Source organism: Strix uralensis, chromosome 5 (genome assembly GCF_047716275.1).
Source record: "Strix uralensis isolate ZFMK-TIS-50842 chromosome 5, bStrUra1, whole genome shotgun sequence".
Taxonomy (NCBI): Eukaryota; Metazoa; Chordata; class Aves; order Strigiformes; family Strigidae; genus Strix; species Strix uralensis.
In genome coordinates this window covers 44,909,034-45,024,066 of record NC_133976.1, presented here as the reverse complement: position 1 = coordinate 45,024,066, position 115,033 = coordinate 44,909,034, and the positions used below count along the sequence as shown (strand labels likewise).

At 38.5% G+C, this 115,033-nt stretch overlaps 1 protein-coding gene across 2 annotated transcripts; it reads left to right on the top strand.

The window, feature by feature from the left end:
• The first annotated feature begins 5,627 nt into the window (after positions 1 to 5,627).
• On the top strand, positions 5,628 to 90,067 carry PAWR (pro-apoptotic WT1 regulator). 2 transcript variants are annotated; one of them, XM_074870651.1, is made up of 7 exons: positions 5,628 to 5,767; positions 6,116 to 6,773; positions 49,028 to 49,156; positions 69,670 to 69,704; positions 78,346 to 78,493; positions 79,876 to 79,980; positions 85,164 to 90,067. In XM_074870651.1, exons 2-7 carry the CDS (start codon positions 6,270 to 6,272, stop codon positions 85,248 to 85,250), a joined length of 1,008 nt encoding a protein of 335 aa, XP_074726752.1. In that variant the 5' UTR covers positions 5,628 to 5,767; positions 6,116 to 6,269; the 3' UTR covers positions 85,251 to 90,067. The 2 variants fall into 2 exon arrangements, with proteins under 2 accessions (XP_074726752.1, XP_074726753.1); XM_074870652.1 differs by lacking the exon at positions 5,628 to 5,767 and adding an exon at positions 5,804 to 5,916.
• Positions 90,068 to 115,033: the final 24,966 nt, after the last annotated feature.

Here is a 115,033-nt window from a genome sequence, read left to right as displayed (position 1 = left end):
AGAACTCGAGAAGTGGCAATAGACCATCTTACAGACTGAGATTGTGAATTGTGGCAGAAAATGTTCTCATCACACCTTCGAAGTCATTTGCACAGATATTGAATTCATTCCTATCCCCAGTGTCACTCTTATCCAACAACTGCCAGCTGGAGACAGATGACAATCTCTACATTAATTTCTCATACTATAAGATGAATACTTGAAAAAATCAAGCAAACTTATTTCCATAAGCTTGTTTTTTTTCTTTTCACACTGCACTCCTCCATCATCTAGATGAATGAACTTTGCTGCAAGAAACAATACTAATTTGTCTGTCAAACCAAACTAGTTCAAAGAAATTATGTAGTTATTTTTGGTCAAATGATAGCAGAGTTCAAGAATGGTAAAACACATACAGAAACCAGACTAGAAGATGGACTCTAGGACTGATTTTGAATGCTAATACCTCCTGATAGATTCAGCTATTTCACAAAGCTCTATTGTATTTACATGCAAGATTTGAAATCAGGCCCTAGAACTTGAAAACAAAGTTTTAAGCATCCAAGCCAGTAGCACAGCGAATAGGACAAAATTGGTATTTCAGTAAAAGTGGGATTGTCAGATTTGTATGAGTTTCCAGGCACAAGTCATAAGAAAGTAATCCAATTAAACCACTGACTACAGTGACTAGATCATAATTAATTGTCAGAACCTTACAGAGAAAAGCCTGGCCAGAAGGTTAGCGCTGTGACACCAAGCTCCAGTGAGGGGAAAAAAAGAATAATTTAATTAATTTCTGGAAGAAAAGTTGAGGAAATAAAAATCCATGATGATAGGCTAAGCCTCCTGGATTTAGATAGCGTGCATAGCTCAGAAGTAGCAGAAAGTGGTATTAAATTGCAAGGGATAGCAGTTTATCCACATTTAGGCAAAAACACAAAATTAACCAAGACCAAGCGATAACAGAATTTGGTAGGTTAGGAGAGATAAACAAAGATTAAGAGAGAATTTGAAAAGCAAACAGTACAGATGTAAACAGAAATAAAAACTCCCTCTACATACTTAAAAAAAGGAAGCTGGTTAGAGACAAAATATGCAATCACTTCACTGTCCAGAAATGAGACTACCAGCACCTCCATATTACCCTTCACAGCTTCATGCCTTCTTCATTTGGATCTGCTATAAATGAATCTTCTGAAGTCATGGGAAAGGGGCCAATGGTCAAGACTACAGAGCACCACCTAATTTTTTAAACTATTTTGCCTGCCTCATACAGAGACATTAAATGTTCTGTTAGAGATATAACTGGGAATAACAAAAGAGTGCAAGGAGGAAGATGCTTGCAGTGTTTCACTAGGTTCTGTCTCATCCTAGGCACATGGTCTAAGGCAGCATGAGTGGTTGGAGAGAGAAGTATCGGTGCAGGACAGCATTGTTTTGGGCATTAGCTTGGAAAGCATTAGTAAGAAAAGGTTAGAAGTAAGAGTCAAGAGGCATAGTGGTACTATGTTTGAAGATTATTTTACTTTTAGGGGGAGATTTGATATTAGAAATGTCATGGATTGGGGTGGGGATTTTACAGGATTTTACTGGAAGTTTAGAGGGACGTTATGGTAAGAGATTTATGTGAAAGGTTTCAAGAGAGGTTTTTGAAATTTTATGGATGAAAAGAGGAACAGATATTTCTATGAAAAGATGGCAGTAAGATTTCACTGAGTCATAGCGATTTTAAGCAAGAGCATTTATGAAAGAACAGTGCAGAAATAGGTAGGTAGATAGGTTAGCTGAGGTACAGTGATGGCTGTGAGGATTATCCAGCAGGTGAAATTTAAAGCAGCAGAGATGGAAGATTTAATGGGACAGCACTGGAGCAAGCTTAATAAACCTAGTTTAATAAAGCATGAGTGATAAAGCAGGGAGTATGTGACTGAAAAAGTTTGTATTGGGAGAAGAAACATGAAGAAGGCTGCCTGAATGGACTTCAAAGGGGATCAGATATGGGAAGCGGTAGATAGGTGCACTAAGAGAAAGAGTTTCATGGAAGTTCAGGTAAGACAGGCAGAGGCGGGGTGAAGTCCAGAGCAGAAGGATGTATGTTTAAGACAGGCAGGCAAATACAGTAATCTCAACAGAGGCTTTGGGGAGAGCTTCCACAGATGCCAAAGAGTGTGAGAGGGAGGGAATGTTTCAGTGGAGAGGACACCAGCACCAGTGGGTGTAACAGATGTTTGGTCAGCTTGGAGCCTGATGGTAATGAGCAACCAGACATTAGGCAGGAATTTGGATGTTGTCCTTAATTTCCTCAGCCAATAATATGTTATTGTGTTCACTGTTTTATTTTCCAGCCCTTGGAAACTGCCACTTCAGAAAAGATTATGGCTCAGATAAACTTGTACACAGGACCTTAATAAGGCTGGATAATTTGGTTGAGTCTCTAGAAGAAATTACAAAAATCTTAAATACCTTGCAATTCTTTACAAAGGAACCAGCTTTGAAGTGCCCAACCCCAAAAGGCACTTAATTTCCTCAAGATTTTAAGAATAAATGATGGGTTTTATTCTAAATTGAAAAATTGTTTGTTTTTTGCCTGGCAAAGAAGATCAAGATCATCCTACCCAATCCTGGTGGTAATTCTACTTCTAGGGGAGAATCTCTTTCCATAATATTGAATATATAAAAACCAATTATCTTAAGGCTTAGGGACCCTTGTCATTATGCCAGCTTAAAATGCAGGTAATAAAAAGAATTGTATTTCCAGGCCTTAAGAATATCGTGAAGATTTTTTTTTGGTAAGAAAACTGCTGTTCTAAAAATGTTTGCAAGCTATTAAGCTGTTCTCCGCTGTGGCAGAGGAAAACATGCAGCATGATACTTAAACTATTTGGGACTTTATCCCTGAAAGCTCTCCAGCACAGACAACCTTATTGAGATGCAAACATCTGACAGTCAGCATTTTTGCATTGGGCACTTAAGCCCAACCTCACTCGCCACAACATAACTTCTGTTAATATATAACAGATTCTAAGGAACACAAAGCCTTTTTGGCACTAAAAAAACCCCACAATGTTTTTTATCGAAGATTAGAGAAAAAATCTGACAGCAATGGTAAATGCAGCTAAAGCCTGGCAATGGCACCTCCTACACATAAGAAAGGTGGGCAGATAAGATGCGAAGTGGGGCGAGCAAGTCTAAGCCTTGCTAGCTGCTAAGGACTGTCACAGCGAGAGGGGCCCAGGCAGCAGCTGGGGAGACGTGGGGTTACGGAGAACTGAGAGTATCCCGAGAACTGAAATACATTGCTGTATTTCTCCACATACACAACATACTATAAGTAACGACTTTCTAATCTGACTTTTTTTACTCGTTTTTGGCCAGCTGTGCTGCTCACAGGGTGTAATCGGTGAGGGGTGAAATACTGGTATTGTCACAGTTACATGATTCTCTCAAGAAAAGTTCTTCATAGTATAGCAGAAAAAAATGACAGAATGGGAAAGACGTACAAGAATTCACATGAAGGATCCATCTTCTAAATTGTGTTTTCTAAAAATACAACCGATTAGTTTTCTAACTTAAAAACTCTACAGATAAGAGTGCGGGTAAGAATGTTTTTTTCAGGAGATTGCTTAGTTAAAACTTCTATTAGGCCAACTTTTTGTTAAGCGCTTGATCTGCAAATAGAAGGATGACCAACTTTACCAATTTTGTACTCCTGAGTATTAAAGAGTAGAGCTAGTACAGAACTATGTTTTCACCATCTACTTTTCTGCCAATTTATAGCTTTCCAGCACAACACAGAACAACTGACTTGTTCTGTTTTGGGATTTTCGTTTAGCCTGAAAGATAAGAGGTTTTGCCTGCACTGAGGATCCTGATACATAACTTCCATATATGCAAACATTTAAACACCCTTTCAAAACAAAAAGAAAACCCTAAACCCAAACCAGACCAGAAATGAGATATGAGTTAAGTGAAAAGTCCAAGTAAATGAATGATCACCAGAAGGGCGAAGAAGACTGAGACAGTGCCCACTACTGTGGAAGAGAATGGGGTAGAGACATCACTAAGGTGAAAGTGGTTACATGGACTAAGTCTGTTATTTGTACTGTGGGGTGCATAGAACCTAGTGCCAGGTAACTAGGGCCCCATTTTACTAGATATTTTTTATCTCTATCTGTAGAATCTGTATTTTTTTTCCTGTAAAAAGAAACCAAAACCAAGTTTATATTCTGAAGTCCTAATGACATTTATTAACTAGGCAGATAAATTCAGGACTGAATCTGAGAGAAAAAAGGTGATGAGAAGGTGAGAATGTGCTCCCAGCTGTGTAAACCCAGGCTATCTGGATTTCCTCTGTCTCTGATGTAAGCTTGCATCTTGTCCTGAGACTGCTGCAAAGGTAGCACCAATACACCCCTTCATTCCCCTCAGCACACCCTTTATAAAGCAGGATTAAGCAAGCCAGAAATCTATTGAATGCAGTGATTCCAAAAATACCACGATCAATTTTCAGGGTGTTATTAAGACATAGTGAATTCAGCAAAACGACAAAAACGCAAGTTTTCTGTGCAGGTTTAGTCATTTGATCACCTCCACAAACTGTTTAATGGATACAGCGTGGTCCCGTCACATTCCCTGCACATGCCTTTTTCCTAATATTTAACCCAGTTAGGTTTCCCCACTGAACGCTGCATTATTTATACACGAGACATCTTTCGAGCTTTTGCAGCGTGACTGGCGGAAACCCCTTGAATCCTCGTTTCTTGTAACACCACGAAGGCCCAGGCGCTTTCCCAACCTTCCGCCTGCAGGAGCGAACTCCCCTCCGTCACTTTGCTCTGCCCACCAGAGGCGCGGACGAAAGGAAGTTATTTAATTGCTGCGGGAGCAATTAACTTCGGGCTCTTCCCACCGTGCACCGACCCCGCTGAGCGACGAGGCGAGCGCAGCCGCAGCCACCACGTTTTCAGGCCAAAGCAGCGCTTCTGTCCCCAGCGCGGCGTTTCCCTCGTGACAGCCGAAGCCAAAGGCTGACCGAGCCGGGCTGCACACGCGGCTCCTTGCCTCGCCGCTGGTGCAGCCGCCGCCGGTACCGCCCCAGACCCGGGCCCCGGGCACCTGCCCCGCGGCTCGGCGGCCGCCGCCGGGCCCCTCGGCCCCCTCAGCGGAGCTTTCCGGCAGGTGCGGAGCGGGTTTGGCGGAGCCCCCACCACGGGCCGCGAGGGGGGCGACACCAGACCGCCTCCTCCAGCCCCTCACGGCTGGGCTCTGGCAGCCCCCGCCCGCCGCCCGTTAAGGCTGCCCGCGAAGCGGGAGCGCGGCCTGAGGGCGGGCGGTTGGCGCTGTCCCGCTCCGCTGCCGCTCGTCAAGAGAGCCGGGGTCCGTGTCGTCCCCCCTCTCCGTGCCGGCGCCGCCCGGGGCAGGTGGCGGGGCAGCGGCGGCGGGGCCCCGCGGCGGGCCGGCTGCCGGCTCGATCAGGTCGCGGCGCGCAGCGCACCGGGCCGGGCGGGGCCTCCCCGCCCTCACCCCATTGTTGAGGCCATCTCGGCAGTTTCCGCCCTGACTTCGGCTCTGTCCGCGCCGCGATGGGGAAAAGGGGGAGGGAGGGGAGGAGGGAGGGGGAGCTCGGGAAGCCCCAGGGCCGCGCCGCTCCTTCCGGGACGGCGGGAGGCGGTGCCGCTCACCTGGTGCCGCCGGCGCTGGGGAGCGCCCGAGCCGCAGCCCCGCCGTGCGGGAGGTGAGCGCCGGCCGCCTCCGCCCCGCCCCGCGCGGGAACACGGTCCCCCAGCAGGCAAGCGGGCGTCGGGGGGATGGCACACGCGCCGGCTCCGGGGGCGAGGGACGGCGCTTCGCGGGCGTCGTGGCCGTGGCGGGCGGGCAGGCGTTGGGGCGTCGGCGAGCGGGGGAGGCGAGCACCTCCGGGCAGCCCCGCGCCGAGGGGTGAGGGGAGCCCCGGCGGGCGCAGGGTATTGCGCCGGGCGGCGCGGTCCGAGCGGCGGGAGTCCGGCGGGCGAGGGCGGGCGGTGATGGAGACCCGTCCTCGGGCAGGGGGGGGCTTCCTGGGGAGTCGGCGAGACGGCGGGACGAGGACGGGCATCGCTGCGGGACGGTTCACGTCTCCCCTTTTGTTTCTCTCCAGGGTGTTTGTGCTTCTCCGCGTCTCTCTCCCCGCCCCCGTCCCTCCTGCCCGCCCCGCCGGGACCTCTCCTCTCCGGGCGGCGGCAGAGCCGCCTCGGGGCGGGTGGCGGCAGAGGTGCTGGTGGGGCGCTCTTGCCGTCCAGCCCGCCGGGAACATGGCGACCGGCGGCTACCGCAGCGCCGGGGGCAGCACCACGGACTTTCTGGAGGAGTGGAAGGCCAAGCGGGAGAAGATGCGGGCGAAGCAGGCGCCGCCGGCCCCGGGAGCGGCTGCCGCGGGGGAGGCCAGGCCCGCAGCGGGCGCCTCCTCCGCCGAGCTGAACAACAACCTGCCCCCCGGCGGCCCCGCCGCCCCCCCCGACCGCGCGGCGCCCCCCGCCGGCGGGGCCGTCAACTGCGTCGGCCTCCCTGGCGCCGCCTTGGGCCGGGCCGCCACCGCCAAGGAGCCGCCGGCGGCCCTCGCCGCGGGCCGGGGGGCTGAGCCTGCCGCCAAGCCCCCTGCCGCCGCCGCGCCGGGCTCCCCCGAGGGCGAGGAGAAGCTGGCCGCCAAGGGGAAGAGCTCGGGCCCCAGCGCCAGGAAGGGCAAGGGGCAGATCGAGAAGAGGAAGCTGAGGGAGAAGAGGAGGTCGACAGGTGTGGTGAACATCCCCGCCGCCGAGGTGAGCCCGCGGGGCAGCGGGGCGGCCGCCGCTACCGCACCTGAGCCGTCGCTGGGGGCGCCGGCGCCGCCGCGGGCCGGGGAGCGCCCGGTGCGGGCGGGGGGCTCGGCCCGCGGGGGCGGCGGGCGGGCGCACCGGTGCTGCTCGGCCGGGGGCCCCTCGGCCGCGCCCGGGCCGCCGGCGGGGGCTGCCTGCCCTGGTGGGGCCTTCCCCTGGACCGCGGGGAGGGGCGCGCAGGCCCGCACGGAGCCGGGGGGCATGCTGCGGTCCCACAGCGCGGCGGCCGAACGGACGAGGGGCCGCTTATTCTAAATACTTCAGACCTGTCACAGCCTGGGGCTTTTTTTTTTTTTAAATTGATGTCTTCTTGTTGGCAGAAGGTGACTTCTAGGGCTTCTGAATGATCGAACCGAGACACGTGCCTGTTAAAGTATGATCAAAACAATAGTAATGAAAGAAAACTGATTTATCAGCTCTGAAGAGATGTTCAGGTGTAAATATTATTCAGTTTGGAATCCAAAAGAATTTCCTGCACTGGAAAAAATGTAGTGGTTTAAAGAGCATTTTTTTGAAGGCAGAGGAAGATATTTTCATCAGCCAACACCACTGTCCTCTGTGGTTTGCTACTAGTATAAAAGTCTGGCATTGATTTATAATACTCCTAGAGGAATTCAGAAGAATGATAACTAAGTCTTTAGCTTTTTTTTTTGCACGTAATAAGAAAGGCCGCAGGAAACTTTGAACAGAGCTGGATTTTAGTCTACAATTTTGCACTAATCCTGATGACCACCATCACTGTAGAAAAAAAACTTGCAGTTCTTCTTTTGGTTAACATTAAAGATTATTAAAATAACACTAGAAAGTAAGATCTTTGTTTCTAAAGCTGCAGGAGAAACTGAAATCATGTTCTTCATACCCAAAGTCACTGATCTTTTTTTTGTGACATCTAGACACTTTCATGCGAGAAGGTATTGGAAGGTGAGGAATAAGTTTTAGGAACAGTAGAAATCTTCATGTCTTTTGGGCTAATTACTTGCATAGTCTTTAGGTTGAGATGAAGTGCTTTGGCCTATGTCTTCAATGTTCTTGCTTTGGAAAATGAGGAATACAAGTGAGTTCTCTAATTATCTGGCTTCAGAGCATGCAAGCTTCCTAGACTGTGCTTGGTTTGTTTATACAAAGCCCCTGAAATACCTGCCACCTGTGCTTCTGTAGGAACTCCTAAAATGCTGTAACTTTATTTCCCTAAGTAAACTAGTTCTAGCTGAGTTAATGGTTTTGCACATTGCAGCAAGCATTGTACAGCATCGTATTTTAGGAGCCTCTGCTGTGTACCCCGTCCCCAGTCTTTGTTTTGGGGTGGTGGGTTTCTTTTTGCTCTTTGAGACTAGTGTCCTAGTTCTTTGAGCTAGTTTCTTGAACTAGTGTTCCTTTGGTGGTTTTTGGGTGGTGTGGTTTGGGGTTTGTTAGTTTGGTGGTGGTTGGGGCTTTTGTTTGTTTGTTTTGTTTAAATATTGCTCAAAATATGCTTTGCTTTCCAGGAAAACACATTCCTTGCTCAGCAGCCTTTAGAATCTTATGTGTGAATTTGCTACTGTAGTTTCTGCTGCATTGTTAAGGGTGGTTTATTTGTTAAGGTTAACATCTTTAGGCATTGAGAAGCAAGTTCTTGCTCGCTCCCATACTTCTGAGGGCCTAATAACTTTGCTGCCAGTCACCATGTATTGGTGCTTCTTGGAGACTTCTTGTATCTTCATACTAATTGCTTGTAACTAACTTAACTAGCAATTAAGCATTCCATCACATTTTTGGGGTCAAATTTTAGTAAACATAGATACCTGTTGTACAAGGTATTATTGGGGAAACTTGCTAGTAGTACGTGTTGCATTTTTGACTGGCATATACTTAAGCAAAGTTATCTCTCTTCAGCATTTCACATTTCTTAAATGTTTTTAATCATTTCCACATGCATTTCTAAGAATTATTTAACTAGGGAACACTAGATCATTCCTGATGGTGGACAGCTTCAAAAACTGTGTGTCCAGTGTCAAATGTGAGTAATTATTCATCAATGAATGTTTTGCAGAGTATTTACTTGTACTGTCTTTCATATTTCTATTCAGGAGAAAGTATTTTAAAGCACTGATTCAGCATGATTGGTTGAAGTTCTTGGACGAAGGAAAGCTGTGATGTAGATGTTGACTTGTTGGAATAGTCACGTTCAAAAACTACAACGCTACGGTTTCTTGCTGTCTTGCTAGGCATAGCTTTACCATTTACTACTATTTTACTACTACTACCACTATACATAGTGACTTGGTAGTAGTAGACACTGAATTTAACCACTTAGCACTCGTAGCTCTGCATGGTGTATGTTTTAAAATTACTTTTCAGGAGATGTTATTTGAGAGCTTTACAGGGTGTTTTATTGTCTTATTTTTCAAGAAAATAGTCTTTCTCTAGAATGGAGTTGCCATTTTATGCTATACCATCTCCCTTTTATGATCAGCGTGCCACTGTGGCGGAGAACAACGATAAGAGGAGGTGATTCTGATACTCTGAAATTAAAATGGATAGCTGTCGACAAAACATACTCAAAGGAGATAGATACATAGTACCTAGAAGCTTCTCTGCCCAAAATGGAATACAAAACCAGTTTTTTACCCCAAAGAAGTAGGATCTAATTTCAGTTATTTCAATGCAGCGGGAGAATTTAATGGTATGAAAGGTGGTGGAATAAGGAAAGTACAAGTTTGTGTTGTTTCACTTATCTTGAAATAGGCATGAAAAATGCTAGCAGATCGTTACTCATTAATGATTAATTTCTGTTCAATAGGAAGGTAATAGAGCTAGGTCTTAAACAGTTCTGTGTCTTAAACGTATTTTGTATTGAAGTTGGTGGAGGACAGAAACCATAAGGGAAGCTGTGAAAACAGATGATGACAGGTTGGGAGTAGTGACAGCACTTCTTTTTAGAGGCCATGGTGATAGAAGTAAAGGCTGTTTTTTATCTTCTCAGCACTAGTGCTTACCTAAGTAATGGTGGCTTTTGAAAATGGCTTCTGAAATACTTGCAGCTTTTTACCTTTTCAGTGGTGGTAAAGTAGTTTCTTGATAGCTTTTTGAATCTTGAAAGTTGATTTCACTCTAAATAGTTTAAAGTGCTGTAGGATTTGGGTTTTGTTGCCTCAGAACAGTTCTTCAGGTTGTGAAAGGTAACCAAATTGTATGTAATTATCATTACTACGTAAGCTTCTTTTTTTAAATATTAAGCTTTATAACCATTTTTAGCTATGTTAGAAATTTTCTCAGGTATTCGCTTGATGCAGGTGTTAAGCTTACTTGTAATGTTTTTCTCATTTACAGCTGTGCTAGTATCTATCCAGAAAACACATAGAGTTCCCGTTATGCTGCACTGACAGTGTTTTGTGAGGACCCACATATAGGATTAGAGTTATGTTTTGTATTGTTATAGTAATTCTTCGGTTGTGCTCCAAGCAAAACAAGCTGCACTGGTGAAAGTGCAGCTGTACTTTTGTAACTGTTTACACTGGAGGATTCTGCTGGCATAGCCTGTGGTTTTTTTCTGAACCCCAACCAAGAGAGTAACAACTGATTTTGTGGTTACCTTGTTAAAAAAGGTGTATATATAATCAACGTCTTGGTCCATCTAGGAAGAACAGTTAGATAGGTGGGTTTTATTTAATGTGTGCTTACAGTCAAAGTTTAGATTTTCACCTGACCAGATGGAAGTCATCGAAATTCAGAAGTGTTCTTCTGTTGCTAACAGGGTGATGAATGATTTGAAAAAGTGTAAAGAACTCGGATCTGTGTATTTTGTATGTGAAGCTGCCAGATTCGAGACATAACAGTCTCCTGACCCATTTGTGGGAAGTACTGGAGATACTAATAGAGTAAAAACTAGAAGTGATTCAAATGTGGAGTCTGCATAGGATGTTCAACCAGTCTGTTCATCTCTTGTCTTCTTATTAACAGCAATAAGGATATGACTTACTGAAACCACAGCGTTGGCATGCCACCAGGAGTCTGTCTGCCTGCCTCTCTAGAAGGCACTGCATGTGTGTTGTTTGGTAGGTGTCTCACTGAACGACAGCGTTGTAAGTAAGCAGAAAGCAATGAGCATTTGCTGTGGGGAGAGAAAGAGTTCCTACTGCTAGACTAGTCCAGCATGCTGAGTTGTGTAGACTGACAGAAAGTTGCTGCATTCCGGTTGGAAAAACTTAAGGAAAATTTAAATGCCAAAAGTGTCAAGCATAGCAATTACTAGGTACTTCATAGAGGAACTGAAGTCCTTCTCTGAATGGCTGGAAACTAGAGAGAGGAGTGGAATCCTATACTAATGGTGGGACTCTTTTGACCAGAAGCTTGCCTTCAGCAGTGTCTTTATTAGTGGTTCCTTACCTAAGGATTAAGTTAAATGAATGAGCAGTTCTAGCCATCTCTTCATATTAATGAGGTAGTGTCTTTGCATTGTCTAATGTCTCTGTGCATTTTCTTGTAAAACAACTGCTGGTTTTCGCATATGTTGGGGGGAAAAAAGTCTCAATAAGTGTTTGTTCAGAGTACTGGAAAAAACCCCCTATTTCTGATCAGATAACCTTACCATCCATGCAGAGGTATTAGCATTACGATCTGTCTTCAGACTTCTGAGTCTGAAGTATGTTTTTGTCCTGGATGAGCATTCATGATATCTTAGTCAATCCTCCTGCTTGCTTTGTCTGGAGAACACATTCATCTTACTATGGTTCCATTTATGGGCTTCCTTCAGATGTGGCAGGGTGACAGAAGCAATACAAGCCTTTTCAGATTCTGATATTGCGATTGTTTACATCCAGTCTGTTTTGCTGTTGATGACTTCGTGAGTTCAGATTTTGACCAAGCCTCTAGGCAATACCTGTTCAAAGGGCATATTCTTTTTCCTTTTCTTTCCACCTTTTTTTAGCACATAAGTTTGTATTTTGCCCCCCTGCCCTTTTTTTGTTTGTGTGTTTTTGTGGTGGTAGGTTTTTTTTTTGTTTAAGAGTGTAATTTAATATCCTGACTCTTAGCTAGGTAAGGGAAGTTATTTGGTCAAATAAATCTCATAATAAACTTAGAAGTTTGGAAAATGTTCAATTCCAGAATCCTTTTAGCAGTTTCTTAATCACTGCATGTGCACCTTCCAAACTTGGGATCTCTACGTTCTGAGATAATGCTGTTTTGGAATAAGACTGGGCGGTGCAATAGCTTTCCAGTGGAAAAGATACATGGAAGTCGTGTAATTTCTCTTCAAGAGGTGGTATGGATAACTTTCTTCTTACTGAATTTAATAAGCCTGGTTTTGTAGAGAAACAGATTGTAGACCAGTATCTACAGCTGGAATTCATAGGACTCTACCAGAAAGAGCCAATTCTTTTACGTACTTAGTTCTTTTTGATTCCAGCGTTCATTCCTACTGGAATGGGAAGGACAGTGATGGAAAAGTATCGGAAGCTGTTAATTTCCCCTCTAATTCTTTTGACTTTGCATTTATCTCTAAGTGTAGTTTTGAGAAGGTTGGTTATTAAAATGATCTTTTAGTAGTTAGGTATAATTGGAAAACATTATAGTATGGTTATTTTTTTTCACTGTCCTGTTTTTGTGGTGAATCATTTGAAATGATACAGTTGCTAGATGGAAAATAAATGCTTTATTTCCTCTTCTGTTGAATACTGAATTCTACAGCAAGTAAGAAAAGTATTTAGTTTAAGTTGTAATTGGTGGTGGAAAGCTTGTTAATGTTCAGCCTTGCCAGTTACTGCTTTTTCTTGTCTCTGTGTCATGTAGCCAGTAACCCTAAATAAATGTAAATGTTGGTTAGTTGAAGATAAATATTTCTTTGTATGTTTCCTAGGCTATTTCTGTAGTGCTTAAGACTGAAACACTGTTTGTCCCATTGTTGTTTGTTCCTAAAACCTACTTAAAAGACAAGAAAACCTGGAGGAAAAAAAAAAAAAAGTAGGGTAAAGAGTAGAAACAGCCTGTCAGCTGTACATTTGTCTACTCTTACACTGAAGTAAACATATGAAACATCTTGCTTTCCAGTGGAAAGAAGGTGACTTCAGTCTCATCGAAAAGCACAGGGAGAGGAGTGTTGATATGACCAGTTATTTCACTGAACATGCTGCGAAGTATTGCTACACATGACTTACCTGACACTTTTTTCAAAATTTTTATGTAGCTTGACTCTAATGAGTAATTGATCCAAAAATGTTTAATTGTTGTTTTATAAAAATGCCTTAGTCTGATCCTCAAATTGGAAAAGCTTCGCTTAAATGATAAGATTGTTGGTTTCCTACAAATCAGAAAGAAACTTCCGCTGCTTTGGCTATTTGAAACTATTTGACTCAGGCATATAAATGTGAAAATAATAACTTCAAGTTATTTTCAAGAGACTTAAACTTATATCCTAAATATTAATAATAATATTGTGAGATTATACTGTAGCTGAAACTTCATCACAAGAGACAGCTATGGACAACCTGCCCTGTGTCTGTTCACATGTTTAAGCTGGGTACTAAAGATTTTTCAGCATTGGTGTATAATATATTATACTGTAATAGGCACAGAATTGTAACAGTAATATAGAGTGGAAGGGATCTCTGAAAAAGCTGTCTGGACCAATCCCCTGTTCAAAGTGGGGCCAGTTTGGATCTGGTTGCTTAGGGTCTTGCCTAGAAAAGTTTTGAATATATTCAGCCTGTTGAGGCTGATACAAATAGCAGCTCTGCCTTCAGCCTCTTAACCAGTCTGTACCAGTTTGGTGTCAGCCACGAACTTGCTTAGAGTACCTTCTATCCCATCATTCAGGTTGTTAGTAAAAGTGTTGCATATTATTGGCACTAATATCAGCCCCTGAGGGGATGTCACTTACCTGCTTGCCAGTTGAAGTTTATGGTATTGATTTCAACCTTTTTGACCCTGAAGATGCAGCCAGTATTCCACCACCTAATAGTATACTTCTGTGGGCCATATTTAGCCAGTTTGGCTTTAAGGATACTACAGGGAGACTAAATCAAAGGCCATTCTTCATCCTTGAAGGAAACTTTAAAAGTTTCTGGAATTGCTGGTGTAGAAAACCCTAATATGAGAGCTGTGTATGCTAATAGAGCTGAATTGTTAAAACTATCTAATTTGAGAGAAATTGTTGAGGGTTTTCTAGTTTCTTTTTGGTAGTGGAAGTGATGGAAAACTTTCACTTTTTCCAAGGCAGCAGGACAAAAGAATAAGTAGTTTGAAAGATGGAAAGAGGTCAGTCCATCTTGTTGCTCTGTTGTATTGTCTCGGGTGCATGAAACTGTTAATACTTTGGAAGAGTAATACTAAAATAGTTTTTCTATTGAAAACTTGCGGTATTTTGATATTTAACTATTTAATATTTAAACAATATTATAAACCCCTAAAACTTTATAAAAAATTAATGAAACTACCCTGAATGATGAATAATGAATTGGTGTTTTGCCTTCATTCTCTAGTTGAATCCACCTCTGCTATCTCATCTCTTGTAACATTTATTTAGAACTGTCTTCTGAAGGTAATGGGATTAAATATCAATCTCGGGTATTTGTAATAGTGTTTCAAAAGTAAGTTCTAATATTCATAGTTTTGGAGGAAATAATAACTTAATGAGTAAAGCCTGAAGGTTGAAAAAATGAAAGGATAAATGGAGAAGCTTTGCAAAGCTGCTGCTTCTAAGACCTCAACATTTGGAATTGTTATGTCTTCAAAATGCCTTCATGACTTTGGGGACCCTGGTTCATCCCAAACCTGAATATTCAGAACTAATTACTGAGAGACTCATTTATTGAACACATCAGGAAGAAGATCATTGGAATAAATTACGAAATACAAAATTTATTTTAAGATAAAGTTAGACTTTTGTTTCTGTACTAGAAGGAACAAATTATAGACCATATGCGATTTAGACTTCCTGATTTTGACTTTGATTTGACTATTTGTAGTGAAACTATGCTGATTCTAGTTTTTAATTTCCAAAGCTAAAAGTAAATTAGTCTATAATTATTTTTTTATTTTTCTACTCTAGGTTCAGTAGGCTGAAGAACACTCCCTCAAAAAAGGGACAGGAGGGCATTTTTTAATAAAAAGAGATCTCTGTCTAGATTGGGGGGTGTGATTTGTTTCTGATTTATGTCTTTATAACAATATTTTTTTTATTTGTGAGAACTACTTTCATAAATTATTAATTTAAAAAAACTGGAAAAAAGTAAAAGATACAACCTTTCTCCACTGAGTGCCACACATGTAACTTTCTCTGAGGATACAGGAGAGTAAAAACCATGAATGGATTAATTTCTGCAGTCATTTGTAAACCACTCGAAGCCTTGTGAATTATGTCTCTAGACTTGCATTACGAGTTTGCAGCAGCCAGTTTGTGCTTTGAATGTACTATATCCCAGATGTATTACTTTCAAAAGAACCAAGCTAAAAAAAATAGCCAAACCACAAAATCTCCCGAAACAAATAACCCTCCGCCCTCCTATGCAAGAGAAGCAAAAACCCATCCCCCTAAAAACCATCCAACTCTTGACTGTACCTTACCGTATTTCAGTTTTTCTTTATGCAACTTGAATATTCATGCATCTCTAATGGCAAGTGAGTTTGAGGAGATCTTTCTGTGCCACTTAAAAAAAAAATTCCTGTGTCAAAAATGTAGTTTCTGTACAAATCCCACCCCAACTCTACATTAAATATGATAGTATGAATTGATGTGTAAAATATTGGCACAAACATTTCATGCTTATTACTTCATTGCATCTCTAGAGAATAGTTGTTTTTTAAATCCTCATGTAGCTTGAAGTGTGCGGGGGACTTCTGGAAAGGTCACTGTTAAGTGTTCAGTTCCACACAAGTTTCTACTGATTTTTTTAAAACTATCTTTATCTGGTTTGCATTCATTACATATATGCAAATGCATCTATGTTTTCCTCTGCTACTTTGTTTTTTTAAGTTGGAATTGTATATTTAAAGACTTTCCAATTGAAAGACTGTAGGTGGATGACTATTTCCGGTGCTTCCCAAGGTCATGGGAAATTAAAATAAAAAACACAACCCTGATGTCTTATTTCAGGATTTTACTGTATCTCATCTGCTTGCATGTTGCTAGGAAGGACTGGATGGGACATTTAGGTCTCTTACTCTGGGCCTGCAAATGTCATAGTCAACTCTATTGTATAGTCTTGCCATGTAATAAATCACATGTCATCTTAGATGTAGCCAGGTTTGGTGCTTAATACGAGAACATCATCTTGGGTCAAGGTAAGCTTAAAGAACAACCAAAGCATACAAAACAAACAAAAAACCCCAGAGAAACAAAATAACACCACGTCAACTGCAAATTTTACTTATTTTACTCTCATTTCTCACCCACCTTCAGACAAAAATATGAAACAAAAATAGGTGCTGGGCACGGCTTTGCCCAGTGTGTTATGTGGTACTTCATCAACAGTGAGATAAGAATTTTCTTGATCTGAAGCCTCTGTAGGTTTGAACCTGTAAGTCATAGACTTGTAGAAGCACCATTTGGGGCAGGACTGTGTACTTTCTATGTGTAGACATTGAATCTAAGTATAATTAAGGTTGGAAGGAACCTCAGGAGGTCTTTAATCCAACATGATTGCTCAAGACTTTATCCAGTCAGGTCTTGAAAACCTCCAAGGATGAAGACAGCACAGCCTCTTTGGGCAACCCTTCCAGTGCTTGACTGTCTTTATGATAAAAGTGTTTTCCCTTCTTTTGGTCAGAACCTTTCTCCTTTAAATTTACATCTCTTGTCTCCTGTCATGCACTGCTACAGAGAGCCCAGCTCTATACTCTGTGGCTGCCTGGGACATCTGGAAAAAAGATGCTTTTGTTTTTTTGGCAGAGCAACAAACTGGGTGTTCTTTACTCAGCAGAGATAAGTGGTGTTATAATGAGATTTATGGCACAGAGGCAGGATAGCTGGGCAGAATGCACACAGCACTCAGATATGGAAGAAGTGTTGTGGAATAACTGCTCTCTGTCAGTGTATATGGTGTCTAAGCCAAATCCATCACTGACCAGAGTGCTAGGCAGAAGCCGAGCAAGCAGCAGTTGGGATTTCCCCTCTTTTACAGTTCTTCCTCTCAGCACTTTCTGACCCTGCTAATTCTTTTTATGAGTCATAGGAACCTGTGCATGTCCTACTTGTCTGCTCTAGTTACTGGTGCATATTTTATGAATAATTTTCTATGCAGTATGCAGTTTAGTGTTTGCAGGAACATGGGATTTCAATTGAAAGCTGTGGTCATCTGGATCAGTCTCTTCCCACTGTGTGCACATAAGGTGGATTTAATTGCTTTGTAAAGTTCTAGCTTAATTTTTCTTCTCTATACAGTGTAAGAAAATAAGACTGATGATAGTAGGTCTGACTAAGGAGCCACATAGCTCAGTGTCCTGCTCCTGCAATGGCCATAAACAGATAAAGAGTAAGGAAAAAGAATGTAGAAATCTTATCGGGTATTTCCTGTGAATTAGTTTTCTAGCCTCTTGGCAATTTTCATCTTGAAGACTTGCAGCATCAGATGAAGGTTACTAAATAGATAAATTCATTTTAATTTCTATCTGCCATGCACTTGTTCAGTCTCCCCTTGAACCTGTGTAAACTATTGGCATACAAAAAATCATTGGGCAATTAGGACCACATTTCTAAGAACCCTTATATATGAAGCCACCTTTTTATGGTTATTATTTCTTCCTCTTACCTCCAAAAACCCAACATGGTATCTGTTAGCCTCATGTCATGATCCCTATTCACTAGTTATTCTAGAGCAAGGCTGTCATAATGGTTAAAAGGCATTTTCTAATTTAATTTTGTTTCATTTACTGAGATCTCCGGTCTGTTCTCTTGCTCGTGTCTGACATCATTGTTATAGCCATCAATCTACTTCAATCTACTGCTGTCCCTTAGGACCTCTCCCCCCCACCCCCCCCACCCCCCATGGGGGGGCCTATGGTACTTTTCCTCCCTCTGTGCAAGCACTTGAACTTCAAGATTTTTGTGGTTCACATGTTGAGGAAGCTGGTTCATCTGATACAAGCCTTGTCTTAAGCTGCTGTAGAACCATACCTCAAGATGAGCATTTTTTTGCTGATCCATTCACATCCATCACATGTTCCCTTTTAGACTTTTGATTTTGGAAGTAGGTTATTCATCCAGATAGGTTTAGAATTTTTTTGTATGCTCCTCTGTTTTGTTTGAGATACAGGCCCTGACTGTTGTACCACTTTGAATGACAAGTTCTGGATCCTCACCATAGAAGTTCTTGTGCAGCCAAGTTCGGGTGACCTCACTAACCAGCTGCTTTTAGTTTACCAGAATTTGTAATAAGGGCAGACTTTTGAAATAAGCATCTGGTTAAAGACCTTTAAAGTGGAAACATAAATATCTTATTATCTGAACCAACCACATGTAGTTGTTCAGTACAAACCAGCAAGTTATTTTAAAACCTACTCTTCTGTAGTGTCCTCTTTAGTTACCAAAAGCCAATCTCTTGTTTAGTAATTTGGATAAGAAACCTGTGTGCTGTAACATTTAGAAGTATCCAGGCCATACCAGAAAAACAGTTGGCTTGAGCTTAAAAATGTTGACATTTGCTCTTCTTGTGTATTTTATTTTTTCATTTCTGTATTTTGCTCTGGGGAGAGAAAGGGGAAAATTACTTGAGCATTACTGATTAGTAATGACATTTTTTTTGCTTGTACATAGAAATTGCGAGGTGTAGAGACTGAGGCTCCTGTGTTTACAGATTGTATGTGGATAAAGCCTAAATAAGGAGGTAGCTCCTAATGACTGAAGTGGTGGCAAAATAAACAAATGCAGTATTCATTCTTGAATGCGTCATTGATTTAAAATAGTTTATTAATTGTTTCCATAGTGCTTTTTGTCTTGTTTTACCTCCAAGCTAGCAGCACTAAAGGAAATTAAGCTGACATGTATCTTTTATAATTGGAAAGGATAGAGAAGTTTTTAATACTGAATGCTAAATTAGATTGTAGCAAATGAGAAATGAGTTCTTTGCAGTTTTTTTCATCCTCTTCAGTGTTTAGGTACATATTTGCATGCTACGGTCTTTTTCTAGATTAACAAGCAGAAAAGTGTTATGTTGTTTTTTTTATTTTACTAAACAGCTTCCCCCTCTTTTTTTTAAGAACATTTATTTTTCTGTTCAGGAATATGAAGCTTTTCAATTTGATATGTTTTACCTGAATTTAAAAAATAAATATATTTTTGCAAGATCTTTTGATGTTATGAATGTGACCTTTATTGCAAAGTTTAGGAGCTAATTAATGTTCTGGTACTGTGAAGCAGATTATTAAACAAACCTATCTTCAAAAAAAGCTCTTAAAACAACAATGTACTGTGAGTAGCCATTTAGAAAGAGCTCTAAGAACTCTTACTCTGCTCTCAGAGCTCTTAGAACTAATTTAATCTGAATAATTCTTCCAAGGTGCAATGAACAGACTAGTTAACGATGTGAAGCGTAATTGCAATTTCTTCCATAAAAGGACTTTTTTATCTTTGCAGGTTAAACTAGGAATTATTCATTGTTATTATTGATCAATTAAGCAATGCTTTGCCAGACCAGAACTATGCCAGTGCCTTATTAGACTTAGTTTTTTTAAAGTTTCTAAGTTTGGCAGCAGTTGTGCTTGTAGTGTGTGTCCCAGAGTGTTAATAACAAATTGAGATGCAGAGTGTGTGTATTTTTTACTTGTGCTGATGTGGCTTATTAATTTTTGTAGACTAAATCCAACCTGAAATAGTATCATGGTTTCAACAAGTCAAACATCAAAAGTCATATTGATCAGATGGCAGTGCTTAGTACTTATGTTAATACCTTAGTTAACCTATTAGCTCTCCTCATCCTATGTTACATGACACATGTAGAAACACAGATTTGGCATGTGTAACCTGGACTCCATGAAGATTCCCTGCATGTCTGCTCTCTTCTTCATACTGGTTTAGTAACTGTTATCTTTTCAGAGATACCATTTAATGATTAGTAATTTTTCCTGAAGCTGGTAGCTGCTAGAGTTGCCTCTAGAACAAAAAGTCAAAAACTTACCTTTCTCTTTTTTTTTTTTTTTTTTTTTTTCCCAGGAGTATTGTAGGCTTTTATGTAAATAGTCATGTAACTTCTTATGTACTTACGTTGAAAACTTTCTGTGTAGTCTTGAGTAAAGATCTTGGAATGGGGGAGGTGGAGTGGAACCTGGAAGTGCTTGGTCCCGTAGCAAATTGTGTTCTAGGTCTGCACTAAATGAGTGGCTTAACTTCTGTCTGTGACACAGCCATGTTTAGCATTACCATTTCTTTCCTTCCTATAAAAGCTCTCAGATCCTTATGTGAAAAAGTGGTATTTAAATTAATGTACTAACTCCAAGATGAGAGATTCAGTTTTTTGTGTGTGTAATGTTGTGCTTCAAAGGATAGTTCTATACCACTGTCATTTCCATTAGACAAAAGCTACAAACATCTGTAAAATGCTGAGACATGCTGCATGATGTAAAAAGTGAATGTACAGAGAAATTTTGCAGAGCAGTCCTTTGGGTTTGTCCTTTAAAAAAATAGGTGAAGATGTGGTGAATTGAGATGCATCACAGTATTTCATGTCAAAAAAACTTTTTTTTTTTTTAAAATTACATTCATTTCAGTTGTAGTATACTGAGAAGAGGTTAAAGGATATGTTTGGGGCTTACATTATTAGTTTACAGGTTTGTCATTTTTGTTCATGATGTTTGAGCAGATTGTAGGCTTCTGCTTTGGGGAGGAAAAAAATGAGACAGGAACTGCATGCAGTCGTACCCTAAGGGATGTTACAGAACTGGATGTTGGGGAAGTTTGTACTACAGTGGGCAATGGCAAGGCACATGAAGATGTTGCATTTAATGAAGCACTTTTTTCACAAAGAAGTCACATTTCTTTCACAGAGGTATTAAATACTCTAGTAAACTTGAAAATATGATAATTTTTCAGATTTGGAAATCTATAGCTGAATGTTTAACTAAGTAGCATATATTTGGTGTGCTGAGTACTCTGATAAAGCATTATAGTGAAGCATATTGGAGTTGGGCACTTCGAGCATACTTAACAATTAAATTAGGGGCTTGCACTTGACAAGTATTTAGGGCCGTGCATGCAGACACTTCTGAGTAATGGCATAGCTAGTGTTTAGTTGGTACTAACACATGTGTGAAAAATCTCCTGTTCAGCCTATTTCTTTACTTTCTTGATTTGTTACTAATCGAAAAAAATTGAAAAAGGGCAGAGTTCTTAACAATTCCAAATGAACTCCTATGGCTAGAAAGATGTAGAAACCCTAAAGGTAATTCTTTGTGAAAAGGAAAATAAACTAAAAATTAAGAAGACTTGTACAGTGAGTGCACATAAAGGTATCTTGTATCCTGTTGAAGATGATGTGAATTGTAATTATCTTGCGTGAAATAAGGACGCCTCAGGCAGTTGACTTTTACAGCGAAATGTAGGAGTTATTTTTAGCCTGGGGCAAAAGCTGAGGAGCATCCCATTATCTGACAGTCTTCTTTAGTCTAAAACATAAATGGGTGTTTTAATATAATCCCATTTTGTGGGTTTGCTTCTAACTTTCAATTAAAAAAAAATTGGGCTTGTCAGATGTCAGATCAGTTTTTGTCAAACTTAGCCAGAGGCTATTTGAACGCAGGTATTGCTAAGCAGCTCAACACTAGAAACCACTTCTCATAGCATGTTACATTTTTTATAAGATGCTAGAATGTTTGAGAATCAAACCAAGAAATCAAATATGGGTATATCAAGACATTTATGCACACATGAAATATTCCCAGCTACCATTCTGCTTCCCTTTTTGATTCTTCCTAAATTATTTTGTGTTCTCTTTATTTAGAAAGATTTGGAGGTTGGTTGTGCGCTTATATGTTCTAAAGCTTTCAGCACTTACTGCTAAGTGGCTCAGAGAGACTGGAAACTGAGATCTGAAGCCTGAGTTCTCTACATTGTAAGCTATCAGTTAATTATCTATTCCATTATGATGAATGTAGACATCCCTACAGCTTTTTATAAGCTGGTACAGTTTATTAGTTTTGGTTGAGGATTGTTGTTGTTCTGCTTTGAGATCCCACTTGGGTTGATCTGGGGACACCATGATGGTGCTTGTGCGCTGATGAACTTGAGGTTAATAAATTGTGCTGACCTACCCTGGCTCCATCTAGAAGTACTGGGAGATGTGGGTATGCAAATGTGATGCAGTGATGTTCAAGCTGACTCTCAGACCTTTGGATGCCAGTGTTTCTTCCCATTTCCAAGAGTGTTTAGTGGACTTGCCACTGCATTGTATAAGTACAGCTGTTTTTAAATCGGCACAGATTTTTGCATTGATTTGTGTGCCTGAGTTCTGTCTGTCACAGACCTTAGTTTGGAAGCAGCAATATTACAAAGGATAACTTTTGTACTGCTTTGGCAGAATGGAATGGTAAAGATAGAGCGAAAAATGTGTTTCTGTCCCTTTAAAATATGCCTGTAAAAACGTCTAAATTTGTTTGGGTTTTTTTAGTTGTTTTTAAAAAAGTAGTTTTACTGAAGTTGTAGTAGTTAATAAAAAAGGCTAAACTGAAGGATAACTTCAAGATGTGGCTGTCCCTTAATGTGTTACAGAACTTTGACAAAGATCACAAAGGTCCTGATATTTTAAAAAGCAGGTGATAAGGTGTGATAACTAACTATAGACATAGTTTAGAAGAGACAGTTTTGTGGATTTTTTTTTCTCAGTTAGGACTACAGGTTGCACTAACTGTAAAGAATTCATGAACATGATAAATAATAAGCAGCTCACTGAACAGAGGTTAAGAATGGATTATTTATCTGAGTAATGTCATCTTCAGTTGTAGTAGGTTTTATTAACAAGCAAACTGAAAGCTACTAAAGGTTCACATGCTGAAGCTGATGTTTTTGGCTTTATTACTGCCATCATTGATCATTTTACTTTATTTACCATAGTAAATAAAGCAAAGAAATGGAAGATTTGAACAGATTAAATTTCCTTTGCTACTAGAACATCAGAACTTTAGTCAATAACCTAACATGAAAAAAACTTCTTTTGGTAATGTTTCCTATATGTTTTTCTTTTGTGTCATCCATCAGTTTATTTTTATCTTCATTTTCTTTTGCTCTTTTTTGTCTGTTGAATGCATGATGTATCCAATGCTCATACTTGCATATGAGATTGTGTTTATAGAGCCTTTTGGGTTTCTTCATAATTTTGAGACTGAGGTAAACTTTTTTGAGGAATCCTGGAAAAAAACAGGCTGGTTTACAGTAAGTGTTAACTGCTTTAAATCTGTAATGACTACGTGACTAGGTTGTCCCTCAGTTTTCCAGAACGCTTCCAAAATAACTATGTGACAGACAAAATTTGTATTGGAAAAACAAGAGGTGAGCACATGGCAAAGAGAAAGTAGACTGGCAGAACTCGAGTGTGAGAAGTGAGAAAGAACATGTGTTCCAGTCAGGTTATGTATATATTTTTTTTTTAATTATAGGTTCTGAAATGGAAAGTATGTTACAGGTACTCTTAAAACACAGGTGACCAAAATGTTAGTTCGCATAAATGTATATGAATCCAAGCTAAAATATGAAGATTAGCTTGGTTACATTTATATGAGCCAGCACTTAAAATGTACAATTTAAAATGTATCTCTTGATTCCCCCATGAATTTGAGAAATTGATCTGGTAGTATTTATGTAATGAATTGTTCAGTGTAGTGATCTAAATCTGAAACAAAAGCTAAAGAGACTTTTTTGGTTGGTTTTCTGCAGTCAGTGGTTCTGCATAACAGGATTCCGGTTGAAGTTCGGAGGGACTGTATTTGTCAATATCAAAAGTTACTGATTAGCAAAAGGGAAGTAGGGCCTGTAAAATATTTTTTTCCACAGTTCTAAATGAATTTTTTTCCATTATCATATGCTTTTATCCAACTTTCAGAACTCAGATTTTTCTCTTGTGCAGGCATGATTCTTCCACTTGGACACTGTTTATTAGGAAGCTGCACTAATAAATTATTAATTAATCCCCTAAAATACCACAGTATAATGGGGGAGGGAGGCTATATTTTTTTTTTTACCATTAGGATTTGTGTTTAAAGAAAAGCTTGAGAAATAAATGAAAATATTTTTCGTTTCCAAGTGCAGCTTAGATATTACGGATATTAGTATTAAAATAATAAATTTGAAATATTAACATTACAAATATATTCTAAAAAAGCAGGTAGTTTTTAGTCATCAACACAAAAGTAGTCAGAGACTAATGAAATATGAGAGGAGTTTCTGACAGGGGAATCATGAAATGGATTTGCTAATTAGTCTTGCGTTCATAGGGAAGGGTGCCATTTCTCCTCTTTAAGTTAAAATCAGTATTCAGATGTCATACTGGGATCTTCTAGTTGATCAAAGCTCAAAATACGTGTTGGTTATGTGATTTAATTTGGATGATGCTGAAGGAAGGGCTAATTTTGCATCTGGACATGGCTACAGAAATTGCGTAGAAGCGGGAGCTTGTGTACCACCATAAAAAAGTTGCCATCAAGGGTGTTTATAACAGATGCTGCCTTCTATCTGGAATCTAGCCCTGACCATACTTTTCTAGCTCTCTTTAGGTGTATGAACTATTTGTAAGCCAGCATGCTATGAACTTCATAGATGACTGGGTGTAAGAAGTGAGCTTAGAGGGAGTGGTACTGGCGTGGGGAACTGAGTATGCTGAACAGGATGTGCAAGAGTGGACCAGATGAAGAAACTTAAAGATTTCAGTGGTAGGTCACAGACGTTTGAGCATGGAGATAGCCATGTGAATCTGACTGAAATCTGCTCTGCATCTAGGCTTGAACCAAAATAAGTGCAGATGATTTGTTTTGGAGGGCCTTGGCTATGGGTACAAGGAAGGGCACATTTTCTGTGTGATAGGCAGCCCTTCCAAAGAAGGCTTTAAATATTATGTTCTGTCTGCTCTTTTATTTTAAATATAGAGAAAGCTTGTTTGAAAACAAAGTTTTTGCAGATTACTTGGATTGTAATTACGGCAATCTGTACCTTAAAATATTTTGCTCTGAGAAAATTACAAATATTCTAGCCAGTGTTTTCATGAGTTAGCAGCTGTTGGCAGAGGTTGATTTGAAAAATGCAATTGTAAGTGAAAGTGAAAATTTCTTGAAAACAAAATTATTCACCTTATTTTTCACTTTTTACTTTTAAGTACTTGATTAAAATTTTAGGTGTCATGTCATCATGTCTGTAAGAGGACATTCCCTTAGTTGTAGCTGCCAGTTTTATTTAACAAGAACAATCTCAAAATGTCATGTTCGGTCATGCCTAAACTGTATGACAAACAAAATGCCTGAAGCTGATAGAGATAACAGCAAATGGGGACTATCTCCTAGCAAAGAGACGCTGGCTCATTAAACAATCATGTTCATCCCTGGTATTCCAACCCTTTCTTTTCTTTCTTCCCTCAAAATTCAGACACTGACAGATAACTGGCAGTAGTATGCACTAGTAATTAAGAGGTGAAAGGATGTGAAGCCTGTATGCCTGAACAAGTTCATTTGAGGTAAAAATATGCCATATCAGTACATTTCTTATTGATCATTGAGAGAATTTAATTCCTAGTAAATCTTTTTCCCAAAATAGAACACCAAAAAAAACCCCACTTACTGAGGGGAACAAAGAAAGTAACCCATTTAAAGTGCAGCTAGCAAGCTTCTAAAGTCCTTATTTTTTGTGTGTGTAATGAAAGTAGGAGGGTGGATAAAAAGGTAGAGTAATCTTTAATATTTAGTTTTAAAACTTATTTCTTAAAGGGGAAAGAAAAGGACAGAGGGAACTGTATTTGAGTCTTTGCTTGGCTTCATTTAGAGCAAGAAGATAGATTTTTTTTCTTTTTTTTTTTTTTCCCAGAAGTAGCTTGCTTTTTTATTTCTGATTTGTCTCCTATCCTGCTTCTCCATTTGTTTTACTAATTTGTTTCTGACTAATTTTTTTTAATAGCCTCTTAGACCACGTCTACTTCTGTAATCAATGTATGATTTATTGTTGTTCATTCTCTGCCATAGTATCCAATTTAATTAAATGAGACTGTTTTCATTAGTATGGTAGCCATTTAATTCTTACATTCACCATGACTCTTGGGTGTATACTTCTGGGGATTTATTTATTGCTTTAGATCTTCATTCTTAGTATGAGTTTCTAATGTTTATGCAAAACTATGCTTGTAGGGGAATTTTTATTAAATTACCTTTTGAAGTTTTAATGGGTTGGTTATTTTAAAGACCATGTGCTGGGAACTTTAAAATAAAACATCCTTTCAGACTGAATGCATACTGCATGCCTTGGACTTTTTTTTTGTCTCCAGGTATGTCTGAGGTAGAGCAAAGGTCAAATGTTAACCATCTCCTCAAGTTACGTTTCAGATTAAGAAGACATGAATGTCAGGAATTTGCAGGATTGAGTTTAGTGAGGCCAGTAATGTCAAAGTATTAGTTGAAAATGTGAGGAGGGGGAGAAGGGAATGTAACAAGAGGGAGGGGGAATATTTTGGAGATATTTAAATACATTTCACCCAAAACAGACAATGTGTTACAAGGGATCACAGAACTGGTAGTTTTGGGATGAGAAAGTGTGTGGGGATTTTGCTTTTAAATTAAGAATAAGTTCATTAGTTGTGAAATGGCTTGATTTTGAACAAAATAAACATTTGCTGTTTGTTGTTTGGGGTTTTTTGTTGCTCTTATTTTTGCTCAAATGTTTTAACACCTTTGAAAGTCTGCAATATAAATAGGTGGAAGTGTAATCATGGATGTTTAGTTTGGGTTTTTTTTTTAATTGGGAAGCTTTTCAAGAATGTGCTTGTTTTATGCATAAATGCATTTGCTGCTTATAATTTTAATGAGTTTATAGACGAGTGCTTTTTACTTTCAATACCAATCCTCTTCAAAAGATGGAACTGTCCTTGAAAGGTGAATTTATTTCTAAGAGCTTTATAAAAAGCCAGTTTTCTCCAGAAGGCTCTTTTTATTGTTCAGAACATAATCCTGTCTTCTAAACATTTCACCTATTGGTCAGAATGTTTTATACACAACAGTTGGATTGAATCTCTTGATTTTTAGGGAATACTGGACTTGAAGGTATCACTATGCTGAGTACAGTTCTTGCTGAAATATGGCTAGATGTCTACTGCTGTCATCAGCTGATCCAACAAGAATTTGTCAAGAATTCAGTCCGCAAAGTCATGTTAATTTAAACTTGCTTCTGTGTTGGAGTGACTTATGCAACAGCACCAAAACCTGGACAAAAGATAACAAGAAAGAACAATTCCTACTCAACTGTGAGTGTTTGGAAGGAGAACTACAAAGCAAAATGGAGACTTTTAAAATTTTATTTTTTTTTTTTTTTAAAGCTTTAGTTCATGCTACAAGTCACTTAAATGTGCCTGTAATGAGGCAGAAGGAATTGTTGTTGGCCTCTTACCCATTTCAGACCTTTGGCAGCTGCTTCTTTAGTCCCCATGAAAAGTCCCTTGATACTAAGTACCAAGGGGAAAAGGCATTGTGAAGCTTACACACTGGAAATCACTGTGCTGTACCTGCTGGTAGAGTACTGTAACAGACATGGGCACATCACTTCCAGATGTTAATGTCTGCTAGGAAGGTTAAGTGCAGTTTATTTTTGCGAACTGAATAAAAATAAAACACAGAGCTGTGTGCTTTTTTTACTTGAGCTTAATTTGAAGTAAGCCTTAATTTCTAAGACAGTCTTTACCAATTTTATTTTATGCTACTGTGATTTGACCAAAGATTTTAATTATTTTTGTCTATGGTTCCTAATTTTGATAAAATATTCACTATCAGTTCATTTCTGGCATAGGTTTGCCTTTGTCAGTACATCAACTGCTTACTGTAGTTATTGCCTGCAGATTTGTTTTTATCAAACAGTCCTTTCCGGTCTAAGTGGTACATCTAGGAAAATCGTCTTGAGAAGTTACTTTATAATGAAAATGCAGTTGGCCTAATGGGCCTTGTTGTACACCATATCATCATGAAAAGTAAGTTAGTTTAATGGTGGTAGGTATCTTTTGGACTTCAGTAAACAGTATGATTTTTAGACAAATCCAAATCTAGTTTATGAAATTTTGTAGAATTCATATTTGTATTATCTTTTTTTGTATCACCTTTCCTCAGAAGTCCTGCTCAGGAACCTAGGAAAGCAACCTTTCAAAATCAGGGAGAAAAATGGGTGTGAAATCACTATTACTGTAGATGTTCAATTATGGAGCTAGGTCTTATTCATGTGTAGTGGAAAGACAGTTGGACTCGTACATCCAGTATACCTTTTCAAATGGCCTTCACTGAATTTACTTCAGTGCCATACAAAATGAATAGTTCAAGGCCACACCCATGTGTCCCTTGGCTTCTCACTAAGATCATGCATCTGTACACAAGGAAAAGGATTTGTAGAGTATCTATGTGAAAAGCATGCATATTGTCTCTTATCTTTAGAAGATGAGCAAGGTTGCCAGGTATATGGATTGATAACTTCTTTCTTTATTGGGAAAGTAGTGGTAAAAGTAACCTTTTGTGGTTGTTTTTCCTCTACAGCTTTCAACCCACAAGTCCCAGTTCTTCTTTTCCTTAAATCTGAGAAAGTTGCTGCTCTTGGTAGATAATAAAGCTCTTACAAATTCCGTAATGGAAAGCCAAGAAGAGAGCCAGTTAATATGCAACAGAAGGAAATGTAAGTGAATACATTGCCAGAAAACAGCAGAAAACAGTTCATGCAAAGGAGAGAGATTTCTGAGTTTGTCAACTTCGATCTGATTTCAGTCAACAATCAGATCACAAATCCATGGGATCACAAATCCATTGGAACCTGACCTCCATTGGATTTGGTGCATTCGGAACTCCTTGCTCAATATATAGTCTTTGTCATGTGGTGTGTGATACGAGTTGTGGCTTCACTGCACAGATATGTGCATGTGGCCGGTAGAGTAAGAGTTGGAACAGTAAAGCAGTAAAGAAACCTTTGGATAGGGCAGCTCGCTTTTTGGAGGTGGGTAACTTATTAAGCCAGTGTTACAGTAAAGAAGTATACCTCTATCCAGATAAAGTTCGAGCATTTTAAACAGTCCATCTTTTTCCATTCTCCTAATGAATAGTAGCGTATCGATTGGCTGTTTCAAAAGCAGAAACTTTGGCTTTTAAAAACTTTGTATATTTTAGGACAACTTTTCTACACATTCTTCTTAACAAATGCATCCGATTACTTGTTTGCTTGGATTTTTTTTTTTTTTTCAAATTGTTTGCTTCTGCATGTTTTTTGGATGCATCCTTGGATTTGTGTGTGAATTATCCTTCGCACAGAGCTTTGCACAGAGCATTTTGCCTGAATCATGTTAGGAAGAAAGTATTAATCTCGACCGTTGCCCAGATGTAAGAAAAATAAAAGCCAAGTTGGACCCTGAGATTTCCAGTTTGGGGGGAAGTGGGAGACAGGGCACAAAAAAGAAAAACAACCCCACTGTCTCTGTAAATGCATAGAGATGTTGGTTGGTGGGGGCCTTTGAAAGTCTCAGAGCAGTACTTTCAGCAGCTGTGGATCCTGTCAGCCATAGCTTTATCTTGCTGAGGCTTGAAAACCTCTAAGGATGGAGGTTTCGCTTCCTCTCTGAGTAGCCTGACCAGTGCTGTACTGCGCTCTCACTGAAATGTTCCTGGTGTCCAGCTGGTGCATTTTGTACCCTTGGGTATATCATCTGCTGCTTCTGAGAGGAGCCTGGCTCCATCATCTTTGGAACTAACCTTCAAATAATTCTAGGTTTCTATTAAATTGCTCCTTAACTTCCTCTTCAGCAGGTTGAACAAGCCCTTCTTCACGTACTCTTGCTCTATAGATGCTCTAGAGATCCTTTTAGTTTTGTTTTCTCCTGTTTACTTGGTTCCCTCATTTCAAAAATTGCTTCAATTTTGTACTTTAATCATGTTTTAATATGAGTAAGGGGGGTGTAAGACCTTATTTATTATTTTTGTCTATTCTCCTTGCCCTTGTTGTTGGTGAGCAAAAGCATATCTGAGAGAAGTTTTTGTTGGTTCTTCTTGCTGGAGTTACTAGTCATCAGAAGCATATTGGAGTGAGTGTGGTTTGTTTTTTTTTTTTTTAAGGAAAAAGAAACAAAATTACACTGAGACACAGGTAATTCTTTCTCAGAAGCTAGATAGAGTTTACATTTTTCTCAGATCCTCTTCTTTCCAGATGTTTCAGGGGCCCAGGGAGCTTAATTAATTCAACTGTTCTTTCAATAATGGAATCAAGATGGATTCAGAAAGGATATGTCCAGTACAGTAATTCTAAGTAGGAAATATTTTTTTAGGTTGTTCCTCATTCTTTAAGCTGAAGCATTTTAATTGCTAACAGAACCAAAAGTATTTCTAGTAACAAAAATAGTCAGTGTTTATTTGGATAGATATGTATTCACATATTTCTAGTATTTTAAAGAATTCTGCTGTTGCTTGCAGCAGCCATCTAGGAGACTCATAATCTTGGTGAATTATGGAATGCACATATAAATATGTCTGCTGTCCAGTTATAGTTGAGGTTTAAATTTGAATGTGAAAACAGCATTAAATGTTTATTCTGAACAGTAGAAAAATATCATAACTTTTCATATCCATCCCAGTATCTTAATCATTCTGATAGTGTTTGTTTTGAGAAAAGTTACTTACCGCCTTTGTGCTGATAAGAAAAAATACTTAAGTATTTTAAGAATAATATTTGTTCTTTCGTAAAAGTTTTAAGAAATGTTTAGAGATAGAACGGACTCCATAGTGGGTGTTTTTTTACAGGATGGTTTTGGAAGTTGAATGATGCTACTGTCTATGAAGCATCACTTAACTTGGTGTTTCCAAGAGTGGTGTTTTATTTACTTGGTTTCCTGTCAGAAAGCCAAATTCTAAATTGTGTGTCCAAAGAAAAAAAAAAAAAAATATATATATTGGCTTCTCTTAATGGACAATAGGAATCCTTAAATATGTACTTTCTGGTGGAAAAGTTCTTTTTTGTTCCTGGGTCGAAAATAAGGTCCATCCTTTGATTTTGATTTGACTCTTTAGTCATGCTGATATTAAACTTATACTTGGGCAATACAAACATGAAATCTGTACATGCTTTGTATGAGAATGGTGTGGAATGGCTTGTTTGTGAATAAAATGCTTGATCTAGTTGTGGAGCCTGAAAACAATATGGGGGAAGTTCAAAGTAATCCTCATACTTGTCAATGTTCTATTTTTATTTTTCAGTTAAACCATGTGCTAGGGAAGAAGAGCTGGCTATTGAGATGCCTGAAAGTCTATTTCTTTGACAGTTTGAGGGAGTTTCTCGAGGGGCTCTGTCTTTCAGTAGTGAATAAATGTGACGTTCATAATGTAAAATTTGCAGATGCGATAAGGCCCAACAGTATTCAATAATAACATTAGACTAGTCATAAAATACCATCTGATTTTATGGTCTTTTCAAATAAGGCTAAATAAGATGTTCTCCCCCCCAACTCTTTTTCTTTTTGGCTTGTGTGTAAGAAAAGTTGTTTGATTTCCTCCCTCCCCCCTCCAACTATTCTGCTATTAAACTAAAGGTTGTGTGAGAATCCCCAGGAATCAGCCATTTCCCAAGAATGTGACTCCTGAAAGACAGTCTGTTCTAACATATTGCTTCTGCAGCCATGATGTGCTGCACGTCAGAGTAAATTAGAGCACAGCTTATTCATTCTCCTGCTACATCACAGGAGTTGGATTTTGAATACCCATTACTCTTTATTCTTCAGTCTTCATTAATAGTTTCAGACCACGAGTAAAGTTCTAGGTCACTGGCCCTTTCCCCGTTAGTGTTAATGGAGCCCTTTTTAAGTCTACAGGAATGTGAAGAATGAAGTTTTACTTCCTTTTTTGGGAACTTCTAATTTTTGCCAGTTGTATGATTACTTCAAGCTTCTGCATTGCTTTAAGCAGTAAAAGAGTATCACTAATTTATTTACTATGAATAATTAGAATTTACAACACAAAGAAATGACATTTAAGCCTTAGCCTTTCAGGAAACTTAATTATCATGTATATGAAGATCCCCTAGAAGATGGGAACTGAATGCTGAGACATTTGATTTAATGAGACTGTTTTAAGTTTCTTTTTTATGTTAAGGCCTGTTTTTATTCTGATGCCCTACTGATAGGCTGAGGGGAAAAATCAGATTGGAGTGAAGAAATAAGAAATGGTTTTAAGACAAGCACGTCTCAAATCCTATTACAAAAAAATCAGAAATTGCATTTGAAATCGAGACGTACAATTCCAGCCCTTAATGTAGAATTATCTTTTCAAATGTCAGTTTAAAACTAGCACCTTCAACTTCAACTACAGAATTTTACAAAGTTAGATTCCCTGATAGTTTTGAGAAGTACAAACAGGTTTAATTTGGTTTAGAAACAGGATTGCAGTAAGTATTTTTCACTTATTAAAAAAACCCTCACATTATCTTATTAAAATGGACTTTGCATGTTGATGGTTGTATTTTTCAAGGAAAAAGAGCGGGAGGAACGAGAATGCTGTCTTTTTTTGTGAGTGTGTGACTGTATCCAAGTTACTATCCGTAACCCAGGTTTTGTTCTGCAGCAAACTAATTTAAATCCTCCTAGGAATGCACAGTATCCTTGCCAAAGGGTTTCAGAGTGCGGTTGAAAGCTGTGTTTCAAAATAGGCATTCTTTACAACTACTTCAATTAAAATTTTGTCTTTAAGAATTTACTATAATAGTGCATGTGCTTTGTGGCAAATTAGAGGTAAATGTTTAGTCTGCACAGCTGAATAACTGAAAGCTCAGCACGGTTAGCTTTGCCACTAGTGCAGCTCAGTGGAGGGTGGCGTTTGAAGAAAACCAGAAATTAAAGCACTGTAGGAGTGTAGTAAATAAAACAAACTGTTGGATTGATTACCCCCCCCCCCCAAATTATGATTCTTGTCTCTTTTTTGAAAGATTATAAATAAGTAATATATCAAAGCCAGTGTAGTCAGATAAATTCCCACTGTTTCCAGTGCTTGGCTCCACGCATATATGGTTCAAACAGTGGCTTTCAGATCTTTCCTCAGGAAGTGCACAGCAGCATCTGTTATTGAGAGCTGTGACCACTACAGATTGGGCTGGACCTGTCCTACTTCCAGTAGAAGCTGCATTCATCTGCCAGAGAGAACAAGGGACTGACTGCTTTAGACTTGGGGTTATGGTCAGCCACCAGCTATGACCCCCCCCACACCTAAACAGCCCGAATAGCCCCACGAGACAATGCCTGCACAAGTTCCAACACAACAAAGTCACCAACAGCCCTCGCCCTGCCACCAAAAACATCCCAACGCCCCATGAATAAAACAGAGAAACCCCACTAAAATCCAACCAAGCAAAAAACACACCCTCACTATCCACAGTATTCACCTCGAACCCACAACCACCCCCACAATAAGCACAAAAACCAACCCCACACCATACCCCACAGCATGCCAATCCCCCTAAGCCTCTGGGAAAGGATCCACTGCCAAAGCTACAGAATTCACAAAAACCACCAACATTCCTCCCAAATATGCTATAAACAGCACCAATGATACAAAAGAAACCGCCAAGCTCAGTAACCACCCACATCCCGAAACTGACCCCAACACTAACCCCACAACCCCATAATGCGGTGAAGGGTTAGATGCTACTGCCAGCCCCCCCCCCCCCCCCAAACAAACCCAACCTTGAGAAAAAGTACAAAATATGTCATGTTAGTTCCTACTTGGCCTCTATCCAAGGTCTGTGGACTGAAAAGCCACTGTTAACTAACCCTTAACTATAGAAACCCCTAGCAAAGGCAGACCCTCTACCCCCCCCCACCTGGTGGTGATGGGTTTTGTGCCTCTTGCTTGCCTTTCTCACTTAATGTAGAGCTACTGATAGTGGGTGTGCTGTACCCATTACAATGCAAAATAAGGGGTTTGTTTCAAACAGTTGTTTTGAATACTTTAAATCTTTTCAGTTCAGAGGTCTGGTAGCGGCTGTGGCCAAGTGCTACATTTCATTTGGAGAATGCCATCTCACTTAAATGTGCCATTTTTACCTCAAACAATTATTTGGTCATAATCTAAGTCATGTTGTTTTGTCTGTCTGGTTAGATTGGTATTATTATGCTAGGTTGATGAGTGCTTGTCATTAGGAGTACATGTTCAAAAAATATGTCTGTTTTCTGCCTGGTGGAAACAGGAGTAAGTATTCATGTCAAAAGAGGATTTTCCAGGGAGTTAGTTCATCTCCAGTAAGAATAAACATTTGCAGATGAGCATGTCCAGATAATTTGCACTCAAAGCAGTTGACCAAAGTAGTATCTGATCCAGTAATACTGATTTCTAAGAAACCTTGGAATACTGGAGAGGTTTTCAGAGAACTTGAGTATAAAATTATGATTATAATTAAAAAAAAAAATCCAGGAGCATAAATCTAGATACTAGCTGGATAGATGTCAGTTCCAGGTAAATTAGTGTGATATCTATTTTATTTAATTCTCTTGACTAAAGAACAGGCAGTGTAGTTTAGCAGATCTTTTTTTCCTAGGATTTTAGCTGGATCTTTGAGGCCTTCATCACAGAAGTCTATTGTAGTCTTCTTGTGAATAGCTTGTGTTAATAGGAAAGCAGAGGTTGTAAGGTAGTAATTTCGACTAAATAATGAGGGAAAATGGGTATGTATCAGCTTCTTCAGTAGATACAATAGACTAGTAGCAGTTGAAGTTAATACTATGGTGCAGACAATTGGAGAAGGTCAGGAGGGGAAAAATGTAATTTAAAAACTGATACTCTGTTTTTTAAAAAAAGGAAAAAGTCTGTATATCGAAATGATGAAAGAGCAGTTCTCCTTATTCAGGGAAACACTCCAGCTCTTCCAGCATCCTTTCTTGGCAGGGATGAGTGGGAACGTGTTTGAGAGCAAAGCAGGTGTAAACCAGACTTTTTCTTTTGCTTTTGTTTTTATACTGGTACATTCCTAGATTAGACCAATATTCTGCTTAGGGAGTTCTTGGTGCGTGGGCCCATGTCTTCTGATGAAGAGCCAGAGTGGTGCAATCCCATATATGTTGGAGGTGCGATAGTATTGCCCTGCTGCTTATGCTTGCTTCTCCCAGTTTGCTGTGCAACTGCAGTTGGTTTATGGGGGGTGTATGCATGAAGGTTGGTGGGAGAAATATGTTCTTGGTGCAGTTTGTTACCCTTATTTGTTACATGCATAGCCACTGCAACTTTTCCTGCAAAGATTTTACTATTATAAAATCCTGAAAAATAAGGCTGCGGGGGATCTTGAAGAATAATCTAGTTTGTCATCTTGTCCCAACAAGATCCTTGTACTTGGGTTATCTCTGACATTTATATGACGTTGATGTGTTCTTTAAGATTTCAGAGATGAAGATTGCTTTTCTAGGCAGACTGCTCTATGCCCATTTTTTGTATGTGTGTTTTTGTTTGTTGTTTTTTTGTATAATGTATTTGTTGTTTTTGCAACAAAATCTTATTAGGTTCAATGAGATACATAAGTTAATCAGTCTGCATCCTATTTGCAAGGTGATTTTTTGCTGTCACTGACCCAATAAGTTGTTTATAATGTTAACTGGACTTTTGGGAGAAATCCGTTGTTACAGCATTTCATACCAGTGGTGAATGGCTGAAAGCCTTTGTGGGTGTTTGATATGACAATGCAATGACAGTACTTATGTCTTCCTTCCTTCTCAACACATTTTAAAAAGTCTTCAAACACAAACCATACATTGAAAAGCAGCCGCAGAAGAGAGTCAGAGCCTTTTATTATCCCAACTCCAGTTGATACTCTGTTACATATAAAGATAGCCAAATGTTAACCTAGCTGTTTCACATTTTTAGATTCACAGCCACAACGGATTCTAATCCAGACTTGCATTTCAGGCATAAACTGCAACAGCTTAATTAACAGTAGTTTCTTCTTACCTTATTACAAATCCCCGTCAGAAGTACAGTAAAAAAACCCATGGAATTGTGAATGGAGCTCTAATTGTTTTAAGAAAAAGGAGTTCCATTTAAAAAAAATGCGGAAAACTTTACTTAATGCAGTAATAAGAGAATACCGTAACCCTAGTACATAGGGTAATAGCTGTGTTATGATCTTTGTAGTCTTGATTTCAATGGATATTTCTTCCTGAAATTACTTGCATATGACAGCAGGACGAATTACTAATGTGAGGAATGCTGTGTATACAAGGCATACATATTTTAATGACATTTTTGCACATCTGTGCCAAGAGAGGGAGTAATTCTATACAAATTTCACAAGGAGTTAGGTCAGGTCTAGTGGTTCCTGTCCTTGTGCTGTCCCTTTGTTGTGTGTGGACACCTGTTTTTATAATAGGGGAAGTGGAAGGTCTGAAAATAACATTTTTGGGTTTTAATGAATTCATTTACAGGGGGATCAGTTTCTGTACAGGTAAACATTGTGCCAGGACATAAAAATGGGCAGTGCAGGCTCCAGGATGAGCAGAAGATGAGTCTGGGCTGTTCAAGTAGTCTGTAGGTATTTCTGAGTTCATGCTGTTTGTGGTGGAAAAGCCAGGTTAAGTAGCCCAGCTTGTCTTGTCTCTCCATCCTGCTCATTTACACTTATGTTGCAGTTTTCTTTCAGTTACAATGACCCAACTGCATGTGAACCAAGCTGTAAGAATGAGCACGGTAATCCACTGTCCTTGACTCCTGATGGGCTTTTTTACCTTAGGAATCATAACACGGCTATGCTGTTACGTGGCATGGTGCTGAAACTTCCAGTTGTTGGATGGATGAGCTCTGCAGCTCTGTAGTAGTCCTCTTGTTGCTACTTAGAGTAACAGCAGCTCTGTAGCTTACAAGGGGAAAACTGTTCTGTAGCCTATACAACCTGTGGGTTAAAGAAGTCTCCTTGGCCATGTGTCAGAGCTCAAATCTGAATTAATAGTTTGTTTCCCTTAAAAATAGATGCTGTTTACTATTATCAGGGACACTGTTCACTGTTTTGGGATATAAATAATGTTCCACATTAGTGTGTGCTTTTAGATGAATGTTTCAGTATTTCTCTGGTTTGAATTGCTGAGGTTTTAATTTTGTGAGGATTTAATCTTTTCTATGTCCAGGCTACTTTGGATCCTTGCTTTTGCCTGATTTGCCTGTGGTGACCCTGGCACGCACTTAATCCTGTAGTTTGCTAGACCAAGGTGTACAAAAGACTATTCACTTTTTATAGAGGTAGCTTTCTGTTAGTAAATTATCCTTATGTGGCTTGCCAGTGTCAGGGAAAGTGATGCAGAGGGCTGGTAGATGCCCATGGGCAGGGCAGGAAAGAGGGAGAGTTGGAGTATGGCTAAATGGACACAGGCTAATTTAAGCTGTTGTGGAGCCCCAGCCCTTGTCCGTTATGTTGTTAATTTTGTTAGGAATCTTGGGGGAGGGAGAGGTCTTGTTTTCTTGGCTGGAAAAAGCAATTGCAGGGGGGCATCTGAAAATAAAAAATAGGAAGTAAAAATAAAATGAAAGCAATGCAGAGTTATTTCAGTGTCCAAATAAAGTTTGGCTCAACTTTTAGGGTGAAGGTTCAGTTCTGATTCTATCTGGAGTAGTTTCCTTTCTTTAAATTGTCTAGTGCCCTCGCAGTTAGTCATAGATATGCAGAGAGACTTCTTATTTCCGCGTTGTTTTAATAGTGTTTGAGAGACTTTTGGATTCCTTACTCTTCCAAATCTACAAACAACAATCATATGGCAGGGGAGGGGTTTTAAACATTTATTGAACAACGTTTTATATATATATATATAAAGCCTTCTGCTAATTTTTGTATCTTTTAGTGCAGGTGTTTAAAGGTTAATAGCTAGCTTATCCCTTCTATTGTATCGAGATTTTTTTTTTCCTAACCTAAAGCAATGTTAATTTCCATTTAAGGAAGAACGTCTGCAGGAGCCAGTGGTATTTACTAACTGCGCCTGTGAAAACATTCCTTTTCACCCTCAGATGCTCACTCAGCCTTCTGTTTTCCAAGTGACATTATTACAGGCTTTAGCTTGTAGTCTGAGAAATTAAAAGCACGTTTTAATAACGTGAACAGCAGAATCCTCAGTCCTGACAACTCCTTGGATACTTCCTCACTTGCGTTCCCCTGGCTTGCATTGGAGTGCAAGCGTACTGATAGCTGGGGGATTGATTTTGTTGTTGGGGTTTGTTTGTTTGTTCCCCCTCCCGTTTAAAACATGAGGACCTCTACTGGAGCATCATTTTACCTTTGAAAGTTTTTTTTTTTGTCATTAAGATTCTTAAACCTTATTTTTTTTTTCTTGATTTAAAGTATCATTTGGCTGTGATAGGTTATTGCACGAGATGAACTGAGCTCTGAATCCCATCTCCATTGTTGTCAGCTCATGCTAATTTCTCTCCTTGTCCTCTTTGGTCAGAGTGAAAGACTGTCGGGTTGGACACATGAATGGCTCAGGGCTGCTCCATGGTAACGGTGTGAATACTCCTACCCTGTGGTACCTACAGGATATGTAAAATTGTTTACTTTTCTTCCACTGGGGGATGGTAAAGCTTGAATTACCTTGTGTTTACCACAGTTTGGTCTACAGAAGACAATGCATGTGAACAGTTACCATGGAGAAGATGATGCATGTTAATTTGTGTATCAGTGTTAACCTTAACCTCCCGCTCTCTTTACACTCAATAGAAAATGGGGGGAGGGGTGTCATAGCCCTTTTATTCTGTGCCTCAGCAAGGGAAATCCTTGCCAGTGCCTTGGGTCTGGAGCACAGAGCAATCCTGTCAGCATGTAACAGAGTTTCCTGAGCATCTTTAATGGATAGATTTCTGAGTACTTCAGAAAAGAGGGCTTTACCCTTTATTCCAGTTTCACAGTTGAGAAACGCATGTTATAGTTGATGTTATGAATCAACAAATGCGTTAGGCTGAAATCTTAATAATTTGCTTGAGCTGTCTGCCCTGAAAAGGTAGATCTATTGACATGCAAAGAACTTCTTGGTTGCTGAAGACCTGGCCAAGACTTATGCTGTATTGTATGCAAGTAACTGTATAGCTAAAGAGGCCCCAAAACTGTATCAATCACTCAACAATTAAAAAAAGCACTTAATAGAAAATTGCCTTTTTTGTACAAACTTTTTCTGCATTTGCAAATATAAGCTTTTATTTATCCGGCATTTTCCCTGCTTTATTTATTCCTGCTTTATTCTGGTTTGATTTTGCTTTAGAAATACCATCACTGTCTTACAATGAGTTATGGTAGTGTAAGGTTCCAGTGAGTACAGTACCACGACTGTATGACGTGATTCATTCCTCCCATTACGATCCAATACTACACTTAGCTTGCACCTAGATTGATTTGTTTCTGTGTCTGTGCATGTTCTTTGTTCTGAGGTCACCATATTCAAATGCTACTTTTGTACTAAGGTACTTGAACCTGCTGGTACTGTTTTGTGAGCTTTAAAGCACGCACATGAAATGCCCTTGAGTGGTGAGGTCTTGTCTATCTGCATGCTCCAGTCCTGAAGTCCTAGTTTTCCTTATCTTCTGGGAGCAGAATGTGTCTAGCTCTTGGACCTGGTTATCAAAATGTGAAGATTTTGGGTGAGTGCTGCAGGGGAAATTAGGCAGATCACTCTGACAGTGACAGAAGGATCACAAAAAACTACAGCGTAGTTTTGCTTCCCAGACCGATTGAAACAGATGTGTCCTTTGCTTGTTTGCTTGCTTATTTTTGCTGCTGTAATCTCAGTTTACTTGAGTAGCTCCCTCTCACCAGGCATCAGCTACATGTTCTTTCTATGATCCTTTCCCACAGCTCTTTGTCTCCCACGCTTTCTCCCTCTCACTCCTAAGTCAATACTATAGTTCCCTGAGTTCCTCAGGGAGCCTTTGAATGGGAAGAGTCAACACCTGCTGGGCTGGTTCAGGGCTGTATGCAGTGCTGACTGCTCAGGTGGAAGGGTAACTGCCTGCTTTGTCTAGCCCTTGAATTACTGTGGCAGCTAATCCACATCTTTCACTTTTAGCAAACTTAAATTAAAAAAAACCCCTCACCCACTTGTGCAAGTTTCATATCTTAAAGATATTAATCTATTATTTAATATTATTTATGACTGGAACACACCACCACCACTCCCCCTGCCCCCCCGCATCACTAGTGACTTAAAAAAAAATACGGGGACAAAAGAGCTGTGATTTCTAAGCACAGTTTCCATAAGAAGCAGGGGTACAAATGCTGGTTACAGAAGACTTTCAAGCTGTTAGGACATGGGATTGCACTGTGAGAACCTGGACTGGATTTCTGTCAGGAGCCTTGAATATTGATACGAGCATTTATTTACTTTTTTTTTTAAAAAAAAAAAGTGTTGGCAGAACCCCTGAGGAAGAGGTCTTCCTTCCAAATGCAGAGCTAAAGAGTGATCTCAGTAGTCTAGGTTGGGCAACAGCTTCACAGCATTATCGCTAGGATTAATTTGCAGGTATAAGGTGTTGCCCCAAGAAATAGTTACAATATTGATTGCAGCAGCAACTTTAAACATTTTTGATCTCATCTAGATACTGCCATGCAAGCTGGCTTCAGTACTACAGATGTGCTTTGTCTGCTGGCATGGCCTCGATCAGTACTGTCTATTGCTGACATCAGTGCTGAGAGCTTCAAAAGTGTTTGTTTATTGTCTCGAAAGTCAAATTCTACAGTTTTTATCCAGATATGTGCCTATCCTGTTTAAGGTGCTTTTTCAGTACTTCCTATCTGCCCCATGGCTGAGTCTAGAGTCCGTATTTGTCTGGTTAGAACAGCTATTTATATTAGGACTCAAAAGAAAGAGCTGGGAGAGCAGAAAACCTGGTTGATATTTTTATGACCTTTTCTGTGGATTCAGAACATCCCACTCTCAAATGAGAAATGCAGTACAACTCTCAAAAAAGCATTATGCCGAAGTTTTCTTTTTCTGTTGGAATAGGTTCTGAGTCTGTTGTCGTGGCTTGTCCATGCTCACTTGGTTTTCAGCAGCCTCTTTGGCTTTGTTTCGTTTGAACAATCCCACACCCACTGTGTGTAAACACTAAATGAGATTCAGTTAGGTAAAAGAAGAAAAATGACAATTAGCCCGTTAAGCAAGAGAGCAGAAACCTGTGAAGGCACTGTACTGGATTAAAAACACAAACTCCCCAAAAACACATTTTAAGTGCAACTTGACATTCAGACAATATATAAATTGCTACAAACTGTGTGCTTCAGGATAGGATAGTTAAAGTACAGTACACTGATTAACCTGTTTGATCTCCTTTCAGAACATTCCTCAAATACTGATCTCATCTTTATTTCTTTTTAGAAGTACCATAGATGTACTAGGGAAGAAAACAGGAATTGGATGCCTTCTATATTACATGTTCATATTAAAAGGAATACCTCTGTTTTGAAAATAGCGTGCTAATCTTCTCCAAGATTTTAAAGAGAAGGGTGCTCAATCTGCATGGTCTTTATCTACATTACAGTGCGTCTTTCTCTCTTTTGGAGCATTGTTTCTATTTGCTTAGTTTTGGCAGAAGTACATGGTAATGGAAGTCAAAATGATGGTGGTTATGGGCATTTTAACTCCATTATCTAACTGTTCTTTGAGTGGCTTTTGTTCAGCTATTGTTCCTGGTGGGTAAAATAATCCCATTTCAGATAGTTTACATGCTCTCTAATACCAGTATTTCCCAGAATCCTATCTAATACAGCAACAAGTTTTATAGGAAAAATAGTGTAGCTAGGCGTCATGTCTGTAAAATGTTCAGGATGAGTTATCTTTTCTGTTCTTGAAATCTGTGATTGTTGTTCCTAACATGTATGGCATGATGCAAACTGAGAAGTATTTCTTCTGTGAACAGTGCAAGTATCCTCAACAATTCTCTTTTTTTCTTCCTGGCTGAAACAGGCAAACTTCGTTTTGGCAGGTTTCTTCTGCTTAGCGACTGGTTTGCAATCTTTGTATTCGGTAGGATACATAATTTCAGAATGTTAATTAGGAGGCTAAGGAGGTGGGTTTGGTGACTGACTCCACTTTGGAGCAAAATTGTGTTGGTTTTTTTTTGTGGTGGTTTTTTTGGGGGGAGGAGTGTGTGATTTTTGGGAATATCTCTGTAACTTTTAGATTTATATGTTCAATGCTATACCAAGTGTAAACCATCAGCAGAGGAGGGAAAAGATGTGTTGTCACTAGCGAAACTTGATTAGAGCATAAAGGTAAGAGCAGCAACATGCAATATTTCAAAGAGGAGGATGCTGTTTAATTTCAACTCCTTTAGAACATAGAGCTGTGCTATATCTGAAGTCTGGGCCCTGTAGTTCTGGAATTCAGTTGGGCTGGAACTGCCTGTGGATCATACCAACAGCAAGAGGAGGATTTGGCTGTTTTTCTCTTAGTGCCTTTATTTGCTGTTGGTTTTTATTTTATTTTTAAGAGCAAGGCATTAGTGCTTTTCTTGAATGGGTTGTTATTATATTCATATAAAAATTTCGCCATGGAACAGGCATCAGCAGTTGGATTTGCGTAAGGATCTTCAGTCAATTCTGTTTCGTACTTCTGTTCTTGGATGGTGATCAATCAGAAAAGGCTTTAAGATGCTACCTTTGAGTGTGGTATTAAATAGCTTGTCAATCCATATTTTTTATTATGTTTTTCTCTTTTCTAGAAGGATTTTAATAATGCTAGATAGCTTGTCTTTTGCAGTTCCTCTTGTATCCCTGGCATTTTACTCTGTGATGTTAATAATATCATGCACTAAGTAGTTAAATTGAGCATTTCCACCAATCATTCTTGACAAGCCTTGTGATAAAGGACTTTTTGGTGGTTAGTTTAAGTTAAACGTTTGACTTTTGAACTCATTCTTGTTGTATGTTTGAAGACATTAATGGCCAAACAGTGTATTTTGCTGAATAACATGCTGCAAACATAGCTGGTTTTTGTTATTATAATGAGGGATAATTGGCATTCTGGTGTTGATGTAGTTGATGTTTTACTTAGAGCTTTAAAAGAATTCAAAATACTTTTCTTTGCTCTAATACGGAGAAATATGTTATTTTTCTTTTTTTTCCAGAAACGTTCCTAAGTGGATTTTAAGACTGCAAGTTGTATTTGCTCTGAAATATAATCAAATATACAAAGTAGGCACTTGTAATTTCTCATTATGGGTGAGAAAAGGATAGAGTTGAAACAAAATGTAAATGTGACTTACCATGAATGCTATGAGTCTTGTAGAGCAAGATGTGCATCTTGCTGATCTCGAAGTGATGCTCGTGTTTTTGGGTTGCTTTGTTGGCAGTGTGGTCAAGGATGAGTGCATCCTATGGCTGCAGTCAGCTGTGCTCTGGCCCACCTGCTTGGTCACTGACCCATTGCTGCATTCGGGTCTCTTTTGATCTCAGATACCAAAGATTCCTGCCTTTACTCTTTTTTGGTTTAAAAATCCATGCTTATTATCATACTAATTGCTGATATTGGACCGATAGGTAGATTTTTGGAAGTGCACAAAGATCGTTCAGATAAGGTGTTCGAGTTCATTATCCTCTTTTGGACTCTCTTAATGTGAGAATTAAGGTCAAATATTCTTAAAAGAATAATATCTTCTACTGGTTAATCCATATCCATAAAACTGTTTGTAGGTTTTAGATAGTTCCTATGAATAACATTAGCTCTTTTCACCTCTGTAAGGATGTTTTTCAACATGTAAAGAAAAGCACTTAAGCAAGCTAAACCCCATGAAAGGCTTGCCTAGTGAAAAAGAGACAATTTTTCCAATTAAACTGTTTTTCTAATAAAAGATCATATTTCTGTAAACCCTTTTTACTTAAATATTTTGGGTACTGTCTGGACATTGTAATAAAAGTGTGTTTAAAAAGTATTATTAAAAATAGTGTTTCTGGAGGGGAAAGGTAATATAATCTCATCATTGGGGTTTGGGATTTTTGCTTGGTTTTGCTGTGTGTTTTGGGAGCTGACGACAGAAAGGTTTGATACTGTGCAAAGAGGTAGGAAGACGGTATTTAACAGATATCAGAGCTGTGCATGGTAAAGCAAGGAAGCATTTGGTTGTTGGTGTTGCAGTAAGAAGAGTGATTATAAAGAAATCATGTGTAAGATAGTCGTCTTTTATTTGCAGTTAACTTTTCCAGGCTTTTCTGAATGATTAGCTGAGGAAAAATAATGTTGATTCCCAAAACGTGCTTTGTTGTAGTTAATTGCCTAGTTACATTTTTTTTTTTTTTTGGGGAGTTAAAACCAATTCTTGTATCTTATCTTGTATTTCTACTGTGGAAGCTTTTAGGAGATGTTTAAATTTAACAGAAACCTTTGCACTTTTCCAGCATCTTGATATGAAGTTGTGGTAGTGTACTTTGAACTTTTACTGAACATGGAAAATGTGGTAAAATAGATTTTTTTTTTAAAATTTTTTTTAGTTGTCCAAAGTTGTTTTGGGGAAATGAGAAAAAGTCTAGATTTGATTCCTCTCCTAGATTGTTAGCATGGTTAAGAAGCAGGGGGGGGAAAAAAAAAGGAAGATAACTGATGGTGCTTGTGTTGTAGAGATTCTGTTTCTTGCCCAATGTGAAGTTAAACACAGGGTTTCACTGAGAGTATGTGTCTGCTTGCACATCTTGCTGTACTGATTAAATATGTTATTACCTCAAGTGTTCATCATTTTCAAAAGCTGATATAGCACAACCATTCCTGGGCTTCTGCAAAATAAATAGTTTGAATGGGCTGGTATCTGGTTCAGGCAAAATGAGTTCGGCTAATTAGAACTGCTGAAACTAACCTGACTGACCTTTCATGAAATGAACTGGGAAGCTCTTAGGTATGTGCTTGGCCAGCAGAACTGCAAGGCAAAAGCAAGTTGGTGCAGGAAGAGGGATGGGGATAGCGACGTTTTGACTCTGCACCATTTCTTGTGGCGGGAGCAGCTTGTGTGTGCTCAGAAACTGATCTTTTGCGTGTAGGAATACTGCTAGTTTTCATGGAAAAGATAGTCCCTCCCCAATTTTTGTTTGTTCTTAGCAGTGCACAAATGTTTATAGGAAGCAAACCAGTGAATCATTAGAAATGTTCTTTGTACAGCGTCTCCTTAAACTGCAGGCTGGTGGTGCGCTGGAATGTGGGGATATCTCTGTAGCTGTTTCCTTCATCAGTCTGATTCTTTTGAAAGCATCTTACTCTGCTTGTATTTTCCATACTAGAGGTTTACAGAAAAATGTTTATACTACAGCTTCAAACGTTTACTGAAATGCTAGAAAACCTAAAGAATTTCTGTGGATTCCTTATATTAAGATCAGATGTGGGAATGTCACATTGAATATCTGCTGTACAAAACTCAGATGATTTTAATGGAAAATAAGAATCTGAAATGGTATGTGCCTAGCAGCAAAATAAAAAAGCAGGGGGAAGGGAATGGACAGAGAGAATTATATAATGGGTCAGAATTACACCTCAGTGGTTACAAGTCTGTTCCTCTGCTATGCTGACAGAGAAAGTAATTACTGCATTTATGTCTTTTTCAATGACATGAAACTAGTTTCTAAAGCAAAGTGTAGTATTTAGGAGAAGCCTGCAATGCAAGCAACGCAGCAATCCATCTGATTGAAACATCCTGTGGGCTGAGGCATTTTCAGCTGCAGGGCAGTTTGAACAGAAATGCTTGTAACAACACTTTGGACATTTTAAATTTTTCAATAATAATTAATCTATCAACTGAAACTTGGCTTTTACTGATTTTTTTATTACTCTAAAAGTTAGCTTAGATTATAAATAGCAGTAAGATTAGCAATCTTAGCTGAAGTTGATGGAGAAGTGCATAAGCAGGATATTGAATGTAAAGTATTATTTTGCATAAGAGAGTTTATTTCATTGTGAGTCAAAACAAATAGACTTCCTTATGAAGGCTAATGGTTATTGAAACAAAACTTAGTGACTTTAGTAAAAAGCAGTAAAATGTTAAAATTCCATTATTGTTATCATGTTGACTTGTGCTCAGCAGTCATTTCATGGACATCATTTAAATTAGTGTGTGGGTATGTGTGTGTCTGTATGTTTGGAAGGGGAATGTAATTTTTGTGTTGGGGAAACCATAGGAAGGTTCTTGACAGTGACTAGTTATCTGCTTTAGAGCAGGAAGGCCTTGGCAATCCTAGCCAAATGTGCCACATTGGCTGCAAATGGTGAGGATCAACCAGTCCATGACTGTTTTACCTCATGTGTAACAAGTAATAAAATAAAAACTTGCTTCCTCTGTGGTTCTCACCACTCAAACTTGTGTTGGCCCTAGCAGGCTCGGGGCTTGCTCCAGTGAAGGTAACTGGGAGTGGGAGCAAGCCCCAGCAGCCTTTAAAACAGAGGTTATATGCTCCAAATTAGGTTTACATAAACTGTTTAGCTAACTGTTCCATGCTTGGGAAGAAAGCCTTGAACTTTGGAAGTATGAATTACTGGGGGGGGTTTGTATACCTTTTGTGATCTTGGACCTTCCTGAGAAGAAGGGAAAGGGTGGGAATGGACATTGCTGGCAAATCCTAACAGAAAATGCTTAATTTAACATTCTGTGGCTGGAAATTTTGTATCAGATGATGACATTTTGTTCCTGTCCAAAATTGCTAAGAGAATAGTTAGTAGCAGGTGATCTTATATCAAAAGGGAGAACATTCTTCCTCACAGATGTAATTGTATTTAGAGAAAAATATTTCTGTGGAATGCTGATGGTCTCTGGAAAGCTTATGAGAAGTATGTATCTGAAGGGGGAGAGAATTTGTGAAGAAAGGAGCACTTGTCTACTTCTTTGCTGCAAAGACTTTTTTTTTTTTTTTTAACCTACAGTATTGTAATTTGAGCTTTATGGTTCTCCTTAAAGAATGTTGTTTCTTGAAAATGCAGAGCTTTTTGAGGTGCGTCTCTTCTGTCTCCAGTTGGTTTTCTCCTACACTTATTAGAGGCTGCTCTTCCAAACTCATGTCAAACTACCTCTTTCCTTTGAGTTTATCTGGGATCTCGTTCTCTTACATGAACAGCTTGAAAGCTGGAAGAACAATCTGAAAGTTTTTCCTGTTTTTCTAACACAATATCATTCTTCATCTTCATGATGTTAGTCTTAATTTATGAGATACCTTCTGTGAGCCTTGTAGTTCTTTCTGAACAAGACTGGTTTTGTAAGAGCTGAAGATCACTCCATTTCTTGTTGCAGTAGTGGCTCATTATTTCTTATTTTGTCACTTCAAAATGGATTATTAGGATAATGGGATAAATTAGGATACAGACTTAAGTTTATGTTACCAAAACTTAAGCTTTACAGTTTATAGAAGGTGGAGGATGTTGATTTAAAGATCATCTCCTAGAATGTGCCATGACAGTGTTTTTTAAATGGTCTGTTAAAAAGGGACCTGAGAGAACCAAGTTAAATATCTATTTATAATTATTTTATTTGAAAAGGCCGCTTATTGAAAGTGATTTTGAATGTATAATGATTCAGCTGTAATAATCTTTCATATATGCCTTTTCTTAGAGATAGACGTAGACAGTCTATATCAGTTGCATTAAAATGTTAGTTAGACTGGTGAAATTGCATTAGTATTCTGTCATGAGTCCTGCTGTAGAGAATTTAAATGGACCTTATGCAGGTTCACTTATGTTCATTTTATTATGTTTGCTTTTGGAAACATATAACTTCCTAATTTGTGAGTTTTCTAGCGCTTCTGTGACCACAGTGTTGGCTTTGGAGCAGCTAAAGTTAGTTTTTTATATACTAGGGCTATCTTCAGATAGTACATAACACTGATTTTCTGTTTAAAAAATACTATATTCCAGCATTCTCATTATATGCTTTTGACTAGTTTTGTGTCCTTTGGATAAGATGATGTCAGAGATCGTCAGTATCTAAGCCTCAGAATAGTGATTCTGGGTTTTGTGCGTTAGAAATTTCCATTGAAATCATCAGACATTCATCTTTGTTCTCTTGTAGACCTGTTCTCTGTTTCTCAATTCTCTTATTGCACATTAATCTAGGAGCTTTTACTGATGTTTTAGAATGTCTTCCCTGTGTTTTTGTAACTAGGTCTCACACACCTCTTGTTTTATTGCAGAGTGCTGGCAAACAGCTTTTGATGTTGTGGTCAGATTTTTTTCAGAGCTTCATGTCTGCATCAAGTTGCTCTTCTAAACATGAGATTGTAGGCTTTTTTCTGTCTGTAAATTTGTGTATATTAAACTAATAGACTGATCTAGACATAGCTGACTTAGTCCAAAGCTGGTTGAGTCCTCATGTTTCTACCCTGGCCTCAGAGTGGCTTTGAGCTAGAACAGAGGCAGTGTTACTGATTTTTTATTATTTACTTACTTTTCCTGTCTCTCACCTGTCAGTAGTTAGTGCTTTAGAAACTTAATCCTGTTGAATCAAGTATTTCAGCAAATCTAGTGTGAAACATTTGTGTTGAAGAGCTAAAATGTGTTAATTGTTAGTAATTAATGACTGTCCAACTAATTTAAAAATGACTAATTTTCAATGGTAAATTTTGAAAGACAAAACCAAAAACAAGGAGAGCAAAATTAAGATGGGTGATTGAGACTGACACTTCAGTCTTAGCAGATGCCACTGTGTCAACTGTTGAGTGAAGAGTATAATTAACTCTTTTTTTCCTTTTCTGTATTTCTCACAATCTCTTATGTAGAGGTAAAATTACTGCTTATGACAACCAGGATTGTAGCATCATTCAGATGGAAGGGACCTCAGGTATAGTCCAAGCTCCAGCCCCCAGCAGGATTAGCACTGAACTCTGACAACGTTGCTGAAAGCTTTGTCAAGTTGGATCTTGATTTTGTTATTTCTTATTTTTGTGATTAAGAAAAAGCAGTTAGTTGTCAAACTTTGTCCTTGATTTGGAGATACCAATATCCATGGAAAGAAAAGCATTTAAACATTTAATTAAATTCTGAAATATGAAATTAATCTTTGAAAATATTAATGAATTTTGTGACATATGTGAAGTTACATACAAAGACTATTTTGTAACTGAATATTTTTGGTTTTAGAGCCTTGATGAGTATGAAGATGATGAAGCAGGGCAGAAGGAGCGAAAGAAGGAGGATGCTATTACCCAACAGAACACAATACAAAATGAGAGTTGCAGTGCAGATACCCCTGGCTCATACTTACTACAGGTGAGATTTTAGCACTTGTTTGTTTTGATATGCTACTCAGTTTTAAAACTCATACTGCCACCTTCTTTGTATTTCTACTTAATAGTAGATTATACCCTATCTGGAAACAAACATGAATTTCAGGAGTTGTTGCTTTACTGGAAACAAAGTATGAGGGTCCATTCCCCAAACTCAACACTACAGAGACTCAGTTTTGACAACAGAATTCCCTATTTCTGTAGGGGCTTTGAAAGTAATGTGTTGATGTTTACCATAGAACTTACTATTTAATGAGAGGAAGAGAAACCTGGAGATTCAAGTGAAAAATAGTCACAGGTTTAGAATATTCAATTAATTGGAGGTAGAATTTGCAAATCAGGACCCAATTTTCTAATTTAATTTATTGTCAACTAGCAAACTTCTAATTACTGATTCTGGGATTGAAACAAACACAGATGCTCTTAGGGAAAACACCCCTGTCTCTTTCCTTTGGTGCCCTAAGTCTCTTTACCAGGTCTTGTTTCTCCTTCTCTTCTGTTACCTAACAGCATGTGCAAACCCAGCTGTATACACTGAGGCCGTCCAGCTCTGCTTGTTGATTTTAACAGAGGCAGTAGCACATGTATAGGGAGAAAAATATGCAAACAGAGCAAGCACATGGTGATAGTTTTCAAACCCACCCATAACCAGAGGGGGCATCACTGAATTTAGTGGGTCTGGATGCACTTTCCTTCCAAAATTTTGCCCAGTCTTTCATATGCTCGTGGACGCATTTAACATTCAGAAGAGCCTACAGCAAAAAAGTCTACAGTTTAATTACTTGGAATGTGAAGAACAGTCTCCTTTTGTTTAAATTGAACCTGTCATTTGCTGTCTGTTTCCATGTGATTTCACCAAGGTGTCCCAGTGGAAGACATGGGAACAACTGCTTCCTCTTTAGATGACTGAGTGCTGCAAGAGAGAGTATGGCCCCTCTCATCTACCTCTTCTTTAGGCTGAAGAATTCCATTTTATTTAGTTGTTTCTTGTACAGGAGATACTCAATAACATTCTACACTTTTTCTGGTTTGACTGTATTTTATTTGAGATCAGGAAACAGAACTGAAGAGTTCAGTACAGTATGCAGTCGTAGAGTGAGTGGTTCAGTGATGGTTTTTGTTTTGTTCTCTGTTTCTTTCTTGACAGTTCCTGATATCTGCCTGTTTGTCTGCTGAGCACTGAGTTTACTATTTTTCATGTGTCTACTTTAACTTAACATTTTGGAGTTATCTGTGAGTGATAACAACAAGCTCAGAGGCTGATGCATATGTAAATTTAGAAGCATCTTTACCTTTTTGTCTTACTTTGTGCTTATGTACACTAAATTTCATCTGTTTCACCTCCCAGCCCCTTCCAACAGAGGAATCCTGCATGTTTTCACAGTTGACCCTCGCCTTTTCTGTACTTAATAGCATCTATGGACATCTCCTCCCCAAATATATTGAAAAGCACAGGTCCCAGAACAGGTTCCTGTGGAACTCTTCTGGGTACCCCATCCACTGTGAAAGCTGACCGTCAGAATCCACCATTATTTCCTGTCTTTTCACCAGTGATTTATTCATGAAAGGACATTAGCTCTTATACTACTGTAGTTTAATTTCTTTAAGAAACTTTGGGGAATGCCTTTTTGAAATTCAGTAGGCTGTCAACCAACTTTCTCTTCTGGACATTTCTTTACTTAAAAAGGCTGTATTAGATTTGTGAATTGTAACAATTTTACGAATGCCTTGGTGACTCTTCCACACTACGTCGTATTTACACATTCCCTAATTGTTTTAGACTTAATGGCACCACTTTATTCAGTATAAATATCAAGCTTACTGGTCGATAGTTCACTGGTCTGCTTTAGCATCTTCTTAAAGATGATTATGGTAACTGCTGGTACTAGGGCAGTTTTAAGTGAGAGATTGTATGTGATCATGAGTACTTTAGCTATTACATTTTTCAGTACCATCAGTAGTTTCTTCAAATCTCAAGGAGTAAATACCTTCTTATTCTGGCAACTAGCTTTTTTTTTTTCATTTTGTTAATTTGTTTTTAAGTTCTACCAGCACTTCTGTTTGAAACAGACCCTTTGAGTCTTCTATGGAGAAGTGCTCTGATGTGAGACCCTTACAATGCTTTTCCATGGTTAACACCAACAGAAATATTTTGGCAGAGAAACTGTTTCCTCTGACTGCACCTCTTATAACTTGATCTATTGTCTTTGCAGATTCTTCAGCAGGATTCCTCATTCTGAAATGTTTTAATGCTTTTTCCAAGTTGTTTGTTAGACTCTTTCTTATTGTGTTCACTCTGTTTTCACTTCTTCAGCAAATATTCCAAAAGTTGTCACTTTTAGTTTCCCCTAGTGGTATTATTACACAATGCTTTGGCTATATTCCCATGCCCCTTTTTTTTCATCCATGTTTTCTGTTATTCTTGATGAGCAATCTCAGTTTCTGTTTACCAGGCTGTCTGTATTAATTGTATCCTACATGGTTCCAAGTTTGTCACCTCCGTATTCAAACAGGCACTACTTCTTTGTTGACAGAGCACAGCAGGGGTGTCCTGTCACTGACAATATAGAAGAGGGTCCCAGGCCTCAGATCTGGCAAAGACCCAGGGTGGCACATGTACAGAACAGATGGAACCTTAGAAAGTTGTAGCTGCTAAGACTTAATTAGTTTATTACTGACTCTGTCAACTTGCTTTTTATTAGAAGACTTACCACTTGCCCAACTTGAACAGAACTTGACAGCAGCATTTTTTCAGCTTTGGTGACTTAGTTTCCTTTCGATTCTACTCTGTGCCAATTAAGCCTAATTCCATTCTTAAAAGTAGAGTTTATGTTTTAGGTCTAAGAATTCAGTCAATACTAGTTGCCATTGATCAATATTTATTCTTGTTCTATCTAGTAAGCAGAATAAATACATTTCTGTAGTTATGGATGTTTTCACTGATTTGTTCATTCTGTTATCATTTTATGAAATTTGTGAATATATAATTACTGTGACTATGGTAGACAAGATGGTTAATATTGACTTCATGTTTGATAGGCAGTTATGTTGCTGAATGTTTTATTTTCCAATCCTTAACCTGATCTTTCAGTTCTATTTTAATATTGTCAGAAGCTGCTGTTTTCCTTCTCATGGGCAAAATGCACATTTTTTTGAAAACTGTCTGAATTTGAAATCCTTGATCCAAAGCACAGAGATATGGGATTTGTTAAAGAATAGATCTGAAAATATACCAGACTGAAGAGTATTCTCCTTGAAGCAGAGCTATTTGGATGAAATTGGCTTTGAAATTATTTTGTATTGGAAATATGGAAGATAAGTGTCAACATTATAAATGTTGAAAAAAAATTACAATCAGAACTCTTACTTAGTTTTAGCAAAGGATAGTGTGGAAAGCCACACCTCACCAGGTGAATGAATGCTAAATCCATTCCCAAACACAAGTGTTACATCTGACTCTGACTGACTTGCTTGATTTTCCTTCTATTTTTAATGCTGCAATTCAGTGGTTCTCTGCTTGTGAGTCTCACAGTACTGTGGGACTACTCATTGATGTGTACAGGGATGCAGACTGAGAGTGATAAGTTGTATGTAATAGAGCTTAGAAGTCTTATAAATTAGCTAAAAGTTCAACTTTAACTAGGAATCAGTGGAGTCTGGCAATTATATAAATCTAGCTCTTGCTTGGCAGAGATGGTAAAATTGAACATAGTGCAAAACTGCTTGATAGCAATGTCTTTCTTGCAGTTGGACAGAAATTATATTATGTTCACGGTAATGAACGTCTTCTCTTAATTAAAGAAGGTGTTAGTATGTATGCAATGTAAAGATAACTTGCATCTAAAACCCTGCAAGATTTGGCTGAAAAAACAATTAGGTTACTGATGATTTTTAAAAAAAATTCTCTTCTAAGACTTGCAAAGTTCTAGAACATGGAAAAATGCTACTATTGTGCTAATGCTCAAAAAAAACCCCACCAAAAAACACTATATGCAAGGCCCTAAATTTTGCATCAGTGTGTTATGCTGATACCATGGTCATCTGCCTCCTGGAATCCAGTTGTTTGGGGAATATTTTAGGAGACCAGATGCACAAATATGTGCACTTCTTGGTGTAATCCTGTGTCAATAGGGATAACATAACTTCTGTGTCATTACACAAGTGATACCTGAGCATGATGGCATGGTGTGGTGTCTGTATTACTTTATGGTATTCCTGGAAAATTGGAGAGCAAATTGGAAAGGCTGAGAAGATTAATCTAAAGCCAACATATAAAGCCTTGCAGTGGGAGATGCATGTGTAGGTCCTCCATCCCTTAAAACCTTCAAATCACAACTGACAGTTTTTCTGGAAATTTTGCCATAATCACACAGAATTTTCATTCTCAGTAGCTTGGAAGGAGTTTGAAATCCTTTGCTTCATGTTATCTTTGGTTTCTTTGTGCTTGCATTTTATTTCAAATGTTTTAGTGTCTGTGAATGCTAGTTGTTGTGCTGTGTACTGTATGAACACGCTGCAAAAAATTTCATCAGCTGTGAACAGTTTGACATTGAAGTGTAAAATACAGGAATAGTTCAGTAAATATGTATTGGCAAAACACCAAGAAACAATAAAGTTGAGATCTTCAGAGTTATTTTTGACATTGGCATGGGTTTAGGGTTTACTGTGTTCTGGATGTGTTTTTCTATCCACTGATGACAAAAGGGGTCTCACCACATCAGATGTAGGCATCTAAAATTAGATGGGCTGAATCCTTTCCTCTCCCTGGCAAACTTGGACCAAGCATGTCAGTAGCAAAAATCGTTCTGACATAACTTGGAAATAGGGGTCAGTTAGAGAGAGTGTACAATACCAATTTTTGTGCCTGTGAGCATGAAAGGGGGAAGCTGAGTCACTTAGATAATGAGGTTCAACCTTTGTGAAATAAACACTCTGAGTCCTTCAAGTGAAAGGTAACAGTTTATAAAAATGAGAATGATTTAGAGTGTCCTGCTATAAAAAGGGAATGCTGATCTTTGTTATTGTCACGCAGTAGCAAAATTTGTCCAGTGTATTTCTTAATTCCAAGTTAAGAAACTGCAGATCATAACTATCACAGTTACCAATACCTTCTGTGTCTGGAATGGCTGCTGAAGAGCACTCTACAGTCATCTGCCAGAAACCTGCTTTTGGATTTGTGTTGCTGGCATGAAACTGGTAAGGGAACTTTGCTTCTCAAGCATTCTGAAGCTTGGGACCCCAGTGGGGGAGGCATGACTCGCTTTTTTTGTTAAGCCACACCAACTGTTTTGCTGTACCTGATAGTGTATTATATACTGCTGCAAAGCCCAGGACCTCATTCACGACCCTTGCACTCTAGTTAGAAATGGCGATCATCTTGTTCCGATCATTAATTTGTTTTGTGTATACAATTTTAACAGGCATTTCCTGGGGTACCTGTATTGCTCTTAGATTGTGCAGCAACAAGAAGTTAAGATGTTGAATCTTACAGAATTATTTTATACAAGATAGAACTTTGTAAGATACATTTGAGATGTTTAAACATCCACACTGAATCACAGTCAACAACACTAGACAGTTTCCTAAACAAAAAATGTCACTTCATTTGTAGCGCTGAACCATGTCTTTATAATATGTTGTATCATATTCTTTAAATAGATTCAAATTATGTGCATTAGTAGATAGGCTAAAGCTTGACCCTAGTATTGAATTCCTGTGGACCTCTTAATCCAAGAAAACAAAAGAACAAGTTGCTCTAGTTTTCAGCTCACAACACTGACTTGCATACACAGTAGTATTGCCATGTCTTGGATTGCTCTCACTCCTCTCTGTAGCAGTAATGCAGGTTTTTGTTCTCTGCAGGAGATTAGCTTGTGATATATGCTTGGATAATCATTCTGTTTAGTGTAGAGATTACACACTACCTTTGAAAGAATCCTTCTTGTTGATTGGAAGTGAGGATAGAATGAAACATCTACATAATCAGCATTCACCTAATGGTATAATTATAAAATAGTGCCACAGCAGATTGGGTTCATCATAGTTAACTTCAGTAGTGAATAGGTTAGATGGCTGGTGAAAGCATCTAAACTTGATTTATTAGCATGTCCATTTAGTTGTAAGTCATCCAAGGGTCTATGAAAATTGAAGGAAAACCACATCTTTTTTTAACCTTTTGTTCTAAAAAAGCTTAACATTTCACCAGAACATTGCAGGCAATTTCTGGAAGGAACATAGTCTAAAGATACTCCCACAGCAGTGCTCTCATGCAGTTCTGATTGCTTAAATACCATCCTTTGCTCTAGATGTGACCAAACACGGTGAAATTTTCTGAAGCAGTGATACACACAAAGCTGTAAATGTTTAATAGAGGCACCTTATAAGCTATGCTGAAAGCAGTAAATAAAATAAAGTTAAGGAATGAAAGTCTCTAGTGACTTCTTAGCTGTGTGACAAACTGCGAGGAACTGAAGTATTACAGCTGAAAACCTGCTTGACACAAGATTCCCCAGAGTTTTGTAGTTGAATCTTATCCCAGGAATATGCTGCCAAATAAGCTTCTCAACTTGCATTGCAGTTCATACCTGTCTATTTTGCATTTCCTGGCTTTTTATTTTGTGTAGCAGTGTAATGTCGTACAGCATCGTTTTGCAATTACTCTCATTATCCAAAGTATGTGGTAATGATATTCCTATCTATTCATACCTGAGCACAGCTCTTCAAAGATGTTTTGCATCTAGGTTTCATGTAGTTCTTGCAAAGGAAAACTGTGTGCATGCATTCAAGAGTAAAAATTAATCTTTTGTAAGTATATTGTCATGATGTTACTTGGTGTTAATTTCTGTCCGTAGAGAAAATGCAGTTGTGTTACAGGGCATGCCCAAATGTATTAAGGCATATCTTTTATTTTCTGTGCTATATTTCTTCAGTTGTTAGGCCAAGGGTTATTTTACATAATAACATGATTACAATATTGGCATTGTTTAAAAAAGTGAGTAAATAAAATGTGATTAAAATACAGAAATACATAAATTAGGAGGAGCCGTGTTTGAGTATATGAAGTCATATGTAATTCTGCCAAATCGGATTGTGGGACTCTAATATTTGACAGTTAATTACCAGATAATACTCACCTTGGGTTTTGTATTTTCAGATTAAGAATGTGATCCACTTCACAGAGATGGTATGAAAAGTCAGGAGTATTCGCAAAGTACTTAAGCGATAATAGTGAATGCAGTAGAAAGACTCGTGAAGAAATCTTGCTGTATGTCTAAAAACGTTCCCCTAAAAATGGGTTAAAAAGTATTCAAATTCAGGGTTGTTTAAGTATTAAAAGATCACTTATTTTTTTAAACATGTTTGCATCTAAAGTTGATCTTGCATGTGCAGTGTTTTTAAAGTAAGTGATGTCAGTTGCAGGGAATTTGCTGCCCTGAACAGTTCATGACATGAACCAGGTGCTTCAGATGTTTAACTGCCATGGTTGGTATGGCTTGGGAGACCCAAATTATTCCTGTGATATGTATAAGGAAAATAGGAACACAGGAATTCCATCTTCGCATGATCATGTATGATCAGGCCATCACTCAAGTAGTTTCTAGCGATGTGGGCATGTATTTAGAGCAGTTTGAGTATGTTAATAGCAGTAAATAAGTCATAGAGGCCACTGTGAAAAGCAAGCAAATGCAAAGTACTGAACATGACTCACAGAGTTCTTTGTGTTCCACCTAAGAGGTCTTGTGGAAAAATATCTCGTGTAGCGATGTCGGGAAAGTTGGTGTCATGATGCATGTAGTTTTAAGAATTTGACTGAAAGTTGCATAAGTCACCAGTGTTCTGACCCGTTCTGAATTGGTTGACTTTGCAGTCTTAATTTTCTTTAAATGCCTTTTGTCCGTATTATTAGAGACTGGGAAAAAACCCACCCCATGTAGTAACTTTTTAATTAATCCATGAGGTAACTTCTCTGAGTTTAGGAGTAATAATGTTGCATGGGCTTCTTGTCTGGTATAACTGGAGGCTTTAAAGACACTGAAAGAATTGTTTTGCAGAAATGAGATTGCTAGGTTTTAGTTAAATTGTGTGTGTGGTTTTTTTAATAGAAACTGGGTTTTGAGATGGTGGAGTCTGGATTTCTCAGCTGAACGGGCTGCGTAATAGACATTGTTGTAGCAGCACAGGTTTCTCTGCCAAAATCCTCTTCCTCTCTGCTCACGTGAGCAATATGTGTGGCTATGTGTAGTGCTGCTGATCCATGCATGTTCAGTGGGTTTTACATTCCCAAAGGATCTGCACATGCTCAGCAAATCTGATTCAACTATATTGTGTGCAGACTATCTAATACTACTGCTTTCGGAAAGTGCTTACAAGTGAAATCGCTGTCCCCTTTGCCCCTAAGAAATTGGGAAGCTGAAAGCTAGCAGTTACTAATGTGAGACTGAAGGGAAAGCATGTGGCTGGAAACTGGCTACGAGCCAACTGGTCATTTGGCCAGCAATCTGTAGCCTTGAGGAGGATGTAGGTTGGGCATCCCTACTTTGAGTCACGTGGCTTCCGTTCTTATAGGGAAATACTAGTACATGGTTGTCAACATTTGTCCTCATAAGAGCTGATCAAAAATAGATATCTTCCTGCTTGTTTGTGGCAGGCATCATTTGTGTTCAGTGCCTGATCATTGTCAGCATAAATTTAATTACCTTTGACAAGCAAACGTTTTCTTAGAAATAAGTACAAAATGATGAACTATTTTAACATCTGCATTCAGTAAAGTTTAATTTAGTGGGTGATTTAAGCTTAAAATTTTGTTTCAGGATTGCATTTCGCTCCCAGTAAATAAAGTTAAATGTACCCATGAAGCATCTTACAATTGAATACTCGATTTTGTGTGCCTGTGCACAATGTACAACTATTCATCGCAGACCTGCATGAAAACTAAAACTGAATCAAGCCTGTACCTGTGAAGGCAAGGTGGTGTGGAGACTTATTACTGCTTTGGATTCATGGTTGTGCATAGGAACTGCAGGGGTTTTAGCACAGCCTACTCTTCAGGTACTTTCTATATTCTTATGCAGACCAAGTGGGAAGCAAAGTGTGTAAATTATGACTACTTCTTTGTAGGTTCTCTGAAGTTTGATTGTGATCCTTACATGAAATTTTATTTTTGGAGGGCTCTTTTTTTTTCTTGTCTACAGATGTTGCTGCTTCGTACTCAGCCTGTATAAGCAGGTGTTTGTTTGGTTGTTGCACTTTTTGTTTCTTTCATTGTAGAGTTCATGAAGCTGTGCTCCAGAATTGCATAAGCTGGCACATTAGCTGGTGTTACACTGGTTTGGAGCCTTTTTATGGCCATAAGGAATAGGAAGCAGTTTCTCAAATTCCCAGCTAATGTTTTGAGCAGTCAGCAGGGGCATCATGTGCAGAAATTCATTTTCTTTCCCACATGCTTTCTCTTTTGGACTGGCATCACTTTTTAACTCAGCTAACTGAATGTTGGTTTGAGAAGATTGTTTTGCCTTTGGAATAGTCAATATGGAAATTCTGTCAGCTGTCAAAAATGATGATGTCTAAGTGGGTATCTCCTCCCAGTCCTTTCTTAAAATTTCTTGGGGGGGCAGGGGAGGAATGTGATCTCATAGAGTATAATGATACACTGTAGCTGAGGCTAGTGGGAAGAAGAGTCCTTGGGTAAATACAAATTTATTGAAAAAGGAAGGACTTTCTGCAGTATTTGCTTGTACAAATAGATGACATGGCCTGACTGATATCAAAAGCTTTTGTAAAGTATGGTAATATTCCTGATTCCTGCACTTTTCTGCTATTGTATTTTAGAGAGAGAATTTTAATTAATACTGATTTCATACCAGGAACAAGTCTGAAGCCTAGATAACGAAGTTATAAGTACTTGCAGGGTGTACGGAGAGGGAGGACACTCTTCTGCAAGAACCTACATGGACCAAGGGGATCCCTGCTGAATGTCTTTGTGCAAGATGGAGAGGGAAGACAGCTTGCTCGCTATTGCAGAAAGATGAACAAAAACTTATACAGCTCTTCAAAAATAGTCATAGCAATAATTGTCAAACATTTTTATAACATAAATAATAATTCATTCATGTTATTCATACTAAGAGAATATCATAGCGGTAGTTACTCAGATGTGCTTGTGTGTTTAGAAGCTGCATATTCCATTTCCATAGTGGTGTGAGGATGGGCGGGGAGCCTGCTTCTCTACATCCTTCTAATTTGGTGTAATTAATGTGATGGCTCAGGAGGGAGGAGGAATCTGGAATTCAGAGTTGTTTGGTGGAGACAGTCTAAGTTTATACTGCTAAAAAAAGAGCAAGACCTGGGTGTGAGCTCAACTGCTGCACTGCTGATAGAGCCTGTGGCTTAATTATTAGCAAAGTTTTCTGGCTTGGTTTGGGTTCATGATACCTAGTGCTCTGCTATATCATACCTGGGGACTGTTTGAGGAGTAATGTGCCAGGAACTATTCCTCGCATGTTGTATGAACATCACAGCACCAGGTTTGGCTGCCTGTGTAGTGCTATGAGGACATTATTAGCCTTTGCTATCTCAGAAACAGCTACAATGCCCTTAATCAACATGCTGGTGTGTGCAACACTGACCTAGGTCTCATGCTGTGAAAACACAGCTTTGGGCTGTAGTTCGGCCCTTGCATTATTTCAGATGCTCTTGACTAAGGGGGGACTTACAGATTATTATTTCTTAGGGACACCACATGGAACGTGGAGGAGACTCACTGTGAACTGCTTTGGAGTATGGATGTGGCGACTCTGTGACATGGGCTTTGAATAGTCTCTAGCTTGTCTGCCTCCATTTACTCTGTTGTTACTAGAAGCTATCAGGCCCATTCTGCTGGTAAACTTACTGATGAAGGCCCCTCTTTTCTTCTCTTGGAACCAGCACTTAGTAGAGGTGGGCAGGATGGTTCTTTGTTTCAAACTGGTTCCACTGAAGAAGCTGGTTTTATCACTAGTTCTGTTTCTAGTACGTAGTGTGCAAAGCACTGTGTAGACAATAGCTCAGCACTCTAAGGTTAGGTTAAAAGTTATAATGCTCTGTAAAATGTGTGACAAATCCCATCGAAAATAATTTTGGAAAATTGTATTTTGTCTGTTTGTGTGTCCAGACAGAGTGGTGTGTTGCGAAGGGGCTATGCACATAGCTCCATGCAGGATTTTATATTTACACTTGCTATAAAGTACTTCAAATTCTGTGTTTTCATTGTCATCATCTATCCTGTGAGTTTCATATTGTCACTTAGATCTCCTGTGACTCGAGATCCTAGAATCATAGAATCATTTAGGTTGGAAAAGACCCTTAAGAACTGATACTACACTCTTAATTTTGCTGAGTCATAAAGGTTTATGTCCATCTGAATTTTATGGTTTTTTCAAATGCTCTCCTTTTTTTATGACTGACACATTGAATTTGGGAGCTTTGTGCAAGTATTTCCAAGTTCCCTCTCTTTTCAGGGAATTTTAGGAAGCCTATATCTTCAGTTTATGACTATTCAACACTGATCCATTAAGGTCATATGTTGGATATGATCACTGTCTTTCTGATCATTTTTCCAGCTCTGCTCTGTCAGTGAGTCACCTGAGATCTAGGCAGGCTTTGTCAGCCTGGTCTAATCAGCTCCTTCATAGCTTTTGTTCTGAGTGCCTTTTGTTCTGCTTGTCCTGAACTTTTGTTCTGGCTCTTTGGTGTTGAATATTGCTTGGGTATAGAAATGAAGAATAAGGAATAATGAAAAAACTCTGTTCACATATTTTAGTGAGTATTTCCAGTTTCCTTATTTTTGGGAGCTGTTTTCTTCTTGATGACACCTGACTTCCCTGGGAGTTACTTGTTTTACCTGCAGGTATTTCTTTATTTTTTTCCTCTCACCTAATGTCCTTGATAGATTACTTCATAGGCAGACGTCAGTGTTGCTGCCCGTGCTGCAGCCTGCCTGGCTCTTTTTCGAGGCACTTGAGTGCCTTTGAACCATGCTTCCCACTTGGCTGGGCTCAGAAAGAGGCAGGCCCGTGTCTTCGGGGTGTGCTGCTCAGGCAGGGTGTGTGTAAGAACGTTTGAGTCACTCTGCAGGAGCCAGACAAGGCCAGTGCTGTGCCACAGTTCATAGGTGCCCTTGGATCCTGGCAGATTTTGGGTAGAGGCGTTCTTTGCTTGCTTGTTGCCATTGCTCCTGATTTCTAGAAAAGCAAAACCAGCATATGAACAGGCTCTGCACACGTGCGTATTGGATGTGCAGTACTTCATTGAGGCTCTGGTCTGTCAGGTAAAGAGAACTGCAGTGTTTTCACCTAGAATACCATTCATCCACAGTCCAGAAACACGCACACATCACAGAGAATGATATGTTTTCAGATTTTCCTTTTGAAAAGAGAAATTGAGTAGCTTTTCCCTCCAAAGAATTGCATAGTCAAGATGTAGAAGAGACTGCCTGGAACCTGTTGGAGATGCATGGATTTCATATGGGCTGCAGTGAAAGGACCTGGGAAATTCAAAGTCAGTCTAGGGAACTGGTAACTTGTGGTGCTGTCCTACTTTATTTTAGGTTACTCTGCATCTGGAGGGATGTTTTCTCTTTGGATCTTCTGTTTGGTTGGTGGGTCTGTCTCTCTCTACCCCCCTCCCCCTGCACTCTCTCCCTCCTCCCCCCCGCCATTCTCTAAGAGATTAATTCACTTATTGAATTTACCTTTATATTTTCTCTTACAACTTTCTTCCTAAAGAAAGCATCATCCTTGTAATGCCGTTGCCTTTCCACTTTTATAAATGCCTACTTGAATCAGTCACCCAGTATTTCAGAAGTATGTGACCAGAGGGTACATTAACCTTAAATTTCCTCTCTTTAACACAGGTAAAGGAAACTGTATCTTACTTTTCCCCTATGACATTTTTATTAGGTCTTGCTTGTCTACATCAACTGCTTCATATGGAAGATGTTGTTCTGTATTGCTGCTCTGGAATTAAGTATCTGGGTGCCACAATATCAAAATAGTTCTGGCAACTGGATTTTAAACTCCAGAATATAGGAGTGTCTTTTTCCTGCTCAAAGTTTTATTCTGTTATGTGTTAGTCATTACAGTATGTTTTAAAAAGATCATCTGGATATAAATTAAACAAGGTTCTTTTAAAATGTGTTGGTTCCAACTTGCCAGAGTACAGATCAAAGGAAGATCAAAATATGAAAAATTTTGTCAGGCTAGAACAGTAGGTCAGCTTTTGTTTTTGTTGAATCTTACCAGGTTCCTGTTTCAGTTTGTTCTGTAACTGATTAATAGGTGGTGATAACTTAATGCTTTCTTAACAGTTTTAGAAATAAAAGCTAATTTTTAGAATGACTGCTTATAAAAGAGATTTATTGGGTGAATAAAGAGTGTTTAAGGTCATCCCTAGGAAATCCACACCAGGAAAAAATAAAATGTAATGTATCTCAGAAATAGATGTAAAATCTTGGCAGCTAGGAGAATAAGGGGAGGGGAAGGAGCCTGGAGTGGTTTTGTATGTACAGATATTCTGTAGAAGTAGAGATCTAGAAAGTGCACAGCTACAAGGTGTTCAAGTAGTTGAGTGATATAATAGCTGTTTTAAGCTTATTTGAAAGCACCTCAGCTTCTGGAAAGAATGGTTTCTGTGGAAATAATGAGTGGAGATTTTTTTCCCTCTGAGTAGTGAAAGCATATCCATTCAAAGTTGAATTTGTGTTGCATTCCATGAAAAACACCTCTAGAAATTTTTCAAGGTGTTTAGAATCAGGAATGGAAGATAAATGGTATTTCCATGACTGTTGTTCCTGAGAGATGGTTGTTTTGGGGGAATTTTGATGGGAGGGGGAAGAAACGTATTTCATCTTTCTTTCTCCTACTTTTCATGCCTGCAGTTATTCCTGGTTCGTATTAGGATCAGATTGCCTTTTCAGTTGTCAAGCATTCAGGTGTTATCTCACTTAAATATCTGACTGAAACTTTGTCTGCATTGCAGAAGATATGTAACTGCTGTTTCCAAGGAAATAGCAATCTAAAGTTGTACTGAATGTAAGAAAGTAGATCTAGTTAATCAAGATGTGACTCATGAAGAAGATTGGAGTTAACTTGATTGGCTGGATGGAGGTAGAATCTACCTGTTCCTGATACGTAAAAAGGCAAGAAACCCCAGCAATAGACCTTTTTCCTTCATACACTGAAGTGGTATTTGCTCACATCTTGAAGAACATACAGAAAACTGTAGGAAGCCCACATTTCAATTGCATGTGAAAAAATAAATCATTTTGATGGCCTAATTTCAGTCAAAATTTAACCTTGCAGGTTGCAGGAATATCATTGTGGAATCACAGTTTATATCAGTGTATAGTCAAATTCTAAAACCCTGCATGCCAGAATATACCAGCATACCCTAGCAGTCTGATTTGATCCAGGCGATTTGCTTTAATTGTTTGTGAAACTTTTAAATAGTCTTTCAGAGGATTCCAGTGAACTGTTTTCATAGTCCAGTTGACTCCAGAGTTTGTACATGTTTAAAACAATGTTTGTTAGTGCATTTTAACTAGTGGGTTTGTAATGGTAGGGTTGGTTTAACATCTGGAAATCTTTGTCAGACACTTGTAAACACAGACAACAATATTTATTTAAAGCCTGATGACCAGCTTGTTTATGTAATCTCTGTATTGGCCAGATGAAATACCAAGATGAGCTGGGAGTAGAGAGGGGAGTTAGCAAAGTTGCTTGCATCCTAGTTTGACAGAAATTTACTTGGCAGTAAATGGCTTCATTAATAGAAATGATCTGAGCTGCCTTTACTGCCCTTACACATTTGCTTTCTCTTGTGCAACACGTGTGTGTGTGTTAGGCTGTGTGGTGAATCAGATGAAGGAGCTCGTGTGGAACGAGACAAATCTTTGCTTTTTCCTTGGTTATTTTCACTTAGATCACAGCCTGTCCTGCATTAATATGTGGCTACACAGATGCTTTTGTAGACATGACAAAAAGGGAGCATGACGAGATTTCTGGAGCAGTGCTGACATATGTCAGTTTGTAGTGTTCTTGAACTCCCGCTTGAGATGGAGCAAGAGCAGGACTACTTGAATATATAGTTTATTAGCAGTAGTATGTACTGTTAAAAGGTAATGCAAGCTGCCAGAGATCATGTGCAAGAAGCAAAAGTAGTTTTAAAGCTGTGTTTTAAATACTGTATTGAAACGAGTCTTTGATTTTAACTTCATCTTCAGAATGAAGAACTGATGTTGTTAGATGTCTTTGGCAGCAGTATTTTTTCAGCGGTATGAAGGAACCATTAGCATAATTGTAATGGGTTACTTCTTTACTGATTGCTTTTCTGTTCAGTATTTCCACAAACAGTAAAGAATTCTTTTTTTAGAGAGATGTTCAAGTAAACTCTTTGCTCTCTTTGTTGCTCATAAACAATATTTTCACAAATCGTTCATTTTTATAGTAATGACTAGGTATTTTAAACATGGGTTAAAACTCAAAGTTTAAAAATATTAAAGAATATAAGCAAGATTTGTAAATTAGTATTTATATATCCATGCCTAATCATCTGCTTTTAGGTTCTTTGTAGAACAGGGATCTCCCTCCTTCTTCCCCTTCTTCATTTTCTGCCAGCCTTCTCCAAAAGTGGTGGAGGAGGCAAGATCTTAAATTATAAGAGATGTTTGCCTCATTTTAAGAGTTTTTGAATAGTTTGAAAGCTTAGGTTCATTTTTGATTAATAGATACATAATGCTATTTATAGTATGACTACAGATAATCCTGTTCCCAGCAACTTTTGGATAAATAACACACACAAAATAAATTTCATAACACGAGAACAGAGTTAAATAATGTATTTCCCTGGTGCTGGCATCATCACCTTAAAGAATGATTGGTTTGCATTTACATTAGAGGTTCCAAAATAATAAAAGCCACAATTTACCAAATTTGCGGTATTAATTTGCTTATCAGAGGAAATTGATTTTATGTATCAGATATGTATTTTTAACTTTTTGTTTGTAGCTAGTTTTAACTACAAAAATAAAACCCACTAATATTTGCTGTAGAAACATGTTATAAAGGACTAGATAATTGTGTTTTCAGTTTTAACAACTGTCATTTTGTAGCAAATGAGAGTATTTGCCATGTACTTTGTCCCTGAGCATTTGTTTGCTTTCCTAGTTTGCTTTTTCTGAAAAACTGGCTTTTCTGAATAGTACTGCCAAACTTTTAGTCTCCTGTTAAAGTAAATATACAAGTCTATGTATATAAATTGCTTTACAGCTTGTATTTGCATTTACTATATGAAAATAAAGTCTTAGCGAACTTAAGGGTATACAATGCATACATTGCATCCCTTTGGTGTCAAGAGTAGAAAATAAGCATCCGAGATCCAGAGATTTCTTTGTACAAGGGTATGTGTGCTTCACTAGACTGCAATGTCATGTGCAAATTCTCCCTTTCTTGTGAATTCTGCCTTTCACCAGAAGCAGAGCTTATGCTTGCTAGGAAGCATGGCCATAACCTCAAGGCTTCATCATTTTCCTGAAAAAGAAGCTAAAAAAACTGAGGAAGCTTAGAGCCTGGAGTTCCTACTTCATTGGCAAGAGTTGTATCTACAGACAGGCAAAATTTTCACCTAGTCACTTATGTGTCTGTTTCTTCATCCAAGCTTAAAAAGAGAGTTGAACCACTTGTCTATGGCTAATGGGACAACCAGGATGTTTGAGACCATCACCACCAAGAGCTGTGACTGATATTACTGGTACAGCACTTCAGTTTTCATATACAGTAAACAAGTATCTCCACGTATTAGATGAAACTGCTTGAATTTCTTCGCATACATCAGAGTGAAATCACCTTGTCAGTCATTGCTGACTGTCTTAAAGCTAAAAATCAGGCTGTTAACAGTCCTCTGTGTGTAAAAGTTTAGATAGGCAAGTCTCTAGATAACAGTATTAGAGGGCAGAATTAAATCCTGTGAAGCTGCCAGATGTTAGGTATGTGTTCACTTAAGCTCACTACGCTGAGAGAAGAATGCAGATGGAGAACTCAGACGAGCAGAGGAGAAGCACAGAATCATTAAGACTTGGAAGGGAAGTCTCAGGAAGTCTCTAGTCCAACCCTGGTGGACAAAGCAGGGTCAACTGTAACAAATTACTCAGGACTGTGACCCAGTTTGGTTTTTATTATCTCCATGGATAGAAACTCCATAACCTCTGTAGGCAACCTGCTCCAGTGTTCAATCTCATAGTAAGAAAGTATTTTCTTACATTTAAGTCGAATTTCCTGTATTTCAGTTTCTGTCCCACTGTCTCTCATTCTTTCTGTGGGCACAGTGGAGTATGACTCCATCTTCTTTACCCCATCAGGCATTTATACATGCTGGCATGATACCTCCTGAGCATTCTCTTCTCCAGGCTGAACTCTCCTGGCACTTTCAGCTTCTACTCATGTGTCAGATGCTCCAAACCTTTAATCATCTGTGTGGCCCTTTGCTGGAGTCTCTCCAGTATGTCTTTCTTACACTGAGAAGCTCAGAACTGGATCCAGCACTCCAGCTGCAGTCTCACCAGGGCTGAGCAGAGGGGAAGGATCACCTCCCTTGGCCTGCTGTTAACACGTTCTGAGGATGCCATTGGCCTGCTTTGCTGCAAGAGCACATTGATGGCTCATGTTCAACTCGGTGTCCACCAGGACCCTCAGGTCCTTTTCTGCACAGGAGCTTTCCATCCGGTCCACAGTGTGTTCTGGTGCTTGGGATTATTCCTCCCCAGGTGCAAGACTTTGCATTTTGCTTTTCTTGAACTTAATGAGGTCTCTGTTAGCCCATTTTCCAGCCTGTCAGCGTCCTTCTGCATGTCAGCACAACCATCTGATGGATTATTAACCACTCATCCAAGTTTTGTGTAGTCTGTGAACTTGCTGAGGGTGCACTTTGTCCCATCATTCAGGTCATTAATGAAGATGTTAAATAGTATTGGCCCCGGTATCAACCCCTGCTAATTGACTGGCGTCCAGCTGGACTTCATCTGCTGTTCATAACTCTTTGGGCCCAGTAGTCCAGTCCCTTTTCTTTGCATCTCACAGTCTACTTACCTGGTCCATATTTCAGCAGTTTGCCTGTACATATGTTGTGTGGAAGGTGTTGAAAGCTTTGCTGAAATAAAGATAAATGTCATGTGCTCTCCCTTCATCCACTGAGCCAGTCACCTCATTGTAGAAGGCTGTCAAGTCAGCCAATCATGATTTCCCCTTCATATATCCATGCTGATTTCACCTTCTTGTCCTTCAGGATTTGTTCCATCACCTACTCGGAGACTGAGGTAAGCACTGGTCTGTAGTTCCCTGGATCTTCCTTCTTGAAGATAGGAGTGGCATTTACTTCTTTCCAGTCCTCAGAAACCTTCCCATTACTGCCATGACCTTTCAAAGATAACGTACCCTTAGTAAACTTTAAAAATAGCATGGTTCCATTTAAAATTGTTTCCTTGCCCTTTCAGAGGTGAATTTAGGTTGCTGTTTCATAGCTGTGAATTGCTACTTTTCAGATGCTGTCATCAATGATAAAATAGTTATCAGTGTTAAAACAGCAACCCACTTTGTGAGTTTCTTTAAATTCTTTAAATTAATTAAATTAAATTTAATTCCTGACTTTGTTGAATATTGTTCTGCTTATATTAGGGAGAGTGTAGCACATATTTCAGAAGTGGAAAATGCTTTGTAAAATAAAATATACTTTTAAGATCAAATTTTGTTTCTGTAATACAAATAATTGTCAGCTTTATTTTCTATAGTAAAATAATATTCTTTTTATCCTATTTTTTTAGCTTGTTTATTTACTTACAAAGATTAATGACTGATCAGTGAAGGTAGTGTAATGTTTTGTAGGATTTTCAGAGTGGATGGAATTTTCTTGATTTGAGAACTTGTTTATTCCTTTGTCAGCAGTTAGTGTCATAAAGAGAAAGAATTTCATGCTTTGCCATTATCCATTACTTTTTCCAGTAAAGGCAATTGTTCAGTTCATTAACTCCTTAAATATTCTTCCCTGACTTTTTACCTAATATTTGCTGATGCTGGGGGGAGTTTTGTCTATGACTAATAAAATAATTGGTTCATGTTCTTCTTACAGCATGCTAAAAAATATTTGTGGATTTACTCCATCTAATCTGAGCCATCATTTACCAGTTGAAACATGTCTTAATTTTTCTGTGTGATCAGACTGGTATTGGGAAGCTATAAGCATAGCATTATTGATGCAAATATATTCTTTCAGGTTTTCTCATTTGTACATAATGCATCAGTGTTTTTTAGGGATTGTATAACAGTAAATGAGCCCTTTTCCCCACTGTTCTTTTTGTTTCCATTTCCATCTTTACAGATCCAGAATAAAAATGTAATGGATTTAAAAAAACAGACAAAAAACCCCAAACAAAATGTAATCATAGTGAAGACAACTTACTGCATTGCAGGGATCTGAAAAGCAATGAAATTCTTTACCTTAAGCTAGAAAAAATATGATAAAACTTGAAATCTGCAAGTAATCCACGTGTCTGTCTTTGAAGGGCCAGATGCACAGCTCTTGCACCACTGAACTCATATTTAAAGCCTGTACTCTTATTTAAAATGTGTTCTGTTTTTCACTATTTCAGATGTTAAGATCATTTCCAAGTAGCAAAGGAGATGCAGAGTATACCTTAAGTTTGTAGTCAGAATGCATTAAGCCTCTGCAGGTGCTTATAAAGCAGTGATCTAAAAATTAACTTGCTGAACCTTGACAAGTCACTGTTCGACATTTCAGTGCACAAAACATCCACGTACAGACTTCTAGCCTACCTGCTTAACAGCAAATGCCAGGAGAAGACCACTTCAGTTAGCCTGAGGGAAATGAGGTGAGCCAGGCTGCAACACCTGGGTTAGCATTGCAAAGAGCATACCTGTAGGTATCGTGACCCAGCTGATACGTAATAAATTGATTTGGGTCTCAACCCTGACTATTTGCCAGCTTCAGTTTTTGTTCTGTCTAGAAGGACAGCAGTGGTGCCGAAGAATGGGAACAGTTTTGCTCTGCTGCTCTTGGACAAGTAGGTAAACAGCTATCACAGTGCACAAGTGTTTTCCATATTAGTAGTGGTAGTGAAGGTGTATTGGTGGCAGGGTGCATACTGTTTTAGTAAGCTGCATGTTCTGGATGCTGGGGCATGGAGTAAGTGCATCCAGTTTTAAGATGTAACCAGAAGCTGTTGTTTAAGGGTTCTGAGCTAGTGTTCAGAAGCAGTAACACGGTGACAATAATCCTAGTATTCTGTCCATTTGTGACAGCAGAATGGTGCAAAACTGAGTTGTACAGCAGTGATTTGAGCCATGGGCCTCCTGCTCTTAACTGCAGGCTTAATTTTCTATGGAGTGGTAAAGTACTTTGGAAGTACAAATACAAGAAAAATGTTAATTAGTTTTTCCTTTTTATTTCTTTTAGGACTGCTCCAGGATGGTTTCAAGCAGGTATAAAAGGTATGAGATCTTTGTACACAACACATTTCTTTACATATATAGTTCTGCTATAAGCAAAGCTGATCAGCTGGGTGTTTGTAGTAGAGGCCATCATACTGCTGCTGTAGATATATAACCTGGTTTTGGGGTAAGGACCTGAGGCATGCAGCAAACTTATCCAAACTCCTCTATTATGTTACTGTTTTAAAATAAATTTATCTAATATTTTGCTGGGTATTACTAGTGCAGAACAGTTTCCCAAGCAAATGCCTAACTTGACTGCACATTACCTCGAAGCTAGTAGTTTCGCAGTTAATTTATGAACCACTGTCTTCTGAAGTTAATACAGGAAGATAATTTTGTAGCTCTCCACAGTAATGTTGAAAGAAATTTCTGTGGTTTTGTCATACTACTGTTTCAGTTGTAGGGGCTGCTGCCCACATGTGGCTCATCCTGTTTGTTATTTATTTGTCTTTGAGCCAAGTGTTATCTTGGTCATTACTCAAGTTCTTTAATCAGAAAAATATTTCAGAAGCTCTTGATACACCTGGTCAGTGTGTGAAATTTTTGCCCATGTGAAATTAATATTGACACAGCTATCACAATTATTAGGAAAATGTGATGGTAACATGAGGTCTAAAATATGTCAACTGAAGCAAGGCGTTTGTGTAAACATGTTTTTATTTGACACATGAATGTATTCTCTTTTAGATATCCTTTACTCAGGTGAAATGTATAGGTAGTTCATTCACCTGTGTGTATATATCCTGGCTGTAGAAGTAAGCGCAAAAAGCACCTACTGTTACCTAGTCTTCATTGGTGTATTTTCCACCCCTCAGACTTGTTCACCTATAGAATCATAGAATAGTTTGGGTTGGAAGGGGCCTTCAGAGGTCATCTAGTCCAACCCCTTTGCCATGGATAGGGGCATCTTTCACTAAACTAGGTTGCTCAAAGCTCCACCCAACCTGGCCTTGAACACTTCCAATGATGGGGCATCCACAGCTTCTCTGGGCAACCTGTTTCAGTGCCTCACCACCTTCATTGTAAAAAATAATAACCTGTCCTGTTATGCTTTAGATTTCTTAGTGTGGTGCTGTCTTTCATATTTACATTCCTGGGTTCTCATAAACCTAGTCGAGTGATGCTTTTTATTGCTGTAGGGGTTTTTTAAATCACTTTGTCATTGCAGAATGGGTAGACTTATTGTTACAACCTTAATAACTATATAATTTCATGATTACTTATTAATCAAACACGTTTTCGTTCAGTCTCCATTTCCTTTTCAGTCCCTGTGCAGAATTTCATTGCTGTTTGATCTGCTGAATATCTGTTGTGTGCCATAGTGCTTTGTGGCTTTTCATAAACCTTATCTTTACTTGGCTCACATGCTGTATATACTCATTCACTTTCAAAAACTTGGTTGTGTGAGAGGTGGTAATAAATAGAAGTTTGCAAAATCACATTTGTATCTTATTTGAAAATAAGCTAATTCTTCTGATTAGCGTTGCAAAAATAGGAAACTCTAAAGCTAGAAAATGTTAAAATAAGACTTGTTCGTGCAGTCTTTGTTCAGTCCTCCTCAGGACTGCCATCATGTTGGGAATGAATCTGACTTGCTGTGAGCTGCTGTTCAATATTTTGTTATGTATGTTGTCATCTATCGTACTCATTGTATAGTCTTCAAACCTCATATTGAAAACAAAGGATTATTTCCCTGTGAAGTCAGCACAGTGCGCAGTGCTCACAAATACTAAGTGGGTTTTATTCTGACTGTACCTCTGTGAGGTATACAATGTCCACTGTGATTAGAGTTAAAAGTATCTATTGATTTTTCCTCTATATTTGAAAATTTCTACCTCCCATGAAGTAATTTTTAGGTAAGAGTGCTTGAACAGTGTATGTCTCTCAGGGGCTTCACTTTCTGGTGTGAGTGCTAAAGGAGTCAGGACCAGAGTCCTCTTCTGTTCCGATAATGTTTGACTTGTTTGCCCCTTGCAACATCTGCAGTAAGGGAAGGTCTTACAGAAAACAGCCTCCTCTACAGTAATTCTTATTCAGATCACTCGGATCTCACTTAAGCCCCAAATACAGTAGAAGTCATTTGGCAACCGAAAATGCTGTTCTGTGATTATACCTGGAACTGGAATGTGAATGCCAGAAGGCTGAACTGAGACCATAAGCTGCTTGAATGTTCAAATATGTTCAACTTAATGTGCTTTTAACAGTTTTGGGTGTACTTCCTCAGATTTTCAAAGCAAACTGAGAGTAAAGCATGTTCTAACATAGGGACAACCACTTTGAGATCCCATTTGAAACTGTTACTTGCGTTACTCTGACAACAGGTGGTCAGTACTTTGTGGGTGGGGAAAAGACTGTTAGTAGACTTTATATAGAAACATGACAGCAAAAGTGAAAAGATGTTTTCTTAAAATCTTGGGCTCTGTTATAGACTCCCTCCCCCACAGAAAGAATGCATTATTTGCTAGAAAATTTCAGGCTGTTTTCCTCCATCTTTACTACTCCTGCTTCTTCTCTTTTGCCTTTTCCCTCTTCCCCAGTTGATCCTCATCAGAAGTGACATCTCTTGATCTCGGCATTTTTGTTCACTTCACTGGATTCCATTTCCTAGCCCAGTTAGACACCCTTTCCTCACTCTCCCCCTTTCTTTCTCTTGCATCCTTACATTTAACCACTGAGGTTCTAGTCCTCTCTTTGTTATTCTTCTGATTTCCTGTTTTTTTTCTCCTGTTTTGTCTCCCTCCTCTGTCCTCTTCTGACTTCTAGTCCTGGGTTACTGATACCATTCCATTCCGGGCTTCCAGTACCTTCTCTTTCCCTTCCTGTGTAACTGTTTACATGTCTACATTGAAATACCCAGTGTCCTGGACCTAACAAGACAAGAGAGACTTAAGAGTAGAGAAAAAGGATCTGTGCTGTGTGTTCTCATGGAATTGGTGTTCTCTCAATATCTTCCAGGGCTCAAGGAATTGCACAGATTGTACTACCTATTTAATCAGGCACACTGGCTACTTTGCCTTATATGGATGCAGCAAGCCATGGTTAAACATTTATATGACACTCCTGAGAAACTCGTTTCACTGAGTGTCCATTGACTGGTGGAAGACATGTTTTTTACAAATGAACTCTGCTGGGTGCTGTTGTGTTATTCTACTTCTGCTCTGGCTGACTTGGACAAACTGAGCCAGTCTACTTATGCAGTAAAGTAAATAAAAGTTTGGGATGAGGATCTTGGTCTGTAATTGTAGTCTGTCTTCTGAATTTACTTCAAAAATTTACACATTTATACCCCAGAGGTTTGTGGAGGGGTTTCTTTGTAGGTGCATCTTTAACCACATAAAATATGTTCAAAAGAAAGTGATGGTTCTGTTCTGATCTGGAATGGTACTGTAAGATCTAGTAAAAGCATGACCAGAATCTTCAAGGTCATGCTGACATGAAGGCCACAGGACATGTTCATGAGAGTATTTGAGAGCTGTGATCAGCCATCTGTCCTGACTGTGAGCTTCATGTGATTAAAATGTGTAGGTATTCTTCAGTTGTAATAGCCTACATCAACTTCCTCATCTCTCATTTTTCTCTAAACCTTTCTTAATGTGATGTGCCTCATCTTGGCCATTCCAAACTATTATTGTAACTGGGTCTACCAGTTTTTGCACTGCTTTGTGAGTAGTTATTTTAAAGCAACAAGCACGTTGCCATTAGTAAGAATGGTTTTCTGATTCAGCATAGTTGGTGTCATCCCTGATTTCCCAAATAATAGAATGACAAAGTGTATTCTGTTGATTGAAATATTTGAGTGTAATCTACATGTAAACATGAATTATATTTCTCTTGTGTTCTGTTTACTAAAAAGTTTGCAAGTAACAGTAAAGCAAGATGGGTACATGGACATAGGAATATTTTTAAAAGCACAGAGTTAGTTTTAGCAGCTTATTTTTAAGACCATCTACTAGCTTTTGAACCAATTTAGCTTCTTTTTTAGAACTGTCTTAAATTTAAAAGAAAACCGTGTGAATCAGGATTTAAAATAACTCAGAAGATGTTTTGCATGGTTCATTAATCAGACAGATCAGGCTGGATCAGTTTACAGAAAGAGTTAGATCAAAATCTCTTAGTGGTTCAGGGGTGTGTTCCCCTTATAAGTTTATTAGTGGAAATGAATACAATATGGTATGGCTTTATGGCTTCCAGACAAAATGTCAGAGATAATTTTTTTCCCCCTCTTAGGATAGTCTGGCACACCAACATGGAACCCAACAGGTAGAGACCCCTTGCCCACTAATTCTAAAAACCTACATTGTAATGAAGTTTAACGTTCATGCAAGAGTTGAAAAATAAAAGAGGAAAAAGAGATCACAAGAAGAGAAGTGCTTCAGAGCACTCGTTGGAGGTGCTTTGAAGGAAATATTAGAGCACTGCTGAAATTCTCTTGCTCAGTGTTTTTAGATTACTACAAAGCTTAAACTATAACAATTTACATTCCATCATACTAACCTTGGTCTTACTAATTCAAAAAAAATACAGCTGCAAAATACTGTTTCATAATACTATGCCCAGACTTGCCTGCTTGCCTGTGTTTGGGAATTTTGCAGCAAGGATTGGCTGTTCAAAGCATTGTCTCATCTAGCTTGTTACGTTAGGGACTCTACTGTGCAGGTATGAACACTTGAAATAGACAGGGATCACTCAAGGTGCTTTTCTTGACTTTTGTATCCCCTTTTCAGCCAATGCTGATGTTGTGAAAAGGCAGAAACACTTAAGGTTTATTTCTGCAGAAGCTTTTGGTGTTCAGAGTTGAGCCAGCTGCAGTTCCTCACTGTCCCTTGTGCCAGTGCTCATACAACTGGACAGGTTGATGCTTCAGGGAGCCGATGTGGCTGAAAGTCAATGGCTTCCTTTTCAGGGCTGCCGGATTGCTGTATCAGCTTCTTGAATGGCTTCCTACTCAGTCACCTAAAGGCCAGGAAAAGTGGAGGAGGCTGAAACTTGCAGCTGTAGAGGAGACAAGACTGCCTTTCCTTAGCTCTGCTCTGAAAGCCACGGACTTGGCTTAAGCAGGCTGAAGGAACAGAAGTCCAGGGTGGCCTATTTGGAAGTACTGTCTTTTGTTCATTCTTCCAAAGAAGCTGTTGGCAACTGGCTGGATTTTAGCGACATAATTAGTTAGGAGTTTCCAAATCAAGTGTAGCTACAAGATTCTGGCAATAAAAATAAATGTGTTGTAGTTGAAATCAATGAAATCTGGTTCTGACTGGGTGATTTTAATTGGATGAAATTGCAGTTTGGACAGTGCTTCAGGAAAGCATTGAAAGAACCAAAGAGGCATTGGAAGGAGCAAGATTTAGTCCACCTTTCTGTAATATTGCTGTTAAACCTGCCCCTGTATGAACAAATGATTTTATTTTATATTGAAGGAATTTACTAGAACATCATTCTGAAACAAAAGTTTTGTTTCTGTCTAAGAGTAGTCAAACTGTGGTGTGGGTTGATTTCGCTATATGATTTTTATTTAAGTACAGCCAGAAAAAACTTTCAAAAGCAAATCATAAGTTGCAAAAGTGTTTTCTGTTTTCGGCATTCTAGTACAGGAATACTTATTTAAAATTAGGTTTTGATAGTGGCTAATTGAAAGTAAGCTGATGGAAGTTGAATTTTGTTAAACATCTTGTCAAACATGCCCTTTTGAAGCAGGAGTGAGGGATATTTCAATCCAGATGCATTCTCATTTGCTATTCTCTGGGTGGGCATTTTAATCCAGTATAAGTATGGCTACACAATCTCAGATACCCTTCTTGAAAATAATTTTAAAAATACTGTTTCCTGCAGCCATAGCCTGTGGCTAGATGTTTCAGCTTGCAAGTGTTGATGCAGTCATATGTGCATAACTTACTTGAATACTAAAAAGTGGAATACATTTTGAACTGCATTCTTGAGCAGTGACTTTTTCAACTTGCAGACCCCTATCATTTTTCATCTGGTGCAGCTTTTACCCAGTGTACATCTACAGACAATAGACTTGCTTTTCTTTCATACCTTGTGTGAGATTCTGGCAACTTCCAAGTTGCAAGTATTTGTAAACCTTTGTTCAGTTAGGAAGTGGAGGAAGCAAGGTTTCAGTTGTAGACTCAAACTAAGTGGGTTCTGCTATCACATGCATACACTTTTCCCTCTCTCCCCCAAAAGAAGTCACAAACCCTATTTCTTTTCTTAATAGTATGCAAAGATCTTTGGTTTGGACAGATCATTATTATTATTGTTACTTATTTATAAATATAAAACTGGTTTTTAAATATATATTAAAATATGTAATTTTTATATATAAAAATGTACATATATACGTACAGGTGTATTTCTAGAGATAGCTTTTTGGGGGCTGGTTGATAGGTATTTTCTCTTAGTAAAGCATAGACATAGAGTTCAGTGATACTGTTATTCTAGCTAAGTTTTCTTTCTTGTTTAAGACTTGCAAAGAGACGTTGTATCTGAAGACTGAAATTCTGTTATTTGAAAAAGATATGTCCTCTGTGTCTTGGGTGGTGCCTTTTTTGTTGTGTACAGCACATTAGTTAAAACAGCCAAAATAATGAACTTTGTGTCTGTCACATTCCTTGTGTTAGGTTACATACTAATGCCCCCCCCAAATGTTTTTTTTTTTTTTAAATCTGATTTCCTAGAAGTCTTCATGATATGTCCTTTGTAATTACTGATACTGAAAAGTAATGTGTTCTGTAGGGTCTGCTCCCCATTGGAGTAGGTGAGGAAAATCTGAGTGTGAGTTTCAAGGAAAATATAGAAAATGTCTTAATTTTCAGTATTAATGAAACCCTTCCTATCCAGGTACTCGTTTTTCTAACTTTCCTGTAGGAGCATCTGCCAATATCTCTCACTGGAGCTGGGTTGAGATAACTCGAGTATATTGTCAAAAGGGTTCATTTTAGAGTGGTGAAAAATTGAGCCTTTTTTGTGTGATCTATCCTTGAGGCATTAACAGCATGAAACAGCACATCTTTCAGAAAGCTAAATAATCTAGAGTTTATAGAGTTAAGCTAAAATATTTCTCTTATGTTGTGTTGCAACATGCGTATCCGGTCCTAGAAATATTTTTAAAAAAAACCTTCTAGATGAAGAATAAACAGTGCTAAATATGGTAATAACATTAAGCTACAAAATTCCTTACAATTGTGTCAGTGTGCCTCAGAAAGTTCACACATACTGGAGCAAAACAATATTTATATCCATGAAAAGACATCCATTTGCCAGATACTCCTGCTTTTGATTTGCACAGTATCCATCTAGATTTGCATGTTGTCAGCAGGGGTTTCCAGAGTTATGAAATGCAAAACTATTAAATGAACACATTAATCATGTGCTCCTCTGTGTTTGAAAGGAAATGTTGTTGGGATACTCATAGTGCTTTTCATTCTTTCCCTAAGTGCTCTAGAAAACCTTTGTATACGTATTTCAGCTATGTGATTTTACAGAGTCACAGACAGGTTGAGGTGGGAAGGACTTCTGGAGAGCATCTTGTCCAACCCCCCTGCTCAAGCAGGGCCACCTAGAGCCAGTTACAAAGGACGGTGTCCAGGTGGCTTTTGAGTATCTCCATTCGAGGTCTTCTGGTGTCCTGGTGAAGACTGAACTAGGTTTTTTTCTTTTGCTTTGGCTGTTTAGCTGTATATTTTCAAAGTCTAAGAAGTGTGGTTTTGGTGGATTGAGGAGGGAAAGATAGGTATCTCTCTACATGGTCCCAGGGCACTCTGTTCTGCTTCTCTTGATTATTCATTAGATTCTACATTGAAGGTAAATAACATTGCTATTAGGGAGAAAATAGCTATGGGAAGAACACTGTTAAATTTGTAACTTTGAAAATGCATGACTTCTCATATATATTTTAAAATTAGCACTTTTGTACATAGCAATCATTATGGAGAACCCATGATCTTTTTTTTAAAAACTAGCTTATGTGCATTTGCAATGCTTACCTGTTAAGACTCCATGGCACTGATTTTTAAGAAATAGACACATGATCTATAACAAAAAACATACCACCAGTTAATGAGAGAGTGCCTACCAATGGAGCTATGAAAAACTGCTGTGTGTCCAAGTTCTGAAGTAAAATATTTGGAAATGGCATAAAATTAATACATTGGGCTGCATCACTTTCTCACTTTGATTTGCTTTCCAGTTTCTTACAGGTCATATCTATAGCTCCTGAAAAGTCAGTTGATATGTGTAAGCTTCTTACATTTTGGACATGTTTTTCATAGTTTGTGTTTTCATCTACTTAAAAAGATGCTTGGTTTAAACTCCATAGTGGTACTTTGCTTTTTAAAATAAAGTTATTTAGCTTGGCTTTTAATGTGCACTGTTCATAAAACTTTTAAATCTTTAAAAATAAGGTAGGATAGATATAAGTATGTGTTTAAAGTTGATTCCTATGTGATGAGAGCTGCATTATCCAAGTATTTGACTCCCTGAGGCAGTGAATTTAGTGAGTTCTCAGGAACACAAGAACTGTGAATTAAGTTCTCTGCAGTTTACTAGACTGACCTATTGAGTACTTTGTGAAGCACTTTGTTACTTCTATAATTTCCATTTTGTTAAATGTATAAATAGGTGTCTGCTTCACTCTTTGTAGCACAGCTAACACACCAGAAGATGATGCTCCAAATAGATATTCCCGAACAGAGAGGACAACTTACAGCAGATACAGCAGGGATGCAAATTCTTCTGGCAGTTCTGTACCAAGTAATGCTTTGGAAAAGAGGATTGAGGAACTCGAAAGGGTCAGTACCAGCTAACATCTGCATGGTATACATCTGAAATAAAGTGCCTTTGAAACTCCATGGAGAAGCTTACAAGTAAAATATATAGAAATGATGCTAAATGCTTGAAGTACAGATAGTTATGTCTGTAAAAATGTATAGAGTCAGACTGGCTGAAAGGAATGTGAACTTTCTAATCAGAGATGTTTAGTTTTCAGATGGTATATAAGTGAGAAATAGTTGAGGTAAAGATACTACACTTGGAGAGCCAGCAGTGATCTGTGTATTTCTTGTGTGTACCTCATGACACACCAACACAGAGGAAATAACTTGTGGGAAAGGAGGAGGGGCTCACTGACTCTTCAGAAAATTGTCAAGCCTGTTTCTTCTCTACTTCTTGTTTTGGCTTCTTAATGTACTGAAATATTGTAAAATTTAATTGCTATCCATTTGTTTCTTAAAGATTTAAACATTTAAAATATGTATTTAAAACAAAGTTTTCATTATTTCAGACATTCTTCATGCAAACGATTTTAGGAAAATGTAATAATGGTAGAGCTGAGTTTTTCACCTAAACCAGTATTTTACTAAATAATGTCATCTGTGTAATCTATTACTGTCTTCCTCTGAACTGGATTTTTGTGGGTAACTTGCCAAATATTCTTGAATTCGTATGGGTGAAAATTACTAGGTAAACACAATTTGAATAGATTTTTTTGGAAAGTATGAAAATCATGTTTTGTGGAAATTACTATTCATTATTCTTTAAGATCTGGGGAAGCCTGATCTGAGTGAAGTACAACATAATCCTCCCTTCCAAATCAGCTTCCTTCTGAAATAATTTAATTGCTAGTAACACAGAAAAAAGAGAAATATTTAAGGGCTTTCTTTCAGTATCCTGAACCCTGATTTACTGAATTCCTAATGGACATTTTAATTTTTTGTCATGTTCAGGCCCACAGATCTAATACTGAGTCTTCACTCCTTGTTAATGGTAGTATAAAAAATGCCAGTTCCCCCACCAAGGGAAAAAAAAAAAAAAAAGAAAAAAGACTAACCTTCCCAATATAACAAATTTGGAAGCTGATACTTAATTCTATTTTGGGCCTCTATCCAGTTTTGGGTTTGTGCTTAAGTTAAATATTAATTAAAACATTAACTCTGGGATCAGAGATACCACACAGATATATTGCTGTGGGTAAAATATTTTCTTAGATGTGATTCTTTAGCTCCTTGAAATGTAGATGCTTGAAGATGTGGGTTTGACTTGCTGTAGAAAAGGAATTATAGGTAAGTGTGTGTGTGTGTTTTTCTTCTTCGTTTGTTTTAAATGGTAGTAACTTAAAACTGTCTCTTAAAATCAAAAATTACATTTCAAACTTCATTGCATATTCTGGTTTTAGGAACTTGCAAAGGAGAGACAGGAAAATGTGAGATTAATGAAGATGACACAGGATAAAGAGGAACTAATTGGAAAGCTGAAGGAAGAAATCGATTTATTAAACAGAGTAAGCATGTACTTTCTTATATGATGCTGTATGAAGAGGGGATAAAAGTCTCTGCATTCTCTGTTCTTCTCCTCAGGCACCTGCATCCACTGGGCAAGGTTGGAAGAGAATTAAGTGTCGGGGTTTTTTTGCATTTGTGTAACTTTTCAAGAGGCATGTCAGTAAGTTATGTTTTTTCCAGGTGACTTCTGTTTGTCATGATTAACTTCCGTAAGTTGTGTTATTGGAGTATCTGAATTTCTTGCTGCTTTAAGTGTTCATAGAACAAGGTTATAAAAGCAAGAGTTCTTTACTGCCTCTTCTTTCCAAATTCAGTATGTAGCATACCAGGAAATAAATAAGTTAAGAGTTTTGACAGTTTTCTCAATAAATTGTTACCCAGGACTTTTGTTAAATAAAGTACTTATAAATTTAATTTAATTTTAGTCAGTTTTTAATTACTAATAATAGCTTAGATGATCTTAGAAAGATTCAGGAGTAAGTGCTTTATATTCTGACACACATTCTCCTACTCTTTATTGCTGTTTCCCCAGTAAAGGCAGAACAAGATGGAGGCAGGAGACTTGGGCTGTCATCACTCAGGCAAGGTGTGTAGGCAGCAGAGATGGGGGTAGAAGAGTGAGACATGCTTGAGAGTGGTCCAAGATGACAAGTTTTAAAGTTGATAGAAGATCCAAATTTTACCAAGTCCCAGTTCTAAGGGCAGACTGGAATTCTTTCATAGAGTGGATTAGTGATCTCATCTTATGCTTCCTGGCTGAGGTGCAAAGCATGGATGTACTAGGGAAGTATGCCTCTACTAGTCCAGTCCAGACATTCCCATAAAAACTCAGAAAAAAAAAATTCAGAACTGGCTTTGGTCAATCCAGCAGTGTAGGGAGGCAATGACTCTACGTGCATAGCGGCAGACTTTCATTTTGTGCTGTTCGTTTATAACAAAGGAGGACAGCATTCACAAGTTTGCAAGCTAATCTAGACAACAAAAGGATATGATACTATTCTGAAGCAGATAAATATTTTTTTTTTTATAGAGAAAGTTAGAAGTTGATGTGTAGGATAAATGAGGTGTTGTCTGTTTTGAGAAATTTCTATTTTAATTGAGGAATTGGTCTTTATGTCATTCTTCCATTCTGCAAAGAATCTGTCTCATCTGTTACAGGCAAGGCAAGTGTTCATTCCTTCTACATAATGGATGGCAAAGCTACTTAATACTGCTGGTTACACCTGACTCTCTGACTCAGAGGTCAGGAAGAACAAATCAAAAGAACCTAAATCACTGAAAGCTTGTGTTTTAGCACCATAACTGTTTGCGAGGTTTGCTGTTCCAGAAACAATGTTATTTTTTTCTGCTGTATTTGAAGTATGATATCCTAAATTAAATCCATTGAGTGTCTGACTAGAAACCATCTTCAGACATTGGCAGTAAAGTCAAGCAGTGCCTGTGCCTTGCCTGTGTTAAGTATGATGATGATTTCTGCTTGTTGTGTGGAAAGAAAACATAAACCAGAATATAGTCTTTTCAAAAACCTCTTTATTATACAGTGACTAAAATTGTACCTTTCCATGAGATCTACAAAACTATCTTATTGGTTGGTGCTCCCTAGGTAGCTTCTCCTAAACGCAGAAGAGAATGGGGTTTTTTTTCTCTTATCAGGTCAGCTTTTATCATTGCTATAACATTGTCTGTTAGCTTAATTGCAGTGCAAATTATTTATGTTTGCATCCCTCGGGCTTTTCTTGGCAATGAAATAGCTGCCTTTTGATTTTATGACCACCATAATAATTTGTCTTCCTAAAAAAGTTTGAACCCATGTCTTAAGTGATACCTCCATTAAAACAGATAGGGTTTTACTTTTCTTTTTTAATAGCTCTTGGATTTATGGTTGCTTCTATACTGGCTATCCATGTGGATTTAAGAAGAGAAAAGGTTTAGAATATTAAGAAAAGCTACAGAAATACTGCTTAAGTCCCCTGATGAGTGTTATGGAAATTAGTAGGTTAGTTATATTTGCCTCAGGTTTATTACCATAACTGATATCATGAGAGCCAGCACTTGGACATCTCTCTGTTTTTCATGGAGTATTACTCTGTAGACCTGGCACCAGGATTGGACACTTTGCATGGAAGAACAGTTGTGATCTTCAGCCTCCTGCTCAGATAAAAGGATGTCCTGAGGACTGAACTTTACTTAGTGAGCTTCTGCAGAGATCTTCTTAAAAAAGTTTTACTGTTAGGCAGCCTAAATAGGGGTCTCTAAATTTGACAATCTATGCGTTCATGGTATTTCTCCATCTTTTCTATTCATTAAAATATACAGTTATTGCATGTTAAGTTCCACGGATATGGAAAGAATTTCATGTCAAAAGAGCCTAAATAGCTTACTAAAATGCCATTTTTATTGCATAGCTTTCTAACTGCTCAGTCCTCATATTTAAAGAAATGCTCTTTCTAGAAGTTTGTCAGTTCATAACCATTGATGCATCTTTAGTTGGCAAAGATTTTGTGTTACACTTGAACAACTGTTTTTCCAAGAATCGTGAAAACTTCTTGGCAGACTTTTTCTCATTTTAAGTAAATATATTTATTTAATGTAAGAGTATAATTTGACTGAGATCAGTCACTACATCACAAAGATACTTAAAGAACGAGCTGCATTTACACTGAGAAAGAGAAAAGGCTTTCTGCCATAAATGGCATTCTTTCATTCCAGTACGTTAGCCACTAAAAGTATGTCTGCCACTTTTTTTGTGAGCAAGGGGTAATTGCTTCATAAAACCCTCAAATGTCTGAAAGGAAAGGCATCTCAAGACATTTAGATATTTGTAGACTAAGTTCAACTGTCGACTAGTTTACACTTGGTCATCTCTGACCTCACCAAGATGTCAATGTAGTTAAATGTGTGTTTGGAGAGAGCCTGTCAGTGAGGATTTACAGTCCAGTTACTGTCAGTTGTGTAGTTATTGGTTCCTTTGGCATGTGAGGTCCAAGCTTTCATGCTATTGTATCTTTTTTACTAATAAACACAAATTAGTGTTATAATTTGAATAAGAAACTTTAAATTGCAGAGTGGTAAAAAATACCCGCACCTCTCAATCCACTGTTTCTGTAGATATGTCCTTATGAGGACAGGCTGAGAGAGTTGGGGTTGTTCAGCCTGGAGAAGAGAAGGCTCCGGGGAGACCTTAGAGCGGCCTTCCAGTACTTAAAGGGGGCCTATGGGAAAGATGGGGAGGGACTCTTTATCAGGGAGTGAAGTGATAGGATGAGGGGTAATGGTTTTAAACTGAAAGAGGGTGGATTTAGATTAGATATAAGGAAGAAATTATTTGCTGTGAGAGTGGTGAGACACTGAACAGGTTGCCCAGAGAAGCTGTGGCTGCCCCCTCCCTGGCAGTGTTCAAGGCCAGGTTGGACGGGGCTTTGAGCAACCTGGTCTAGTGGAAGGTGTCCCTGTCCATGGCAGGGGGGTTGGACCTAGATGATCTTTAAGGTCCCTTCCAAACCATTCTGTGATTCTATATTTAAACTGCAATAGTTATTTTTCTTGGCTCATATTCAAAGAACTCTTAATTGTAGTAATCTTTGGAATGTTATTTTTTGCAGCATAAACCATTTTACAAACTTTTAATATTTTGAGTGAATTACAGGTATTTTAAACAGAAAGTTTTTAGATAAGCTTTAATTGAGGCATCTGATGGCTAGGTTAACAAGTTCAAACACACTATTATGTATACTGTGCTAAAAAAAAAAATAAATCATTTTATTGAAAAATTGTTGTTCCTTCCATCTGATTATTGATCTGAACTGCACAAGAGAGAAAACAAAGTGTGTTTTTTGCAATTACATAGTGATTTTGTACATAGTATTTATAGTAGCTATCCATCAAAACTTTCCATGTTTAGATGTTTAAGTCACTTGTATCTATTACAACAGAATGGTCAAATGCTTTTCCTGGAAATCATTCATACTGTGATGCAGCATTCCTTCTGTGAGGCAAAGAGGAATTTCTGCTGGTGATTTCTTGAGTGCACATTACAAAACCAGTAAAGTAGTTGCGAAGGTATTGTGGTATGGATTTTTGCTTGGCAAACTGAGGAGTCTTTTAAAAATCATTATACTTACTAAACACATGCCTCTAGCATGCACTTTGGAATGAGCCCACTGAAAAGAAGTAAGAAAATAGGCTCCGTATGTCAAACAGAGCTTAAAGGAACAAGAGAGAGAAAACCTTTTCTCTACTACTGCTTTATGTTTAATCTAGCATGGCAACAGTAGGGTTTTGCAGACTTCAGTCAACAGGTATCTAAGATCTCTGATGAGAATCTTGGTCCTTCTTTCTTTGCCTGCCTTTCATTTTCCTCCATGAAGTGCTGTCCTTGAGGTCACTCTTCTGTTTCTTCATTTTTTCATTCTCATTCTGTTTCTTCCATGAGGTTTTTTTTGTACAGTAAAGCTATTTTTACTGAAGTAATGCTTGCATTAAACAGCAAATTTCCCTGGTTTTCACTTTAAAGGCTTGAAAAGACTTGGTGGGAAGTGAAGATGTGAAATCTGAACTGGGTAAATATGGTAATTGGTGGAAGAGAGATGAATATTTGGGGTGGGAGCAATCTATTTTAAGCACCCATTATTACTGTGTATGCTGTCTCTCAGTAGCTGTTTAGACAGAAGTTACAAAATGCCTTTTAATTTTTTCACAGAAAACAAAAAAAAATGGACAGGCAGTACTTTTTCTGAAAATGTTGATACTTAATTTAAAACACAAAGCAGGTGGTCTTGCAGTAATAACCAGTGATGTGTGTATGTGAGCAGGATAGTTGCAGACAAGCACAGTCAGGGGAACAGAGGTAATAGCTGGTTAATACACTCTGTATATACCAATAAAATCATCACGCCCATCCTATTTTGGTTTCTTGATGCATTAATTCCTGCTGTAGCTTTAGTTTTGATTATATGTTTCCATTTAAAGGTGCTTGTACATGGGAATATAATATTAATGTTTTATAGTTACAGTAACACTTAGATGACCTGTGTAACACATCTAGGCATAGCTACTGTGATTCTAATTCTTCCCAACCCCAGCTTCTTTATTTCAGAGCTAAGATGCTGAATTCCTGCTGCTACTAGTTGAAAGTTTGTATTTATGTCCTGAGAAATATTTATTTTTCTTTTTCCATTCACAGGACCTAGATGATATAGAAGATGAAAATGAACAATTGAAGCAAGAAAATAAAACCCTGTTAAAAGTTGTTGGACAGCTGACAAGGTAGAAGATTCAAGCCTCAATGAGGAAAGATTTAAAAACTACTGATTGAACATTAAGGTCAATATAGTAATACTTCCTGTGTTGCAGTATGTTATAATAACTGTCGTTATATTTATTGTTAGGAAACCAGATGAATGTTTATTTTCATAGTACTTTCTTCTTCATTCAATGAAATGGCATCAAATTTGGGGTATATTTTTAGCTTTCTTCTCACATAAGAATAATTAAAATTTTTGACATATTTCAAATTATTAAATTCAAAAATATTTGGGTATTATATCTTCAGATTACATCTGGATAAATTGCAGTAATTTAAAATTCATAGCACCAAGATCACTTTCAGTCCATATGGGTGTGTATTTTTGAAATGAATGGCAGCAATACATATAAGCTTTGTTTACACAGATCCAAAATATATATTTTGGGAAATATTTTGTTTTGTGTTTAAACAGCTGTAAAGTAGATGCCTTATTACTGATGTGTAACATTTTGCAGATTGATTACTTGCTCTAAAGCTCTTGTATGTTGAGGTTTTTTTACTGTATCTGAAAGACTGACAATAGTAGAGAGTAGCATTTTTTTCTTCTGTATAAGAGTGTTCTGACAGGAGGGGAGGTTTTATTAAAAAAACCCAACACTAAAACCACCAAAAAGCCAATAAATCACCTGTGGTATCAGCATTAATGAGTTCTTAGAATCATACTGAAGCTGTACACTGCAGTTTGTTTTAAAGCTTTTGCCTTAGCAATGAAATGCAAGTTTGCTATCAAGACAATAAGTTTGTTTGCTGTGTTGAGAATTCAAATGAAGCCTGGAGCTTTCATTTTAGCAAAGACACTTTTGCAATACTATTCTACTTAAAGCTGTCATCTTAAAATTTGTAGTGATTGTAACCAATATGAGTTTTTTGATGTTTTCATTTTTTAAGATGGGTGAAAATGATTGTACATAACAAAGTAGAGGGGCATACAAGTGATTCGTGCCCTTCTGAAACATCAAATGGTTTACAAAAAACTTTTATCCTCGATTTTAAACTAACAAGGTGTTCAAAAAGTACCTGTTTAGATGTTACAATCCAGTTATGACTGTGGACTGATTCTTCTGTAATATGATAGTAGACAAAATTTTCATTTGACATTAAATACAGACCTCAGTTAACAACTATTTTCTTAAAGTTCTTGTTAGGCTGAAATTTGATGTACTTTATTTCATCTTAATATAGCACATTTTTCATTCCTGGTCAGAATAAATGTATATATCACTTGAGTCAGGACACTAGAAATGAAAACATTTCAGAGAGTTCAGGCTTTTTCCTGACAATTTTGAAGTTTGGGGTCAGAAAGTTGCATGCATATAGTTTTTTTTTACCTTAAAACTTAAAGGCAACTTTAATATATAGTAACAATCACCTTTTCAGATTTGCCAAGTGTTTTCATAATATGTATTTAATGACTGTAAGAGTTTCTTAAATTTCAAATCCAGGTATTACTGTTATGCCTTGGATGGTTTTGGATATAGGATAGGTTATTTTGCATTTGCATATTCTAATGAGGAGGAACTTCTCAAAGCTTTAAAGTATTTTTCAAGACACTTATATTCCAGGATGCCTTGATGTTTTCCTTCACAGTGGATGAGATGTCATGGGACACCATTTAAAACTTTTACTTCAAGGGTTTAAATGGTACGGGGGTTTGTATAGGCCCTCTGAACTACACTAGAGATCAATTAATATTGCTTTTAATATTATTCAAACAGTAAGAAGTCCCTTAATTTGTCAGTTTCATGAAATTAAAAATTTAAATAAAAAAAATGAGATGTATGCCTTCTGAATAAATACGAAACTTTCTCTGGAAGAACATCTGATTTCCTTCTTTGTGTACTAGGTAAGAAATATACGTACAGATTTATGGCATTGGATGTCAAACATTGAAGCATCATTAATGATTTAATGCAAAACACACAAATATTAAGACGAAGATGTAAATGAGATATTTCATAAACTGTGTTTCACATACATTTTAAACCAAAGAACAGTAACTACAGAGAACATAAACAAGAATTACTTGTCTTCCTATTACCTCTTCTTGGTTTGCATGTGTGTTGACTAAAACTTAGCAGAAGTAACACCAAAATTAGGATTTTGTTTTGGTTTTTTGGTTGTTTTTTTTTTTTTTTTTTTTAACTTGTACTTCCAGCCGAGAGGAATATTTGGCAGAAGTACTTCTGATATGCTGACTTGAAGAGGTACTGGCAAGGGAAGTTTTCAAATACTTGGAATCAGTAATGCTTCAGTTAGAATGTATGAACAAAGGAAGCATTGAGAACTCACAGATAAAGTACCTCAGGACATTATTGTTGTTGTGTATTATTATACAAATGTAAAGCTCTTCATGGTTTAAAAATTCCCACAAATTATATCTTGAAGCATAACACTTCTGATAGTTTGGAAGATTTAGATGCCTTTTTGGAAAAAAGTATGTCAATAAAAATTGATTATCACTTACATTATCAGGGTCTTAGGAGAAGTTTAGTAGATTCTAGGAAAAATTATGTGTTACAGAGAATGTTAATAATGGTCTAGTCATTACTTGCCATTATCTTTTTATTTCAGTAGGGTACCCTTACAGTCAAGCTCAAACATAGAATAAGTTTATCCTAGGTGATTTGAAGGTGTTAAATCAGCTACCTCACCAGCAATTCACTAACACATGTCCATGTCCTTGCCAGTCCACCTCGATTGTTCTTAGTTGTGTGATTTAAAAGCAGAGACTGCTGTAAGTGGGAACCCATCTCGCTTGGGAAGGCTATGATGATTCCTAAATTAATCTGGGTATTAATGTACCCAGGTAAATTAATTTACTAGGGCTTTTTTTGGAGGGGAGGGAGCATTAGTATGCAATATTAATGGTAAGTCTCTTGGAAATTTCTGAACTTTCATGTCTTAAAATTCATACCAAACCAGTTACATCTAGCATCTGTTTCTGGGTAACTTGGGTCATCTAGGAAATCTAAACAGAAAAGTACTCCCATTGACTAAAGCAAATAAGACAATTTTTGTTTCAAGATACTTTAGTAATGAACAGCACATAATTCCTATTTGATAATGCACAATGATACTCCTGTTATGGTCACATACTGTTGTATAGAAAACAGATACTACTTCCAGAGCTGAAGGTTAAAATTGTGCAGAAATAGTTTTTATTATTGATAATATGCACTAATGTTTGTGGGATTCATTCTGTAAAAAGTTGTTCAACCATATACAAAGGTTGGTGATTTTTACAAGGAAATAAAAAATGGCTCGTTTTTCATTTTTTAAATAACTAAATGGCCATGTTTAAGTTCAGTGTTACTTGATGTATATATTAACTGAAAGATATATTTTGCAAATGAGTGTCTTTTCTGTCTTTAAAGCAAAATTTTTCTTGGTTAATTATGAGATTTGCATTTACACATTCGTGGATTAATTATTTCTGTGTTAGATTGGCTCTGAATTTGAGAGGTAGAGTGAGAAAAGAGGGTAACAAGAAATAAATCGATGAATTCCAAAGTAGGAAGTATAACCTAATAATTTTTTTTTCATTCAGCTGTACTGAGAATTAGCTGTGGAAAGATTTGTGATTGGCGTAAGCACCACAAAAGATACAGGTGTTTCAGTATGTTGGAAACAACTGATTAACCTACATCAAAGCTCTTTTCTACTTGTCTGGTATCATTACAGCTTGGAAACTTGCTACTGTAAGAGAGACCAAAAGGAATACTGGAGATCAAATTACTTTTTAACATTTTGCTAGGAGAGATCAGAGTTACACTGACTCCAGCTGTATGGTTTTCTGTCAGTTCTTTGTGGCTATTTCCAGCTTGAATTGAAACAGATCAGTATTAGTAGCTAAGAGGAAAGGTAATTACTGGGAAAAAAATACACGAATAGTAACTATGGATAACATTAACATATGACTGAGCGTCAGTATTTCTTGGGCTCTGACCCTTTATGAAGATATCAGTTGAGTTAGTCCATTTGCATCAGTATTAATGATCATAAGCTCTGTCATTTTTAATAAGAAACAATTATTTGAGTTGGAGAAAGTACCATTGCAAGCCATGACGTACAAGTTAGTACAATAAAAAAAAATTTATGCTGGTATCTGTAGGTACTGAGTGTGAGGACCTAAGGTTTATACTTAAAAACTTTGTTAAAAATGAAACAAATGAATTCTGGATCTTGTAATTTAATTTGATAGAGAAGTTCACTACAGATCTGTTCAATGCCAGTCATTCTGGCATTTCTAGAAGCATTTCTGCTTCTGTTACTAAACATTTCTTTAGGACTACTTAAATATATCCAGGATAAAAAGGACTTTGATATGTATTTTAGTAGCATTCATGATCCTTCCAAGTATGTTGACTTACTGTAGCAAATCTCCATCTACCATTTCTCCTTGTACTGTAGCAAATGTACATTACCTTGCTAATGTAATCCTTTTGCTTTTATTCTTTTGATTTTTGGTGTAACTGTTCTTGTTCAGGGCTAGTTTTGATTTTTCTGTTTTGGAAAAATTGTGATAGTTGAGTTTTCCTCTAAAAATAGTCTAATAATCATAATGCAGAGTAATTTTTATGCATTTAAAAAGTTGAAGCATCATTAAGCTCTAAATAGCTATCCATTTAGTTCTGAACATTGACTAGTTGTGATATTATTGTGATACCAGATTAAAAATTATATTGAGATTCTTACTGTTGCAGGTAAAAGATACGTGTTTAATCTAATCTAACAATAAAGACTGTGTGCCTTGTCCAAATAAAAAAAAAAATCCTTTTTAATCCAGGCTGACTACTTATTGTGTTTAAAGGAGAATTAATACTGTCTGACTAAAATTCTAACTGAATTTGTCATCCATGCTATCTTTTGTTATCTTCTTGTTTGCCTTGTTCTGCTAGAACCTTCAGGTGGTATCTAAGAAGCATAACAATTACAATAACAAAGCATAACAGCTAGAATTATTTTTACATTCAGATTCAGTTCTTCAGGTGTGCATGCATGTGTTTGCACACACAAGAGAGAAATCTACATCTTCCCACTGTACTAATTTCCTGCTTCAGGAATGTAGTGAGTATCCTTCCATCAATTAGATGGAAATGACCTTTTCCCATACTTCAAAGTTGAAGTATAGCCCTTCCCAGAAAAAGGTAACGAAGGATGTTACAGTGCTACTTGTACGCAAATGAAGTGAATTGACTTCATAATAGATGTAATTTCTGAAATTTCTATATGGATACATTTTCTCTTCTCCTGCACAGGCAGAATTAAAGACAATCTTCTTTTTATTCATTGCTGCAGACTACACATAAAGAGAAGTGGATCATCAGTAAAGACCAGGCCGATAATAACTATATCACAGTTTATCATAAAGTTTGTCATGTAGTTTTAAAAAACAGCTTGAAACATAAATACCATAAGAAACCATTCATTCAACACCATGGTTACTTTATGGATAAGACATTATGAGCATTTGCACCTAGTGAATTTTAAAATGTCAGGTGAATTCGGTTTAGGATTATTACTCCTACAGTTGAGTTCCTTTATGAAAGATTAGTGGCCTTTGGATTTTGGTTTAAAATGCAAAAGTCTGCCCTTCCTCAGTTTTTGCCTTTGGCATTTTAGGTTCTTCAGACCTGCTGGGAAATTTTAGCTCCAGGTACACAAGTACCTGTTCTGTGCTCCTTTAGTCACTGGATTTGGCATACAATATTTACATGATCATCTACCTGATCTTACCACTTGGTATGTTTTCCTGTGGATGTTCTAATTTTTCTCTCATAGCCCATCTCTTCCTTTTTCTTCTGTAATTTGTTATCTTCTTGTTTGCCTTGTTCTGCTAGAACCTTCAGGTGGTATCTAAGAAGCATAACAATGTTCATAAAACTGTTCTTTGCTGGATTTTTCTCCTTTCTTCAACAGACCTCAAACATTTGCGTGAGCAAATTTTCTTATTTGATGAATAATTACACAGTGGAATGTACTGCTGCTGGAAGTTGCTCTGGGATGCCAATAACTTAGCAAGGTTTTGAGAGAGATTAAATATTGATGTGGATATTGAGACGATCTAATGCTCTAGTTATACCATAAAAAGTTCTGTTAGTCTCCCACTGTTAAAAATGAAGAGGAAACCTTGTAGGAATATCACATGTAAGAATGATGTTGACATATGAAAAACATTTTGGCAGGAGTCAACAACAGGGATATCTTTCTGATGTATATCTAACAGTCCCAAATAGCACAGCTCTATATGGAGGTCTGGTGGGTTTCCACCTACATCTACAGGTTTGCAGCTGTGAACTTCCAGTCTTAGCAGCTGACAACCCTTCATGTATGGAAACTGATGCTTATGTTTCACTTGGCATTCCTTGAGCAGGAAGGTCTAATTACACAGCCAATAGCCATAGTCTCTCTTGCTGTTATCTCAGTAGGGATTTCTGTTTAAGCAAAATTGAGCTGCAATTTCTGCGTTCACTCAAGGCATTTGAAGTAATATTAAACATTTTACATGTTTTAATATTTGATTATGGAATGGGTGGAGTCTTTTATACCATGTAAAAAGACCACGCTTCATTTTCTTAGGCAATATTAAGTCTCCTAGGACTTTTCATGAAGTGAAAGTTCCTGCCTCCAGAGAAGACTTTTTAAAGTTGAACACCTTTAAATTGGGCTCATTTTATAGTCTCATGAGGGTGCTCAGCTCAAGAACCCAAACCCTCCAGGCCGCCTTTTAACAAGCACTAGAAGTTAAACCTTTTTGGAAAAGTTCTAGGAGTGGATTTGAGGGTTAAGCACTTTAAGATCAAAAGAATTGCTTAAGTCCTGTTTCCTTTGTTGGAGAAAAATCTGACTGAAAAGGCAAAAAACCCTGCAGTGTTTCTGAGTGACTACCTTGATAGTCATTGATGGCCTTCTAGGGAACACAATTGTCTCTGCACGCTGAAGTCTTGCAAGTACCTTAGCAAAGAATAACAGCAGAGTTCTAGAAATACAACTTGCATTTTCTGCTAGTTTGGGCCAAACCGTGCAAAACATGGTTGGTAGTGATGGGATTGTAGTGGATGTTGCTAATGAAGGAGTAGGAAAAATTAGATTCTCTTACTTTTTTATTTGTATTATAGGCTTTCTTCAATAAATGTGTCTGTGATGTTAATTGCTGAGAGATTAAACAGTAAAATTTGACAATAATTGTGTAAGTTTTAGAAAGAATTTGAGGTAAGAGGTGCCATCTTTGATACCTTTAATAAATGTCTTCGACTTGTAGGTATTTGTTATGTTGTAAAGCTCTGTCTGTGCTGCAGAGATGATAATCCAAGTCTATGCTGATTTTTAATCAGTATGCTGTTGCTGTGAATTTTTAAGAATATTAAATAACATAGGTATCAAACTTTGAGATCTGGAATTTCTTTAATAAGGGAGGTAATGAAAATGTGTGCATATTTGGTGCTAGTGTTCTGCCTTCAAAATTTCTGGCAAACAGAAATGCTGTTGAAGATGAACAGGTTTTATAATTGATGCTCTCATTGTTGATTTCTTTAGGTGTTAGGGCTAATAAAATCTGTGCTTTCTGAAATAGCAAAAGAATGCATTTACAGTGTGGTGACAGCGAAAATGAGAACTTAATCTCTGCTTAGTCTTTTAGGGTGGGAACTCAAGCAATTTTTATGGGTTTCCCTTGATGAAATGATCTGGGATCTTTAGGTATTACCAGGCTCATTCAACAATCTATTGCATAATCTCATGCAACAAAGCAGCATTAACTCTTGTCCCTTCTTTGTACCAGGGTATTTTCTAAGAACCTGAAGCATAATTTAAAGGAAAACCTGTGTTTTTCTGTTGCACAAGATTATATTTGAGAGAACTGCAGCTTCATAATTGGCATCTTGACACATTCTCCATTAGTATTTATCTCTGGGAATCAGATTTTGTAGACTGAGAGCCTGTGGAATGAAATCTTTGTTTTTCTCTCTCTTAGAAAAGTTAATCTCTGCTTTTGCCTGAAGGCTCGTTACAACAATAATGCATTTTAGAGTTTAAAATTATGATTGCAACAGTGTAAGTGTGGTTACAGCCTGCTACCAAATATATTTAATGGGTGGGGACAATAAAACCACTGAAGCTTTGCAAGTTGAGACTCTCTAGAAATAATTCTCATATTTCTCTGTGAAGCAATTATATAGAAAATGCTAATTGTTCCCAACTGAATCACTCTTTCTTCCCATTTAACTGCTTCTGCTCTCTATAGTTTGTAATAAAATATCACTTAAAAAACCCCAATTGTGTTGTTCTGGCTTTGTGTGAGAAGTGACATTTAAAAAAGACTGGCCACTTTCAATTTTCACTGTCCAGATTCTAGGATTTATAAAGATGGTTAAAAGCAGGGAGAATATGTGTGGTTTGAGACTGTGCAGGATTGAATATTAGGGAGAGGAATAGATGTGTAAGGATGAAGAAAATCTGGATTTTCTCCAACATTTTTTTCACATAGTTTTCAACAAAGGAAGTATGACAAACAGGATATTTTATAAAGATCTAAAGGTGGTTCTGGTTATCACTGCATTATAGTTAGTGTTTTTATAAGAAAAACATGATCACCAGCTTTTCATTTGCTCACCTTTGCACAAATACTTGAATATGATTTTCCAACCTTCAAGGAATGCAAATTACTGTATAGAATCAGAGCTTTGATCATATCTTTCCTAGATCATGCTAGGCTGTAGATGAGTAGGCAGAAATTTTGGACATTACTTTTCAAGTATTACATAATTTGTGGTACTACTACAGTAACACTGGTTAGTATGTTTGATGTTTTGGGGAATGTGTAGGATCTATGTTTAGATCTCTAGCAGAAATGTGACAGAGCTGATTCTCAGGATATGGTGGGAGCCCCTTGCTGAAGCGCCAGGACCATATGGAGGACTTCTGATTTGCTTGCATCTGAGAGCCCTCTTGCTGCATCTTGCAGGTTTAAATGTAACAAAGTCTTCTTTAACAACTGCTGAGAGATTTATGAAAAAAAAATATTTTAAATGTCATTTAAAAAGCACATCATGTTACCAAGTGAAGTCATTTAGTTCATTTTAATGTAATCCACTGTGACTATCTAAAGTGGTGGTGCTTGTGTGAATTTTTAAAAACACTTAGAATAATTACAAATATGTGCATCATAGGTTTATGTTTACAAGGTTAGAATGATATTTTATGTAACTGCAAAACTGCATGTTCAAGTGCTTCCTTTACATCCATTTGCATAGCTGTACTTGTTTGAAAAATTATCTGTTTTGTTACAGGAAATGCTCACTAAAATTAGCAGTTTGCTGCTGGTAATGATCCATCATTTTTTAATACTAAAACTTTTAATCCAAAAAATTGATGGCTTGAAAGTCATGTTCCTGCAAGAGCTGCAATGATTATTAACTCCATTGTAAGTAATACCTAAGACTACTTAAAAATGAGGTAAAAGAAAACATTATTTACGTTTTCCTACCTCCTTCAGTATTCAGTAACATTCATTATTCACTTTCTTACCTTCTTCTGTTTCACTGAGATTTCATGTGTATTTTTGATTCATCTGCATAGCAGCAGGAGAAAGATACTCTTCTGGATGCACTAGATTGTGAAAGCCCAAAACTGGATAAGGATCTCAAGAAAGGTGCTTCTTGTTTTGAATAAAGCGGGTGGTGCAGCTTAGTAAGCATGCTCTTCATTCAGATTCCTTTTAAGCAACTGTCAGCAGTCTCCACTGAGAAACTCTCTATGTAGGAATCACATCCTTTTTATTTGGCAACCTGTACATTTTGTTTACAGGGCTTTTTGAATGCTGTTAATATTGTAGTTGAGGCAGCTGAGAGCAGAAAGAATAGTACTGGCTTCCTTCTGTGGGAGCATATTCCAGTATTTGGAAACTGTTCCTGGCAATAACTGTGTAACTTACTCCACCAGTAGAAGAAGGTGGATTGCTATTTGGGATTTATAGTAAGAAGTGGAACTGTTTGCAGATACAAAGGCAGCAGTGACCAGCATGTGTTCACAGGGCTACCTCTAACACAGAGCAATACGCCATTCTCAATTCTGTTCAGAGATCCACAGCAACGTGGTAAATTGGGTGTTAGCTCAGATGAGAGGTCAAAGAAGTGTTCAAAGTAGAAACTAAACTCCTATATCCAAAAGTGTGTTACTGAAATGGATGAATAAACCTGATGTCTTTGGTCTGTCTATTCTGTAGGTGAGTGAAGATGCAGACTTCTCAGGTGTTTTGCTTTGGTGCTTCTGTCTAATCTATAGGTAAATAAAGACCTTTTCAGGTCTGTTGCTTCACTATCCTTTTTTCTTTAACAGCATCAAATTATTTTTTATGACACTTTAAAAAAAGACACATATGTCTCCTTTGGCTACTTGAGGATTCTACAGTACATGAGTATAATTGTCCTTTTTCTTGGTTTCATTTTCTTCTGTTATCTTTTGCCTTATTGATACCTCTTGAGATTTTCGGTGCTTAAGCTGAAATATAGTTCAGTTTCCCTTCTAAATCAAAGGACAGTTATCCCAGCAGATTACTATTTACCTCTGCTATTGGAGTGTTGTGTATGTTACTCATTTTTTAATGCCATGGAGGCAAAAACACTTAACTGAAGGGTTCAGGAAATGCCTGTATTGATGCTGCCAAATACTCAATATTTGAATCTAGTAGCAGTTTCTTCTGGCCCCATGCTGCAGTCAGAGCTGTGTGATTACAGAAAGTAAACAACTGAAGTACCTATGCAGGGAGCAAGGTAAGCACTTTCTGTTTGTTTTTTTCCTCTCGGGCCATGCGCTAGATACACTGTGCTGTCCACTAAGCAGCTAGACAGCTGAACCGACATATTTCAGGGCAGTATCATTAACTGAGTGCTGATATGAAAACCCACTGGACAGGATGAATCAGCTTCCATTTATTTGCAAATTGACAAAATGTCATGTTCCTCCTTTGCTCTTCCTCTATGAAATTTTTATCTGTATTTCCCACTGCTCTTTTGCAAACAACAGTGTGTCCCTATACTCAGGAGAGTTTTAAAGCAAGTCACCTACTGATTTGTCAGCTGCCTTGTTCAGCACTGAGGCAGTGAGACACAGGATGCAGTTTACTAGGCGTGGGTACTAAGGAGAATTTTCCTCCTTGTAATCTGGCAAAATGCCATATCTCCTCACCAAAGAAATTGAAACAAAACATATTTTTCCTCATCATTATGCAAGAATTAAAATAATAAACTGATTTGGGACCTTGGCATGTGTTACTTTGGTTTTTAATGAACTTTAATCACCTCTTAATAATTAAATCACTTTGAATAAAGCATCCAAATTTGAAATCATGGGCAGAACTTTTTCCCCCCATTTTGTGCCCTGCATAACGTTATATTGTGTAGCTTGTTAAGCATTCTTGGCACTTGCAAGAAAAAACAAAATGGCATTCTGAAGAATATTTATTTCAGTGCTTAAGAAATCATATCTCTATAAAATAAAATCCCAGTGAGCACAGAATATAATTAAATATTAGGCCTTTTTCCAAATAGAAGAGGAAACACTTTTATTCAGCACAAGTTCTGAGCAAGTCATGTTGTGCCTGACAAGTTGCAAAGACAGAATACATGTGTACTGCTACACTTCTTATTGACATGGCTCTAGGATCCCAAGCCCAGGATGGGGAGCTGCAAGGCCAGGGAAAGCAAGCCTCTGCTTCAAATTCAGTGTCACATGGGGGAAGGGCTGGGTGTGCTGTACAGCCTTTTCTCCTTCTTCTAACTACACTTCGTACGATGCTCGACTTCACTGCAGGTCTGCCACGGTATTTTTTTTTTTGTGTGTCACAGAATTTAGGGTGTGTCAGTGAGAGATGGGAATGTGAGCAAAGGTCAGGCTGGATGGCAGGTAAGGATCGAGGCGCTGGTAAGTATGCCTGCAAGGAGTATATTTGTACGAGATGATAGTATTTGACTTGGGAGGGGAAAAGCCAATACTGTTTGGTTGATATGTTGGCATGGAAATAGTTATCACAGTAGCTAGGCAGTGCTGAACCTGTGGAAAATACTGTTATTTAAAAATAAGTCCTCATATTCCTTTTAAGTCTTTAGTGCAATAGAGAGCAATAGCTATGTGGTGCAGAGGAAGTAGAAAGGGACAGAAGAGGGTTCAAGATTATAAAAGAACAGCATGTTGCAAAAAGGCTTTAAAACAAAATGGGTGCAGCAAATCAAATGCGAGAGGAGGGTGGCTGGAGTCCTCTTGCCAGCAGACAGCCTGTCCCAACACTCAGCAAAATAATAGCAGTCAACCAGAAAGGCATCCAGTCAACTTAGAAAGGCATCCAGACTATGGGCTGTGAAAGGTGAGAGCTGGGAGGTTCTTCCTTTTCAGGCAGATAAGCTTTTAAAGGCTAATGCTTTTGTCAGTTTTTAGCTCATAAAAAAAATCTATACGCTGTTATTAAGCCTATATGATCTTTGGTTAACGTCACAGTACAAGGCTTAAAACTTACTAGATACTTTCAGATACATTTTGAAAGTGTATTTGGCACGTGTAGTTTTTAAAATGGTCTCAGTGCTGTGCAATAGAGAGAAATGAGAAAGTATCCGCAGGCGATGAAGACGGCTCAGCAGAAGCAAATTCTGAGCAACAGCTGTGAGCGTATGTGTGTGTGTGCGCACTGCTGTGTACGCTGTTAGGTCTGTCCTTGAAATATGTGTGGGTGAGTCTCTGATCCTGGCTGACAGCAAGGTTGGTTCAGTGGAGCTGCAGAGAAATCTGGGAGTATGCAAACTGTGCAAGAACCAGGCAGAATTTAAAAGACCGTTCATGAAAAGATAACAGAGCGTCTGGGATGGGCCTTTCTTCACTGAGGAAGGGTGGAATTTGGCTAAAAGCAGCGGTAGTAAGGACAGAGCACTGCAAACTCTACAGACCAGTGTCACTAGCAGGAATAGCCTCTTCCTTTGAATCATAGCAAAGTAAGAGTAAGGTCTGCGAGAGAAACTAAAGAATAGCACAGTATGATCTTAACGTGGAGTGGATTCTGTGCTCCATGTTAAAAAATCCCTGGGCGGCGTCTAGTCCTTTGAAAAGATCCTTTAGAAGGAAGGAGAATTGCCATTATGTCATTCATAGAGCTAGGTGCATTTGAAGGAAGCGGAGCTTATCTCTCTCATCTCTGATCTGCTGTAGAAAGATTCTGGTTTTATTGAAGAGGGACTTCTTTTTTCTATAAAGGGGATAGACCTGCTGGTGTAAGGTTTTCCACAAGAACTCCTCAACTCTGGAATCTTCTGGGTTTTATAACTCATGCTTAGTATTCAAGAGGACTAATGTTTTAGCTATCTAGATACTGTAAACACTTTTCATTCCTTCCCCTTTTCTTTCAATTAGGGTATAATGGTAGGGAAAGGATTTGAAATAGCTATTTCTTAGAAGGGAAGAGGTGGATTTGATGATCATTGCTGAGACTGTGGTTTAATGGGTTTTAGTGTTACTGGAGAGTTAGATATTTTGGAAAACATGCCTAGAACTTCAGATGACCATTCTAGAATCTGTTTTTAATATATTCCTAAATTAGGAATTAAAAACAGATGCAACATAAAATTAATTAGTCTCCATGTACTTTCCCTTGTCACCATGCAGTCCTCCTGTGAGAGCTGTGTGCCAGAAAGCCAGGAAGAGGGCAGTCTCACCACAAGTAATTTCATTGTACAAGAACAAAAACTAATTCCCAAGTTTCCTCCCAAATATAACCACGTTAAATAGAGGATCTGTTCAGGATTGCATAACTACTTCTGTAGCAATTACAGAAAATGCCTACATGGAAAAGCAACAGTAGGAAAGCATCTGTGTTTCTGGCTTGTCTCTCTATAAGCTTTTCTTTCCTTTTCTGTTAATTTAGTACAGATACAACTGTACAATCCATTTTTCTCTTTAGTACATTTTTTTCTCATTTGTTATTTTTCTTCCTAAGTGAAATGAGTGGAGTCAGCTTGACAGCTAGCCAGCTTTCTGTAGATCAAGGGCATGTGATTTGTGGCCTGTAGTTGGGAAACCACTGGTATTAAGTTGTTTATGAAATCTACTTCAGCAGCATGGTGACTAGAGAAGGATGTCAACCCTCGGGGGGGACCAGGCTGGATGCAGTGCTAAAGAGTGGGGGAGAGGGAAATCCTATAGCCTGCTTGACCACAGGCTGCTTTAAATCACTCAAACTCTGGTTGAAACACTGACCTCCCTGGACAATTAGTAATGGTCCCTTTCTGATAACTCTTTGCCCTGCTCTCTGACTTGCTGCTGAGGAAACAGGATCTCTATCCAGTTTATTGCTGGGTTATATACCTGCTAGATTGTAGACAACAGGTGGTATGAACTCCATCCTGAACCAGCATTTTTGTTTTCAATGGCCTAGTTATTATTTAGATAGAGATATTTAGATCTCTCAGTCAAGACCATTCATTCAGCTCTTTTCTAGAGGCAGCTGCTTCTACGAGACCTTGGCTGTGCGCTCCTCCAGGTACGGGGCTGGGCTGGGTCAAGAGAGGGCTAGGGCTGCTCAGGCTCGCTGAGCCTTGCTCAAGGTAGAAATACTGCTGGGCAGCACATCCTGATAATTTAATGGAAATTTAATGGGATCAAGGAATTGGAGTGTGGGAAGCAGCCAGCTGGGGAATGAAATCAGAAGCCAGTTTAGCAATCCACTTTTTCAGAAGAAAGCAAACGAGCCAGCTGAGAGCTATGTGAGGGAGCCAGAGCAGAGGCCTGTGCAAGGAAAGGGAAGAAAACCATGTGGCAACCTGCTGCCTACAGGTAAGGTCCCATGCTTTCTTCCTCTCCTGCTGAGGCTGAAAGGGACATATCTAAATGGGGTGGTGGTGTGAAAAGCCATGTCCCTAAGTAAGGGAAAAGGGATCCAACGAACAACCCTTGTGACTGCGCTTGATACAAGGTGACATAAAAGGGGAGCTGTGTATTGAGTGTGAAGGGCTTCCCTAACTTGACACGGTAAGAGACCAAGGCACCTGGTGAGCTCCAGATGTCCAGTTCTGTTTGTAGTGAAGGTTTCCAGTTGTATACTCATTCTGAAATGGGAAAGAAAGACTTCTTTCACTGGAGACTGGGCCATTTCACAAGGCCTAAAGAGACCAAAATATCCTGAATGAAGACTTGTAGGTGTTGGAAAGTGTCTCTTGGAATTACTGTTGAGGATAATTTCTTGTATCTCTCATCTGTATTTTTGCAGGCATAAGAGCTACTCTAATTTTAACATCAGATATATACAACTTCTAGAGCTATGTAAAAAGGAAAAAATAGCAAAACAAAAACCACAACAAAAACTACCAAACCTAAAGGAATCTAGTGCTATCTTCATTAAAAAGTAGCAGTCTGTTTTTTAATTGAGGGACTTTGCAAGTTTTTCTCAGAAGGAAGAGGTGGGGCTCACATTGTTTTGCCCAGATGATGACTCACATGCCAATTTAATTCAAAGGGGAATAAAAATTTGTCATCTGTCTTCTATACACAACGTTTTAATGTAACTTCATTTCACAAAATACATTTCATTAAGGTTAATAATTCTACCTAGTCCTTAGAAGCGGAGCCCTGACAGTGTGTGAGGACACCATGCCTGCTCTCCCAGGCTCCGAATTCCTCAGGAGGCAGAGTTTGGATGAAGTTGTGTCTCTTGGCCAGTCTGTTTACTGTCTCCTGTTTTCAACATTCTTTTCATGACCTGCGGTGTTACTTTATGAACTCCATTACAAATTCTAGTACTGCAGGTCAGTACATGGAGTAGAGGTTTTAAGTAGTTCCAGGCTGGTTTGGCATGTGGTAGATGGGGGTGTGTGATTGAATCAGACTCAAGTTAGGTATGGTTTATCTTGTATCTTGTAATCAACATCTGTGAGGTATGGACAGTAAGTGCCAAAGTCATGGTTACAGGAAGCTGAAACAACGAAGTCGCAGTGTTGGAGCTGCATCTGTTCTCAACCTTAAATTTTGAACAGTAATTTCCAAGATAATTGAATTGGTATACATTTGTAAATAATTTTCATAATTCATCGCTAAACAGTAACTTGCTTATTTCTAAGGCTGTGAACATTTTAAAGACAGCATTTTCTTAGGGTAAACTTGGCTGTAATTGTGTTTTTAATGCTGGAGATAGGACTCTTCAGATCTACATTCAAAAAGAACAGGTGAACCAAAAATCTATGCCCCCTACCCTGCCTTTTGCTGAAGGTTGGGACAGCAAAACCCTTCTGTCCTGTGGAACTGGAAAAGGACACTGGCTCTTCATTTGAAATCCACATTGGTTTGTTTCTGGGTTTCATGTGAACCTGAACCGTTTGGGGATTGCCAGGTAGAAGGCTAGACAGTCCATCCCATCACATGTTCTCAAATCTATAGGGGGCTAAACCTGGTAAAGCACTTGCTGTTTCTGCAGGACCACTTAATGATTTAAAATTTTTAAAAAATGTGTCTTGCAATCTCGTATCTGAAAATTGGCAGATTACATTTGTTCAGAATGTCTTCGGAAAGGTGACCATTTGCTGCCTGCCTAGCACTAGCCACTGGGCAGAAATGAATCCACATGAGTGAGTTGTTACTGCTCCATTTGTCATTCCAGTACTCAGTAATGATTATGGATGAGTATAAGGAAATAGAAAAGAAGTCATAAAAATCTACTGGAGTATAATCTCTTGCAGCGAGAGCAAAAGCTAAAGAGTAGATAAGCACTGTAATCTTAAATGTCATAAACCTTTAAGTCTACAATATGCTCAGTTCTGTTCTTAGTAATCAGTATCTTCTCTTGAGTACCCTGAAAGGGAATCTGCAGACATAAAAAGTGCAACGGTCAAACACAATTCATGTCGTGTTTCTTGGATAAAACATTCTAATGAATTGCATTAAAACCTATTCAGTCATTACGGACTTTGTAATGCCTAGTACACAAATTCTAGCTTCAGGAAGACACATATCAAACATGTCGTGCTTGATCCCAGAGTTGTGGGGGTGGTGTGGTGTGTGGGCATGAGTATACACAGGCATACGTGCAGGTATGTTGGTTTGAACCAACATTCAGGTCTTAGTGGAATTGCTCTTCTGAAGTACTAAAAAAGCTAGTAAGAGTAGATAAGAGAGATTATTTTTACTTTTAATTTCGACATATAACAACATCAGAAACTTCTTCTGTTTTTCCCAAATTGTCGTTTTCCTGAAATATGAAGTAATGACACAGTATTATCAATGACATCTGTGCCTGCCAAGTTCTTTTCAGCTGAGTTTATTTCTGTGGGTTTGGCTTGTTCAGGCATCGCCCCTGCCGCCCCTCGTTCACGGTCCGTGCCTGACATCTTCTGGTGGCATTTCTATATGACACATTAGCCTGTACCGACAATTAACAAGGAACATTATAGGATCCTAGAGCTTAAAAAAAAAAAAAAGCATAACTGCTTTTGTGAAATTGTCACACTAAGGTTTTATAACTCTCAGAATTATTGTCGTTGTCTTCTGCTTCATTATCTTATTTTACATATGCAAAATCTTACACAAATTCTGTATTTGCAGTTACTGCTCTAGGTTTCCTTTGCAGAACTCCTGACATTTATGACATTTAAAAAAAAAAGGGGGGGGGGAAGCATTTTTTTAAACAAGTGTCAAATAGATAAGATGCATTTTAGCTGTATTGTGTAGTCTAATGAATTTTTAAAATGCATTTGGCATCTAACTTGTAGTTTTGGCACTACTGTCATGTAACAGCAAAGCCTCGTAACAGTACAGGCTTTAGACTCTCATAAATTTCACTTCCTTAAGTAAAGCTTAAAGTAATGTTTTTTTGGGTGCTAGACCACTGCCTCTCATATTTCCCAGGAATTTACTGAGCTGCTATGCGTATGTATACAAAGCAGTGGGAAGATAGATATGTGTTTAATTTAAAAGAAGCTGATGGTTTTGTTTACAGGAATTACATTCTAGTCCTTTATCTCCATTCCTCTCTGCATTCCTTTCATTCAGAGGCTCAGACTGTTTGCATGATTTGCTTCCCTGGCGTTACTCTAAACCCTGGAAAGAAAGATGATTTCTCCAAAGAGGTCTGCTTGGGAAACTCCCTGCAGATGAATGGTCTGTGCGGAGAGCTGGTGGGAATTTAAAGCCTGAAACTGCCAGCATTAGCGTGGGGTGTTTGAAAGCAGTCCCGAAACAAGAGCTGCTGCTTGTGCTCCAGATGCATGCTTACTTCTTAACGTGGTGGAGGATATGGCTTCCTTGGGTCTGGGACATGCCATAGCCACTTACTAATTGTGTTTGTTCCTTGAATTTCTTTAAAGTAAACAAAAGATTTTCAAACACTTTCTCCTCCCAACTCTGACTTCTTGAGCAGGTGGTCCCAGACAGAGATTTGTGTGGTTCCGCTGTTTCCATCAGCACCACTGCTGTCCTGCAGTACAGGCCTCAACGAGAAGCCTTCAGGCCTGCTTGCACCGTCCTTCAAGAGCTTTCCCTACATTGTATGTATGTAAGTGAGGTATCCAACTTTCTCATGTTCTTTCTCTGGACCACCACTGATTTTTCAGTGCTCTCCCTGCATATGTTAGCCTGAGTGGACACAGCTGTATGTTACACTGCTGCAAGGTGTCCAGCCCTTGATGTTATGTGTAGTCTTCAGAGTTCTGTATGTGGTAGGAGGTGAAGTTCCCTTCTCAGCACTTTCCGTGCCATGTAAAAAATTTTGCTACTTTTTTCCCTTACTTTTTGCCTTCCTGAAAAGTCCTCACATACCTTGTGAAGGTAGTTCAGAACGTGTCAGAACATCTCCTGCTCCTCACAGAGACCTGAGGCTTTCTCTTCAGACAAGGTCACCTCTGAAATGAAATTACTGAGACAACAGAGTCATGGGTGAGCATTTCAAAGCACCTTAGCTGCTTTCACTTTTTTGTGCTGGGTCTGGTTTGAGTACAGCCTACAAAACATTAAAAGCATTGGCCCTAAAATCCAAAGATGAGATAATGCCCTTACTTACTAAAAGGATAATCCAGATCCTTTCTCTTCCTGTTACTGTGATGTGGTTTTGATCAAATTGATGTGACCAGCACTTAGTGAGGCTTTACAGCTCTTGCCACAGTCTGGCATGACATGAACTTGCAATTAAGAGAGCATGCTCCGCTGAAGCACAGAACAGGGCCAGCACTGAGAGGGGTTCCTAAACTGCTTCACAGTCTCTTCAAAGCTAAGTGCCAGAATAATGCTTTGTCCTGTGCAGGGTCAACTTGTCAGAGGGCAGCTTTTGATGGTTTGGGAGAGATTTATTTTGAAACTGGCATTAAACTGAGGTGCCTGCTTACAGGTCTCTGCATGAGCACTGGGTGCCTGAACTCCTGGTGTAGTCACCAGAGCTCAGAGAGTGCTGCCTCATGCCTTTGGTTTCATTGACCAAACCTCTGCTGTCTAGACTTGGAATTAAACATCAGGTACTAGTAGACACCTGTATACGGATACCTGTAGTCAGACATCTTAAGCCAAATCCCCACCCTCATTACAAAGCAGTCTTGATTTTCCAGCTTCCAGAAGTACCAGCATTTTTAAAAGAAAGTCTATTCCAAATCTCCTTCCTTGAAAAATCATTTCAGTTCTGTTCAGTCAGTAGGTAGCCCTGTCAGAAATCCATTGTATGAAAGATAGATTTTAAAAAGTATTTGTAAATATAATTTAAATATTCTTAATAATTATTTAGTACCTTTAAAAGCATTCATAACTGTAACCTCTGAACACTCAAAACCATGCCAGTTCATTAGCCCTAGAACTGGAGAATTTCCTGGGAGATGGAATACATTGATTTCTATCAGAACATTCAACCGGCTACTGAACACATTGAAAAATCTTCCTCCTTCTTTACGAAAAATGAATCTGTGGTCGGACAGTTTCCATGGCTGCGTAGGTAGATATGTAAGAAATACATTTCCCTTCAGTTTCTTGCATGCTGTATTTTACAGTTGTTTTTTTGTATATTTACCACTAGGTAGGAGGAAGAAATACAGCAAGGTGTTGATGTAAGTGACTTTCAAGCTGAAAAAGAATGAGGTCTTAGTTCTCACTAGTTGCTGTCGGCTCATTCTGAAGGCCCATATCTTTTATATGCCTGCCAGGTTCAGAAACTCTTCACAATCCTGCAGTTAACACACCTGGGTCACTCTCTGCTTTACTCATCTTCCACAAAGTGGAGCTACAGCTGCACTAAGAGAAAGGAAAGTGGAAAAACGATTGAAGCATAAGGAAATAATATTCGGCACTGAAAAAAAGTTGAAGCTTGACAGCTGAAAGTGAAGGATAATTCATCAATCTAGCTTTGCAATGCTCTATATCCAGAAATCATAGAGGCTTCTCATCTTAATCCATCTTGAGTGAGCAATGAAGTGCATGTACTGCTTGCACATGGCATACCCTTTCTTTACCTTGGCACAAATCTTAGCGGGGGGTGGTAGGATGTGTTTCTTGTGGGAGAGACAATGGTTGTTTTTCAAAACAGTGGTTTCATTTACAGGTGGAAACACATCGTGGCATGTACCACACCACTGAGTAGGAGACATTAGTTTCTACTGTGACATCTTGCAAGATACTGCACAAGCAGCTTTGTGAAATCTCTAAAAACTCTTCAGCGATGCTTTATGGCTGAGTGAGAGTGTCCAGATATTCTTGAGGTTTGAGCTATGTCAAGACCTAATCACTGCTCCAGCCCTGTGTGGCATATTGCCAACCTGAGGTCAAATAAATGGCATTCACTTTCTGCCTACAGAAGAAGAGTAATAATGCTTACCAACTCATTACTGAAATAACTTGTTAGATATGATGGGCAAGGTTTATACAGCACATTGAAAAAGAGTTATGTAAGTTCCTAATTATGGAATTAATAATATTGTTAATATATAACTCTGTTACATACTACCTACAAAACTCTCTTAAATTCTCAAACAGATAAAGATTTTTGTTTCCTGGTTACATACGCGGAAACAGAGGTAGCAGACATGTGAAGTAAATTACATAAGATTTCCTGAAAAAAAAACAGTCAGGAGTAAAACCTGATCATCACAATGTAGCATTCTGCCAGTCAGACCAGCAAGTACTTATTTGATCCTAAGCACACAAGAGGTTCAATTAACTAGGATGGTAAATGTAGCAAAAAAACCCCAGCTGCAGCTGTGGTTGGGATCAGAGAAGGTTTGGGAAATGCAGCTCTGGACTGTAGAGTGGAAAAGACAATACACAGGGTACATCCAAGTGTGGGGTACAAACAAAGGCAGTGTTTCACCCAATTTTTATTGACATCACAGAAGATGGATCAGCCATGGCTGTGTATGAACTCACTGATGTGAAGGTGAGAAGTTTGGGGGGTGAGAGATGGTGGCTGATGGGATCATGGGACTGATGGGACTAATCATAGAATAGTTTGGGTTGGAAGGGACTTTTACAGGTTATCCAGTCCAACCCCCTTGCAATGAGCAGGGACATCTTCAACTAGATCAGGTTGCTCAGAGCCCTGTCCAACCTGAGCTCGAATGTTTCCAGGGATAGGACATCCACCACCTCTCTGGGCAACCTGTTCCAGTGTTCCACCACACTCATTGTAAAAACTTTCTTCCTTATATCTAGTCTGAATGTGCCCTCTTTTAGTTTAAAACCATTATCCCTTGTCCTATTGCATCAGCACTAGTCTGTCCTCATCTTTCTTAGAAGCCCTCTTTAAGTATTGAAAGGCTTCAATAAGGTCTCCTCGGAGCCTTCTCTTCTCCAGGCTGAACAACCCCAACTCTCTCAGCATTTCTTCATAGGAGAGGTGTTCCGTCCTTCTGATCATCTTTGTGTCCCTCCTCTGGACTCGCTCCAACAGGTCCATGTCTTTCTTATGTTGGGATCCCCAGAGCTGGACACAGTACTCCAGGTGGGGTCTCACAAGAGCAGAGGAGAGGGGGAGATTCACCTCCCTCGACCTGCTGGCCACGCTTCTCTTGATGCTGTTCAGGATACAGTTGACTTTCTGGGCTTCAAGTACACATTGCTAGGTCATGTCCAGCTTTTCATCCACCAGTACCCCCAAGTCCTTTTCCGCAGGGCTGCTGTCAATCCCTTCATCCCTCAGCCTGTCTTGATACCAGTAGTTGCCCTGACCCAGGTGCAGGACCTTGTACTTGGCCTTGTTGAACCTCATGATATTCACATGGGCCCACTTCTCAAGCTTGTCCAGGTCCCTCTGGATCGAATCCCATCCCACAGGCATGTTGACTGCACCACACAGCTTGGTGTTGTCTGCAAACTTGCTGAGGGTGGACTCAATCCCACTGTCCATGTCATAGATGAAGATATTAAATGGTGCTGGTCCCAATATGGACCCCTGAGGGCCACCACTCATCACTGATCTCCATCTGGACATTGAGCCATTGACCACCACCCTCTGGATGCGACCATCCAACCAATTCCTCATGCACTAAACAGTGCATCCATCAAATCTACATCTCTCCAATTTAGAGAGAAGGATGCTGAACATTCCTGAAGTACAGATACTCTGGATTCTTGCTGTTATGTTTACTGGTAAACTTCTGACCTGACTCCCTTGTATACCTTTTAGGCCAAGTAGGGAGGAAGGGGATGCAAAAGGGGCTGGTGCAAAATCCAGTTCTGCCCAAGCTGAAGTCCTCAGCTGCTCCTTGGCAGGACCTTCCTTGTTGCGCCCTGCAGTTCTGGTGAAGGTGAAGACCTGACCTTATGTCTTTGCTACACACACTGTACTTTTTGAACATGGGAAAACTGCCTGCCTGTATCCACAAACTAAACAAATAGCTCACTGCTCCTTGCTAAGTCCTTGGATTCTGTTATTACACCTCGGGCTGACTCTGGACTGTACTCTCCAGACAGTCTCTTGGACCTGTGTTCTAGGAGTCAGTTATTTCATGGTATTATCCAGATCAGTAATTTCCAAAGTGTGGGGATTTTTTTTTTTTTCCCCTGATGCATACCCTGTGGCTGTTTTCAGTCATGTGCTGAATCATGGCAAGGAAGAGACCGTGTTGCTGCTAGTAAGACCAAATCTACTCCATAGATAACTGTTTTAGATAATTAACAGGATCAAATGTTTTCATGTGTTCTACGTAGTTCAGATGAAAAGGATACAATTCTTGCAGGATTTTGAAAATGATCTAGCTCTGCAAACACATGTTACAGTAAGTGGCTGCTCTACAATGTGGGAAATATATTGTTAATGAGATGATCAGGAAATGGCAATAATATTTTTTTGTTGTTGTTAAGAAAGACTACAGCAATCTTTAAGGATATGAAAATCCAGACAAGTTTTGAGTAAGATGATTTGGCTGATGATAATATGATTGTTTAGCAGATTGTGTCAGTATTAGTTTCAGATTTGCAATGTTAAAGCCCTTTTTTTTGAAGCCCTTTGCTCTGGCTTTGGAGTTTAAATAGCTGGCATTTGCAGTATAGTAGTGCCCAGATGCCCAAATTATGGACCAGAAGTCTCTGTGCTACAAACCTTAGGAAAAGTGAAAATGGCAACAATGTCAGTGTAAATGAAATTGGAAAGTGTGGTATGTACCATGTAATAGACTCAGCAAGACATGGTGCTTGTGGTGGAGACCTACTTTTTTTGAGGTGCTGAGAAATACAGTGTGCCAGGGCATGCTCGTGTTTAACAGCTGCTAGTCAAGGAACATGCTGTGTACTTGTGCAGGGACATGAAATATTCTGTCGTGAAGGAGCTCCTCATCTGTCCTTGAACATATCAAGAGTGTGAGAGGATTTACGGAGCTGTCACCCAGGAGATAATGAATGCATGCACATACATATGAAAGTGAAGACACTATAAAACTGTTAGCCTGGCTAGCAGGAAAATGGAGTTCCCTGATTGTTAATGCTTTATTGCTTATTCTTTCAGTGTGTTTTAAAACCTAAATTCCAGTGTTTACTTTTATTTCGCCTATTGACATGCTGTTTAATGTTTGCTGTATACTCCGTATCATGTAAATTTTGCTTTTTAAGATAACTGGGAGTGGGTATGGGATAGTGGTGTGACCAAATGTTTGCTCCCCATGAGGTGCCTTAAAAAGTGGATGTGAGTCAAACCGGCCTAAGTTGGCTCAAGAGTAGAGACACTCCTCTTAGCGTGTGATCAGAGAAGTGTTTGTGCTGTCAACTTCAAACAAGACTGGGAGGAGACTGGCTGATGCTAATGTGCAGTCCATATTGATTGTTCAACTACCTTGGTTATAATGAAATGAGCTTTTGCATTATGGTGCCAGGCAGACAGAGTGTTCGCGCTCTCTTAGGGAAAGGGTTACAGCAGATTTGATGAAGGCACTTCAGATGATGAAAGCCATGGTGGAAACTGATTTAGATTTTCTGGTGCAGGGAAAAAAAAAAAAAGCCCTCAGTGTCACCCAGTCCATCACATTTCTTCTCCATCAAAAGTGCTACTACACTTCTTTGAAGTGCTGGTATGACTCATCATTGCTAATAAGGTATAGAATAAGATAATGAAAAAAGTATACTTTACACGGCACATGGGCAGAAAGGTATTATACTGTGGGAAGCGATTAAACACTGTAGCATCTTTATACCCTGAAACAAGTATTAACTGGTTGCAAAGGCTTTTGCAACTTGCTATTTTTCCCCATACTCATGTTCCTAAGAGATTGTTAGGCACCAGTTGTCACAGAGTGGTTGAATAAACTTCAGAAAGAAAAGGAAAGTTGGCTAAGCAGAAATGGATCAAGGGAAGCATAAGAAGAATCAACAACAGAACAGCTTGTGCTCAGCTGGATTAGGGAACACAGTAAATACAACATAAACAGTAGCAAACATGGGATCAAAAGTTTAGTTAGAAGAGGTGTTGTGGCTCTGTTGACGTGTCAGTGACATGGGGAAAGACAAAAACAAGTAAGACAATGTGAGCTGGGACAGTATGGCAAGAGAAAGATTTGGTCCCCTGATCTGCAGGTGATTTCTTCCTGCATTTTTTCCCAATTTATTCCTCTGTGTTATCTGTACTTTAAAAAAAAATGTCAGCTGGAGAAGCTTGCTTGCTTTTCTTGCTTGCTGTTGTTGAATTACTAATTACTGCAGATTTAATTATGGTCACAGTGCTCAAACCTTTCAGGCAGCTATTTGTTTGTGTTAAATCCAAGGAGTGAGAGCATTAACCAATTCTCCTCGTGACTGGGCTGGAGTGGAAGACATAATTCTTTCTGTGGGGAAGAAACAGCCTTGCTTTGGAAGCATGGAGCAAAGCAACAGTGTTAACCTGAATCTCCTCAGGTTTTTATTCCAGAGACCTGGAAGGCTCAAACACAGGACGTATGTGGCTTAGGTAGGAATCATCTTTGATCTGGTACAAATCTGTAACTAGATACTTTTTCCTCTAGTATGGTAGAAGTCTGTAGCTACGATACATATTTATTCATTTGCCCCATATTTATTTTTCTGTTCATTTATATAATCCCCATAAATGTCTTATGTTTTCCTTGAGATTGGCTCTTTTTAGATTTACTTTTCACAACTTCTTCCTGCCAAGGACTTGCTGGATTCCTTTTTATACCCTGATGTTTGAGCTACAAAGACTTACCTGATTCAGTGGCCATGCAGAGCTTTTTACTCTATATCAGATCATATAACACCTTTTAATGGGGTATATTTTCCAGCTTTCTGATAAGTATTTTTCAAGGCTTAGTTTGATCTTTGAAAAGCACTTTGAGATATTTGCATAGAGGGTGCTATGTATCAGTAGTCACTGTAGTCACTGTAATGGAGAAAAGCCCCTCCTGAAGTCAGGAAGCATCCTGGCATCTGTACCACAGTGCTGTGCTGGGACACATAGCTATATTCTGTGGATGTGTGAAGTATGTCTACAACTAAACATATTCCAAATAACATATATGAAGTCTAAATATGTATATAAGGATAGTAATTTGCACATCCTTTGTGTACTTCCACTTCATCATAAGCTTTCTTTATGTTCTTAGAGACTATTGAAAACAAATCTATTTTTCTGTCAGCAATTCCTGTACAAAAAAGAGGTTCTGCCTTCATTTTCCTTAATGGCTTGATCAGCTCTCCTACCTTCTCTTCTCATTTGAGATCATCTTTACAGACATTTTTGTACTACTGTTCACAAATCTCTCCAGAATATTTGGGTGATCAGTAACATTTGAGTTGAAGTGCCTGTCTGGGTACTTGATTCTCAATATACAAAATTAGAGATGGCCTCATCATTTAGATCTGTTCCAGCTGAAACAATTTTACACCACAGGTAAATTTTTTCAGCTCATTCACCTATATTCTAGATCATTAATAAATATTCATCTGCACCAATGAACCTCTTAGCACCCCACCCTTAATGTTACACTATGTTGAAATTTGACCATTTAATCTTAATTTAATCTTCATTAATTTTGGGAAAATTTGGACTGGAAATTAGGAAGCATTTCTTTACAGAACGGGTTGTTAGGTGTTGAAATGGGCTGCCCAGGGAGGTGGTGGAGTCCCCATCCCTGGAGGCGTTTAAGAGTCATGTTGACACAGCTCTGAGGGATATGGTGTAGTTGGGGACTGTCAGTGTTAGGTTAATGGTTGGACTAGATGATCTTCAAGGTCTTTTCCAACCTTGATGATTCTGTGATTCTGTAATCCATGAAAAGGTCTCTATCAGTCACTCTCATTACTTAATTTCCTTGACAGCCTTCCATCAGGGTATTTGTGTATCAGTCAGTGTCAGATCATGGTGTATGGTTGGAGAGGAGCGAGTCAAACTCTAAGAAGTTTGATGAAGCAAGGAGTTAAAGCCAATTAAACAATTTAGCCACTTATTATTAATTTTGAAAAGTTGTCTTAGAAATTCTTAACATAGTTAAACAATAGAGATAACCTTGTATTTAAAAGAAAGAAGATATATGAAAGCTCTTTTGACTCTGTGAATGCCACAGAAACTATCTCAAAAAAAAATTGGTTTAATAATATTGCTAGTTTCATGAAGAAAAAAACCATCTTGAGCAAGATGCAAGTTACTGAGCCTCAGAGTCTGTCTTTCATCAGAACGAGTGGATGATAATGTTTCTGACTAAGTGTGAAATAATTGACTTCAGCCTTGCATTCCAGGTTCCAACCTGTCAGGCTTTCAGTCAGGATTTACAATCAGAGATCCTCCTCCTTGTGATGAATGGTCCAAGGGAGAAGACAAATATAGCCTAAACCCAATCTGTAACTCTTCAATGACAGATCCATGTCAAGGTTTTGGAACAACCTCTTGGTGTCAGTGGGTGCTGCTGCTTCTTAGGAAAGAGTCATTAGATCTAGGCTAAGGTACGCATATGTGAATACCATAAATACAAGGAGAGACCTGTCCCTGGGCTCCTGGAGAATGCAAGCGAAATTAGGGCGGTTTGTGCAGGATTGTGGGATAATCTTGATTAGTGAAGCAGAGAATATTTTGCCACTTTTGTGCATTAGTCTTTTGTTTATGAGAAAAACTGATGTTGGCTCTATTTGGTGTATAGCATCAGTGCATTGCCTACTATGAGTTTTCCTTGTTGTAAGTAATAAGAGAGTGTACAAAGATGAAATGGTTAACTGAAATTAAATGTGAGCTGTCAAACTGATGAGACTGGTTCTGTCAGAAGATGACACTCTTTTGTTTTGGATTTTTTTGTCTAAATGGCTGCTCAGAATCTCAGTATGTTATTGCACAGTGCATGCATAGAACAAAAAGACTTGCCCCCTTCACCTTCACCCCAAAAGCCTGGAAGAGCTGTCTTCACTTCCTCAACTTATTTGGCATCTTCATAATCTCCATTAAGGATGTCTAGATCATTCCCTAGTTTGTAGAACTTTCTTTTTTTATGTTGAATACAGCATAATCTTGAAATAAATATCTTTGTATGGCTCTTGTGTCTGAAAACACTGCTGCAGGTGTCAGTCACAAAGTACCACATAGAGTTAAAGTCTCTGTACTAGTTTGTCACATAATTTTGGAACTACTTTTTTGGCGCAATATGAAAAGTATTCTCTATATTGAATATAAGATTTACTGCATATAAGGTAACTAAGACTGGGTAAAAAGTTCTTGTGGTATATATAGAAAAACTCTTTTCCATACTTTCTTTAATGCCTGGATCAACAACAGTATCTGAACTGACACTGAGAATAGGGGCTGGACGTGAATTTGGTAGATGTATGTTCTGAAAAGCAGGTCAGTAAGAAACTGAACTGGCAGCCTGGAGTGAAAATGTTAATGCATAAATAAATAAGGGAATTGACTGTTTGAGTAATCAGAAAATATAATGTTCTAATTCTTGCTTTGCATAACTAACAGGCAATTAACTTTCATTGACTCATGATGTGAAAAGTGATCGAGAGATGTAGTTTACTTTGGTAACAGTCTGTCAGTTGGGAAGAATGTTTTTCTTGACAGTTAATTAGGGGTTAAATGAGCTGAATAAAATTGGTAATTTTTGCTGCATTTTCCACTTAGTATAACAGCTATGAAGCATTTTTCCTTACATTAGTTGTAACAACTGGCTTTAACTGATTAGCCCTGTTGGAAGAACTGTTTTTGATTGAAAAAGATGTCATTTTGGTATTCTCGAGATCTGCAAAAATGGCTGGTGCATCTAGAACCTGGATCAAAGTATTTTTATTTATTGACTTTGATAGATTTGGTTCTGCTCTTAGGTGAACTGCTCCTCTTAGGGAAGTATGTGCTTGATCTGATTGTGCAACAGCTTAGATGGTGAAGGGAGCAGCAGCAGCTCATACCTCCAGAATGTGGTACCTGCCTGTATCTATGGAGAACTACATTGCACCACAGGAGTGTTACCTCAGCTCCTGCAGACCAAGAAGGCATCACCTCACAGCAGATCTGTAAAGCCACAGACACAGATTCCAGTTGTTCACAGCTTTGGAAGAGTAATTGCTCTTCAAATCACCAGGCCCACCAGGAGATATCGTCCTGCTCTCGCTCGCTGAGGGTGGTATCAGTCCATTTGGTGCTCATTGACACTAAACGATGGGAAAAAAAAAAAAAAATAGCTGGGAGAAAAGTGAGCACTCCCTGAGCAGTGGGAATAGGGAAAAGGGTCAATCAACCCTGAAAGTATTTAAAATGAGCTCTAACTCATAGTAAGGCCTCGAGTAACAACAGTTGTGGTTAAATTGGTGCATATCACTAAGTACCACAGTGTGGTTCCTGAAAGGAATGGGCATATTTCTCTTGAGACTGGGGAAAAAGCAAGGGTGAGGAGGATTGCTGTGGAAAATGGTTACATAAAACAAACATGGCTACAGGTTTGGGCTTTTTTTGTTGTTTTTTTTGGGGGGGGGGGGGGGGGTTGAGCTGTTTCTCTTCATAAGCTCAGGAACTTAAATTATTTCAATAGCACAATGTTTTTCAATCATTTTTCATTTGTGGATTCACTTCCTCCCACACCTTCTCCCTCCCTCCCAGCTTAAGCTCTTATTTAATGATCTTTAGTCTATAAGAGGCTTGATTTTATGGCCAGCTTGTAAGTAGCTCTTGAATGTAGGTTAAAATATACCATGTCTCTCCAAATGAAAACTTCAACCATGGCTCTAACACAATTAGCTTGAAGAGTATTGATGCGTAGGTAACTGCTTGGAGTTTTTGTTGTGGTATAGAAACTAGTCCATGTTTTGATGGGGAAGGGTGTTTTTGGAGGTGAATAATCAGGCTCTTGGGA

Coding starts and splice junctions, on each gene's coding strand:
- PAWR (XM_074870651.1), top strand. CDS start 6,270: ATGGCGACCGGCGGCTACCGCAGCGCCGGGGGCAGCACCACGGACTTT. Junction 69,705..78,345: donor GTTTCAAGCAGGTATAAAAG/GTATGAGATCTT, acceptor CACTCTTTGTAG/CACAGCTAACACACCAGAAG. Junction 79,981..85,163: donor AAATCGATTTATTAAACAGA/GTAAGCATGTAC, acceptor TTCCATTCACAG/GACCTAGATGATATAGAAGA.